We start from the raw sequence: 144,179 nt of genomic DNA on the forward strand, positions 1-144,179 counted from the left end.
AATTTGAGTTACCGTACAGCCATACTAAGTAAAAAACAGCAAGACACACAGCCACATAATGTAAAATTTAACATAAACATCCACCACAACGGATTCCACATTCCTCACTGATGGAAGGTAATAAAGTTCAATCATCTTTCTTTAGGTAGAGCTCGAGGGGCTAGTGGAATCAAGGGATACGGGGAGAAGGCAAGCACGGGTTACTGATTGTGGATGATCAGCCATGATCACAATGAATGGCGGTGCTGGCTCAAAGGGCCGAATGGCCTCCTCCTGCACCTATTTTATATGTTTCTATGTTTCTATGATGGAATGGCAGAGTAGACTTAATGGGATGAATGGTGTAATCCTGCTCGTATAAATTTTAAAATTTATGAACTTATGAACAAATATTTCTTCCTGCAGTCCCAATTTTGTGTACTTGTTGCCGTTATTCTCAGTCGTGATGCTGAGTTGCATTATTAGCTCCAAAGGTTTACAAGTAACTGATGTCGGAAGAAGGGTCTCGACCCTAAACGTCACCCATTCCTTCTCTCCAGAGAATGTGGCCTGTCCCGCTGAGTTACTCCAGCACTTTGAATCTATCTTCATTTAATAAGAAGGTATTTATTCACAAAATGCTGGAGTAACTCAGCAGGTCAGGCAGCATCTCAGGAGAGAAGGAATTGGTGACGTTTCTTCAGTCTGAAGAAGGGTCTCGACCCGAAACGTCACCCATTCCTTCTCTCCTGAGATGCTGCCTGACCTGCTGAGTTACTCCAGCATTTTGTGAATAAACACCTTCGATTTGTACCAGCATCTGCAGTTATTTTCTTACACTTCATTTAATAAGATGTCAGTTTGCAATTACTTTTGTTTGCTTGTCCTTCACTGCAGAAGATAGCATCTAGGTATTGTTTTCCCCCCCCCCTTTTCCCCACCACAGATCAATCTCCCCCCAGGTGAAATGCTGAGGATCGAGACGAGAATACTTCTCACCCTTTGCGTTGGTAGCTTACGCGAACTGTATTCGATTTCAAACATATCAAAAATCCAAAACAAAGGAGAATGGTAGATTTTACTGTGGACGCAGCCCAGACCGTCTCACAAACCAATCTCCCTTCCATCGACTCCATCTACACCTCACACTGCCTCGGCAAGGCCAGCAGCATCATCAAGGACCAGTCTCACCCCCGGCCACTCCCTCTTCTCCCCTCTCCCATCGGGCAAGAGGTACAGAAGTGTGAAAACGCACACCTCCAGATTCAGGGACAGTTTCTTCCCGGCTGTTATCAGTCAACTGAACCATCCTACCACAACCAGAGAGCAGTGCTGAACTACTATCTACCTCATTGGTGACCCTCGGACCATGCTTGATCGAACTTTACTGGCTTCATCTTGCACTAAATGTTATTCTCTTATCCTGGGTGGACACTAAATGCCGGAGTAACTCATTGGGACAGGCAGCATTTCTGGAGAGAAGGAATGGGTGACGTTTCGGGTCGATACCCTTCTTCAGACTGTATCTGTGCCCTGTAATTGACTCGATTGTAATCGCGTATTGTCTTTCCGCTGACTGGTTGGCACGCAATAGACAATAGACAATAGGTGCAGGAGGAGGCCATTCGGCCCTTCGAGCCAGCACCGCCATTCAACGTGATCATGGCTGATCATTCTCAATCAGCACCCCGTTCCTGCCTTCTCCCCATACCCCCTGACTCCGCTATCCTTAAGAGCTCTATCTAGCTCTCCCTCTTGAATGCATCCAGAGAATCGGCCTCCACTGCCTTCTGAGGCAGAGAATTCCACAGATTCACAACTCTCCGACTGAAAAAGTTTTTCCTCATCTCAGTTCTAAATGGCAATAAAAAGCTTCTCACTTTAACTCGGTATGTATGACAATAAATGCACTAAGACTCCAAAAGCTGTACCTGTAACTGTGTCTAGGTCAGATTTTAATGGCATTTAATATTATGCTGCGGTTTTGAAATGTATTTTTCCCATCATTAAATATGGGGCGTGGTGAATCTACAAACAGTTCAGGGAGGGCTTGTGGCCAAGAAAGCAGAAACGAATGTTACAGCATTTTAATTACTTCACCATCAGCAGGAATAGAAAGTGTCCATGAACCTTAATTAGTGGGAAGCACGAATAAAATAATGATTAGCTTGCAAACGACTTGGAACCAATTCAGAATAAGATAGCCACAAAAATGCTGGAGTAACTCAGCAGAACAAGCAGCATCTCTAGAGAGAAGGAGTGGGTGATGTTTCGGGTCAAGACCCTTCTTCAGACTGAGAGTTATTTTCACCTAGCCCGCAGCTCACAGTGGGCTGCTCAATTGGTCATCGTCAGTTTTTTGGTGCATCTTTCATTTCTTTGTTCTATAATCTCTCTATATCGCCATCTATATCTCACGTTTCACTCTCCCCTGACCCTCAGTCTGTGGGAGGGTCTCGACCTGAGACGGCACCCGTTCCTTCTCTCCAGAGATGCTGCCTGACTCGCTGTGTTACTCCAGCTTTCTGTGTCTGCCTTCGGTGTAAACCAGCGTCTGCAGTTCCTTCCTACACAGAATGAGATAGCTTCAGGAGGCTGGAAAAGGGTCGGGGTGCTAAATGTGGAAAGTTGAGGGGTAGAAAGGAACTGCAGGTGCTGGTTTACACCAAAGTTAGACACAAAATGCTGGAGTAACTCAGCGGGTCAGGCAGCATCTCTGGAGAGAAGGAATGGGTGACGTTTCGGATCGAGACCCTTCTCCTGTAAGAGGGTGTGTATCCCTCTCTTGGTTATTCTCAGTACCGCTGCGTGCAGTCTGGTTGGGTTGACTTGACTTTAGTCTATTGTCACGTGTACTGAGGTACAGTGAAAAGCTTTTGTTGCGTGCTAACCAGTCAGCGGAAAGACAATACATGATTACAATCGAGCCGCCCACAGTGTACAGATACATGATAAAGGGAATAACGTGAATAAGGTTTAGTGCAAGATAAAGTCCAGTAAAGTCCGATCAAGGATAGTCCGAGGGTCACCAATGAGATAGATAGTAGTTCAGCACTGCTCTCTGGTTGTGGTAGGATGGTTCAGTTGCCTGATAACAGCCGGGAAGAAACTGTCCCTGAATCTGGAGGTTTGCGTTTTCACACTTCTGTACCTCTTGCCCGATGGGAGAGGGGAGAAGAGGGAGTGGCCGGGGGTGAGACTGGTCCTTGATTATGCTGTTGGCCTTGCCGAGGCAGCGTGAGGTGTAGATGGAGGCGATGGGAGGGAGGTCACTCAAACACAGGGAGAGAATAACTCTTATCTGCCTGCACATAATCCATATCTCTCCAGTCCCTGCATATCCGTGTGCCTGTCCAAAAACCTCTTCAATGCCACAGTCAGAACCTGTATCCATGCTGGTGAAAAGGTTCTGGCTGTCCATCCTTGACCTTCTGTCCTTTGCAGGGAAAAATAAAATGTAACGAGTGGATGTGGAGAGGATGTTTCCACTAGTGGGAGAGTCTAGGACCAGAGGGCACAGCCTCAGAATAAAAGGATGTACCTTTAGTCAGAGGTACCTGCTGACCCTGCGCTGCCCTGCAGTACGATTGCCTTTTGTGTTTGTTGTTGTTTTTTGTCTTAATTGTAGTGTTTAGATGTGATGTAGTGTTTTGTTGTGGTTGTGTGTTATGTGTGTGGGGGAGAAACTGTAAAACTGTAAAATTGTCTCTTCCGAACGGAGATGCGACCTTTGTTTCTGGGCGGTGTCTCCGTTCCCGCTGCGGCCTACCACCGGCCAAACTCCTGGAGCTGGCGGCCTCCAGATGGGACCACCTGGGGCTCTGGTTCGCAGAGCCCGTGGACTGGACTCACCATCTGCGGAGCTGGCTACCTTTCACCGTCCGGCGCGGCCTGGTATAGGCCACGGGATTTTCTCCGCCCGGCGGGGGCTTCAATGTCGGGAGCCCCGACCACCCCGACGTGGCAACTCCAACAGCCTGACCACGGGAGAAGACGGCAGGGGAAGAGAAAAGACATTCTGGCCTTCCATCACAGTGAGGAGGTGACTGGAGGAGACTCATTGTGATGGATGTTTCTTTTTGTTTGGTGTTGGTTTGTGATTGTGTGTGTTATTGCTTATTTTTATTGGTCTTATTGTTGAACTGTGGGTATAAATTGACTATTGACTATTGACTATTGAGGGTGGTGAATCTGTGGGATTCATTGCCACAGACGGCTGTGGAGGCCAAGTCAATGGATATGTTTAAGGCAGAGATAGATAGATACTTGATTCGTACGAGTGTCAAAGATTATGGGGAGAAGGCAGGAGAATGGTGTTCAGTGGGAAAGAGTGTGAGGCACTATAAGCCATTCAGGGGCGGCACGGTGGCGTAGCAGTAGAGTTGCTGCCTCACAGCGCCAGAGACCCGGGTTCCATCCCGACCATTGGTGCTGTCTGTACGGAGTTTGCACGTTCTCCCCGTGACCTGCGTGGGTTTTCTCCGAGATCTTCGGTTTCCTCCCATACTCAAAAGACGTGCAGGTATGTAGGTGAATTGGCTTGGTAAATGTAAAAATTATCCCTAGTGTGTGTAGGATAGTGTTAGTGTGCGGAGATTGCTGGTCGGCGCGGACTCGGTGGGCCGAAGGGCTTGATTCTGTGCGGTATCTCTAAACTAATTTTAAAAATCTGTTCCTTGTATCTTCACACGCACGCAATTAATTTATTTTCAGCATCTTCTTACTGGGGTTTGCCTGCATTGCTAGTGTTGTCAGTAATCTTCGTGCACTGATGTTGTAAGGACAATGTAGAATTAGTAACGGCCAGGTGTAAATGATTAGTGCGGGTGTCAGGGGTTGTGGGGAGAAGGCAGGAGAATATTTCTTGTTTACCTTATCCCTAACTAGTCTGAAGAAGGATCTCGACCTGAAACCTCACCCATTCCTTCTCTCCCCTGATTGAGAATGATCAGCCATGATCACATTGAATGGCGGTGGTGGCTCGAAGGGCCAAATCGCTTCCTCCTGCACCTATTGTCTATTGTCTATTGTCCAGAGATGCTGCCTGACCCGCTGAGTTACTCCAGCACTCTGTGAAACGTCACCTATCCATGTTCTCCACAGATGCTGCCTGACCCGCTGAGTTACTCCAGCACTCTGTGAAACGTTGCCTATCCATGTTCTCCAGAGATGCTGCCTGACCTGCTGACCTCCATCTTTTTCTGCCTATCTTCGGTATACACTTTGAGCCGTATGAGATCAACTAAATAATAAAATTATGACAAATTTATACAGCATAATTTAAAAAAGAACAAGGATAATGGGATTGGCAAAATGCACGCGATGGAAAAACAAGGAGGAATTAAAATGGCAGAAGGTTGGTCTCCCAGCAACCACTGTGCAACTCATTACTATTTGATTTTGGAGAATGTATTGTTCCTTGAATATTTAATCTCCAAAAGATTTTTAAAAAACGAGAGGAGGGTCACTGGTAATGGAATATTAATGTTGTGTGTTTTCGGTGTTCAAACATCCGTGCATAAACTTACATGATTCATGCCTAAGGTATGTAAAAGGACACGTGTAACCCAACCCTGAAACCTGTAAGAAGGAACTGCAGATGCTGGTTTAAATCAAAGGTGGACACAAAAAGCTGGAGTAACTCAGCGGGTCAGGCAGCATCTCTGGAGAGAAGGAATGGGTGACGTTTCGGGTCGAGACCCTTCTTCAGACTGGTTAGGGGAAAGGGAATCGAGAGTTGTAGATGGTGATGTGGAGAGATTAAGAGCAACGAGTGAAAGATATGTAAAAAGGTATTTCAGTTGATGGCGTTGGGGGCGATCGCAAGAACAAAGACACAGACAGTGGTTACAGAGAGGTTTGGTGCTTATTTTGCCTGCATCGACAGAGTCATAGAGAGTGATGCAGTGCGAAAACAGGCCCTTCGGCCCAACTTGCCCACACCGACCAACATGTCCCATCTACACTAGTCCCACCTGCCTGCGTTTGGTCCATATCCCTCCAAACATGTCCCATCCATGTACCTGCCTAACTGTTTCTTAAACATTGTGATAGTCCCAGCCTCTGACCCTGAAGAAGGGTCTCGACCCGAAACGTCACCCATTCCTTCTCTCCTGAGGTGCTGCCTGACCTGCTGAGTTACTCCAGCATTTTGTGAAATAAATACCTTTGCATCTGCAGTTATTTTCTTACACTGCAAGGACAAAGAGTCTCGGTTGCACTAAATGCCTTGAGCTGCAGATGCAAACATCACTAGTGATCCATTCCCTGCGCACATGTTAGGGCGGTCACGGTGGCGCAGCGGTAGAGTTGCTGCCTTACAGCGAATGCAGCGCCGGAGACCCGGGTTCGATCCTGACTACGGGCTCCGTCCATATGGAGTTTGTACGTTCTCCCCGTGACCTGCGTGGGTTTTCTACGAGATCTTCGCTTTCCTCCCACACTCCAAAGACGTGCAGGTTTGTAGGTTAATTGGCGGTATAAATGTAAAAATTGTATAGGATAGTGTAAATGTGCGGGGATCGCTGGTCGGCGCGGACACGGTGGGCCGAAAGGGCCTGTTTCCGCGCTGTTATTCGAACCGAAATTAAACTAAACCAAAGGTCTTTGTCCCACCCCCCAGACATCAGTCTGAAGAAGGGTCTCGATCCGAAACGTCACCCATTCCTTCTCTCCTGAGATGCTGCCTGACCAGCTGAGTTACTCCAGCATTTTGTGTCTACCGTATAATTTACTGTGCTGTATTAATTATGTTTCAAGCCAATATTTATTATAATGGATTGTGCTCTATTTCAAAGGCTCAAAGATTCAAAGGTCTGTTTATTGTCATGTGTACCAATTAAGGTACAGTGAAACTCGATTTTTTTTTTGTTTTATGAATAATGCAATAAAGTTCCCCATTACCTTAATTGAATGCATCTTACATTTATGCAGTGCATTCCTAGTTTAATTTTGTGTACTGCATCTACGATTTCTGCTATAATTCTGTGAGATATATTCATTTTTTAGCACAATTTAACTTAATTTAGTTTGAAGAAGGGTTTCGACCAGAAACGTCACCCACTCCTTCTCTCCTGAGATGCTGCCTGACCCGCTGAGTTACTCCAGCATTCTATGTTGTATAAGAAAATAACTGCAGATGCTGGTACAAATCAAAGGTATTTATTCACAAAATGCTGGAGTAACTCAGCGGGTCAGGCAGCATCTCAGGAGAGAAAGAATGGGTGACGTTTCGGGTCGAGACCCTTCTTCAGACTGATGTCAGGGGGGCAGGACAAAGGAAGGATATAGGTGGAGACAGGAAGATAGAGGGAGATCTGGGAAGGAGGAGGGGAAGAGAGGAACAGAGGAACTATCTAAAGTTTGAGAAGTTGATGTTCATACCGCTGGGCTGCAAACTGCCCAGGCGAAATATGAGGTGCTGTTCCTCCAATTTCCGGTGGGCCTCACTATGGCACTGGAGGAGGCCCATGACAGAAAGGTCAGACTAGGAGTGGGAGGGGGAGTTGAAGTGCTCAGCCACCGGGAGATCAGTTTGGCCAACGCAGACCGAGCACAGGTGTTGAGCGAAGCGATCGCCGAGCCTGCGTTTGGTTTCGCCGATGTAAATAAGTTGACATCTGGAGCAGCGGATGTAATAGATGAGGTTGGAGGAGGTACAGGTGCAGGTCTCACCTGGAAAGACTGTTTGGGTCCTTGGATGGAGTTGAGGCTTGTATCTTCGGTGTAAACCAGCATCTGCAGTTCCTTCCTACACATATTATTTTAATTTCAATTCCAAGGAATAGTGTCCTAGCCTGCCCCAACTCTCTCTGTAGCTCAAGGCCTCGAGCCCTGGCAACATCCTCAAAAATGATTCACCAATTTGTCTAAACATTTAAAATTCTTACAGGCTAAGTGCAGGAAAAATGTTCCCCGTGTTGGGGGAGTCCAGAACCAGGGGGTCAAACAGTTTAAGAATTAGGGGTAGCCCATTTAGGACTGAGATGAGGAACAACTTTTTCACCCAGAGAGTGGGATTCTCTGCCACAGAAAGCAGTGGAGGCCGATTCACTGGATGTTTTCTAGAGAGAGTTGATAAAGCACTTTGGGCTAAAGGAATCGAAGGATACGGGGAGAAAGCAGGAGTGTGGTACTGATTTTGGATGATCAGCCATGATCATATTGAATGGCGGTGCTGGTTCGAAGGGCCGAATGGCCTACTCCTACACCTATTGTCTACGTTTCTATGTTTTGTATGTTTTTGTAAACTGCTTTCACTCATTGAAATTTATGTTGCTTGTTGGTTCCTCCCTGTCCTAATTTGGTGTGATGGACTGTGGTTACTGTTGCTATTAGTGGGTCTGACACTATTAGACTTTAAACTTTAGAGATACAGCGCTGAAGCAAGCTCCTCGGCCCACCGAGTCCGCTCCGACCAGCAATCTCCCCACGCACCAGCTCTATCCTGCAATGAGGGGATCTTATCGAAACGTATAAGATTATTAAGGGGTTGGACACGTTAGAGGCAGGAAACATGTTCCCAATGTTGGGGGAGTCCAGAACAAGGGGCCACAGTTTAAGAATAAGGGGCAGGCCATTTAGAACTGAGATGAGGAAAAACTTTTTCAGTCAGAGAGTTGTGAATCTGTGGAATTCTCTGCCACAGAAGGCATTGGAGGCCAATTCTCTGAATGCATTCAAAAGAGAGCTGGATAGAGCTCTTAAGGATAGCGGAGTCAGGGGGTATGGGGAGAAGGCAGGAACGGGGGGGTACTGATTGAGAATGATCAGCCATGATCACATTGAATGGCGGTGCTGGCTCGAAGGGGCGAATGGCCTCCTCCTGCACCTATTGTCTATTGTATATAATTTACAATTTTTACAGAAGCCAATTAACCTACAAACCCGCACGTCTTTGGGATGTGGGAGGAAGCCGGAGCAAACCCACGTGGGACACGGGGAGAACGTACAAACTCCGTGCAGGCAGCACCCGTGGTCAGGATGGAACCCGGGTCTCCGGCGCTGTGAGGCACCTCGCTAATGTCCCAGTTAGTTGCTGCACCAACTTCATTTTTTTAAACTTTCACAGGAACCCCTATTCATTGGGATAATTCACCGCGCCATTATTGTACATTATGTTAGGGGCAGCACGGTAGAGTTGCTGCCTCACGGCGCCAGAGACCCGGGTTCCATCCTGACCACAGGTGCTGTCTGTGCGGAGGTTGTATGTTCTCCCTGTGACTGCGTGGGTTTTCTCCGGGTGCTCCGGTTTCCTCCCACATCCCAAAGACCTACAGGTTCGAAGGTTAGTTGGCTTTGGTAAAATCGTAAATTGTCACTCGTGTGTGCGGGACACTGCTGGTGTACGGGGTAGGTCGGCGCGGACCCGGTGGGCTGAAGGGCCTGTTTCCAAGCAGTATCCCTAAACTAATGCCTAAATGAAGCACCAATTTGTTTCTGTAAACTGCTTTTACTCATTGAAATGGTTTTTTGGGGGCTTTTTTTTTTTTTTTTTAGAGAGACAGCGCGGAAACTGGCCCTTCGGCCCACCGAGTCCATGCCGCCCAGCGATCCCCGCTCATTAACACCATCCTACACCCACTAGGGACAATTTTTCATTTGCCCAGCCAATTAACCTACATCCCTGTACGTCTTAAGGATAGCGGAGTCAGGGGGTATGGGGAGAAGGCAGGAATGAGGTACTGATTGAGAATGATCAGCCATGATCACATTGAATGGCGGTGCTGGCTCAAAGGGCCGAATGGCCTCCTCCTGCACCTATTGTCTATTGTCTATTGTCTTTGGAGTGCCATATTGCTTGTTAATTATTCATTGTCCTAATTTGGAGTGATGCACTGGGTTTATCTTAGCTATTAGTGTTATATCACCATGTTATAGGAAAGATATTGTCAAGCTTGAAAGGGTTTGGAATAAGATTTACGAGGATGTTGCCAGGACTAGAGGGTGTGAGCTATAGGGAGAGGTTGAGTAGGCTGGGTCTCTATTCCATGGAGCTTAGGAGGATGAGGGGTGATCTTATAAAGGTGTACAAAATCATGAGAGGAATAGATCGGGTAGATCGGGTAGATGCACAGAGTCTCTTGCCCTGAGTAGGGAAATCGAGGACCAGAGGACATAGGTTCAAGGTGAAGGGGAAAAGATTTAATAGGAATCCGAGGGGTAACGTTTTCACACTGAGGGTGGTGGGTGTGTGGAACAAGCTGCCAGAGGAGGTAGTTGAGGTTGGGACTATCCCATCGTTTAAAGAAACGGTTGGACAGGTACATGGATAGGACAGGACAGGTTTGGAGGGATATGGACCAAGCGCAGGCAAGTGGGACTAGTGTAGCTGGGGCATTGTTGGCCGGTGTGGGCGAGTTGGGCTGCATCACTCTATGACTCTATGACTCTATTAGTGGGCCAAACATCTCTCTAATATTCCTCTTAGTTGCTGCGCCAACTTCATTTTTGAAAGTTTTATAGAAACCCCAGCAATTCTCAAATCACCCTGCCATTATTTTACATAACACCCCTGTTCATGTAAATCAGATTTGTATTCCAAGTGCAGATAAAACTATTAGAATAAACTCAAGGTTTGCTTGTTTTAAATTGCAAATTGGCTGAGTGCAGTGTATTCACATCAGTGCATTAGAAGCGGAAAATCTGCAGCGAGATTAAATCCTGCTTTGAGATAATTTTTCATCTCTAGAGCCGTGCATGTTCTCTGCTAGCTAATTTATCATTCCGAAGCAGCAGATGACAGATATCTGTGGAAGATTTTTAGTAACATCTGCAGGGAATGTTTAGAATATTAAATCCATATTTGATTAACCTACTCTGCCTCTTCTACGCACACCAGTCCACTACCGGTGTCAGGGGTTTATGGGGAGGAAGGCAGGAGAACGGGGTTGAGGGGGAGAGATAGATCAGCCACGATTGAACGGCGGAGTAGGTTTGATGGGCCGAATGGCCTAATTCTGCTCGTAGATCTTGTGAACTTACCTATCACGAAGGGTTTGAGGTGCAGGGGGCAATGTATAAGACGTGTGAAAATCATGAGGGGAATAGATGGAGTGAATGCAGAGAGTCTGTTACCCAGAGTAGAATCATAGAGCCAAACAGCGAGGAAACAGACCCTTCGGCCCAACTTGCCCAAACCAGAAATAGTTCAGTATATATATATATATATATATTGGGTAGGTTAGGTGGCTATCTATGATGTTGGGTAGGTTAGGTGGCTGTGATGTTGGGTAGGTTAGGTGGCTATGATGTTGGGCAGGTTAAGGTGGCTGTGATGTTGGGTAGGTTAGGTGTATTAAATGCATTTTCGACTTACGATATTTTCGATATATATGTATATAAATATATACAGATGCTCCTCGACTTACGATGCTTCGACTTACGGTATTTCGAATGAATAATTCGCAAAAAGCGATACACATTCAGTAGAAAGTCAGTCAGCCACCCGATCACCCGATCACCCGATCACCCGATCACCCGATCACCCGATCACCCGATCACCAGTGTAAACAACTGATACTCAACAGTGTACTTACACAATGGAGCAACCACCTGTCCCTTTACCTCCCTCCTCAACTCCATCCAAGGACAAAAACAGTCTTTCCAGGTGAGGCAGAGGTTCACCTGGACCTCCTCCAACCTCATCTATTGCATCCGCTGCTCCAGATGTCAGCTTATTTACATTGGTGAGACCAAGCGCAGGCTTGGCGATCGCTTCGCTCAACACCTGCGCTCGGTCCGTGTTAACCAATCTGATCTCCCGGTGGCTGAGCACTTCAACTCCCCCTCCCACTCCCAGTCTGACCTTTCTGTCATGGGCCTCCTCCAGTGCCATAGTGAGGCCCACCGCAAATTGGAGGAACAGCACCTCATATTTCGCCTGGGCAGCTTGCAGTCCAGTGGTATGAACATTGACTTCTCCAACTTTAGATAGTTCCTCTGTCCCTCTCTTCCCCTCCTCCTTCCCAGTTCTCCCTCTATCTTCATGTCTCCACCTATATCCTTCCTTTGTCCCGCCCCCCTGACATCAGTCTGAAGAAGGGTCTCAACCCGAAACGTCACCCATTCCTTCTCTCCCGAGATGCTGCCTGACCTGCTGAGTTACTCCAGCATTTTGTGAATAAATACCTTCGATTTGTACCAGCATCAGCAGTTATTTTCTTACACACAATGGAGGTGTTCTGAGCACGTTTAAGTTAGGCTAGGCTAGGCTACGATGTTGGGTAGGGTAGGTGGCTGTGATGTTGGGTAGGTTCGGTATATTAAATGCATTTTCGACTTACGATATTTTCGATTTACGATGCGTTTATCAGGACGTAGCCCCATCGTAAGTCAAGGAGCATCTGTATACTGTTCCTAGAACTTATGAGCTATCCCTATATCTCTTCCCTCATCTCCATCCAGGGACCTATGCCAGTGAGACAGAAGTTCACAGGCACCTCGCCCAACCTCATCTACTGTATTCGCTGTGGCCACCTGTGTGTGGGTGAGACCAAGCATAGATCAGCCACTGATTCCTCAGCTTTACCAAATCCAAAGCTCACAGCCACATTTATTATGGAGATAGAGCGCGGAAACAGGCCCTTTGGCCCGCCAAGTCCACAACGACCAGCGATCCCCGCACGCTAACACTATCCTACACACACTAGGGATGATTTACATTAACACCAAGCCAATTAACCTACAAACCTGCACGTCTTTGGAGTGTGGCAGGAAACCGGAGCACCCGGAGAAAACCCATGCAGGTCACGGGGAGAACGTAAAAACTCCGTACAGACAGCGCCCGTAGTCGGGATGGAACCCGGGTCTCTGGCGCTGCGAGGCAGCAACTCTACCACTGCGCTACCGCACTACACAAGTATCGGAAGGCTCAAGGCCACAGCGTAATGGATGAAACCATGAGCAGACCTTCTCAACGACTGACAATCCACACATCAATCAGAAGAAATTCCCAAATTGTGTTTACTATATTTTCTGACCGTTTCAGCGATTTCTCTTAATGGTTTAAATTATGCCGATGCATCGTTAAAGGACAATTCGCTCTGGCTGAATGATTCTATTTGTATAACGAACACCTTTGCAAGAAATCACTTTACCAATAACATGGTCAGTTTAACCCCTGCTAAGTCATCCTTAGAGAGAAGCCTACATTGCTGCGTTTCAGAGAGAAACAAGGGTGATCTGTTGTTATATGTCCCACACACACACACACACCAATGACATGCCTGCAAACCCAACAGACATTTTAAACATAGTATTCCGTAAACAATATCACGAATGAAAAAAAAGTTCAGTACATATACAGTTTATTTTATTGTTTTCTAGAGTTTATATAAACATCGTACTCTATAAACAATATAATAATTTAAAATGTTCAATTCATATATATGTATATGATGTGTGTACAATGTGGATATATATGTGTATACAATGTATACAATTTAAATTACACACATACTATGTACATCATTATATGTGGTAGGCACAAAATGCTGGAGTAACTCAGCGGGTCAGGCAGCATCTCTGGAAAGAAGGAATGGGTGACGTTTCAAGTCGAGAACCTTCTTCAGACATTTTTCCCACATTATATGTGGTGTTCATTATATATATATGTGTGTGTGTGTGTGTGTGTGTGTGTGTGTGTGTGTGTGTATGTGTGTGTGTATGTGTGTGTGTGTGTGTATGTGTGTGTGTGTGTGTGTATGTGTGTGTGTGTGTGTGTGTGTGTGTGTGTATGTGTGTGTGTGTGTGTGTGCATGTTCTATACACATATCTGTTCGTGTGTGTGTGTATACATCATATACACCATATATACGGTGTACCATATATATTATATATATTACATACATTGTAGATGAGGAAGGCAAGGAGGAATTTCTGTCTGAACAGACACCTGTGGATTCCACAGATTCACCACCCTCTGATTAAAGAAATTCCTCATCTATATATATTCTGTGCAATACGTTACCATGGACGACAGTTTCTACCATCAGACCATCAGGCTTCTGAACTCATAAACACATTTCACATCATATATGTTGATTATTTTAATATTGTCTTTTTACCTTACTAATGTCATTTTTATCTTATTTATCCTTGGAATATTACTGCTGAGGTGTCTTGTCAAATGCATCTCATTGTACCCTTGACCCTGTGCCAATCTACATATGGCAAATAAAATTAAAATTAAAAAATAAAATTTAAATTTTTTTTTAAAGTAAAATCCCTCCTCGTCTCCTTCCTAAAGGAACGTCCTTTAATTCTGAGGCTGTGCCCTCTGGTCCTAGACTCTCCCACTAGTTGAGAAACATCCTCTCCACATCCACTCTATCCAGGCCTTTCGCTATTCAGTAAGTTTCAAGTACATTTATGTATTATGTATTTGCAATTTTGTTAAAATCTTTTTTTTTTCAATTTGTATCGGTCTTGAAATGACGGATATCGTTTTGCTCTCAATGCGGTCGGTCGGTGCGCTCAGATTGAAGTGGTATTTTCTATTTTGTCACTTATCGTGTCAAAAATGTCGACTTAGTTCTAATTAGAAAGAATACAATCACACAATATGTCAAAAATACTGTTGGAGTTTTCATCGCTGCCCTTATGTACAAGTTGTTTTTGTGATAGGGAAGATTCTGATGTTTCTTTCCAATTGATTAATTAAAATAATTTAATTCCACTGTGACAACTTCTGACACTGATTGCGATTCAGAGCAAAGCCTCTTCGGTTTTCAAACTGGCTTGCTTTCTGGTGAAATGCGTATAAATATTCATCATTAGCAAGCAATGTAGATCGAGTGGGTTTAGGTAGGGCCATTGATTGTGCAGGGAGATGGTGTAGCTCATGTTCAATGAAGCTGCCTCCATGCCAGCCAAGATGTCTTCGCTAATCTCACTTTATTCCTTAAGAGACACCCCAATGATATACTTGCATCTACACAATTAGTTTAATTGTGCTTGTTGTAGGCAGCAACTCTACTGTTGAGCCCTATCCTTGCTGCCTGACAACTATCAGAGACAGCCAGTTACAATCTATTGTGTGCGAAGGAACTGCAGACACTGGTTTACACCGAAGATAGACACAAAATGCTGGAGTAACTCAGCGGGACAGGCAGCATCTCAGGAGAGAAGGAATGGGTGACGTTTCGGGTCCGAGACTGAGGAGGAGGCCATTTGGCCCTTCGAGCCAGCACCACCATTCAATGTGATCATGGCTGATCATTCTCAATCAGTACCCCGTTCCTGCCTTCTCCCCATACACCCTGACTCCGCTATCCTTAAGAGCTCTATCTAGCTCTGTCTTGAATGTATTCAGAGAATTGGCCTCCACTGCCTTCTGAGGCAGAGAATTCCACTATTCCCCTCATGATTTTGTACACCTCTACAAGATCACCCCTCATCCTCCTGCGCTCCAAGGAATAGAGTCCCAGCCCGCTCAACCTCTCCCTGTAGCTCAGGCCCTCGATTCCTGGCAACATCCTTCTCTGCAAAATCAAGTGTTTAAGCTTAACAAGCATTAAATTTATCTGCTCTGGTTCGTCGTTCACCTACAGCACTTGGGAATCGAGAAGCAGAGGGCATAGCTTTAAGGTGAGGAGGGAAAGGTTTAATAGGAACCTGAGGAGTATCCCTTTCACACAAATGGTGGTGTGTGTATGGAACGAGCTGCCAGAGGAGGTTATTGAGGCAGATAAACTTTTCACACAAAGATGGGTGTATGGAACGAGCTGCCGGAGGAAGTAGTTGAGGTGGGGATTATCACAACCTTTAAGAAACATTTAAACAGGTAAATGAAAAAATATATAATTATGGACAGATAAACCTTTTATCACACACCTGCACATATATTATATATATGTATATTGTATATATATACGAAAAGATTCATATATACACATGGTATATATATATATATATAGTGTACACACACACATATATATATACTATTTATAGACACTGTGCATATATATTTGTGAACTTGACACACACAGGTGTATTTACATATTCATGTGGATGAATATTGATTTCTCTAATTTCCAGTAACCCTTGCATCCCCTCTCTCTCATTCCCTCCCCCACCCTAGCTATTGAGGGCGTGCAGCGTAGGTTCACTAGGTTAATTCCCGGAATGGCGGGACTGTCGTATGTTGAAAGGCTGGAGCAATTAGGCTTGTATACACTGGAATTTAGAAGGATGAGGGGGGATCTTATTGAAACATATAAGATAATTAGGGGATTGGACACATTAGAGGCAGGAAACATGTTCCCAATGTTGGGGGAGTCCAGAACAAGGGGCCACAGTTTAAGAATAAGGGGTAGGCCACTTAGAACGGAGATGAGGAAGAACTTTTTCAGTCAGAGAGTGGTGAAGGTGTGGAATTCTCTGCCTCAGAAGGCAGTGGAGGCCAGTTCGTTGGATGCTTTCAAGAGAGAGCTGGATAGAGCTCTTAAGGATAGTGGAGTGAGGGGGTATGGGGAGAAGGCAGGAACGGGGTACTGATTGAGAGTGATCAGCCATGATCGCATTGAATGGCGGTGCTGGCTCGAAGGGCTGAATGGCCTACTCCTGCACCTATTGTCTATTGTCTATTGTCTATTGTCTAGTCCTACTAGCTTCAGTCGTCTTGTTGAGTCTCATTGTCTGCAACTCGTTTTCACCCAGCCCACAGCCAACAATAAATAGCCTGTATCATCGTTACACTTTTGCACATCTTTCATTCATTTGTTCTATATCTCTCTATATCACGGGCTGTATGTCATGTTTCCGTTTCTCCTGACTCTCAGGCTGAAGATAGGGTCTCGACCCGAAACGTCACCCAGTCCTTCTCTCCAGAGATGCTGCCTGTCCCGCTGAGTTACTCCAGCAATTGTGTCTATGTTCCATGCAAATGGTACTTTTATATAGAAGATAAACAGAAAAAATGAATGCAACTAAATGAATCCATGGCATAAATTGCACATCAGAACTGTTATTCATTCTGAGAGGTGAAATTTAATTTTGCCTGGGCACAACTTAGGTAGATACAGAGTGGAAACAAGCCCTTCGGCCCAACTTGCCCATACCAACCAACATGTCCCATCTATACTAGTCCCACCTGCCTGCGTTTGGTCCATATCCCTCCAAACCTGTCCTATCCGCGTACCTGCCTAAATGTTTCTTAAACGTTGTGATAGTCCCTGCCTCAACTACCTCCTCTGGCAGCTCGTTCCATACACCCACCAACCTTTGTGTAAAAAAAGTTACCCCTCAGATTCCTGTTACACCATTTCCCCTTCACCTAAAACCTCTGGTTTTCGATTCCCCTTCACTGGGCAAGAGGTAGTGCTCGTTTACCTGACCTATTCCTCTCACGGCTTTGCTACACGTCTGTGAGTTAGTGGCACAATAATAGTCTGCTCAATTATTCTTGTTCTGTCAGTCAAGAAAAAACGCTGGTTGTATGGTGGAGTTTAAAGTTTTTGCTGAAGCACCATTTTTGCAGATCTTTTGAGTGTTTACAATTCATTAATTCTTCCAGAATATTTTGCCTGAGCATAGTCGTGTACCTTGAAACCTCTATTTGCTGACATTAGCTGCCTACAATTACGCAGGGAATGGAGGGGTATGGAATCACTCGAAGGGAAAGGACGTCCTTGCAATTGAGGCAGTGCAGCAGAGGTTCACGAGATTGATCCCTGGGATGGCGGGACTGTCAAATGAAGAAAGATTGAAAAGACTGGGCTTGTATTCACTGGAGTTTAGAAGGGTGAGAGGGGATCTTATAGAAACATATAAAATTATAAAAGGACTGGACAAGCTAGATGCAGGAAAAATGTTCCCAATGTTGGGGGAGTTCAGAACCAGGGGCCACACAGTCTTAGAATAAAGGGGAGGCCATTTGAAACTGAGGTGAGAAGTAATTTTTTCACCCAGAGAGTTGTGAATGTGTGGAATTCTCTGCCACAGAGGGCAGTGGAAGCCAAATCAGTGGATGGATTTAAGAGTTAGATAGAGCTCCAGGGGCTAGTGGAATCAAGGGATATGGGGAGAAGGCAGGCACGGGGTATTGACTGTGGATGATCAGCCATGATCACAATGAATGGCGGTGCTGGCTCGAAGGGCCGAATGGCCTCCTTCTGCACCTATTTTCTCTGTTTCTATGAGATTGGTTTATGTTCGGCACAGACCAGATGCAGCACGGTGGCGCAGCGGTAGAGTTGCTGCCTCACAGCGCCCGAGACCCAGGTTTGATCCTGACTATGCGCGCTGTCTGTACGGAGTTTGCACGTTCTCCACGTACAAACTCCGTACAGACAGCACCCGTGGTCAGGATGGAACCCAGGTGTGTGGGAAGGAACTGCAGATATTGGTTTAAAGAGAAGATAGATGCAAAATGTTGGAGTAATGAGCGGCACGGTGGCGCAGCGGTAGAGTTGCTGCCTCACGGCGCCAGAGACCCGGGTTCCATTCTGACTACGGGTTTGTACGTTCTCCCCGTGACCTGGGTGGGTTTTCTTCGAGATCTTCGGTTTCGTCCCACACTCCAAAGACGTGCAGGTTTGTAGGTTAATTGGCTTGGTATAAATGTAAAAATTGTCCCTAGTGGGTGTAGGATAGTGTTAATGTGCGGGGATCGCTGGTCGGCGCGGACCCGGTGGGCCGAAAGGGCCTGTTTCCGCGCTGTACCTCTAAACTACACTGGCGGCCCGTGTTCTTTAAGGGTGTCCGCTCTACCTGAAATCTGTTATGAATAACGAGGCTTTACTGCAGTTCCACTTGAGGCTGCCTCAGTGTCTCTCTGGCTGTTTACACTGGTGCATAGTTTTGACACCTATCAGGAGGTTTTCAGCAGAGACTGCCGGAATAAATGATTGAACAACTTTAAGGCAATATGTAATTTTTTTATTTTGTGGGACAGGATTGCACATAATTAAATTACCTCAGTTTAAATCATTGCACGTGATTTGCATTTGATAAGCATGTTTGTCACTCGTACAACACAGCACAAAAGACTCGAAATAATGGAAATAACAAATAAGTCGTCTGTGTTTTTGTTTTGATCCCACATTTCCATTAACGGATTTTTGATTTAAGAATTAAATTTCAGAAACTTGCACTCCCGAACAATTTGTACATTTGAAACATAGTTTTACTCTAGAAATGACAATTGAACACCATGAAGAAGGTTGGGAAACTCAAGGGCTCTGATTTGGTGCGTTACATGTTCCCCGTTTTCTTAAAGTTACAGAACTTTTTCCATATAGATTTGTTCCGCGCATTGGCTAGACAGGTAAAGCCACAACTTGTGGTGAGTTTAATTTAGTTTAGTTTCGAGCTAAAGCGCGGAAACAGGCCCTTCGGCCCACCGGGTCCGCGCCGACCAGCGACCCCCGCACATCAACACTACCCTACACCCACACATTTGGGACAGTTTACAATTATACCAGAGCCAATTAACCTACAAACCCGCACGTCTTTGGAGTGTGGGAGGAAACCGGAGCACCCGGAGAAAACCCACGCAGGTCACGGGGAGAACGTACAAACTCCGTGCAGACAGCCCCCGTGGTCAGGATCGAACCCGGGTCTCTGGCGCTGTGAGGCAGCAGCTCTACCCGTTGCGCCAACATGCCGTTCTGCATGTGGAAATACAGGGCCATCTATCCACAATAAGTCGTTTAATAGCTGTGCATCAACCTTATTAGTCACTGGCTTTAAAATGAACCAGCAACCTTACCATATAGATTTTAGGCCGGAACAGCAAACGCATTCTCTGAATGCATACATATATCATGTGTGAATGCACACCAATGATTTATCTGAAATATCTAATAGGTTTGATTGTGGTTTAACGTTTAGGGGAACACATAGAGTTAAGAAATAGACCTGAGCCCTTTACAATCTGTGTGTGGTACAAAGATTTCAAAGAAACAGTGCAGAAACAAGCCCTTCGGCCCACCGAGTCCACGCTGACCATCGATTTAAGCATGTGTCCCATAGTCAAATGCCAGGGAGCCCGCTACTCACGGAAGTTGAAGAGATATAGCTTGGAATCAGGCCCTTCGACCCACCGAGTCCCAGCCGACCACCCGTTCACACTAGTTCTGTGTTATCCCACTTTTGCATCCACTCTCTGCACACGAGGGGGCAATTTACAGAGAGAGGGCCGATCAACCCACAAACCCGTACGGCTTTGGGATGTGGGAGGAAACCCATGCACTCACAGGGAGAACGTGCAAACTCCACACACATACACACGCAGAAACGCGCGCACACACACAAACACGCGCGCGCACACACACACACACACAGAAACACGCACGCACACAGACACGCGCACACACACATAAACGCGCGCACACACACACATACAGGCACAGAAACGCGCACGCGCACACACACATAAACGCGCACACACACATAAACGCACACACACACATGCACACACATAAACGCACATACAAACACACACATAAACGCGCGCGCACACACACACAGACATGCACACACACATAAACACACACACACACAGAAACGCACACACACACAAACACGCGCACACACACACACACATAAACGCGCACGCGCACACACACACACACAGAGCAATCGAGGTCAGGATCGGATCAGATCTACCCGCTGCGCCACCGGGCCGCCCCAAGTGTCAGAAAACACCAGAGTTATTAAACACTTTGTGGTGGAGACATTTGAAGCCTTAAATCCTTGTGGAATTGCAAAAAGTGTGGTATACACAATCACTGTCATTACAGAATTATTATTTCAAAAAATAAACTTTTTTTGCATGAAATAGCATGGAAACTCAGTGATCAACATGGTGCCTTATTTGAAGAATAAATTTAATCTCTGAACCTTTGACACATAAAATATATTACAATTTAATTATAATACTAAATTATGAATTAATCTACACAGTTAAAGTTTTTTATTTTAGTTTTAGTCTTAGAGTTCTTTGCTTTATTGTTCTGCTGACTCAAAAATGTAATTTTAGTTCAGTTTTAGTTTAGAGATACAGCGCGGAAACAGGTCCTTCGGCCCACCGAGTCCGCGCCGCCCAGCGATCCCCGCACACTAACACTATCCTACACCCACTAGGGACAATTTTTACATTTGCCCAGCCAATTAACCTACAAACCTGTACGTCTTTGGAGTGTGGGAGGAAACCGAAGATCTCGGAGAAAACCCACGCAGGTCACGGGGAGAACGTACAACCTCCGTACAGACGGCGCCCGTAGTCGGGATCGAACCTGAGTCTCCGGCGCTGCATTCGCTGTAAGGCAGCAACTCTACCGCTGCGCCACCGTGCCGTCTATGTAGTCCCACCTTCCCATCCACTCTCTGCGCACTGGGGGCAATTAACCGACAAACCTGCACGTGTTTGGGACGTAGGAGGAAACCGGAGCACCTGGAGGAAACCCACGTGGTCAGAGGGAGAACGAGCAAACCGCACACAGGCAGTACCTGAGGTCGGGATCGGACCTGGGACTCTGGCGCCGTGAGGCAGTGGGTCTACCCGCGGAACATTCTTTTCCACCGGAAGTGCAGAAGCGTTACTTCAATCGATTGCTTTGAATTCCCAGGAAAGGCTGCACTGACAGGGGGTCTCTCAAAGAGAAGGGGTGGCACAGCGGGTAGAGCTGCTGCCTCACAGCGCCAGAGACCCGGGTACCATCCCGACTGCAGGCGCTGCCTGTACGGAGTTTGTACGTTCTCCCCGTGACCTGCGTGGCTTTTCTCCGGGTGCTCCGGTTTCCCCCCGCACTCCCAAGACGTACACGTTTGGAGGTTAATTGTCTTGGTGTAATTGTAAATCGTCCCTAGTGTGTGTGTGTGGGACAGTGTTAGTGTGCGGAGATTGCCGGTCGGCGCGGGCTCGGTGGGCCGGTTTCTGCGCTGTTTCTCTAAATTAAAAAAAATGATACACATTTTATAGCAGGTCGTTACTCTGAGTATACGTTGCAAATATCCGTTCAATTGCAGCAACTCAACTTAATCTCTACAACACGATCGGTCCTGTCTGCTTGTCTATGTGTTAAATTGGTCTTCAAATATACATATATATATATATATTATACAAGTGGCACATTTTTCCGTAAACAATTCCATTCTGACAGCCTACAAAAGTGTTCCCTTTAAAATTATCAACATCCAAGCCGAACTACTTAGACTGTATCACGGTCGATAACATTTTCTTTTGCAAAATCATAAAGTAAAAACCAAAATATATAACTTATATAATCCCAGTGTCAGCAAGGTTTTCAGACATTAATTATTCTTATGTTTCACTGCGGAGACATTTCACATATTCATACACAGGTTGTGATTATCCACTCTGGTTTATTACACAGAGTTGTCATTAACTGGCCGTTCAAACTCAATGACATTGAGTCTAATTCCATTTTGGTAACCTCGAGATGGATTCTGGTTTTTTTGTGGCCGCTACTAACCATATAGGGTTTTTCAAAAAAGTCGTCTCAACGTAGAAATGCAGCTAAACAGCTTTCGGGTCTCAGTTCCAAACAAGTGGCGTTAAGAGTTCAGGATTCACCTTCCAACTCGAGTTGATCGCTCTCTCAGAAAGCACCTCGCAACCCAAATCAAGTCGGGCAGAAGCGTCGGGTGGGAAAGATTGTTCAATTGGCAAGCGGAGCAGACGGGCTGGCTGGTTGGCGGAGGTTTGGTCCAGTGGTCCCAGCTCCAGAATGGGGTTAGGAGGGAGAGGCCGGCCGATCAGCCGTGATTGAACGGCAGAGTAGACTGGATGGGCTGAATGGCCGGATTCCGCTCCTATCACTAAAGAAGGTCTGGTTTGTTCTCTCTCTCTGTTGATTCTTAACGTCTCCTCTTTCCACCCGTATTTGTCTCCGAGAGCAGCAGGGATTTGAAGTGCGTGAAGGCTTGGTTAGGTCCACGTCACGCCCGACCTGCCGAGCAGCGACTCCTCACCCACACCTCTGCTGTTGTCCACGGCAGTCCCGCGTCCAAGGATACCCTCCCACCTCCGCGCGAAGCTCCCCAGTAGTGCACGATGGGTCGATCAGTCGTCACGCGTACCCGGTGGAGATGGAGCGGCCTTAAGCGTGTTGCACAGGGCCCCACAGTTCCTGGCAGAGGTTGCCCTTTCACAGTTACGTCACTGTACCTCATTTTGATCCAATTGTTTAGTTCAGCAGCAAATTAAAGGAAGAAAACACTGACCGATCGATCGGCCATTTTATCGGCCCGCCGATGCTCGTGAGTGGACCGCTCCGGCCCGGCTGGTCATGGCCGGGCAAGTCAGGAATGAGTAGGAGGGATGGTGGCGGGTTACCTCAGTCAGTCGGCGTACTGCGCGTAGAAGGCGATTTTCACCCGCTCGATGTGGTGACACAGCTTGATGGCCGGCCCCAGCTTCAGGTCCATGCATTCCTGGACAGTTGGCAGAGTCAGTAGCAGCAAGGCCTGCCCATCGATGTCCTGTTGGAGGATTAAACAGAAATGCTCAAGCTATTCAGGGTGGCATCGTCAGGTTGTGTGTGTGTGTGTGTGGGGGGGGGGAGGACCTGGCGTGGGATACTTTGTAAATTTGGCAATGCCCTTTATGTGGCGATCGTTAGCGATGCAGGGATCTCTACAACACCATCAAAGCCGTCTCCTTGTCTATTTGCGTACAGTTTCGGTCTCCAAATCTGAGGAAAGACATTCTTGCCATAGAGGGAGTACAGAGAAGGTTCACCAGATTGATTCCTGGGATGGCAGGACTTTCATATGAAGAAAGACTGGATAGACTCGGCTTGTACTCGCTGGAATTTAGAAGATTGAGGGGGGATCTTATAGAAACTTACAAAATTCTTAAGGGGTTGGACAGGCTAGATGCAGGAAGATTGTTCCCGATGTTGGGGAAGTCCAGAACAAGGGGTCACAGTTTAAGGATAAGGGGGAAGTCTTTTAGGACCAAGATGAGAACGTTTTTTTTCACACAGAGAGTGGTGAATCTGTGGAATTCTCTGCCACTGAAGGTAGTTGAGGCCAGTTCATTGGCTATATTTAAGAGGGAGTTAGATGTGGCCCTTGTGGCTAAAGGGATCAGGGGGTATGGAGAGAAGGCAGGTACGGGATACTGAGTTGGATGATCAACCATGATCATATCGAATGGCGGTGCAGGCTCGAAGGGCCGAATGGCCTACTCCTGCACCTACTTTCTATATTTCTATGTTTCTATCTACCTCATTGGTGACCCTGGCACAATCTTTGATCGGGCTTTACTGGCTTTACCTTGCACTAAACGTTATTCCCTTATCACATACCTCTCGACTGTGAGTGGCTCGATTGTAATCATGTGATGTCTTTCCACTGACTGGTTAGCACGCAACAGGAAGCTTTTCACTGTACCTCGGTACACGTGACAATAAGCTGAACTATAAACATTCAAGTAAAGCAACGACTAACTTAGAAAGCATCTGTGGCTCACTTATGTACCAATTTTCCCTGTAGAACGTGGTTTACTGGAGAATTATTAGACTCGCGCCTCAGGGTTATTAAGCTTCTACTAATTAGTGTTTTCATCTTTGATAAGCTGCACATTTTCCCAGCTCTCTGAGGACAGCAGTAAAGATGTATTCAGGCACCATCTGCATTTAACTGGCTCGACAAAAATAAAGTGGAAAGCCACTTGGACAGGTGCATGGATAGGAGAGGTTTAGAAACATAGGCAATAGGTGCAGGAGGAGGCCATTCGGCCCTTCGAGCCAGCACCGCCATTCAATATGATCAAGGCTGATCATCCACAATCAGTACACCGTTCCTGCCTTCTCTCCATAATCCCTTGATTCCGTTAGCCCTAAGAGCTAAATCTAAATCTCTTTTGAATGCATCTAGTGAATTGGCCTCCACTGCCCTCTGTGGCAGAGAATTCCACAGATTCACAACTGTCTGGGCGAAAAAGTTTTACCTCATCTCAGTTCTAAATGGCCTACCCCTTATTCTTAAACTGTGACCACTGGTTCCGGACTCCCCCAACATCGGGAACATGTTTCCTGCATCTAGCCTGTCGAATCCCTTAATAAAGTTAGTGATTGAGAATGATTAGCCATGATCACATTGAATGGCGGTGCTGGTTCGAAGGGCCGAATGGCCTCCTCCTGCACCTATTGTCTATTGTCTAAATTGTCCTTCCTCAAATTAGGAGACCAAAACTGCACGCAATACTCCAGGTGCGGTCTCACTAGGGCTCTGTACAACTGCAGAAGGACCTCTTTGCTCCTCTACTCAACTCCCCTCGTTATAAAGACCAACATGCTTTCTTCACTGCCTGTTGTACCTGCATATTTACATTCAGTGACTGATATCCCTCCAAACCTGCCCTATCCATGTAACCATCTAACTGTTTCTTAAACGTCGGGATAGTCCCAGCCTCAACTACCTCCTCTGGCAGCTCGTTCCACACACCCACCACCCTTTGTGTGGAAAAGTTACCCCTCGGATTCCTATTAAATCTTTTCCCCTTCACCTTGAACCTATGTCCTCAGGTCCTCGATTCCCCTACTCTGGGCAAGAGACTCTGTGCATCTACCCGATATGGTCGCCCCCCGCCATTTTGGATTAGGTTCGCACGTCAGTGGGACATCTTCTGGGTACATGATCTTTTACAGCAGCTTCAAAACCGAGTATTTACTGCTTTGAAATAAATAAAAAACCCCACGATTTAAAGCACCACCAAATACTTTGACTTATCTCCAAATCACCAGTGCAAATTATGCAGCAATAAGCTCCACACGTTCATTACACACAGAACATTATTCACTCGAGCAATGAAAAGAACATATTTTTCCCCTCCTTGATAATTAAGATATTAAAATCAACGGTTAATTATGTCGCGTCACCATCGATCCATTTAAATGTTTACATAGACTAATTAATTTCACCATGAAAATAGTATATATTTTTTAAATTTTCTCACCAATCCCACACCCTTTTCAATCAATTTTCACACCTTGGATAGAATCTGTCACAGTTCCTTTGTGTAACGTTATATTATTACAAACCGAAATTCAGGGAGAGGTTGCTTCTAAAGGGCAGCCTTCAGATTGAAATCTTGCATGAACACGCAGTTTATGGCATACACACACACACTGACATACACACACACACATACACACACCCACACACACCCCACTGACATACACACCCCACACACACACACACACAATGACATACACCACACACACACACACCACACACTGACATACACCACGCACACACACACAGACATACACCACACACACACGCACACCCACACTGACATACACACACGCCTCACACACACACACCCCACACACACACACACAATGACATACACCCCACACACTGACATACACACCCTCACACACAATGACATACACACACACACTCACAATGACATACACCACACATACACACACGCACGCACACACAATGACATACACCACACACACACACTCACACTGACATTCACCACACACACACACACACACACACACACACCCACACACCACCACACTCACACTCTCACACACACACACACACAGAAATATAATCCTCTCCCTGCTCTTTCTTTGTGCTTCTGAAGAAAATTGTAACCTTTTCCAATCTTTATTATCTACAGATAAGACCGGGCCATGGTTACGATTGAGACTTTAACAGCGTGTTATTCCACAATGAATTTCTGCTTTTTGACTTTTCCCAAAAGAGTCCACTTTCCATCTGCGGTTTTCTCGACTGAAATGTGGAACCAAGTGTGTGCGTATCACGCTTCATCAGGCATGTGCTTATTTAATGCGCACACACGTGAGCACACACACAGACACGCAGACCAAATGCAGATACACACACACACACACAGACGGACACACGCACACGCCGACAGGCACACAGATACGCACACACACGCACACACGTGAGCACATACAGCCAGACACACACATGCACATGCAGACAGGCACAGACACACACACAGGCATGCACACGCAGACCATATGTAGACACGCACACGCGGACACACTCACACACGCAGACATACACACAAGACAGACAGACACACACACATGCAGACAAGCACAAGCAGACAGGCACAGACACACTCACAGGCAGACACGCTGCAGTCACTAACACATGCCGCCAAATAAATACACACATATGCAGTCACACAGACCCATTGACACACGCAGATACATAAACACACACACACACACAGACTCACTAACACACACTCACTGACACACACGCAGACAAATAAATACACACACTATGCAGACACACGCACACACTTACTAACACATACAGACACATAAATACACACGCACACACACTCACTGACACACACTGACACGCAGACACACGCACATGCACTGTGTACATCACAATGACTGTGTAGTATTCCCTGTTGCATTCGGTTGATTACAGATCCATTGTAGTTTTTAGCTGCCATTATATTCGTGATTTATGAGGATTTTCAGGATTCTGTTGGGAACATTTAGGCAATTCTGCCGGTGGGAAAGTGCAGCAAGATGACTTTTCTCTCCAGAAGCCATCAGAACGCACCATTTGCCGTACAGTGGCCGAGGAATGAGTAATGGGTTTCTTTATGGAGACTCGCTCTGCAATATTTCTGTGGAGATTTCGAGATTCCTTCGTGAACTCTTTCAGTGGAGACTTTAATCAAAAGCGGGGCAAGAGTGGAACAGAAGATTTGGTAAAAAATGTTTGATTAAACATTAAACAGGAGGCACGGTGGCGCAGCGGTAGAGTTGCTGCCTCACGGCGCCAGGGACCCGGGGTCCATCCTGACCACGGGTGCCGTCTGTACAGAGTTTGTACGTTCTCCCCGTGACCCGCGTGGGTTTTCTCCGGGTGCTCCGGTTTCCTCCCTCACTCCAAAGATGTTTGTAGGTTTGCAGGTTAATTGGCTCGGTGTAGATGTAAAGTTGTCCCGAGTGTGTGTAGGATTGTGCCAGTGACCGCTGGTCAGCACGGACTCGGTGGGCCCAAGGGCCTGTTTCCCTGCTGTATCTCTAAACTAAACTAAAGGGCAGATTGTGCATCGCACACCAGCGATTAGAGCGGGTTGTGTTTTTTTCTCTCTGGAGACAGAGAGGGGAAGATCAGATTCCCCCCTTGCCAACCAGGTTACCATGGAAACCGGGGTCCAACTGCAGCGACAAGAAATGCAGCCACATCTTCCACGCCTCATAGACGGCAGGCAAATCCCAAGACAAAACCTTGCTTTTTGATTCAATCCTTTTAAACAAAAAACCCCATCTCCCCTCCAACACGACTGATCGGATTTTGCTTTCCCTGCGGTGAAGAGAATCGGGAAGATTATAGAGGTTCAGAAGGGCGGCACGGTGGCGCAGCGGTAGAGTTGCCGCCTCACAGCGCCAGAGACCCAGGTTCGATCCCGACTACGGGCGCTGTCTGTATGGAGTTTGTACGTTCTCCCCGTAGGATTTCTCCGGGTGCTTCCGGTTTCCTCCCACACTCCAAAGACGTGTACAAAGGTTTGTAGGTTAATTGGCTTCGGTAAAATTGTAAATTGTCCCTAGTGTGTGTGTGTGTGTGTGTGTGTGTAGGATAGTGTCAGTGTGCGGGGATCGCTGGTCGGCGCGGACTCGGTGGGCCGAAGGGCCTGTTTCCGCGCTGTATCTCTAAACTAAACTAAACTAAATATGTTAATAAGACAGAGTTAGATACCCTCAAGATTTACAAGGCATGGTTTTGTGAACTTACCTGTTCCAGGAATATCTTTGCTAGAGGAGCGCAGTCTGTCGATTTAATAAATCTGACAACTTCCGACACTGACCATTCCAAGGGGTTACTCCTCAGGACCAGCCTTTCTTCCTCATGTTGCCTAATTTCCTACATGGGAACAAAACAGTAAGTCGGTTAATTATCACACCATGTTAGAACTAATATCTTTTGAAAGACTGTATTGTTTTAATCGTGTATTGTCTTTCCTGATCATGTGTAGGTAGTCTTTCCGCTGACTGGTTAGCGCGCAACAAAAGCTTTTCACTGTACCTCGGTACACGTGACAATAAACTACACCGTGATCCACTGCACTTTCCGCAAATATTTAGGACTATTTATCCCTGTAAAGATTGCCTTGGTCTTTTAGAGATCTTTAGTTTAGTTTAGTTTGGAGATACAGCAAGGAAAACAGGCCCTTTGGCCCACCGAGTCCCTGCTGACCAGTGACTGCCATACACTAGCACTATCCTACACACACTAGGGACAATTTACAGTTTTATCGAAGCCAATTAGCCTCTCGACCTGCAGGTCTTTGGAGTGCGGGAGGAAACCGGAGCACCCGAGGAAAACCCACGCAGGTCACAGGGGGAACGTACAGACTCCGTACAGACAGCACCCGTGGTCAGGATGGAACCCGGGTCTCTGGCGCTGTGAGGCAACAACTCTACCGCTGCGCCACCGTGCCTGTCCTCCAGAGATCTAAACCCACCAACAGTCCAGAACAAATGATTTCTCCCTGACTAACTCAGAGATATTAAAAATTTAGAACAAATATTCTACTGCATTGTGGATCATTTTCATAGAATCACAGTGATCTGCAGGTGTACAAAGTCATGAGAGGAATAGATCGGGTAGACGCACAGAGTCTCTTGCCCAGAGCAGGGGAATCGAGAACCAGAGGACACAGGTTTATGGTGAGGGGTGGCAGAAAGATTTAATAGGAATCTGAGGGATAACTTTTTCCATACAGAGGGTGGTGGGTGTATGGAACAAGCTGCCAGAGGAGGTAGTTGAGGCTGGGACTATCGCAACATTTAAGATACAGTTGGACAGGTACATGGATAGGACAGGCTTGTAGGGATATGGGCCAAATGCAGGCAGGTGGGACTAGTGTAGATGGGGCATGTTGGCCGGTGTGGGCAAGTTGGGCCGAAGGGCCTGTTTCCATGCTGTATCGCTCTATGACAGACATTCACTATCTAGGTCACATATGACGAGCAAATTAATGAGCTAATTGAAGACTGATGGTGCCTGAGGAACAAAGCACCATCGTGTGTTAATGCCTTATGAGAGTAAGGGAATAATTAAAAATAATAACCTGGTAGTGCCTACCACATTGTAGGCAATCTGTGGTAACATCAACCAATTATTGCACCATATATTGATATGGAGGACCAAATTACCAGTTTTGATTAGCAGTAATTTAATTTACCTTTTCTCTTGTTGGTAAAAATAAAAGTCTAAATGAAAGAATAGTTTTAATTTTCTCATGTGGAAATGGAATTCTCATTAAAGATAATACCAAATTACAAGACTTTATTCCTTGGAGGGCAGGGGGCTGATCTTACAGAGGCGTGTAAAATCATGAGGGGAATAGACAATAGACAATAACTGCAGGAGGAGGCCATTCGGCCCTTTGAGCCAGCACCGCCATTCAATGTGATCATGGCTGATCATTCTCAATCAGTACCCCGTTCCTGCCTTCTCCCCATACCCCCACTATCCTTAAGAGCTCTATCTAGCTCTCTCTTGAATGCATTCAGATATCACCCAACAGCCGCCTGATAAACTGGTAACGGAGACGGTAGCTGACCTCGGTCGCCTGTACACGCCGCGCCGTTCACCTTTGGTGCCGGGCATCTGAGGGAATCATACTTGTCATCCTCAGACAGCGAGAGCGTCCGGGCCCTCCTCTTCCTCCGCGCGCTGTTCACCACGTAGGGCCGAGGTTGTTCTGACGACGATCGCAACCGTGACTGTGGCTTCGGTTTGACGTCAGGCATTTCGGACGACGTGTCCGTTTGATCATCGCGCGGCTCAGAGCTGGATTCGTCGCTCATGCTTTCATCATCCGCCACATCAAGACTATCCTCCTTGTCCTCCCCATTTTCCTACAGTACCGGATAAACATAAAACATTACATGGGTGTAGAAGTTGGGAGGTCATGTTGCAGTTATATATTGAGTGTAGAAGTTGGGAGGTCACTTTGCAGATATATATTGAGTGTAGAAGTTGGGAGGTCACTTTGCAGATATATATTGAGTGTAGAAGTTGGGAGGTCATGTTGCAGTTGTATATTGAGTGTAGAAGTTGGGAGGTCATGTTGCAGTTATATATTGAGTGTAGAAGTTAGGAGGTCACTTTGCAGATATATATTGAGTGTAGAAGTTGAGAGGTCACTTTGCAGTTGTATATTGAGTGTAGAAGTTGGGAGGTCACATTGCAGTTGTATATTGAGTGTAGAAGTTGGGAGGCCATGTTGCAGTTATGCTGTATATTGAGTGCAGACGTTGGGAGGTCACGTTATAGGAGTAGAATTAGGCCATTCGGCCCATCGAGCCCACTCCGCCATTCAGTCATGGCTGATCTCTGCCTCCTAATCCCATTTTCCTGCCTTAGACAATAGGTGCAGGAGGAGGCCATTCGGCCCTTCGAGCCAGCACCGCCATTCAATGTGTTCATGGCTGATCATTCTCAATCAGTACCCCGTTCCTGCCTTCTCCCCATACCCCCTGACCCCACTATCCTTAAGAGCTCTATCTAGCTCTCTCTTGAATGCATTCAGAGAATTGGCCTCCACTGCTTTCTGAGGCAGAGAATTGCACAGATTCACAATTCTCTGACCGAAAATGTTTTTCCTCATCTCAGTTCTAAACTCTATTAAAACAAAAATGAGGTCAGTCACGAATGCACTTGCCAAAACCAAATGCCAGCCTTCATAAAATTGTAAGTTTAAAATGAGCTTAAAGACGTTCTGGAATTCTTTAAATGTTAAGACAGGTGGAAGGGGAGTCCATTAGCAAGGCCTGATGACCAGATAGGATTAAAACAATTTGCCTTTTAGTTGCTTTAACTGTTAGGACAACTTGTTTAAATCCTAGAAACAAGGAACTGCAGATGCTGGCTAGAGTCAGCCACTGTTTCACCGAACTCTTGTGCTGAACACTGAACCTTTCCTAACCAAGTACCTATCCAAGAGGCTTTTAAATGCCTTGATAGATCCTGCCTCAACTACCTCCTCTAGAAGCTCGTTCCATTTATCCCCTAACCTCTGAGTAAAAAAAGATGTCCCTCAGATTCCTATTAAATCTTTCGCCTCTCACCTTAAACCCCGGCCTCTGGTTCTTGATTTCCCTACCTTGGGTAAGAGTCAAATAGATTCCCCTGATCCATTCCCCTCATGATTTTATACACCTCTATAAGGCCACCCAACATCCAGTCTATCCAGGCCATTTACTATCTGTAAGTTTCAATGTGTATTTAAAATCTAGCGCTATCCTCTGTAACAAGCAAACATTTCTATCTATTCCTTCTATCCAGAGATGCTGCCTGTCCCACAGAGTTACTCCAGCCTTTTGTGTCTATCTGTCTCAGTGAAAATTAATCCTTGCAACTACTGGTGACTAACAAAGATACCCACATACAGATAGAAGCAGGAAAGAACTGCAGATGCTGGTTTAAATCGCAAATAGACACAAAATACTGGAGTGACTCAGTGGGACAGGCGGCATCTCGAGAGAGAGAAGGGAATTGGTGACGTTTCGGGTCGAGACTCTTCTTCAGTCTGAAGAAGGGTCTCGACCCGAAACGTCACCCATTCACCGAAACATAGAAATATAGGTGCAGGAGGAGGCCATTCGGCCCTTCGAGCCAGCACCGCTATTCAATATGATCATGGCTGATCATCCAAAATCAGTACCCCGTTCCTGCTTTTCCCCCCATATCCCTTGATTCCATTAGCCCTAAGAGCTGAATCTAACTCTCCCTTGAAAACATCCAGTGAATTGGCCTCCACTGCCTTCTGTGGCAGAGAATTCCACAGAATTCCTTCCCTCCACAGATGCTGCCTGACCCGCTGAGTTACTCCAGCACTCTGTGAAACGTCACCTATCCATGTTCTCCACAGATGCTGCCTGACCCGCTGAGTTACTCCAGCACTCTGTGTGTATCGTGGAAGCGTAGAGTTTCATGCCGCTGCAGGTGAGGCATCGCTGGTACCTGTGGAGCAAAGTCTACTGACGTGGACGACCGTTTCTTCTTCTGCACAAAGCAGGACCTGCGCTTCTTCCTGCGGCGTGGGGGCTTCGTGTTGTTGTTCTCCATGCTGCTGAGCCCCACCGCAGGCCTGACGATTTTCTTCCTCTTTCCGTAGTAATAAGCTGGAGCGAAAAAGTGACGAAAGACCTTGTTATTATCATTAAATATATATCGGCGGCCACGCCGGTGGAGTTACATAGAAACATAGAAAATAGGTGCAGGAGTAGGCCATTCGGCACTTCGAGCCTGTACGCACCGCCATTCAATATGATCATGGCTGATCATCCAACTCAGTATCCAGTACCTGCCTTCTCTCCATACCCCCTGATCCCTTTAGCCACAAGGGCCACATCTAACTCCCTCTTAAATATAGCTAATGAACTGGCCTCAACTACCCTCTGTGGCAGAGAATTCCACAGATTCGCCACTCTCTGTGTGAAAAAAAACGTTCTCATCTCGGTCCTAAAAGACTTCCCCCTTATCCTTAAACTGTGACCCCTTGTTCTGGACTTCCCCAACATCGGGAACAATCTTCCTGCATCTAGCCTGTCCAACCCCTTAAGAATTTTGTAAGTTTCTATAAGTTCCCCCCTCAATCTTCTAAATTCCAGCGAGTACAAGCCGAGTCTATCCAGTCTTTCTTCATATGAAAGTCCTGCCATCCCAGGAATCAATCTGGTTGCCTTGCTGCCTTACAGCAAATGCAGCACCGGAGACCTGGGTTCCATCCCGACCACGGGCGCTGTCTGTACGGAGTTTGTACGTTCTCCCCGTGACCCGCGTGGGTTTCCTCCGAGATCTTCGGTTTCCTCCCACACTCCAAAGCCGTTCAGGTTTGTAGGTTAATTGTCTTGGTGTGCGTGTAAATTGTCCCCTAGTGTGTGTAGGATAGTGTTGGTGTGCGGGGAATCGCTGGTCGGCGCGGATTCGATGGGCCGAAGGGCCTGTTTCCGCCCTGTATTGTGTTGTGCTGCTGCAAGTAAGAATTGTTATTGTTCTATCTGGGACACATGACAATAAAACTCATGTACAGTTTGAGTTTTGTTTAGGACTGGGCCACGTCTACAATGGTGGGGAGTGCGGTGTGTGTGATGGGCTGGGCCACGTCTACAATGGTGGGGAGTGTGGTGTGTGTGATGGGCGGGGCCACGTCTACAATGGTGGGGAGTGTGGTGTGTGTGATGGGCTGGGCCACGTCTACAATGGTGGGGAGTGTGGTGTGTGTGATGGGCGGGGCTACATCCACAACTCTTGGTATTCATGCACTAAGTCTGTTTAAACATGACACCTGTTCACAGTATGTGTCTGTACTTACTATATTTCGTTTTTGTGTGAATGGAGCAGTTTTCTGGGCATTTATCCGTCACCATGAGTGGTCCAAACAGGTTGGGGCAGCACTCTAACTTCATGCACGTCCTTCTGCAGAAGTCAGCAACTCGATCCGCGGTCCTCACGATTCTCATAATCGCTCGGTACGTCTTCCCTTTGTACCTGAAAGTACAGACCATCCATTTGAAACAAAACTGCAGACGCTGGTTTAAATCGAAGGTAGACACAAAATGCTGGAGGGACTCAGCGGGTCAGGCAGCATCTCGGGAGAGAAGGAATGGGTGACATCAGCCTGAAGAAGGGTCTCGACCCGAAACGTCACCCATTCCTTCTCTCCCGAGATGCTGCCTGACTCCCCTGACATCAGTCTGAAGAAGGGTCTCGACCCGAAACGTCACCCATTCCTTCTCTCCCGAGATGCTGCCTGACTCCCCTGACATCAGTCTGAAGAAGGGTCTCGACCCGAAACGTCACCCATTCCTTCTCTCCCCAGATGCTGCCTGACCCGCTGAGTTACTCCAGCATTTTGTGTCTACCATCCATTTGAAACAAATTTGCAAGTCATTCCAGCTAAGAGTTGCTGAATCTCACGTTGCTGGAAATGTTCAACGAGGAAAGTGAAAGATAAACAGAGTTGATAAGTGACAAGAGCAGATTTAGGCCATTCGGCCCATCAGGCCTACTCCGCCATTCAATCATGGCTGATCTATCTCTCCCTCCTAACTCCATTCTCCTGCCTTCTCCCCATAACCCCATATCAAAAATCTATCTATCTCTGCCTTAAAAATACCCATTAACTTGGCCTCCACAGCCGTCTGTGGCGATGAATTCCACAGATTCACCACCCTCTGACTAAAGATATTCCTCCTCATCTCCGCCCTCAAGGAACACCCTTAAAATTCTGAGGCTGTGTACATCTACAGTGTACGGACACACGATAAAGGAAATAAGGTGAATAACGTTTAGTGCAAGGCAAAGCCAGCAAAGTCACCAACAAAGTACTACAGATAGTAGGTAAACACACGATGCTGGAGTAACTCAGCGGGTCAGGCAGCATCTCGGGAGAGAAGGAATGGGTGACGTTTCGGGTTGAGACCCTTCTTCAGACTGATGTCAGGGGAGGGTGGGTGGGACAATGGTTAACACGTAGAAGGACACAAAGTGCTGGAGTAACTCAGCTGGTCAGCATCTCTGGAGAAAATGGATCGGCGGCATTTTGACAGTCGAGAATAAATTAAATATTAGTACAGGTGTCAGGGGTTATGGGGAGAAGGCAGGAGAATGGGGTTGAGAAGTCTGAAGAAGGATCACATTTTGTGTCTACCTTCGATCTAAAGCAGCGTCTGCAAATTTGTTTTCCTACTGTAGATAGTGGTTGCGGACTAATCACGCCGTTATAGAGGCTGACAGCGATGTACCTACTTGGCTTTTAAGGTCTCGTCCTGGCAGTTCCAGTCGGGGTCGTTGTCCAACTGTAGCTCACGCAACACGCGTCCGGGCTTGTAGGCAGCGTTGATCAGCAGCGTCAGAACCTGTTTTACAAGACGCACAAAGAAACGTATAAGATTATTAAGGGGTTGGACACGTTAGAGGCAGGAAACATGTTCCCAATGTTGGGGGAGTCCAGAACAAGGGGCCACAGTTTAAGAATAAGGGGTAGGCCATTTAGAACGGAGATGAGGAAAAACTTTTTCAGTCAGAGAGTTGTGAATCTGTGGAATTCTCTGCCTCAGAAGGCAGTGGAGGCCAATTCTCTGAATGCATTCAAGAGAGAGCTAGATAGAGCTCTTAAGGATAGCGGAGTCAGGGGGTATGGGGAGAAGGCAGGAACGGGGTACTGATTGAGAATGATCAGCCATGATCACATTGAATGGCGATGCGTACAGGCTCGAAGGGCCGAATGGCCTCCTCCTGCACCTATTGTCTGTTGTCTATAAAGCAGAGCAGAACCAGGATCAATCAGGCCCTTCCGCCTGTGCTAATGTCGGGCCGGCCACAAAAGAGTTTTGTTATCTCCTTTAGTTTAGCGATACAGTGCTGGAACAGGCCCCTCGGCCCACCGGGTGCGTGCTGACCACCGATCCCCACACTTTAACACTTTACATTTACACCAAGCCAACTAACCTACAAACCTGCACGTCTTTGCAGTGTGGGAGGAAACCGGAGCACCCGGAGAAAACCCACGCAGGTCACGGGGAGAACGTACAAACTCCGTACAGACAGTGTAAGCAAATAACTGCAGATGCTGCTACAAATCAAAGGTATTTATTCACAAAGTGCTGGAGTAACTCAGCGGGTCAGGCAGCATCTAAGGAGAGAAGGAATGGGTGCCGTTTCGGGTCGAGACCCTTCTTCTGACTGAATATAAGAAAATAACTGCAGATGCTAGTACAAATCGAAGGTATTTATTCACAAAATGCTGGAGTAACTCAGCAGGTCAGGCAGCATCTCAGGAGAGAAGGAATACTCCAGCATTTTGTGAATAAATACCTTCTTCAGACTGATGTCAGGGGGGCGGGACAAAGGAAGGATATAGGTGGAGACAGGAAGATAGAGGGGGAGGGGGAGGGGAAGAGAGGGACAGAGGAACTATCTAAAGTTGGAGAAGTCAATGTTCATACCGCTGGGCTGCAAGCTGTAAACTCCCTAGACAGTATCAGTTGTCAGGATCGAACCAGGGTCTCTGACCCTTCATTTCCCCTTTATTTATTTCTCCTGCTTATTTTAATTATATATCCCTTAGCAGGGTAACGTCCAAGGTCCAAGCCTACGTTGCGAGCTTATATTTTTAATCCAGCATCTAAAATTTTGCGCACGTTCGACAATTATTTATTCAAAAGTAAAATATTCGCCTCGAAAATGAGATCATGTAATCTCTGTACTCTGCTCAATTTAAACGAAGCAACAGCAAAAGAAATTCAGGAAATATCCCGCGATTTACAATCTCTGCATATTTCCCCTTGCTAGTCTCACTGTAGATAACGTTGGACAAGACACAAGATGCTGGAGTGACAGGCAGCATCTCTAGAGAGAAGGAATGGGTGACGTTTCGGGTCGAGACCCTTCTTCAGTCTGAAGGGTCACCCATTCCTTCTCTCCAGAGATGCTGCCTGTCCCGCTGAGTTACTCCAGCATTTTGTGCCTATCTTTGGTTTAAACCAGCATCTGCAGTTCCTTCCTACACATGGATATGTTGGATAGGTTTTCAGCGGGATAGACGCTGATTGAACAGATGCAGAGCCTCTGGGCATCAGAGTGCCGTAGAAATGATCACCTGTTAATTTAAAAGCAACCGGGTTGACCAAGTGAACCTACTGATGAGGAATACCAGATGAGGATAGATTGGAAAGACTGGGCTTGTATTCCCTGGAGTTTAGAAGGATGAGAGGGGGTCTTATGGAGACGTATGAAAATCATAAAAGGACTAGACAAGCTAGATGCAGGAAAAATGTTCCCAATGTTGGGGGAGTCCAGAACCAGGGGCCACACAGTCTAAGAATAAAGGGGAGGCCATTTAAAACTGAGATGCGAAGAAACTTTTTCACCCAGAGAGTTGTGAATTTGTGGAATTCTCTGCCACAGAGGGCAGTGGAGGCCAATTCACTGGATGGATTTAAGAGAGAGTTAGATAGAGCTCTAGGGGCTAGCGGAATCAAGGGATATGGGGAGAAGGCAGGCACGGGTTACTGATTGTGGACGATCAGCCGTGATCTCAATGAATGGCGGTGCTGGCTCGAAGGACCGAATGGCCTCCTCCTGCACCTATGTTCTATGTCTCTATGTTTCTGTGATGCTTTTCCACCCAGCTTACCTCTTTTAGAACAAGGACACATTTTCCGGGCCCAACAGACTGAGGGAGTTCTGCGATCCGCCCTTTGTTTAAATATGGACCAGAGAAACAGCGATGGTTGAAATATATTTTGGAGCAGCAATATTTACCATTGGTGGTACCTGCAGAATGAAAGGAGATAAAAACAACTTCCAAGATCTGAGTCATAGAGTCACAGAGTGAAACAGCGTGGAAACAGGCCCTTCAGGCCAACTCGCCCACACCGGCCAACAATGTCCCATCTACACTAGTCCCACCTGCCTGCGCTTGGTCCATATCCCTCCAAACCTGTCCTATCCATGTACCTGTCCAACTGTTTCTTAAACGTTGGGATAGTCCCAGCCTCAACTACCTCCTCCGGCAGCTCGTTCCACACGCCCACCACCCATTGTGTGAAAAAGTTACCTCTCAGATTCCTATTAAATCTTTTCCCCCTTCACTTTGAACCTATGTCCTCCGTTCCACGATTCCCCTACCCTGGGCAAGAGACTCTGTGCATCTACCTGATCTATTCCTTTCATGGAGTCATAGAGTGTGGAAATAGGCCCTTCGGCCCAACTTGCCCACATCGGCCAACAATGTCCCATCTACACTAGTCCCACCTGCCTGCGCTTGGTCCATATCCCTCCAAACCTGTCCTATCCATGTACCTGTCTAACTGTTTCTTTAACGTTGGGATAGTCCCAGCCTCAACTACCTCCTCTGGCAGCTCGTTCCATACACCCACCACCCATTGTGTGAAAAAGTTACCCCTCAGGTTTCTATTAAGTCTTTTCCTCTTCACCTTAACCCTATGTCCTCTAGATCTCGATTCACCGACTCTGGGCAAGAGACTCTGTGCGTTTACCCCATAGAGTCCTTTTACACAGAAAAAGCTCCAACATTTAATCATTAAAATTGTTCCATATTCTGACACCTAATCATTGTGTAAAGTTTTCATGATGGGAGGAAGACAAAGTAGATAATTGCAGAAGTGAAAATTTATATTCTTCAACGTCAGTTTCAGTTCATGTTCAGTTTTAGTTTATTGTCAGAGGTACAATGAAAAGCTTTTGTTGCGTGTTATCCAGTCTGGGGCAAGGCAATAACATGATTACAATCACGCTGTCCACAGTGTACAGATTCATTAGTCAGAGGGTGGTGAATCTGTGGAATTCATTGCCACAGACGGCTGTGGAGGTCAAGTCAATGGAGACGTTTAAGGCAGAGATGGATAGATTCTTGATTAGTACGGGTGTCAGATGTTATGGGGAGAAGGCAGGAGAATGGGGTTAGGAGGGAGAGATAGATCAGCCATGATTGAATGGCGGAGTAGACACGGCCGAATGGCCTAATTCTGCTCCTATCACCTATGAACATGAACTTATTCTGCTCCTGGAACTTGTGAAAGAATTACTTGTGGGAATGAGGGGCCTTTCAAAACTCACCTGGTTCTGTTGTAATGGCACAAGAGTCGTGAGGGGTTGTCTCAGCAGGTGTGGCTTGGAGCCTAGTATTACAAGCAAAATCAGTACAAACAATCAGAAGTACAACAAGAACTACTAACGCAAGAGTGTTACGAGAAACTGTAGATGCCAAAATCTTGCGTCGAACACAAAGAGTGCTGGACTAACTCAGCGGGTCAGGCAGCATCTCTGGAGAACATGGATAGGTGACGTTTCACAGAGTGCTGGAGTAACTCAGCGGGTCAGGCAGCATCTCTGGAGAACATGGACAGGTGACGTTTCACAGAGTGCTGGAGTAACTCAGCGGGTCAGGCAGCATCTCTGGAGAACATGGATAGGTGACGTTTCACAGAGTGCTGGAATAACTCAGCGGGTCAGGCAGCATCTGTGGAGAACATGGATAGGTGACGTTTCACAGAGTGCTGGAGTAACTCAACGGGTCTGGCAGCATCTCTGGAGAACATGGATAGATGACATTTCACAGAGTGCTGGAGTAACTCAGCGGGTCAGGCAGCATCTGTGGAGAACATGGATAGGTGACGTTTCACAGAGTGCTGGAGTAACTCAGCGGGTCAGGCAGCATCTCCGGGGGATATGGATAGCAACATTTCGGGTCGGGACCTTTCTTCAGACTGCTATTAACACAGTATTGGTAAATTTCCTGCTATCTAACACACAGAGATTGGTGAAAAGGAACGGGTGACGTTTCGGGTCAAGACCCTGTTTCAGTCAGATCCAGGGGAGAGGGAAATGAGAGATGTGAAAAGATACATGGAACAAATGAATGGAAAACATACAAAGGAACAAATCAAAGCCAGCAGTGATGATCAAGGAAGGGTGGAGCCCACAATGGTCCATTGCAGCTTTACACATTACTCTAAGGTACAAATCCTATTTGAACGGCATCTAACATCCGTGTGTGATAATTAAATTATTAACTCACTGTTTTTCTGGCTGCACCACCGCAATTTTCTTCTGTTTCTGACCTGTAAGTTGGTGAAAAGAAAGGTTATTTTCAAGGCACAGGTACTCAACTTTCATATACCTCAAGATAAGACACAAAAATGGTGGTGGCGCAGCGGTAGAGTTGCTGCCTCACAGCGCCAGAGACCCGGGTTCCATCCCGACTACGGGCGCCGTCTGTACGGAGTTTGTACGTTCTCCCCGTGACCTGCGTGGGTTTTCTCCGAGATCTTCGGTTTCTTCCCACACTCCAAAGACGTACAGGTTTGTAGGTTAATTGGCTCGGCGTATGTGTAAAACTGTCCCTAGTGCGTGTGTGGGATAAGTGTTAGTGCGCGGGGATCGCTGGTTGGCGCGGACTCGGTGGGCAGAAGGGCCTGTTTCCACGCTGTATCTCTAAACTATTCAGGCCATTCAGGACATGTTCTACCGGCGGTGCCTGCGGAAGGCACGCAGCATCATCAAGGACCACAGCCACCCAGCACGCAGGCTGTTCTCCTTGTTACCGTCAGGCAGACGATACAGGAGTACGGCTGCCCTTACCACCAGACTTAAGAACAGTCTCTACCATCAGGCCATCAGGCTTCTGAACTCATAAACACTTTTCACATCATATATGTTGATTATTTTTAATATTGTCTTTTAACCTATTTTTAATATTGTCTTTTTACCCTACTAATGTCATTTTTTAAATCTTATTTATCCTTGGAATATTACTGCTGAGGTGACCCGTTGTCTTGTCAAATACATTTCATTGTACCCGTGACCCTGTGCCAACCTACCTACATATGACAAATAAAATTTATTATTATTATTATTATTAACTAAACTACTCTCCAATTCTTAATGATAGCGGAGTCAGGGGGTATGGGGAGAAGGCAGGAACGGGGTACTGATTGAGAATGATCAGCCATGATCACATTGAATGGCGGTTCTGTCTCGAAGGGCCGAATGGCCTCCTCTTGCACCTATTGTCTATTGTCCAATTCATTCTGCTTCTCTGTAGAATGCCGCGTCATTTCAACGTTGGGGGAGCGTCATGGAGTCGTGCAGCACGGAGAGAGGCCCTTCGGCCCAACTCGTCTATGCTGTCCAAAATGAACTACTGGAGCAAGTGATCCGTGGGTTGGACGTGACCAGTGGGGACATTGCCGGAGATACTCACAGACAGCGTGACATGGAGGGGTGAGGGGATATCCATTGGCTTCACACCAACCGACCGGGAAAATATCCATCGACTCCACATCAACAATGTATTCCGGGATTGATTTCTTCGAGTCTGGAACACAGATAAGTCACAATATAAACGCGAGTCCTCATTAAACCAACTAGAGAGTGGTCCTGACCTATCATCTTCTACCTGCAGATGCTGGTTTAAATCGAAGGCAGACACAAAATGCTGGAGTAACTCAGCGGGTCAGGCAGCATCTGTGGAGAACATGGATAGGTGACGTTGCACAGAGTGCTGGAGTAACTCAGCGGGTCAGGCAGCATCTGTGGAGAACATGGATAGGTGACGTTTCACAGAGTGCTGGAGTAACTCAGCGGGTCAGGCAGCATCTCTGGAGAGAAGGAATGGGTGACGTTTCGGGTCGAGGCCCTTCTTCGGACTGAGAGTCAGGGGAGAGAGAGCCGGAGATATGGAAGGATAAGGTGTAAGAAGGACAGATCAAAGCAGACGATGATCTGTCAGACAACGAGGCGTACAATCAGTAGTATTAATCAGGAGGACAGTGAAACTAGTTGGAGAACTAAGAAAGGGGAGAGATGGAGAGAGAGGGGTACTTGAAGTTAAAAAGTCAATGTTCATACCACTGGGGTGTAAGTTGCCCAAACGAAATATGAGGTGCTGTTCCTCCAATTTGCGCTGGGCCTCACTCTGACAGTGGAGGAGGCCCAGGACAGAAAGGTCAGTGTGGGAGTGGGAGGGGGAGTTGAAGTGCTGAGCCACCGGGAGATCTGGTAGGTTCAGGCGGACTGAGCTCCAAAGACGTACAGGTATGTAGGTTAATTGGCTGGGTAAAAATGTTATTAAAAAAAATTGTCCCTAGTGGGTGTAGGATAGTGTTAATGTACGGGGATCGCTGGGCGGCACGGACTTGGTGGGCCGAAAAGGCCTGTTTCCGGCTGTATATATATGATGATGATGATGATGAGCGGAGGTGTTCAACGAAACGATCGCCGAGCCAGCGTTTGGTGGCTCCACCCTTGCTTGGTCATCTGTTTCCAGCCCTGCTTTCTTTGGCCCACTGAGTCCGCGCCCACCAGCGATCCCGGCACACTTACACTCTCCTACACACTGGGTACAATTTACATTTATACCGAAGCCAATTAATCTACAAACCTGCTCGTCTTTGGAGTGTTGGAGGAACGGACGATCTCGGAGAAACCCCACGCAGGTCACGATGAGAACGTACGGACAGCACCCGTAGTCAGGATTGAACCCGGGTCTCTGGCGCTGTGAGGCAGCAACTCTACCGCTGTCTCACCGTGCCGCCTTTTAAATGTTGTTATTGTGCGTGACTCATCTACCTCCTCTGGCAGCTCATTCCACGCACCCACCACCTTCTGGGTCGACCCCACCACAGAAGGACGAGGAGTTGCACAGTGTGATAGCCACAGGGAAGAAGGATCTCCTGTGGCGTTCTCTGCTGCATCTTGGTGGGACCAGTCTGTTGATGAAGGTGCTCCTCAGGTTGACCAGTGTGTCTGCCTGAAGAAGGGTCTCGACCCAAAATGCCAGAGGAGGTAGCTGGAGTTTGCACGTTCTCCCCGTGACCTGCGTGGGTTTTCTCCGAGATCTTCGGTTTCCTCCCACACTCCAAAGACGCGCAGGTTTTGTAGATTAATTGGCTTGGTAAAATGTAAAAATTGTCCCTTGTGTGTGTAGGATAGTGTTAATAGACAATAGGTGAGTGGTGCAGGAGTAGGCCATTCGGCCCTTCGAGCCAGCACCGCCATTCAATGTGATCATGGCCGATCATTCTCAATCAGCACCCCGTTCCTGCCTTCGCCCCATACCCCCTGTGCGGGGATCGCTGGTCGGTGCGGACCCGGTGGGCCTGTTTCCGCGCTGTATCTCTAATCTAAACTAAAAATCTGACCTTCGAGGTGCAGCCACATTAACCGCCCCTTGACTTTGGTGACGGAAGCCACGCAGATCTCCGCGAGGTTGCACAGTGTCACCGCCTCCAGCTTCATGTTCTTGGTGAAGCCTCGGGCCGCTGAGGTCTGCAGAATGAAACGGAGAATGAAAAGACTGAATAGTAATAATTCAACAAAACAAGAGGCAAGCGTGTTTCATTGTCGTGTGTCCCAGATAGAACAACGAGATCCTTACTTGCAGCAGCACAACACAACATGTGAACACTGCAAACAACATCAATAAATATAAGGAAACAAGTTCAGTGAGTGTATATACACATACTCACACATACAGTCTGAAGAACGGTCTCGACCCGAAACGTCACCCATTCCTTCTCTCCAGAGATGCTGCCTGACCTGCTGAGTTACTCCAGCATTTTGTGTCTATCTTTGGTTTAAACCAGCATCTGCAGTTCTTTCCTGCACACACACAAACATATGTGTGTGTGTGTGTCTATATATATATATATATATATATATATATATATATATATATATATATATTTGTGTGTGTTGTATATATATACATATATATAATATATATATATATATATACACAACACACACAAATATATATGTGTGTATGTGTGTGTCCATATATATATATATATATATATATATATATATACATACACACACATACACAGACACACATATATACACACATATGTGTGAAGGAAAGAACTGCAGATGCTGGTTTAAATCAAAGGTAGACACAAAGTGCTGGAGTAACTCAGTGCTGGAGTATGTGTATATATATACACACACACATATATAAACAGGCACACACAAAAAAAATAGTGCAATAATAACAATAATAGTCTAAAAAGTTCAGAGCTTATTTGGAGGTTGTAGTGTTCAACAGCCTGATGCTTTTTGGGAAAAAGCTGTTCCTGAACCTGGAGGTCACGGTTTTCAGGCTCCTGAAACATATAAGATAATTAGGGGATTGGACACATTAGAGGCAGGAAACATGTTCCCAATGTTGGGGGAGTCCAGAACAAGGGGCCACAGTTTAAGAATAAGGGGTAGGCCATTTAGAACGGAGATGAGGAAGAACTTTTTCAGTCAGAGAGTGGTGAAGATGTGGAATTCTCTGCCTCAGAAGGCAGTGGAGGCCAGTTCGTTGGATGCTTTCAAGAGAGAGCTGGATACAGCTCTTAAGGATAACAGTATAACAGTATAACAGAGCTTTATTTGTCGTTCGGTACCGAAGTACCGAACGAAACTACATAGCAGTCACAGAAAAAAAAAAGAACACAAGACACATAACCCCAACACAAACGTCCATCACAGTGACTCCAAACACCCCCTCACTGTGATGGAGGCAACAAAACTTCCCCTCTCTTCCCCACGCCCACGGACAGACAGCTCGTCCCCGACCAACCCGCACAGTCCCCGCACCGGGCGCTGAAACGTCTCGCGGCCGAACCGGGCGATGAAAGGCCCGCGACCAAGCCTTGCGCAGCTAAGTCCCGTGGTCGAGCCGCACCGGGCACTGTTAAGTCCGCAGTCCAGCGATGAAAAGCCCCGCAGTCGAGCTGCACCGGGCGGTGTTCAGCTCCGCAGCCGAGCTGCACCGGGCACTGTTAAGTCCGCAGTCGAGCCGCACCAGCGATGAAAAGCCCCGCAGCCGAGCTGCACCGGGATGTTAAGCCCCGTAGCCGAGCTGCACCGGGCACTGTTGAGTCCAGCGGCCAAGCCGCAGCGGGATGTAAAGTCCAGCGGCCGAGCCGCACCGGGGTGTAAAGTCCAGCGGCCGAGCCGCAGCGGGTGATGTTAGGCCCCGCAGCCGAGCCGCAGCCCGCGCCGTGAGGAAGAGAAAAGCCCCCCCCCTCCCACACCCACCCCCACCCCCACCCCCACCCCCACCACCCCCTCCCACACATACACAACCAAAAAAATATACAAAAACCATCCCAACACCGACACTCAACAAAAAAAAGACGGACAGACTGCTAGTCAGCCGCTGCCGTTAGGGAGTGAGGGGGTATGGGGAGAAGGCAGGAACGGGGTACTGATTGAGAGTGATCAGCCATGATCGCATTGAATGGCGGTGCTGGCTCAAAGGGCTGAATGGCCTACTCCTGCACCTATTGTCTATTGTCTATTGACCTTCTTCCCCATGGTAGCACTGAGATGAGAGTGTGGCCAGGGTGGTGTGGGTCAGTGAGAGTGTGGCCAGGGTGGTGTGGGTCAGTGAGAGTGTGGCCAGGGTGGTGTGGGTCAGTGAGAGTGTGGCCAGGGTGGTGTGGGTCAGTGAGAGTGTGGCCAGGGTGGTGTGGGTCAGTGAGAGTGTGGCCAGGGTGGTGTGGGTCAGTGAGAGTGTGGCCAGGGTGGTGTGGGTCAGTGAGAGTGTGGCCAGGGTGGTGTGGGTCAGTGAGAGTGTGGCCAGGGTGGTGTGGGTCAGTGAGAGTGTGGCCAGGGTGGTGTGGGTCAGTGAGAGTGTGGCCAGGGTGGTGTGGGTCAGTGAGAGTGTGGCCAGGGTGGTGTGGGTCTCTGATGATGCCGGCTGCCTTTTTGAGGCAGCGCCTCCTGTAGGTCCCTCCAGTATTGCGGAGGTGGATGGTGGTGGAGGGAACGCAGTGTGCTAATGTTATATATAGATATATATATTTATTTTTAGTTTTTACATTTATTAAAATATCCTATTATTACAGAATTTCTTGCAGTCGGGTTTGCAGCTTTTTATAAAGTCTCACCCCGCCCACTCCCTCTTCCCCCCTCTCCCATCGGGCAAGAGGAACAGAAGTGTGAAAACGCACACCTCCAGATTCAGGGACAGTTTCTTCCCGGCTGTTATCAGGCAACTGAACCGTCCTACCACAACCAGAGAGCGGTCCTGAGCTGCTATCTACCTCATTGGAGACCCTCGGACTCTCTTTGATCGGACTTTATCTCGTACTCAACGTTATTCCCTTTATCATGTATCTGTACACTGTGGCCGGCTCGATTGTAATCATGCATTGTCTTTCCGCTGACTGGATGACACACAGCAAAGGCTTTTCACTGTACCTCGGTACACGTGACAATAAACTAAACACAACTCAACAAGGCTCGACACCATAGTGAATAGACAATAGGTGCAGGAGGAGGCCATTCGGCCCTTCGAGCCAGCACCGCCATTCAATGTGATCATGGCTGATCATTCTCAATCAGTACCCCGTTCCTGCCTTCTCCCCATACCCCCTGACTCCGCTATCCTTAAGAGCTCTATCTAGCTCTCTCTTGAATGCATTCAGGGAATTGGCCTCCACTGCCTTGTGAGGCAGAGAATTCCACAGATTCACAACTCTCTGACTGAAAAAGTTTTTCCTCATCTCCGTTCTAAATGGCCTACCCCTTATTCGTAAACTGTGGCCCCTTGTTCTGGACTCCCCCAACATTGGGAACATGTTTCCTGCCTCTAAAGTGTCCAACCCCTTAATAATCTTATATGTCTGATATTTTCTACCAAAGTATATGGGCGGCACGGTAACGCAGCGGTAAAGTTGCTGCTTTACAGCGAATGCAGCGCCGGAGACTCAGGTTCGATCCTGACTACGGGTGCTGCACTGTAAGGAGTTTGTACGTTCTCCCCGTGACCTGCGTGGGTTTTCTCCGAGATCTTCCGTTTCCTCCCACACTCCAAAGACGTGCAGGTATGTAGGTTAATTGGCTGGGTAAAATGTAAAAATTGTCCCTAGTGGGTGTAGGATAGTGTTAATGTACGGGGATCACTGGGCGGCACGGACTTGGAGGGCCGAAAAGGCCTGTTTCCGGCTGTATATATATGATATGATAAGTGCAAGGTGATTATTTAATCATAATTAAATCAGAATAGGGTGGCGTGGTGGCGCAGCGGTAGAGTTGCTGCCTCACAGCGCCACAGACCTGGGTTCGATCCTGACCACGGGTGCTGTCTGCACGGAGTTTGTACGTTCTCCCCGTGACCTGCGTGGGTTTTCTCCAAGATCTTCAGTTTCCCCTCACACTCCAAAGACGTGCAAGTATGTGCGTTACTTGCCTTCGGCAGTGTAATGTATTCATGCATATTCATGTGCCATGTTAATGAGTGGGCGTTCCTTGAGCTAGGAATGCTGGGTAAATAAAGGCTGGTGTGATTCAGACAACTAACGTGTGAGTGTACTTTATCTTTATGCCGTGTTGAACATAACAAAATTGGCGACGAGGACGGGATTGTGGAGGAGACTGAGTTTGTTTTGCATAGCTTTTGTACTGCTAAGTTTTAGGTGCTTTGCTACACCAGAACAGGCAGGAAATCTGAGCTTGTGCAAAGAAAAAAAAAACCTCTCCTCGAGGGACTAAATGGCGGCATCCACGGGCTATATCGGAAACCTGGGCATCTTCGACAAAAGTAGAGAGCCGTTCAGCTCCTATATGGAGAGAGCAAACATGTTCTTCATGGCAAACAACATCACGGAGACTAGTGGTGAAGGAGAGGTAGTGGCTGAAACAAACAGGGCCGTTCGTGAACGCATGAAAGCGATTCTGCTCACGGTGATCGGACCTGAAGTGTACGGCACACTTGTGAATATCCTTGCGCCCATAAAGGCAAAAGATGTGCCTTTCTGTGACATTATAAAGAAGTTGGAGGAGCACTTCAACCCAAAGCCTCTGGAAATTGCAGAAAGCTACAAATTCGGCACGAGAAACCAGAAGCAAAACGAGACAATCAGTGAGTACATTGTTGCCTTGAAAAACTTAACGTTGCACTGTAACTTTGGAGCCTTTCTTGAACGCGCACTACGCGACAGATTTGTTTGTGGTCTAGTGGACGAACGAATTCAGTCCAGACTCATGAGCACTCCTGATCTTACGTTTGAGATAGCATGCAAGATTGCTACTACGATGGAGATGGCATAAAAGAATGCTCGCGAGTTTCGTTCACCACATACTGCAGTGGCCGTGTATACTCACAAAGCAGCGCCTAGGGCCAAACTGAAACCTAAATATGGCGGGGAGCCGAGTGCAGCCAGTTGTTATCGTTGCAACGGTAATCACCCATCCCAATCCTGTCAGTTCAAAACAGCTAAGTGCTATAACTGCCAGAAGAAAGGTCATATCGCCTCAGCATGTCGGGCCAAGCTTACAGTGGGAAACACACGACAACACCAGAAAGGAGTTCACAACTTAGAGATGAACCCGGATGACAATGAACTTGGGTTGTACATCATTCATGCAACTGATGTCAATAAGCCTACAACCAGCCAAGATAAGGACTTTCGAATTAAACTATTGGTTAATGAACAGTTAATTGATATGCGCATTGACACGGCAGCTGACTGTTCGGTCATGAGCAAAGACTTGTACGAAACAAAGTTCTCACAGACACCATTGTCCGAGAGTAAGGTCAAGTTGAGAACCTACTCCGGCGAAGCCTTGGAGACGTGCGGACAAATGAATTGTAAAGTTCAGTGTAATGGACAGTCAGTAACACTGCCCATCATAGTGGCCAGCTACAGAAATAAACCGACCCTCCTTGGAAAGGATTGGCTGCGTAAAATAAAATTAGACTGGAAGAACATTTTCAGCATTGATGTGTCCAAATCACGTCTTGAAAATGTCGTTAGCAAACACGCTGAAATATTTGCTGACAGTTACACGGGAATAACAGGATACTCTGCACACATTCGACTGCAGCAAGATGCGACACCTGTATATTATCGACCAAGACCGGTACCATATGCGCTAAAGCAACAAGTGGAGGAAGAACTCAACAGGTTGGAGCGGAATGGAGTACTCGTGAAGACAGACCAGAGCAACTGGGCAACGCCAGTTGTGTCTGTACCCAAGGCTGACAAAACTGTTCGACTATGCGGTGACTACAAAGTCACAATCAACCAAGTTGTTGATGACGAACAGTATCCTTTGCCAACCTCGCAGGATCTGTATGCAGAACTTAGCGGAGCAAGAGTCTTCACTAAGCTGGATTTGTCTCATGCTTATGCCCAACTCAATGTTGACAAAGAAAGTCAGCAGTGCTTGACCATCAACACACATAAGGGCTTGTATTCATATACAAAGCTGCCCTATGGTGTGAAAACTTCCCCGAAAATCTTTCAGTCCGTCATGGACAAAATGTTGCAAGGCATTCCACACTGTGTGTGCAACCAGGATGATCTACTGATATTCACAGTGGGCATGGAAGAACATCTGGAGATACTCGAGCAAGTTCTCACACGGTTGAACTGCCACAACGTAAAATTACGAAAGAGCAAATGTGCATTTGCACAATCAGAGGTGATCTACCTTGGACTCAAAGTAGATTCCAACGGACTGCGCCCTGTGAAGGCGAAAATTGAAGCAATTGTGAATGCTCCAACGCCCAACAATGTGACAGAGCTACGATCATTCCTTGGGATGGTGCAATTCTATGCACGATTCCTTCCAGATTTAGCAACCGTGCTAAAGCCACTACATCATCTGTTACAAAAGGATGAGAATTGGATGTGGGGAAAGGAACAACAACATGCATACGACATCTGCAAGAAAAACCTGACAAGTGACAAACTCCTTGTTCACTACGACACGACGCGCGAGATGAAACTTGCTTGTGATGCTTCAAGTTATGGTGTAGGTGCAGTGATTTGCCACGTAATGGATGACGGACAGGAAAAGCCTATTGCTTTTGCCTCCCGCACCCTATCACCAAGTGAGCGCAACTATGCACAGATAGAGAAGGAAGCACTCAGCATTGTGTTCGGAATCAAGAAATTCCACCAGTTTCTTCTTGGCAGACCATTCACCCTTGTGACTGATCACAAACCACTACTCACGATACTGGGTCCCAAGTCAGCTATACCTTCCATGGCGGCATCAAGGATGCAGCGCTGGGCAATTCTGTTGTCCCAGTATGACTACAAGGTGGAGTACAGAAGCTCCAAATGCAACGCAGTCGCAGATGCGTTGTCCCGATTGCCCCATGAGAACTCTGATGTGGGAAGCGAGAACTCAATCTACACACTGCAAGTCGTAGATGAAGACTTTCCAGTGACTGCAACAGAAATTGCAGCTGAAACAGTGAAGGACACTGTGCTGAAGAGTGTTTATGAACAGACATTGAATGGTTGGACTGAAGTCGAGAGTGGATCAAACTCGGAACTGAAGCCTTTCTATAATCGACGACACGAATTATCATGCGAGCAGGGATGCATAAAGTGGGGTTATAGAGTGGTTGTACCAGAGTCTTTAAGAAACAAGATTATGTACGAACTTCATGCCGAACATCCTGGCATAGTTAGCATGAAGTCAATTGCTAGAAGTTTTGTGTATTGGCCTGGTATTGACAGTGACATTGAGTCACTGGTGAGCAAATGTAGCGTGTGTCAAGATTGCCGCAGTAAACCACCAAAAACACCACTGCAACCCTGGTCATGGCCAAGTAGACCGTTTCAGAGAGTTCACGTAGACTTTTGTGAAAAGGGTAATGATAATTTTCTGGTGCTAGTAGATAGTCATTCCAAATGGATTGAGGCTAAGCATATGGGGTCAAGCACTACTGCTGAGCGTACCATAGACGAGTTGAGATCAATTTTTGCATGTCATGGTTTACCAGAAGAACTTGTTTCTGATAACGGACCTCAGTTTCGTTCAGAACAGTTCAAACAGTTCATGCAGCGTAACGGGGTAAAACACACACTTGTTCCTCCATACCATCCAGCCTCCAATGGGGCGGCGGAAAGGTCTGTTAGAGTAGTCAAAGAGGCTCTCAAGAAACAGGTTTTGCAGGGTAGTTCAAAGCTCAGCATGAAACATCGTTCGGCTAGTTTCTTGCTGAAGTACAGAACCACACCACACACAACTACGGGTTATTCACCTGCAGAACTGTTGATGAAGAGAAGGCTAAGAATACGCCTAAGTCTAGTTCAACCCAATTTGGCCTCGAGAGTTGAGCAAAAACAGTTAAGTCAAAAACACCACTTTGACTTCCACAAAAAGGAGAGGAACTTCAAGCCAGATGAGCAAGTTCGTGTGCTCAGTCCTCCCAACAAGTCCAGTCGAGACAAATGGGATGTTGGGAAAATAGTGGAAGTGTGTGGAACAAAAAGATACTTAGTGGATGTTGGAGACAAGATCAAAAGTGTTCACGTGGATCAAATGATTCCAGCCAAAGACGAACCGAAAACTGAGCATGAATTCCTAATCCCTGAGTATTCATCTGAAAGTGAGTTAGAAAAGACTATTGTGGTTGATACACAAAATTCAGTGAGTACAGATAAAGGGACAGACTTCTCTAGTCAAGGTCAGTGTACTAACATAGAGCCAAACAAGCCAACAGTTGAGTCTACACGTACATCTGTTATGCCTGTTGCACCTGTTACTGTTAAACGATCAGGCAGGAACCGCAAACCAGTAACTAGGTTAAATTTGTAAATATGGTTAAAAGTATTGATGTAAATCAAGTATCACAATACCAAAATTGTAACTGAGTACTTGGATTTAATACTTAAAAAAAGGGAGAGCAGTGTAATGTATTCATGCATATTCATGTGCCATGTTAATGAGTGGGCGTTCCTTGAGCTAGGAATGCTGGGTAAATAAAGGCTGGTGTGATTCAGGCAACTAACGTGTGAGTGTACTTTATCTTTATGCCGTGTTGAACATAACAGGTAGCAATTGTAAATTGTCCCTGGTGTGTAGGATAATGTAAGTGTGCGGGGATCGCTGGTTAGCACGGACCCGGTGGGCCGATGGGCCTATTTCCACTCTGTATCTCTAAATTAAACTATAAGTGCAAGATGATAATAATCAGAATTTCTCAGAATTAAAACCTTGCAGCTTTGAGCAGATTCTTATAATTAGGTAGTGAGTCCTTAAAGCAATCAAATTGTACATTTGTTCTGAACGTGATTGCATTAAGAATGTTCTTCAATCAAAGGTTGTAGAAGGAAGTCATGAATATTCCTGCAAATATATGGAAGTGAAGAATTTAATGATATTTAATTAAGTTCATAAGTGATAGGAGCAGAATTAGGCCATTGGGCCCATCACGTCTGCTCCATCATTCAATCGTGGCTGATCTATCTCTCCCTCCTAACCCCATTCCCCTGCCTTCTCTCCGTAACCTTTGACACCCGCACTAATCAAGAATTTATCTATCTCTGCCTTAAAATTATCCACTGGCTTGGCCTCCACAGCCGGCTGTGGCAAAGTATTCCACAGATTCACCACCTAAAGAAGTCAGGGCTTGACAACATGACTTTTAACATCTATATATTTAGTTGCCAAAATGATCTCTCTCGATTTCTTTGCTAAAAGTCAAATCTATCTTAATATTACATTAAGAACTCTCTGAACCATTCTAGGTAGACTCTCATTATAAACATAATTTATGCAAAATAGGACTAAGGTTGAATGGAACACGATAACTTGTGTGGGAAGGAACTACAGATGCTGCTTTACACCGAAGATTGACACAAAATGCTGGAGTAACTCGGCTGGACAGGCAGCATCTCTGGAGAGAAGGAATGGGTGACGATGTGGGTCGAGAGTCTGAAGAAGGGTCTCAACCCGAAACGTCATCTGCTCCGTTTCTCCAGAGATGCTGCCTGACCCACTGAGTTACTCCAGCACTCTGTGAAACGTCACCTATCCATGTTCTCCACAGATGCTGCCTGACCCGCTGAGTTACTCCAGCACTCTGTGAAACGTTACCTATCCATGTTCTCCACAGATGCTGCCTGACCCGCTGAGTTACTCCAGCACTCTGTGAAACGTCACCTATCCATGTTCTCCACAGATGCTGCCTGACCCGCTGAGTTACTCCAGCACTCTGTGAAACGTTACCTATCCATGTTCTCCAGAGATGCTGCCTGACCCGCTGAGTTACTCCAGCACTCTGTGAAACGTTACCTATCCATGTTCTCCAGAGATGCTGCCTGACCCGCTGAGTTACTCCAGCATTTACAGCTAATTGATTTACTTTTAACTTTACACCGAGAAACATAATAAACAACAAAGTATTAAACCAGCAATAAAAGTAGAAATTAAGCAAGTGATAATTGTTCAATCTACAAGGATGTGCATAAAATTAACAGTCACATCATTTGCCAGTAATTGTGGCATAAATATTACTTCTGCCGATGTCATAATCTGAAAGATTAGTGCAAGTTAAACGGCAATTTATTAATTTTTTCACTTTAAAAATCAACAAGAATTTCCCCTCATATTCCCCCTGGGTAGCTTGCCACCCAATGGCAGGAACATTTAGTGTCTCAATACTTTGGTGGTTCGTACTATGGCGGTGGACGTGTTACCACGGTTTTGTTTTGTATCGTGATCGTAATAAAATTAATTATTTTTAATACAAAAAAAATGGTTTGAAAAATGAAATCTCCACTTTTAGGTGACTTTCAGGAAGGTTCGTCGGTCGTCAGCGTAACCGGGGGGGAGCTGGAGACGTGGGACATGAGGAGTAAGGGGCAAGAGAAGGGGAAACCGGGGTAATGCCTCCAGCTGCAGGCTCCATGGTTGGCTGCAGGAGGCGCCACCGAGACACAAAGATGGCCGGGAGAGGAGAGGAGATGGGAGGGGAGGAGAGGGGACAGGAGGGGTGGGGAGGGGAGGGGGGGGAGGGACGTGGGAACTGCTCCAGTACATCAAGCACGTGGGCCGACCGGACTTTGAATAACGACGCTAAAAATGGCGGTGCGCGCACATGTAATATATGCAAGAAGAATTTCACTCTGCAGTTGCATCTGTGACAAATAAAGCACTATTTAACTGCCCCCCCCTCCCCGTATGCCCCCCCGGGCTGCCACCTATTTCTCCCATCTACTCCCCCGGTCCCTCGGCTATTTTCCTCCCTCTGGTTTCACGATCCGCAACTCTGCAATCCTGTCTCACACCTACTGCTCTTATCTCAGGCCTTCGAACCGACTATCTGCCTATCACTGACCCCCCCCCCCCCCCCCCGTCGCCCGTGTCGACCTATGACCTGCCACGCTTTGTCCTGCCCCCTCCCTTTCCCAGCTTTCTTCCACCCTGCGACAATCAGTCTGAGTGAAGAAGGTTCTCGATCCGAAACGTCACCTATCCATGTTCTCCACAGATGCTGCCTGACCCGCTGTGTTACTCCAGGACTTTGTGTTCTTTTGAGTATTAACCAGCATCTGCAGTTCTTTGATTTCACAAATGTTTTATATGTTATTGGCGCAGCGGTAGAGTTGCCGGAGGCCCTGGTTCGATCCCGACTACGGGCGCTGTCTGTACGGAGTTTGTACGTTCTCCCCGTGACCTGCGTGGGTTTTCTCCGGGTGCTTCGGTTTCCTCCCACACTGCAAAAACGTGCAGGTTTGTGGGTTACTTGGCTTTGTGTAAATGTAAATTGTCCCTGGTGCGTGTGGGATTGTGTTAATGTGCGAGGGTCAATGGTCGGCGCGGACCCGATGGGCCGAAGGACCTGTTTCCACGCTGTATCTGTAAACTAAATGTTTTAAATGTGCTCATCGGGAAAATAAATAATGATGGTTATTTGAATAACTTCTAATTGTGCTTTTACAGGAAAGACTGCTAATCCAGCCTGATATATATGCACTTTAATAGCATGCCTGTGTTGTGCCTAAAGGCAATTCACACAGGATCAATGGCGGAACAAAGGATTATATGTTTGTACTTATTTCAGGACTGATGGTATCAAGCAATTTAACATTATGCTGTGTAGGAAAATAACTGCAGATGCTGGTACAAATCGAAGGTATCACAAAATGCTGGAGTAACTCAGCGGGTCAGGCAGCATCTCCAGAGAGAAGGAATGGGTGACGTTTCGGGTCGAGACCCTTCTTCAGACTGATGTCAGGGGGCGGGACAAAGGAAGGATCTAGGTGGAGACAGGAAGACAGTGGGAGATCTGGTTAGGGGGAAGGGAAGAGAGGGACAGAGGAACTATCTAAAGTTGGAGAAGTCGATGTTCATACCGCTGGGCTGCAAGCTGCCCAGGCGAAATATGAAGTGCTGTTCCTCCAATTTGCGGTTGGCCTCACTATGGCACTGGAGGAGGCCCATGACAGAAAGGTCAGACTTATGCTGGATATCTTACAGAAAATAGCAGGAGCTACTTTTTGGTGTATTGCACTGTATCAAAAAGGAAATATGATTAAACCAGATCTATTTGCATCTTTGAACTGGTGAATCCATGCTTTAGTTTAGTTTAGTTTTTTGGTTAATTTAGAGATACAGCGTGGAAACAGGCCCTTCGGCCCACCGGGTCCGCGCCGACCAGCGATCCCCGCACACTAACACTATCCTACACCCACTAGGGACAATTTTTACATTTATACCAAGCCAATTAACCTACAGACCTGTACGTCTTTGGAGTGTGGGTGGAAACCGAAGATCTCGGACAAAACCCACGCAGGTCACGGGGAGAACGTACAAACTCCGTACAGACGGCGCCCGTAGTCGGGATGGAACCCGGGTCTCTGGCGCTGTGAGGCAGCAACTCTACCGCTGCGCTTCCGTGCCGCCCCACTGATGCTTAAAACATTAAACATTCTATCTAGGGTAGCTATTTACATAAGACATTAATGCAGAATAAAACAAAGCTCAGAAATCCCCCTGAAACAAAAATCCACCTTTAATGCACAAATTAATCTGTCTCATTGCAAACTAATGAAATGCAAATCTCGCAAATTATGGGCATTTTCACATGAAGCCTTTGAGCCTTTTGCACGCATCTTTAATTCTTGCAGAAAAACTATGAAAACAGTGAACTATGTTTCCTTACCTAGAAAATGGATCGCACAGGATTTTAGCCGTTGCAAACTCACCAACATTTGGGGCGAGTTGAGAAATTGGACTGGGAACTTCTGGTCAAGGACCATGCGATTAGTTTTTGACTTTTACTTTAGACTTCAGAGGTACAGCGCGGAAACAGGCCCTTCGGCCCAACGAGTCCGAGCCAACACCTCGTACACGAGCACTATCCCACACACGAAGGGCGATTTACAATCTTTTTAGTTTAGTTTAGTTGAGAGATACAGCGCAGAAACAGGCCCTTCGGCCCACCGGGTCTGCGCCGACCAGCGATCCCCGCACATTAACACTATCCTACACCCGCGAGGGACATTTTAAAAAAAACATTTACACCAAGCCAATTAACCTACAAACCTGCACGTCTTTGGAGTGTGGGAGGAAAACCGAAGATCTCAGAGAAAAGCCACGCAGGTCATGGGGTGAACGTACAAACTCCGTACAGACGGTGCCCGTAGGTGGGATGGAACCCGGGTCTCTGGCGCCGAGAGGCAGCAACTCTACCGCTGCGCCACTGTGCTGCACTTTTGGGTCTGTCTTTGATAAAAATATTTTCCATGTTCCGTCATTGTACAGGTATGTAGGTTAATTGACTGGGTAAAAATGTAAAAATTGTCCCTAGTGTGTAGGATAGTGTTAATATGCGGGGATCGCTGGGCGGTGCGGACTCGGTGGGCCGAAGGGCCTGTTTCCGCACTGTATATATATGATATGATATCATTGTTCACTGGATGTTTATTTTATGCTTCTTGGACATCAGTCTTCGATGTTTGGTTGACTGCTCCCCCTGGCGATAGTGGAGGTCATTCACGGTTCATTATTGAACTACTATCCACCCCCCTGAAGTACTATCTACCTCATTGGTGACCCTCAGACTATCCTCGATTGGACTTTACTGGCTTTACCTTGCACTGAACGTTATTCCCTTATCATGTATCTGTACACTGTGGACGGCTCGATTGTAATCATGCATTGTCTTTCCGCTGACTGGTTAGCGCGCAACACAAGCTTATCACTGTACTGCGGTACACGTGACAATAGACTAAACTGAACTAACTAACTTATTTGTTTACCCTGGAGAATGCAATTAACATTCAGAACCAATGTATCAAACATTACTAGTTAAATTTAATGTATTAACTATAATTGCCAAGTGTAGACAAAAATGTCTAGTTAAACAGTAAGTGGCGCGGTGGTACAGCGGTAGAGTTGCCGCCTTACAGCGCCGGAGACCTGGGTTCGATCCCGACTAAGGATGCTGTCTGTACAGAGTTTGTACGTTCTCCCCGTGGCATTTTCTCCAAGATCTTCGGTTTCCTCCCACACTCCAAACACGTACAGGTGTGCAGGTTAATTGGCTTGGTGTATGTGTAAATTGTCCCGCTGAGTTACTCCAGCCTTTTGTGTCTATGGACAGGTACATGGATAGGACAGGTTTGGAGGGATATGGACCAAACGTGGGCAGGTGGGACTAGTGTAGCTGGGACATGTTGGCCGGTGTGGGCAAGTTGATCTTGTTTCCACGCTCTGTGACCCAAGACTCGATATTGGTCGGCACGGTGGCGCAGCGGTAGAGTTGCTGCCTCACAGCGCCAGAGACCAGGGTTCCATCCCGACTACGGGTGCTGTATGTACGGAGTTTGTACGTTCTCCCCGTGACCTGCGTGGGTTTTATCCGAGATCTTTGGTTTCTTCCCACATTCCAAAGACGTACACGTTGGAAAGTTAATTGGCTTGGTAAATTTGTAAAGAACTGTCCCTAGTGTGTGTAGGAGAGTGTTAGGATGCTGGGATCGCTGGTCAGTGGGCCGAAGGGCCTGTATTCACGCTGTATCTCTCAAATACACTAAACTAAGCTGCTCCCCCATTCACTCCTGCATCATTTCAATGTTGGCAGAGTGTCAGAGAGTTATACAGCACGGAAACAGGCCCTTCATCCCAACTTGTCCCTGCTGACCAAGGTGCCACATCTCCACTAGTCCCACCTGCCCGCATCTGGCCCATATCCCTCCAAACCTGTCCTATCCATGCACCTGTCCAAGTGTGTTTTAAACGTTGGGATAGATTTAGATTTTAGATTTAGAGACACAGCGCAGAAACAGGCCCTTCGGCCCACCTGGTCCGCGCCGCCCAGCGATCCCCGCACATTAACACTATCCTACACCCACAAGGGACATTTTTTTACATTTGTCCAGCCAATTAACCTACATACCTGCACGTCTTTGGAGTGTGGGAGGAAACCGAAGATCTCGGAGAAAACCCACGCAGGTCACGGGGAGAACGTACAAACTCCGTACAGGCAGCAGCCGTAGTCGGGATCGAACCTGAGTCTCTGACGCTGCATTCGCTGTAAGACAGCAACTCTACCGCTGCGCCACCGCGCCATAGTCCCTGCCTCAACTACCTCCTCCGGCAGCTCGTTCCGTACACCCGCCACCCTCTGAGCGAAAAAGTGTCCTTTCAACCCCATTCTCCTGCTTTCGCCCCATAACCCCCGATCCCATTAAATTCATATTAATTTACAATTTACAAAACACGGGGGCCTGTGGACTTTAACATCGTGGAGCTCGCGGTCCCTGGCTAGAGACCGACTTCGGAAGCTCCAAGCCGCAGGAGCATCGACCGTCCTGAGGCACGGTTTCGACCGCCCCGACGCGGGAGCTTCGATCGCGGGCTGCGGACGGTTCCACTGCCCTGACCACGGGAGAATAAAGAGGAAGAGGCTGGACTTTATTGCCTTCCATCACAGTGAGGAACGCGGGGAATTTTTTTTAGATTTAGATTTAGAGATACAGCACGGACACAGGCCCTTCGACCCACCGAGTCCGCGCCGCCCAGCGATCCCCGCACACTAACACTATCCTACACACACGTCCACCACTAATTTTCCGGCAACTGGTGTTCCGGAAACTTCTTTAATCCGGACGGAATCACGAGAGGGCACTTGAAATCCCCCCTGGAAGTTCCCCCAACAACGTGTCCCCCAGGCCGGGCGAGGCGACCGATCTCGCCCTCATCGGGACTTCCGCGCCCGGTCGGGGGGTGGAATCTGCCCCCTGCTGCTGGGGCGCTGGAACTCCAGCCCGGCCCGAGCCGGCGTATCCGGTCCCACAGCCGGATTAGCGAGGCCGACTTTGCCGGGCCGGCATCTCGGCCCCTCCCTCGGCGGAATGTTCCGGTACCGTTGGGGACTCCTCTCGGACCCCTGGTGCCCCGGCAACACGGATACGAGACAGAAGACAAGAGGCAATAGGGGCAGGAGTAGGCCACTCGGCCCTTCGAGCCAGCACCGCCATTCAATGAAAATCCAGGAAGGCTCTGGAACCGAAGGAGCCGTGAAAGTCGATGGTGGAGCTGCACATGAAGGGACAACTTACTGTTCTGAAGCTGTATTGAGACAACGCCTCTGCCCCACTTTGTTTAAGATAATCCGCCCAGTCGAAATCTAAGCCGAGATAACCTGCAATATTAAAACAAAAACAACAAGTAGAAACAAATTCAAGGCATAACCCCATCAATAAATTGGTGTAAAAGAAATGTACGTGAAGAATCAAATTCACATCACAAACCACAGTTCCCATTCCATGGACATCGAGCATTGAAACATAATGAGTTAGATAGAGCTCTAGGGGGCGAGCGGAATCAAGGGATATGGGGAGAAGTTGGGCACAGGTTACTGATTGTGGACGATCAGCCATGATCACAATGAATGGCGGTGCTGGCTCGAAGGGCCGAATGGCCTCCTCCTGCACCTATTTTCTATGTTTCTATAATATCAACAATGGTTGTACAATAGGAAGGAAGGAAGGAACGGCAGATGCTGCTTTACACCGAAGGTAGAGTCAATGTGCTGGAGTAATTCAGCGGGACAGGCAGCATCTCTGGAGAAGGGTCTCGACCCGAAACGTCAGCCATTCCTTCTCTCCAGAGACGCTGCCTGACCCGCTGAGTTTCTCCAGCATTTTGTGTCTATCTTTTATGTAAACAAAATTTTTGGCAGTGGTGTACTTAACACTCTATCCAGCTTAATGACATTCTTCCAACAGCGGGGTGGCCAAAACTGAACACAATACTACTCGTGAGCTTCACCAGTTACATGTATGTTGCCAGGACTCGAGGGCCTGAATTATAGGGAGAGGTTGGAATAGGCCAGGACTCTATTCCTTGGAGTGCAGGAGGATGAGGGACGATCTTATAGAGGTGGACAAGATCATGAGGGGAATAGATAAGATGAATGCACAGTCTTTTATTCACAATGGGGGCAATCAAGATCTAGGAGGGCATATGTCCAATACAATACAATACAATACAATACAATATATCTTTATTGTCATTGTACAGGGGTACATCGAGATTGGGAAATGCGCCTCCCACACAATGCAATAAATTAATTAGATAGTCAGTATTAATTTAAACAACCCAATGAAACAAAATTAGAAATAGTTTTAAAACAGAATAAAGTGCAAGTAGGTCTGTGCCGGTTCACTATGCGATGTGACCATCTGGCTCAGCAGGACCGGTTCATAGCAGCTATGGCCCTGGGGATGAAGCTGTTCCTGAGTCTGGAGGTGCGGGCGTAGAAGGCCTTGTATCGTCGGCCCGATGGTAGAATTTCGAACAGACTGTTGCAGGGGTGTGAAGAGTCTTTGTGGATGCTGGTGGTTTTTCCGAGGCATCGTGTGTTGAGAGGGACAAGATTTAATAAGGTTCTGAGGGGCAGCTTTTTCACCCAGAAGGTGGTGGGTGTGTGGAATGAGCTGCCAGAGGAGGTAGCTGAGTCACATACAATAACAACATTTAAAAGGCAGCGGTAGAGTTGTTGCCTCACAGTACCACAGACCCAGGTTTGATCCTGACTATGGGTGCTGTCTGTACAGAGTTTGTACGTTCTCCCCGTGACCTTCGTAGGTTTTCTCTGAGATCTTCGGAGATTTCCTCCCACACTCCAAAGACGTACAGGTTTGTAGGTTAATTTGCTTTGGTATAAGTGTAAATTGTCCCTAGTCTGTGTAGGATAGTATTAGACTGTGGGGTTCGCTGGTCGGCGCGGACTCGGTGGTCTGAAGGTCCTGTTTCCCGGCTGTATCTCTAAACTAAACTGAACATTTAGACAGGTGCGTGGATAGGAATGCTTTACAAGAACATGTGCCAAATGCGGGCAGGCGGGATGAGAGTAGACGGGGGTTCTTGGTCGGCATAAGCAAGTTGGGCTGAAGGGCCTGTTTCTACAATGCTTAACTTGATCTGGTGAAATATTATTGAAAACATTATGCCTTAGTTTTTTTTTCTATATGAAAAAACTTTAATTGTTTAGTTTAGTTTAGAGATACAGCGCGGAAACAGGCCCTTTCGGCCCACCGGGTCCGCGCCGACCAGCGATCCCCGCACACTAACACTATCCTACATCCACTAGGAACAATTTTTACATTTACCCAGCCAATTAACAATAGACAATAGGTGCAGGAGGAGGCCATTCGGCCCTTCGAGCCAGCACCGCCGTTCAATGTGATCATGGCTGATCATTCTCAATCAGTACCCCGTTCCTGCCTTCTCCCCATACCCCCTGACTCCGCTATCCTTAAGAGCTCTATCTAGCTCTCTCTTGAATGCATTCAGAGAATTGGCCTCCACTGCCTTCTGAGGCAGAGAATTCCACAGATTCACAACTCTCTGACTGAAAAAGTTTTTCCTCATCTCAGTTCTAAATGGCCTACCTCTTATTCTTAAACTGTGGCCCCTTGTTCTGGACTCCCCACAGACCTGCACGTCTTTGGAGTGTGGGAGAAAACCGAAGATCTCTGAGAAAACCCCTCGCAGGTCACGGGGAGAACGTACAAACTCCGTACAGTCGGGATGGAACCCGGGTCTCCGGCGCTGCATTCGCTGTGAGGCAGCAACTCTACCGCTGCGCCACCGTGACCGCCCTTAAATTTGTCTGAAACAAATACTGACCTTTGGGGGCAGTAAGATGGACCCCGTTTTTAAGGCACCACTGAACTGGGAGGATCCCTGGTGAATCAGCGTGGCACAGCAGTGAGTTTTCACAAGCGTCTGGCCTCAAGTCATCAATTGTGATCATAAAATACTGATCATTAAAAACCTGCAGGAATAACGGCAAAAAAAAATGAAGCAAATATGATGTTTCATGTGGGATTTAACTGTTGCACTCAAAATGAATAGCAACTTTGCAATCATCTTTTAGTTTGGTTTAGTTTAGAGATACAGCGCGGAAACAGGCCCTTCGGCCCACCGAGTCCGCGCCGACCGCGTTCCCCGCACACTAACACTATCCTACACACACTCGGGACAATTTACACTTATACCAAAGCAAATTAACCTACAAACCTGCACGTCTTTGGAGTGTGGGAGGAAACCGCTCGCAGGTCACGGGGAGAACGTACAAACTCCGTACAGATAGCATTCGTGGTCAGGATGGAACCCGGGTCCATGGTGCTGTGAGGCAGCAACTCTACCGCTGTGCCACCGCGCCGCCCAATTGTCATTTTTTAAGAATACCAGCGTAGCACGGTGGCGCAGCGCGTAGAACTGCTACCTCACAGTGCCAGGGACACGGGATAGATCTTGACATCGGGTGCTGTCTGTGTGGAGTTTGTACACTCCCCCTGTGACCCGCGTGGGTTTTCTCCCACATCCCAAAGACGTGCGGGTTTGTAGGTTAATCGGCCCCTCTGTAAATTGCCCCCTAGTGTGCAGGGAGTGGATGACAAAGTGGGATAACATGGAACTAGTGTGAATGAGTGATCGCTGGTCGACGTGGACACGGTGGGCCGAAGGGCCTGTTTCCATGCTGCATCCTCCCAATAATCAACCAGAGTGCAATTAATGTTTTAGCAATGTGGTGCGTTCAATTTTGAATAAAATGTGAACAAAATTAAAATGTTAACTAATTGGTTAACTAGAGTTAACTTAGTTAACTAATGTTGGTTTAAGGCCAACCAAACTAAAACAATTTTACTGCTGCTTTGCAAAAGACAGTAAAAATAAATCCTATATTACAATTAATTTTAAATTTCAATAAATTAAAATGTTACTCCAACTTCAGAATTATTAATAGAAAACTTTCTTAATGTTCTGGACCCAATTTTGTTTTTTGGATATAGCGTTCTTCGGGAGTGGTCTCGTGAGTGTTTTTTTTTTGCTGTGACACAATACAGTAAATATTTGAAGGTAGACACAAACATGTTCCCAATGTTGGGGGAGTCCAGAACAAGGGGCCACAGTTTAAGAATAAGGGGTAGGCCAATTAGAACAGAGATGAGGAAAAACGTTTTCACTCAGACAGTTGTGAATCTGTGGAATTCTCTGCCTCAGAAGGCAGTGGAGGCCAATTCTCTGAATGCATTCAAGAGAGAGTTAGATAGAGCTCTTAACGATAGCGGAGTCAGGGGGTATGGGGAGAAGGCAGGAACGGGGTACTGATTGAGAATGATCAGCCATGATCACATTGAATGGCGGTGCTGGCAAAAAGGGCCGAATGGCCTCCTCCTGCACCTATTGTCTATTGTCTATTATCTATTGGGTCGAGACTCTTCTTCAGACCGAAGGGTCTCGGCCCGAAACGTCACCCATTCCTTCTCTCCCGAGATTGTGCCTGTCCCGTTGAGTTACTCCAGCACTTTGTGCCTATCTTCGGCTTTAACCAGTGTCTGGAGTTTGTTTTCCTCGTCGATATTTGAATTCTGGAAGGCATCACCTCGGGATAATTTAGACGAAGGGATGCAAGACCGGTCAATCCTCACCTTGGTCACGGTGGCCGGGCAAATGGAACAAGGCTCTCTGGGATCGACCGCCTCCAACTTCATGCCGACCGTGAAACAGTGCGTCCTTACTTCAGGCTGATCCTGCAATGAATAGAAGAACAACGATCAGAAAGGTTGACTTTTCAATGGGCGGGCACGGTGGCGCAGCGGTAGAGATGCTGCCTTGCAGCGCTCTCAGCGCCAGAGATCGGGGTTCGATCCCGGACTACGGGTGCCGTCTGCACGGAGTTTGTACGTTCTCCCCGTGACCTGCGTGGGTTTCCTCCGAGATCTTCGGCTTCCTCCCACACTCTAAAGACGTGCGGGTTTGTAGGTTAATTGGCCTGGTGTAAATGTAAGTTGCCCCTCGTGTGTGTGTAGGACAGTGTTAGTGTGCGGGGATCGCTGGTCGGCGCGGACTCGGTGGGCCGAAGGGCCTGTTTCCGCGCTGTATCTCTAAACTAAACACTTGGCATACAACATTAATTAACATTTCAGGTAATAACAGTACGTTGGAAAAGTAAATGTCCCGTACGTCGTTATCAGATGTTGCCCTTTCAAATATCTTCAGGTATTTCACAAAAAAAACAAATGTGCAAAATTTGATTTGACACTGTATCAGTTCAACACAGATCAGACCATCATGGTCTGGTTTGGCTCAGCCACCAAGCACGACATCCGGAGGCTGCAACGGATCGTTCGCACAGCTGAGAAGGTTGTTGGCTGCAACCTTCCCCCCATTGACGAACTGTACACAGCAAGGGCCAGGAAGCGAGCGGGCAAGATCATCTCTGACCCCTCTCACCCTGGCCACAAACTCTTCGAAGCACTTCCCTCTGGAAGGCGACTCCGGACTGTCAAAGCAGCCACAGCCGGACATAAAAACAGCTTTTTTTCCCCACGAGTGATAGCTCTACTCAATAACCAAAGTCTGTAGCCTCTTTTTTTGCTCTGATTTATTTTCACCCACATGTTTAGACCGTAATTTTGTATCCTTATTGTTTTGATGTGGTTATGCTTTATTCTTAATTGTCAACTGTATGTTTGTGTTGTCATTTGTGAGCGGAGCACCAAGGCACATTCCTTGTAAATGCACATACTTGGCCAATAAACATATTCATTCATTCATTCATTCATTCATTCATTCATTCATTCATTCATATAAAAGGAACAGGTAATCAAAAGTTTGGACAGTGAAAACTTATTCTATTTGCAACTTCGTACGTGATAGTAGCAGAATTAGGCCATTCGGTCCATCAAGTCTACTCCGCCATTCAATCATGGCTGATCTATCTCTCCCTCCTAACCCCATTCCCCTGCCTTCTCCCCGTAACCCTTGACACCCGTACTAATCAAGAATCTATCCATCTCTGCCTTCAAAATGGCGACACGGTGGCGCAGCGGTAGAGTTGCTGCCTTACACCGAATGCAGCGCCGGAGACTCAGGTTTGATCCTGACTACGGGCGCTGTCTGTACGGAGTTTGTGCGTTCTCCCCGTGACCTGCGTGGGTTTTCTCCGAGATCTTCGGTTTCCTCCCACATTCCAAAGACGTGCAGGTTTGTAGGTTAATTGGCTTGGTAAAATGTAAAAATTGTCCCTAGGGTGTAGGATAGTGTTAATGTGCGGGGATCGCTGGGCGGCGCGGACCCGGTGGGCCGAAGGGCCTGTTTCTGCGCTGTGTCTCTAAATCTAAAATCTAAATCTATCCCAACGTTTAAAACACACTTGGACAGGTGCATGGATAGGACAGGTTTGGAGGGATATGGGCCAGACGCGGGCAGGTGGGACTAGTGGAGATGTGGCACCTTGGTCAGCAGGGACAAGTTGGGATGAAGGGCCTGTTTCCGTGCTGTATAACTCTCTGACACTCTGCCAACATTGAAATGATGCAGGAGTGAATGGGGGAGCAGCTTAGTTTAGTGTATTTGAGAGATACAGCGTGAATACAGGCCCTTCGGCCCACTGACCGGCCTGTTTCCGCGCTGTATCTCTAAATCTAAATCTAAATCTAAAATATCCACTGACTCGACCTCCACAACATTAGTGAACCTAAGCCCATTTTCCACCAATTTACTGACAATGCTTTGGAGCCAAACAATCTTTGGTGTCTGGAAAATTGTCCGTGATAATTCAAGTTAAATTATAACTGCAATATTAGTTATTTCTGAACGTTCTCTCCAACAGTGCCAACTATATTCCAACAAAGATTTTCGTAACATCTGTATCCAACTTGGGAAAATTGGCAGCACTGGCTCATCTTTGTAATAAGATACAGCATAAATCCTCGAGCTCTTTTTAAATATTGCAAGATTTCAACCAGAGCCCAAGTATTCCAGAACAATCCAGGGTGGTAACACAAATAAAATGCAAAGCACTGCAGTAAAACATTACACTGGAGTTTAATATATTCCACTAAGCCTGGAATATTGCAAGAGGCTTTAGAGATACAGCATGGAAACGCCCTTCGACCAACTGAGTCCACGCCGACCAGCGATACACTAACACTATTCTGCACACAAGAGACAATTTACAGAAGCCAATTAACCTACAAAGCTCATAAGTTCAACACATAAAAGGAACAGGTAATCTAAAGTTTGGACAGTGAAATCTTTTTCTATATTTTTATTTCTCCACTCTCTTAATTGACTGCTTTCAATTATCCTTTAGCAGAGGTTATTGACCAAAAGAATCAAACAGAAGTCTCTCTCTATACATGTTCATTAGTGATAAGAGTAGAATTAAGCCATTCGGCCCATCAAGTCTACTCCGCCATTCAATCATGGCTGATCTATCTCTCCCTCCTAACCCCATTCTCCTGCCTTCTCCCCATAACCCCTGACACCCGCACTGATCAAGAATCTGTCAATCTCCGCCTTAAAAATATCCATTGACTTGGCCTCCACAGCCGTCTGTGGCAATGAATTCCACACACAAAGGACGGCATGGTGGCGAAGCGGTAGAGTTGTTGCCTTACAGCGAATGCAGCGCCGGAGACCCGGGTTCGATCCCTACTAAGGGTGCTGTCCGTACAGAGTTTGTACGTTCTCCCCGTGACCTGCGTGGGTTTTCCCCGAGATTTTCGGTTTCCTCCCACACTCCAAAGACGTGCAGGTTTGTAGGTTAATTGGCTTGGTCAACTTAAAATAGTGTGTATAGGATGTATAGGATAGTGTGTATAGGATAGTGTTAATGTGCGGGGATCGCTGGTCGGCGTGGACTCGGTGGGCCGAAAGGGCTTGTTTTCGCGCTGTATCTCTAAACTAAGATTCACCACCCTCTGACTAAAGAAATTCCTCCTTATCTCCCTCCTAAAAGTACGTCCTTTTATCCCGAGGCTGTGCCCTCTGGTCCTGGACTCTCCCACTATGTGCAAGAGAAAGATGCAGGGGACGAGAACTCATGGAACAAGAAATTCTTACCATATTTTATTCCACTGAAAGAGAACTAGGCACCTGGAATGAGGCAGGGATTCCCCTCCCCCTCCCCTGACCGAAAAAGGGTCCCGACCCGAAACGTCACCCATTCCGTCTCTCCCAAGATGCTGCCTGACCCGCTGAGTTACTCCAACTTTTTGTGCCTACCTTCGATTTATACCAGCATCTGCAGTTTATTTTCCTACACCTCCTAAAATGTAATGACTGTAATTGAAAGGGCTGTTAGTGGCCTCCAACATCAGAAAGCCATCCACAAATGCCATCAGGATTTAACTACACCCAAAGATTTTAACAGATACGCATAGTTTTTAAGTGAAGGCAGGGCTGCCAGGAGTCTTGCAGAGTCTTTTACCCAGAGTAGGGGAATCGTGGACCAGAGGACACAGGTTCAAGGTGAAGGGGAAAAGATTTAATAGGAATCCGAGGGGTAACCTTTTCCACACAGAGGGTGGTGGGTGTATGGAACAAGCTGCCAGAGGAGGTAGTTGAGGCAGGGACTATCCCATAGTTTAAGAAACAGTTGCTCAGGTACATGGATAGGACAGGTTTGGAGGGTTATGGACCAAGCGCAGGCAAGTGGGACTAGTGTAGGTGGGACATTGTTGGCAAGTTTGGCCGATGGGTCTGTTTCCACGCTGTATCACTCTGTGACTCTATGAGTCCAAGACACAATAATTTGGTTTATTTGGTGTCTGTAACGCTCAAGGGCCTGATGGCGTCACTGTTGGTATAGAAACATAGAAAATAGGTGCAGGACTAGGCCATTCGGCCCTTCGAGCCAGCACCGCCATTCAATATGATCATGGCTGATCATCCAAAATCAGTACCCCGTTCCTGCTTTTGCCCCATACCCCTTGATTCCGTTAGCCCTAAGAGCTATGTCTAAAACTCTCTATTGAAAACATCCAGTGAATTGGCCTCCACTGCCTTCTGTGGCAGAGAATTCCATAGATTCACAACTCTCTGGGTGAAACCTGTTGGCCAAAAAAAAAGAATCCAATTTCTGTGCTGTGCATGTAATAAGAAGGAACTACAGATGCTGGTTTATACCAAAGATAGGCACAGAGTGCTGGAGTAACTCAGTAACTGGACAGAAGGAATGGGGGACTTTTCAGGTTGAGACCCTTCTTCAGACTACACATTTTGTAGGATAGTATATGTAGTATATTCTCCCGGGTGGTCTGGATTCCTCCCACACTCCAAAGACGTACAGGTTTGCAGGTTAATTTGGCTTTGGTAAAAATTGTAAATTGTCCCTAGTGTGTGTAGGATAATAATAATAATAATAATCCATTTATTTTATATAGCGCCTTATCACATGCTCAAAGCGCTTTACAAAAACAATTAACATAGAAACAAACAGACAAACTATCCTGACGGAAAAGCGGCGAATACACAACGCCAGCGTCCTCTCACGTCAGTGTCCGGCAGTAGACATTAAAAAGCACAAGACACACAGATATAATTTTTTACACAAAACAGCCATCACAGTGATGGTCGGCACGTACTCGGTGGGCCGAATGGCCTGTCTCCCTGCTGTGTCTCTTACAAAAGCAAAGATTAATTGAACTGTTGAAATATCCCCAGAAACGTTCTCCAAGTTTAAGATGTGAAGTGCATTCATCAAAAGCAATCTACTGAGATTTGATTTGGCAATAAATTGCCTCATAAAATGTCTGTAATTTTGCTGAACGAAAAATACACGATTACAATGGTCTTGGGAAGTTTCAACCTGAAATTTAGAGCATCCATATATTGGACCATAAAAAAAGGGTTGTTAACTTCCAAACACTTTCCCTGATGTTGAATATATTCTGCCAAGATATGTACCATTTGTACATGTATTTGTACAAACAAAATGTGTTTAAAGATGCAGGATGGAAACAGGTACTTCAGCCCACCAATACTATCTCATTTTTGCATCCATTCTCCACGCATTAGGCACGATTTAGTTTAATTTAGAGATACAGCGCGGAAACAGGCCCTTCGGCCCACCGGGTCCGCGCCGACCAGCGATCCCCGCACACTAACACTATCTTACACACACTAGGAACAATTTTACATTTTTATACCAAGCCATTTAACCTACAAACCTGCACGTCTTTGGAGTGTGGGAGGAAACGGAAGTAGGTTAATTGGCTGGGTAAATGTAAAAAAAAAAATTGTCCCTAGTGGGTGTAGGATAGTGTTAATGTACGGGGATCACTGGGCGGCGCGGACTTGGAGGGCCGAAAAGGCCTGTTTCCGGCTGTATATATATGATGATGATGATGATCTCGGAGAAAACCCACGCAGGTCACGGGGAGAACGTACAAACTCCGTACAGACAGCGCCCGTAGTCGGGATCGAACCCGGGTCTCCGGCGTTGTGAGACAGCAACTGTACCGCTGCGCCACCGTGCCACCCTAATTTAAACTAAACTAAACTGAAGATATGTACTTTAATTTAAAAATGTATTTTAAGATACAGGATGGAAACAGGCCATTCGGCCCATCAAGTCCTCACCGGCAATCAATCGCCCCTTCAGGCTAGTTCGACGTTATCTCATTTTTACATCCATTCTCTACACATTAAGTCCGATTTACAGAGGGCCGATTAACCTACAAACCTGTACGCCTTTGGGACGAAGGGAGGAAACCGGAGCGCACGGAGAGAACTCAAGTGGTCACGGGGAGAACGTGCAAACTCCACATAGACAGCACCCAAGGTCAGGATCGAACCTGGGTCTCTGGCGCTGTGAGGCAGCGGCTCTACCCACTGTGCCTCTTTGCAAAGCGAAAGGCATTTCTGAGGACATTAAAAAAATGATTCCGTTGAACTTCTACTCGTTTGCAACAGATTCTAATCGGCAATTTTGCATTTCTTCTCAAAGACGGGGCATAAAATGTGAAAAGAAGTAGAAAATTAATATCGAAGGTAGACACAAAATACTGGAGTAACTCAGCAGGTCAGGCAGCATCACAGGAGAGAAGGAATGGGTGACGTTTCGGGTCGAGACCCTTCTTCAGACTGATGAAGGGTCTCGACCCGAAACGTCACCCATTCCTTCTCTCCAGAGATGCTGCCTGACCCGCTGAGTTATTCCAGTATTTTGTGTCTACCTTTGATTTACACCAGCATCTGCAGGGTTTTTTTCCTATCCTAGAACATGAATATCAATTGGTTTGACAAAAAAAACTGGCATGGATTTTTCACAAAGGATTCGTACTTCTTGGAACCTGAAGCATTTCTTACATTTGCAAAGGAGACGGGAAATATTTCAGACAAATTATCCAGACCTTTTTGCAAAGCTGCAGAATAAATTGGATGCCAACACGAGCAGGAACTTGGGTTGCCAACATCCTCACTCCCAAATATGGGACAAGGTGACGTCACCGCCCCGCGCCCCACGTGACCTCACCCAGCCAGCGGCCACGCGCTCCCGGCCCGGGCAGCCGCCATTGGTGGAGCGGGAACACGTGGCCGCTGGCTGGGTGAGGTCACGTGGGGCGCGGGGCGGTGATGTCACCCTTTGTCCCTTATTTGGGAGTGAGGAAGTTGGCAACCCTACTAATACGGGACAAGGGCGGTCCCGTACGGGACAAACTAATTTAGCCCAAAATATGGGATGTCCCAGTTAATACGGGACAGTTGCCAACCCTAGCAGTAACTGTAAACAGAACAGACGGCTACATTAAAATAAAATGGGACTGAGACCAGTATTGGCTCTGAAAGAATTCATGTGCTAATATAAAAGCAAACATTGGAGAGAGGCTCGATCTGCATCGCCACTGCAAATCAATAGATAAAATAGCCTTCGTCGTTTTCCACTTCACACACCTAGATCACAGTCATTTGTCAACGGCTGTTCTTACAGCAACACTGTTAACATTTCGTCCAATGTCGCACATGCAATTACAGCAGGAAGAAAATGAAACCAAAGCTGGCAGAAGTCCAAGAGTAAAGGTGTAGGAAGGAACTGCAGGTGCTGCTTTAAACCGCAGTAACTCAGCGGGTCAGGCAGCATCTCTGGAGAATGAAGGGAATGGGTCGAGATCCTTCTTCAGACTGAGAGTCAGGGGAAAGGGAAAGGAGAGGTATGGAGCAAATGAATGAAAGATGTGAAAAAAGTCACGATGATAAAGGAAACAGGCCCTTGTTAATTGTGGGCAGAGCTGCCAACTGTTCCGTATAGGATCGCCCTTGTCCCGTATTAGGCCCGGGGGGCACTGTAGGTTCGGTCGCAGTAGGCCTCGAAACTATAGGCCCCGACAGTTTAGGTCCAGACACTCCAGGTTTCCGACATTTTAGCTCCGACCCGGACAGTGTAGGCCCGGACAGTGTAGGCCTGGACAGTGTAGGCCCTGACGCTGTAGGCCCGGACAGTGTAGGTCCGGGCACTCTAGGCCTGGACAGTGTAGGCCCGGACGCTGTAGGTCCGGGCAGTGTAGGCCCGGACGCTGTAGGCCCGGGCAGTGTAGGCCCGGACGCTGCAGGTCCGGACAGTGTAGGCCCGGACAGTGTAGGCCCGGATTCCAGGCAGTGTAGGCCCGGACAGTGTAGGCCCGGACAGTGTCGGCCCGGATGCTGTAGGTCCGGGCAGTGTAGGCCCGGACGCTGTAGGCCCGGACAGTGTAGGTCCAGAGGCCCGGGCGCCGCCTAACAGAGGTTTGTGTAGCAACCCGCCTCCCGGCCCGGGCGGCCGCCATTGGTGGATCGGGAGCACGTGGCCGCTGGCTGGGTGAGGTCACGTGGGGCGCGGGGCGGTGACGTCACCTTGGCCCGTATTTGGGAGTGAGGAAGTTGGCAACCCTAACTGTGGGCTAGGTGAAAATGAGACTCACCTGGGCAACATTGAAAGTGACTGGGATGGGGGAGGGGCGGAGAGGGAGGGGATGCACGGGTTCCTTGAAGCTAGAGGAGTAATATTCAGACCACTGGCTTGTATGGGTGATGAAAGGCAAGTTGAATATTGTTTACACAGACTTCAATTTAGTTAACTCTTTCAGTTTGGTTTATAGTCACGTGTACGGAGGTGACGTTTCACAATTTACAATTTACTGAAGCCAATTAACCTCCAAACCTGTAGGAGTGTGGGAGGAAACCGAAGATCTCGTGGCAAACACATGCGGGTCACGGGGAGAACGTACAAACTCTGTACAGTTTCAGTTTAGTTCACGTGTACCGAGGTACAGTAAAAAGCTTGTGTTGCATGCTAACTAGTCAGTGGAAAGACAACACATGATTACAATCGAGCCGTTTTCTGTATCATGTGCAGAGATACATGATAAAGGAGATAGCATTCAGTGCAAGGAATGGGTGCAGACAGCACCTGAGGTCAGGATCGAACCGGAGTCTCTGGCGCTGTGAGGCAGCAACTCTACCGCCGCGCGACCTAGTCAGATCTGTTTTATATTGTAGATGTATTTGTTTTAGCTATAAATGTTTTCCTAATTCCCTTTTCCTGAGATCAGTGGTCTTTTTAAAGAGTTTGTGCGGCACGGTGGCGCAGCGGTAGAGATGCTGCCAGAGACCCGGGTTCGAATCTGACTACAGGTGCTGTCTGTGCGGAGTTTGCACGTTCTCCCCGTGACCCGCGTGGGTTTTCTCCGAGATGTTCAGTATTGCCACCCTTGCTGATGGGCACCATGGTTACTGCCAGCTGTACGAGACTCCCTCTGTAATCTGCGGGCAACCAAAGATTGGCATGCCACCTGTTGAGTTGGCTCCACGCCTGGATTAATTAGATTGTGAACATCATAGGTCCTTTTCAATGGCCATCCCTATTTATTAACTCCCTCCAGCAATGATATTTTGGTTCCTGTACATTCGGTATTTCAGTATTCACATCACATAACATCTAACAAACTAGTAGTACATTTAACCCCCCAAATAAAAGGAAAATATCGTGAACAAAAGAACTTCTGAAACTAGGTGTGTAAGGAAATAACTGCAGATGCTGTTAAAAATCGAAGGTATTTATTTCACAAAATGCTGGAGTAACTCAGCGGGTCAGGCAGCATCTCAGGAGAGAAGGAATGGGTGACGTTTCGGGTCGAGACCCTTCCTCAGGGGAGAAGGCAGGAGAATGGGATTGGGAGGCAGAGATCAGCCATGATTGAGACCCAAAGTCAGGATTGGACCCGGGTCTCTGGCGCTGTGAGGCAGCAACTCTACCGCTGCGCCACTGTTCACTCCACTGTCTTTAGTAGAATCGTTATATTCATCACACTGAGGATATTTTAGTTTAGAACCTTCATTATGGTTGGTCTGCAGATTAGTGTTACTTTAATGCTGTATTGTTTAAATCTGAATACTAAAATTGTGAAATGGAAACACATATCGCTGTCTAAAAATTGGCTTGATAAGCCAATTAATATTCCATTTTCTATCAATTAAGATCGCAGTCCATTAACAGATAGCTCTGAATAGCCTTATCAAAGCTGCTTAACCTTTTATTAGTCAAGTGAAGTATAGATATTTTTCACCTCATCCTCAAGTACATGGAAAATCAACAGGTTAAGAAACCCCCTAAAATTACATTCATAACTATTTTTAGTTTGTTTCCATGCGCTGTTTTTTTCCATGGTGGGTGTATGGAACTAGCTGCCAGAGGAGGTAGTTGAGGCTGGGACTGTCACAACGTTTAAGAAACAGTTAGGCAGGTACATGGATAGGACAGGTTTGGAGGGATATGGACCAAACGCAGGCAGGTGGGACTAGTGTAGATGGGGCATGTGGGTCGGCGTGGGCATGTGTGGCCGAAGGGCCTGTTTCCACGCTGTATCACTCTACTGTATCTCGCCTCAGTATTAAATCTTTATCGCAGACATTGATCATTAATCTAGTTTTAGACCTGACTAAATGTTTCTCAAAAACAAGTTCGCAAGTCATCCATTCCTTCTCTCCACAGATGCTGCCAGGTTTGGAGGGATATGCACCAAACGCAGGCAGGTGGGACTAGTGTAGATGGGACTTGTTGGTCGGTTTGGGCAAGTTGGGCTGAAGGGCCTGTTTTCGCACTGCATCACTCTCTATGACTCTGTCGATGCAGGCAAAATAAGCACCAAACCTCTCTCTAATCACTGTCTGTGCGGAGTTTGTACGTTCTCCCCGTGACCTGCGTGGGATTTCTCCGAGATCTTCGGTTTCCTCCCGCGCACCAAAGACGTGCAAGTTTTTGTGGGTTAATTGCGCTGCGAGGCAGCAACTCTACCGCCAAGCCACCGTGCAGAGTGGCATCATGTGCCGGTATAAGATAAATACCTTAAACACTTCCAGAGGCAGTGAACACTTTTCCACTTCGGACAAAGCCTTCTCCAGGGCATCTCTCCATTCTGTGTCACTTTTCAGAGCCTGGATTTCTGCAAAAGGAGCAAAGAGATCGCACTTCAACATCTACCATTGACTGCAGAGGCGTTCCAAACGAATTAAAATGCCCCTCCTGAAGAATCCAACTTTGTATAAAGTTCTTCCAAACATATTGTATAGGAAGGAACCGCAAATGCTGGTGTACACCGAAGATAGATACAAAATGCTGGAGTAACTCAGCGGGTCAGGCAGCATCTGTGGAGAACATGGATAGGTGACGTTTCACAGAGTGCTGGAGTAACTCAGCGGGTCAGGCAGCATCTGTGGAGAACATGGATAGGTGACGTTTCACAGAGTGCTGGAGTAACTCAGCGGGTCAGGCAGCAACTCAGGAGAACATGGATAGGTCAGGACTGAAGAAGGGTCATGGTGTCGAGGGATATGGGCCAAACACAGGCAAATAGGACTAGTGTTAATGGGGCATGATGGTCGTTGGGCTGATAGCCCCTCTTTCCATTCTGTGTGATTCCACTTGATCTCGCCTCAGTATTAAATCTTTATCACAGACATTGATCATTAATCTAGTTTTAGACCTGGCTAAATGTTTCTCAAAAACAAGTTCGCAAGTCACAAGTTATTGGAGTAGAATTAGACCATCGGGCCCATCGAGTCCACTCTGCCATTGAGTCGTGGCTCCGTAGGAAAGAACTGCAGATGCTGGTTAAAAATCGAAGGTAGACACAAAATGGTGGAGTAACTCAGCGGGACAGGCAGCATCTCTGGAGAGAAGGGACGGGTGACGTTTCTGGTGGACATAGCTAGGGAGGGATCGGACCGGGGGGGGGGGGGGGGGGGGGATAGGATGGAGTCGAGGTATGGGGAAATTAATTCGGTGGGACATGAAACGCCACCCATTCAATCACGGCTGATCTCTGCCTCCCAATCCCATTCTCCTGCCTTCTCCCCATAACCATCTCTGTCTTAAAAATATCCACTGACTTGGCCTCCACAGCCCTCTGTGGCAATGAGTTGCACAGATTATCCACCCTCTGACTTAAAGAAGTTCCTCCTCACCTCCTTTCTAAAGGAGTGCCCTTTAATTCTGAGGCTGTGACCTCTGGTCCTAGACTCTCCCACCAGTGGAAAGAACCTCTCCACATCCACTCTGTCTATGCCTTTCAATGAGGTTCCCCCCTCAACCTTCTAGCGAGTACAGGCCCAGTGCCGACAAACGCTCATCACATGCTATCGTTGGGATAGTCCCTGCCTCAACTATCTCCTCCGGCAGCTCGTTCCATACACCCACCACCCTCTGTGTGAAAAAAGCTACCCCTCAGGTTCCTATTAAATCTTTCTCCCTTCACCTTGAACCTATGTCCTCTGGTCCTCGATTCCCCGACTCTGGGCAAGAGACTTCTCCTGCAAATGCTTGACCAAAAATGCTCAAGTTTTACTGCAAAGCACTAATTCTTCCCCGCGTAGATAAATGCTCCATTAATTATTTACCCTTCATGAGGAACTAAAGATTCTGTTTAAAATGAAATATTAATGTGACTTACAGGATCTACGTCACTTCAGTTTGTGGCCCCAAAGCTACAACAATCCATATTTACATAAGTTACATCAACACAATTTTGCTCAAGATTACATTACAAACACCATCAATACTCTAGTGGACTCCCTTTACATCTACAAATCAGCCTGCTGTCTGTATGAGTCTATGCTTTCAAGTCGCTCAACAGGTTAGCAGAGAAAAATATCACAAAGAATAAATTAATCTTATTCTACACTGAGAAAGCAAACACTTTTAAGGGATTTTTTAAAATCAGTACCAATTGCATTAAGTATTAGCCAGTTCGTAAGTGTTAGGAGCAGAATTAGGCCATTCGGCCTATCAGGTCTACTCCACCATTCATTCATGGCTGATCTATCTCCCCCTCCCAACCCCATTGTGTAAGAAAAAAACTGCAGATGCTGGTTAAAATAGCAGGTAGACACAAAATGTTGGAGTAACTCAGCGGGTCAGGCAGCATCTCTGGAGAACATGGAAAGGTGACATTTCACAGAGTGCTGGAGTAACTCAGCGGGTCAGGCAGCATCTCGGGAGGGAATGAATGGGTGATGGTTTTGGGTCGAGACCCTTCTTAGAATCCTAAGAATCTATCAATCTCTGCCTTTAAGATATCCATTGACTTGGCCTCCACAGCCTTCTGTGGTGATGAATTCCACAGATTCACCACCCTCTGACTAAAGAAATTCCTCCTCATCTCCTTCCTAAAGAACCATCCTTTAATTCGGAGGCTGTTTTTACTTTTTTACCGCGCCTCTCCCACCAGTGGAAACATCCTCTCCACATCCACTCTCCCCACCCAGTGTAAAAATAATTCTCATATATAATTAATATATCATCATAACTCTGTGCAGTTATTTTTACATTGCGTTCCATTTAAAATCGAGCTTTTCAGACAAACATCTTTAGTCACGCAAGGCTGAAACTTACAAACCACCCTTGCGTATATATTCTGTAAACGCAAACTGCTTTCAGATGAGTTCCACCTTGGATAAAAGGCAGATGGGAATTGTAAACTACCCTACTCATCATAACATGCATTCATTTGGTAGCGCAATAAAGCCTTACAACATGTGTCTTGTGGCCTAGAGTACTGCAGAGATCATAGATAAATGGGAACATCGAACGCGGCACGGTGGTGCAGCGGTAGAGTTGCTGCCTCACAGCACCAGGGACCCGGGTTTCATCCTGACTACGGGTGCTCCGGTTTCCTCCCACACTCCAAAGACGTGCAGGTATGTAGGTAAATTGGCTTTGGTAATTTTTAAATCGTCCCCAGTGTGTGTCGGGTAGTGTTAGTGTATGGTGTGATCGCTGGGCGGTGTGGGCCGAAGGGCCTGTGTCCCCTGAAGACTCATAGAAGCACAGAAGATAGGTGCAGGAGTAGGCCATTCGGCCCTTCGAGCCAGCACCGCCATTCAATATTATCATGGCTGATCATCCACAATCAGTACCCCGTTCCTGCTTTCTCCCCATATCCCTTGATTCCGTTAGCCCCAAGAGCTAAATCTAACTCTCTCTTGAATACACCATATTCATGTTCCAGAACCAGGGCCCACAGTCTAAGAATAAAGGGGAGGCCATTTAAAACTGAGGTGATAAAAAAAACTTTTTCAACCAGAGAGTTGTGAATTTGTGGAATTCTCTGCCACAGAGGGCAGTGGAGGCCAATTCACTGGATGGATTCAAAAGAGAGATAGATAGAGCTCTAGGGGCTAGCAGAATCAAGGGATATGGGGAGAAGGCAGGCACGGGTTACTGATTGTGGATGATCAGCCATGATTGCAATGAATGGCGGTGCTGGCTCGAAGGGCCAAATGGCCTCCTCCTGCATCTATTTTCTATGTTTCTACGTTTTCTATGTGTCGAGATGAATTTGGTACTTAATCCTGCAGGAGTCCCTTTCCAGCAGTGCAGCACTGAGCCCAGTGCCCCAGCTGTGAGCAATGGTAGTTGCTCCAGAGATACATCTTGCCCATAGCCAATGGATATTGTGCTTTCTTTAACCTCCTAGCCATTCAACAAGACATTAGTGTGTAGAAAGGAACTGCAGATGATGGTTTACAACAAAGACAAACCCGCGCGTCTTTGGAGTGTGGGAGGAAACCCGGAGCAGGTCACGGGGGGAACGTACAAACTCCGAACAGACGGCACCCGTGGTCTAGGATGGAACCTGGGTCTCTGACGCCGCGAGGCAGCAACTCTACCGAGCATTGGTCCGTGCCTGGAATCCATTCCTTGTGAAAATAATGAATGCATCGACCATCCTGTTATTTATCCATTCATTCATTTAAAATAAATGTATTGTACCGGTGTGGCAGCATAGAGAAGAAAAGGAATCTCACAGCCAAAACTATTTCCCGTGCGCAATCCATTAACAAAATCAATATACGGGCTTCAGATTGATTACTGATGTATACAAATGTCCCCGGAAAAAACTGCTCAGTTGCAATGTAATTTATGTTCGGAATTACGTATGTTCCAGGCAATTTGGAACTACCTGTAGGTTAATACAATTTCAAATGCTCGCTAAAGTACAGAGGGAGCTGTTCATCAAATTTCATCTTCCGCAATCAATTTTTAATTAAGAGCTGCATTTCAGGTCACACAAAATATATAGTTTTGCCTCTTTTATTTAATTTAGCTCAGAGATACATTGTGGAAACAGGCCCTTCGGCCCACTGATTCCGCGCCGACCAGCGATCCCCCCGCACTAACGCTGTCCAGCACACACTAGGGATCACTTTTAAACTATTCCAATCCAATTAGCCGACAAACCTGCACGTCTTTGGAGTGTGGAAGGAAACCGGAGCACCCGGAGAAAACCCACGCTGGTCACGGGGAGAACGTACAAACTCCGTACAGACAAGCCAAAGACGTACAGGTTTGTAGGTTAATTGGCTTGGTGTAAATGTAAATTGGCCCTAGTGTGTATAGGATAGTGTTAGTGTGCGGGGATCGCTGGGCGGCACGGACCTGGTGGGCCAAAGGGCCTGTTTCTGTGCTCTATCACCAAACCAAACTAAACCTACACTAAACTACCCTAACCTAAACTACCCTAACCTAAACTACCCTAACCTAAACTCCCTAAGATAACTACCCTAATGTAAACAACCCTAATCTACCCTAACCTAACTACCCACACCTAAATGACCCTAATCTACCCTAAGCTAAACTACCCTAAGCTAAACTACCCTAAGCTAATCTACCCTAAGCTAAACTACCTTAAACTAAACTACCCTAAACTAAACTACCCTAACCTAAACTACCCTAACCTAAACAACCGTAAACTAATCTACCCTAAGCTAAATGACCCTAACCTAATCTAAACTAAACCAAACAAAACCAAACCATGCCCTATTACATTTGATTTTTTCATCCTGGCAAAAAAGGTTGTGACTGTCTACTCTATCTGTGCCTCTGAATGCAATGCTTTGTCCACTTCCTCTTGGCCCCTGGAGACATGTCGGACATACCTGAAGGGGGATCGAGCTTGCAGCCATTTTCCAGGCACCATCCTATAGGCCGAAGTCGGCTGTTCAGATAGAATAACCACTGATCGTGATCTTCGAGGCCATTCAGCCCTTCGTACCGCAAGCACAATCTCCCGCCGACGTTCTCCATCACGCGCACGATCCAGAACTGGAAGGGGTTTGTGGAATCCTGCAGTTCTATTAGGGATTTGGGCGTAACGAGGTCCACGGTATTCTTCCCTCTCAGAGGCTTTGGAGGAAAGATCAATTAAAAATGAAAGATCGATTTAAAATACTGTCGCCAAAGACTGCAAGCCAACAGCTACTGAAATACTTAAATAGAAGGAAAACGCAAAAATAATCTGCTCGCTTCAGTGTAGTTTAGTTTATAGAGATACAGCGCGGAAACAGGCCCTTCGGCCCAACGGGTCCGCACCGAACAGCGATCCCCGCACACTGACACTATCCTACACACACACACACACACACACACACACACACACTAGGGACAATTTACATTTATTGCAATATATAAGCCTATTAACCTACAAACCTGCACGTCTTTGGAGTGTGGGAGGAAACCGGAGCACCCGGAGGAAACCCACGCAGGTCACGGGGAGAACGTACAAACTCCGTACAGACGGCGCCCGTAGTCAGGATGGAACCTGGATCTCTGGCGCCGTGAGGCAGCAACTCTACCGCTGCGCCACCGTGCCGCTCTTAACCTAAGCGTGCCAGGGGTTATGGGGAGAAGGTCATAAGTGATGCTGAGCAGAATTAGGCCATTCGGCCCATCAAGTCTACTCCGCCATTCAATCATGGCTGATCTATCTCTCCCTCCCAACCCCATTCCCCTGCCTTCTCCCCGTAACCCGGGCCTCTGGCGCTGCGAGGCAGCAACTCTACCGTTGGGGAGAAGGTCATAAGGTCCAGAACCAGGGGCCACACAGTCTTAGAATAAAGGGGAGGCCATTTAAAACTGAGGTGAGAAAAAAACGTTTTCACCCAGAGAGTTGTGAATTTGTGGAATTCTCTGCCACAGAGGGCAGTGGAGGCCGATTCACTGGATGGATTTAAAAGAGAGTTAGATAGAGCTCTAGGGGCTAGTGGAATCAAGGGATATGGGGAGAAGGCAGGCACGGGTTACTGATTGTGGACGATCAGCCATGATCACAATGAATGGCGGTGCTGGCTCGAAGGGCCAAATGGCCTCCTCCTGCATCTATTTTCTATGTTTCTAGCTCATAAGTGATAGGAGCAGAATTAGGAGCTGAATTAGGCCATTCGGCCCATCTAGTCCACTCTGCCGGTGGGCTGAAGGGCCTGTATCCCCAAACTAAACTCAACTATACTGAACCACTTGTCTGAGAATTGTCCGAGTGGATATATTTTCCTCCCCTACATCACAAGCACTCAAGGAACAACTGGTGCAGACCAGGCCCAGGCTCTGCAAGCCTCAACTACAACCACCTTGTTTGTGGATGCTCACCCCTTCCAGAAGGTTGGCTGGAGCTGTCCTTGCCCCAGTCAAATCCTGAATCAGGAACTCCGTCCAGTCTCCGTGCCTCTCACATATCGCTGCAAAACAAGGAAGAGGATGTGTTAGTGACCCACGGAGAATCGTTCCTCTGCGCATCACATGGATGTTACCAAGAACGGGATCGACCTTCAGGCCCTTTATGCCAGTTCATCAGTTTAGTTGAGCTTAGTTTATAGACAATAGACAATAGACAATAGGTGCAGGAGGAGGCCATTCGGCCCTTCGAGCCAGCACCGCCATTCAATGTGATCATGGCTGATCATTCTCAATCAGTACCCCGTTCCTGCCTTCTCCCCATACCCCCTGACTCCGCTATCCTTAAGAGCTCTATCTCGCTCTCTCTTGAATGCATTCAGAGAATTGGCCTCCACTGTCTTCTGAGGCAGAGAATTCCACAGATTCACAACTCTCTGACTGAAAAAGATTTTCCTCATCTCAGTTCTAAATGGCCTACCCCTTATTCTTAAACTGTGGCCCCTGGTTCTGGACTCCCCCAACATCGGGAACATGTTTCCTGCCTCTAACGTGTCTAAGTTTGGAGATCCAGCGCAGAGACAAGCCCTTCGGCCCACCGAGTCCGCGCCGACCAGCGATCCCCGCACAATTTACATTCCCACCAAGCCAATTACCCTGCAAACCTGCGTGTCTTTGGAGCGTGGGAGGAAACCGAAGATCTCGAAGAAAACCCACGCAGGTCACGGGGAGAACGTACAAACTCCGTGCAGACAGCGCCCGTAGTCGGGATCAAACCCGGGTCTCTGGCGCTGCATTCGCTGTAGGGCAGCAACTCTACCGCTGCGCCACCGTGCCGCCCATTAAGGGATAGTATCATAAGTAACAAGAGCAGAATTAGGCCATTTGGCCCATCAAGTCTACTCTGCCATTCAATCCCCTTAACCATTGACACCCATACTAATCAAGACTTTGTCAATCTCCACCTTACACCTTACAAAAAAACTTCCTGCCACATCCCAAAGACGTGCAGGTTTGTAGGTTCATCATCCTCTGTCAATCGCCCCGACTGTAACTCTAATGAGGGTTCAATCCTGACCTCGGGTGCTGTCTGTACGGAGTTTGCACGTTCTCTCTGTGACCACGTGGGGTTTCTCCGAGATCTTTGGTTTCCTCCAAAGATGTTCACGTTTGTAGGTTACTTTGGCTTCAGTAAAGATTGTGAATTGCCCCCAGTGTGTACGATAGTGTTCGTGTGAAGACCCTTCTTCAGTCTGAAGTCTCGAGTGAAGACTGGAGTCTGAAGAAGGGTCTCGACCCGAAACGTCACCCGTTCCTTCTCTCCTGAGATGCTGCCTGTCCCGCTGAGTTACTCCAGCTTTTTGTGTCTATCTTCGATTTATTCCAGCACCTGCAGTTCCTTCCTACACGTTGAATGGTGGGGTTAAGATTATGTGCGGGCAAATCAGGGTTGCTTCTGGCATCAGTTTCAACACAGGACCTGTCCAAGTCTGCACTGTTCAATGCTCTAATAAAATGCCCTCAAGATTACCACGTTACAGTTCTGCAATTTCCTTTCAGTTTCAGTTTCACGACTAACCTTTCCTCACAGACCAGGCCTAATGCAGGGAAGCACAAAGCTGAACCTGATAAATAAAAACGTCACACATTCCACCAGGATCAAATGCTCAACGACACAAATACCGGAACCAAACAACATTTAACCAAGCTCGCTGAAAGCACTCAGAGTAATGGTGCGTTCGTGCGTAGGAGTGTGCGTGTGTGTATGAATGTGTGTGCATATGTGTGTGTATGTGTGTGTATGTATGTACGTGTGTGTGTATGTATGTACGTGTGTATATATGTAAACACACACATACATATATACACACATGCATACATATATATACACACACACACGCATATACACCCACATATATATATATACATACACACACGCATATTACGCACACATATATATACATTAGGGTTTTGCCAACTGTCCCGTATTAGCAGGGACATCCCGTATTTTGGGCTAAATTGGTTTGTTCTGTACAGGACCGCCGTATTAGGCCCGGGGGGGCGCTGTAGGCCCAGATGCTGTAGGCCGCTGCCTGACGGAGGTTGCATAGCAACCCGCTTCCCGGCCCGGGCGGCCGCCATTGGTGGAGCGGGAGCACGTGCCCGCTGGCAGGATGAGATCACGTGGGACGCGGGGCGGTGACGTCACCTTGTCCCTTATTTGGGAGTGAGATAGTTGGCAACCTTAATATACATATATACGCACATACATATACGTGCGCACACACACATATATATATATAAACATGGTACAATGGTGCTTGTAAGTGAGCAAATCTCATTTAAAGCACTCAGTAACCGTGCGTGTGTGCATGCGTGCGTGTGTGTGTGTATATATGTTCACACACACATGTCTATATATACATATATGCACTCACGCACACACACGCCATTTCAAGCCTCATTATTGGGCGGATGGAGAATAAAGATGTACTGTATTTGTGGTGGTTTACCAAAGTGCGGTCACTTTATAGTCTCCAGCCATTGCTACACTACCAATAGACCGTGGGCCGAGGTGCCTTTTCGGTTCATGTCGTGACCCACGTCCCGTATCTACCCGTGTTTATATCATATCGTGCAAACAGTATTATAGAAATTATATCTGAAACTGGTCAAGAACAAAACCTGCACATATATTTTTAAAATTTGAAAAAAAAACCCTCCAAAATCTTGTCAGCGTTCCGAGTGGTAATTGTCCAATCAAAGCACGTTTGTCATCGAGTCCGACGCCATTTGACCACGCACGTGCTGTATCTCGGGCGAGCTGGGCAGGGAGCCCACGTGTCGCTGTTCAGTCACTGTGGATGGTCACAAAGTGAATCCTGGCAAAACCCTGCGTGTTCACAATTCTCTCACCGAGCTCCCGGAAAGCCCCGGAGAAGCCGGGACCGGAACAGGCCGGAGTGGGATCTGGCGGGCCGACAGAGCTAACGGAGCCTGAGTCGATGGAGCCCGCGGTTAATTAGCTTAACTAATTAGTGCAGGAAAATAACTGCAGATGCTGGTACAAATCGAAGGTATTTATTCACAAAATGCTGGAGTAACTCAGCAGGTCAGGCAGCATCTCAGGAGAGAAGGAATGGGTGACGTTTCGGGTCGAGACCCTTCTTCAGACCGATGTCAGGGCGGTCGGGACAAAGGAAGGATATAGGTGGAGACAGGAAGATAGAGGGAGATCTGGGAAGGGGGAGGGGAAGAGAGGGACAGAGGAACTGTCTAAAGTTGGAGAAGTCAATGTTCATACCGCTGGGCTGCAAGCTGCCCAAATGAAATATGAGGTGCTGTTCCTCCAATTTGCGGTGGGCCTCACTATGGCACTGGAGGAGGCCCATGACAGAAAGGTCAGACTGGGAGTGGGAGGGGGGAGTTGAAGTGCTCAGCCACCGGGAGATCAGGTTGGTTAAGGCGGACTGAGCGAAGGTGTTGAGCGAAGCGATCGCCGAGCCTGCGTTTGGTTTGCGCCGGTGTAAAGACGTTTAATTAATTAGTGTGCAACTTTGTGCACTGACGAGTTATGAATTCCTTCTCAATGATTATTTTATCTAAATCTGTGCCATATTTCAAGTAGACACCAGAGATGGGTCACGAAAGTTAAAATCAAGGCACATTTTCGATGTTCGGCCTACAAAATGATTAATTATTCATTTTACTGCTGCAAAATAAATAAAAGAGCTTTGCAGTGCTGCGGGCTGCCAATTCACCAGGAAGCGTAAAAGCTGCAGTTCACATTTATTTCTCATGAAGCTGACACCAATATAACGTACACTGTTAACGTTTGTCATCTCCCCAATTCACCAGCTCTCATGCTGAAAGTGTTTCCAGCATTGTCTGAGCTTTGAAGCTGCTGGAACATACAAAGAAACAAAAGAGCAGGAGTTTGCACTTACTATTGGGAGGGGAATAGAATACAAAACTAATCAGGTGGCGCAGCGGGTAGAACTGCTGCCTCACAGCGCCGGAGACCCGGGTTCGGTGCAGTCTGTACTGGCTCGAAGGGCCGAATGGCCTCCTCCTGCTCCTATTGTCTATTGAGTTTGCACATTCTCCCCGTGACCTGCGTGGGTTTTCTCCGGGTGCTCCGGTTTCCTCCCACGCTCCAAGGACGTGCAGGTTTGTAGGTTAATTGGCTTGGTGTAAATGTAAATCGTCCCTAGTGTGTGTAGGATAGAACTAGTGTGAACAGGTGACCGCTGGTCGTCTTGGGCCTAGTGGGCTGAAGGACCCGTTTCCAGGCTGCGTCTCTAAACGAAACAGTAACGGTATCCTGGGGAAACAAATAGCCCAGCGAGTCAGCGCCGGAGACTCAGGTTCGATCCTGTCTACGGGCGCCGTCTGTACGGAGTTTGTACGTTCTCCCCGTGACCTGCGTGGGTTTTCTCCGAGATCTTCGGTTTCCTCCCACACTCCAAAGACGTGCAGGTATGTAGGTTAATTGGCTGGGCAAATGTTTTAAAAAAATTGTCCCTAGTGGGTGTAGGATAGTGTTAATGTGCGGGGATCGCTGGGCGGCGCGGACCCGGTGGGCCGAAGGGCCTGTTTCTGCGCTGTATCTCTAAATCTAAAAAAAATATCTAAAAAAAGTACAGGTTTGTAGGCTAATTGGCTTGGCACAAGTGTAATTTGTCCCCAGTGTGTGTAAGGTGGTGTTGGCGTGCTGGAATCGCTGGTCGGCGCGGACTCAGTGGTCCGAAGGGCATACTGTATCTCTAAGACTAAAACTGATCTTGAAAACAGTGTCGGAAACAGTGGCAGAGCAAGTGGCTGGAGAGGATTATGTGCAAAGTGTTGCATCTTCTCTGTCTATTCACAGCTGATAAATGAAGTGCAGCAGGATATTCAACAGAGATTTCACATTCAACAACAGAAGCAACAAGCATTTTAAATTGTAGCTCAGCACTGAGGCACAGATTAGCCGGTAAAGCCTCACAATCCATGTAATTATGTCCCTAGTTGTTGAGCATCGTTGATACTGTCTGCTAATTGCACCGCTGAAGTCCCACTAAAAGATCAACCCATTACAAATAAAAATGCTGGCGTGGAAACCCAAATGACAAATCAGTGGGCCCAAGTCACATGTCTGCTGGACAATTATCCACCTCACAAAACAAAACAACATCAAAACACAAGCAACACAAGCTGCTGGACGATTGCAGGCAGAATAACAGCCTTGCTCTGTTAGTTAAAAACGAGAGGCAGAGAGAGCGAAGAGAGAGGATGAGAGAGAGAACATAGAAACATAGAAAATAGGTGCAGGTGTAGGCCATTCGGCCCTTCGAGCCAGCACCGCCATTCAATATGATCATGGCTGATCATCCAGCTCAGTAACCTGTACCTGCCTTCTCTCCATACCCCCTGATCCCTTTAGCCACAAGGGCCACATCTAACTCCCTCTTAAATATAGCCAATGAACTGGCCTCAACTACCTTCTGTGGCAGAGAATTCCACAGATTCACCACTCTCGGTGTGAGAGAGAGGACGAGAGAGAGGACGAGAGAGAAGGGGAAAGAGAGAGAAGGAGAGAGAGAGGAGATAGAAGGAGGGAGAGAGAGAGGAGAGAGAGAGAGAGGGAAGGAGAGAGAGGAGAGAGAGAGGAGAGAGAAGAGAGAGAGAGAGAAGCAGAGAGAGAGAAAACGAGAGAGAGAAAACGAGAGAGAAAAAGAGAGAGAGAGAGAGAACAAGAGAGAGAGAGAGAGAACAAGAGAGAGAGAGAGAGAAAACGAGAGAGAGAGAAAACGAGAGAGAGAAAACGAGAGAGAAAAAGAGAGAGAGAGAGAACAAGAGAGAGAGAGAGAGAGAGAGAGAGAGAGAGAACGAGAATGAGAGAGAGAGAGAGAAAGAGAGAACGAGAGGGAGAGAGAGAGAGAGAGAACGAGAGAGAGAGAAAAACCGAGAGAGAGAGAGAGAACGAGAGAGAGAGAGAACGAGGATGAGAGGGAGGTAGAGAGAGAATCACGGCATCAACAGAAATGTGGGTATTTTCACACATATGGCTGACCTCAGGAAGCAACATACTTATCAGTGAATGATGGCTCATTAGTGCGAGGAGAACAATGAATGACAATGAAGTGCCAGGCACATCTGGTCCAGCCCGAGCCTGCCAGGCCCAGCTGGCATTTGGATAATGGGCAAAACATCGTCTCCTGCTCAAAACCTTTTCACATTATAACTTTCAATTCTCTTTACAAGTGAAAGTAATTAGGTTAAAGTACTCTGGGGAAGGCCCACTTCCATTTTCAACGCTTGTTGCTAACATGCTGATATAATAACCATCATGTACCCCTTGCCTGCCACTAATGAGAAATAGTTATGCATTTTTATTTAATAGTCAACAGTATTTTATTGATTAGGGTAGAACCAGAAAACCCCGGAAAGATTCAGCAGCATCAGAAAAGAGAAATAAAAGGATTACATTTGTAAATCACAGAAGACTGGATGTTTTCAAGAGAGAGTTAGATTTAGCTCTTAGGGCTAAGGGAATCAAGGGGTATGGGGAGAAGGCAGGAACGGGATACTGATTTTGGATGGTCAGCCAAGATCATATTGAATGGCGGTGCTGGCTCGAAGGGCCAAATGGCCTCCTCCTGCACCTATTTTCTGTTTCTATGGAACATAGAATAATACAGACACAAAATGCTGGAGTAGAAACATAGAAACATTTAAAAAATAGGTGCAGGAGTAGGCCATTCGGCCCTTCGAGCCGCCAGCACCGCCATTCATTGTGATCATGGCTGATCATCCACAATCAGTAACCCGTGCCTGCCTTCTCCCCATATCCTTTGATTCCGCTAGCCCCTAGAGCTCTATCTAACTCACTTTTAAATTCATCCAGTGAATTGGCCTCCACTGCCCTCTGTGGCAGAGAATTCCACAAATTTACAACTCTCTGGGTGAAAAAGTTCCTTCTCACCTCAGTTTTAAATGGCCTGCATTTAGCTTGTCCAGTCCTTTTATAATTTTATATGCCTCCATAAGATCCCCTCTCATCCGGAGTCAGGGGGTATGGGGAGAAGGCAGGAACGGGGTACTGATTGAGAATGATCAGCCATGATCACATTGAATGGCGGTGCTGGCTCGAAGGGCCGAATGGCCTACTCCTGCACCTATTGTCTATTGTCTATTGTCTAAACTCCAGTGAATACAAGCCTAGTCTTTTCAATCTTTCCTCATATGACAGTCCCGCCATCCCGGGGATCAAACTCGTGAACCTACGCTGCACGGCCTCAATTACAAGGATGTCCTTCCCTCCAGAGAAGCCGCCTGTCCCGCTGAGTTACTCCAGCCTTTTGTGTCTATCTACAGTATACGTGTAATGGTTTGTCTAAAATGCATCAGTATAATCCTGCCAATATTTATTCTGCTAAACAGAAGCAAATAAAGTGACTGTAACTGCTCGTCAGATACTGCACATTAGCTTCAGTGTTGACATTGATGGTTGTGTAACACCAGAATAATCATCTCAAACCTAGAGGCAGTGACTCACACATATTCTAAAATCAATGCAGGCTATGTCTGTATAACTCATTAGCACCTAGTCCACAGCCAACAACGGACCATTGTGGGCTCCACCTTTCAATAGACAATAGGTGCAGGAGGAGGCCATTCGGCCCTTCGAGCCAGCACCGCCATTCAATGTGTTCACGGCTGATCATTCTCAATCAGTACCCCGTTCCTGCCTTCTCCCCATACCCCCTGACTCCGCTATCCTTAAGAGCTCTATCCAGCTCTCTCTTGAATGCATTCAGAGAATTGGCCTCCACTGCCTTCTGAGATGCACAGAGTCTCTTGCCCAGAGTAAGGGAATCGAGGACCAGAGGACATAGGTTTAGGGTGAGGGGGGAAAGATTTCATAGGAATCTGAGGGGTCATTTTTTTTCCACACAGAGGGGGGTGGGTGTACGGAACGAGCTGCCGGAGGAGGTAGTTGGGACAGGGACTATCCCAACGTTTAAGACGGCACGGTAGCGCAGCGGTAGAGTTGCCGCCTTACAGCGCTTGCAGCGCCAGAGACCCAGTTTCGATCCCGACTACAGGTGCTGTCTGTACAGGGTTTGTACGTTCTTGCCATGCGTTTTCTCCGACATCTTCGGTTTCCCACACTCTAAAGACAGGTAGGAAGGCAAATTGGCTTGGGCAATGTAAAAAAAATTGTCCCTAGTGTGGTGTAGGATAGTGTTAGTGTGTGGGGATCGCTGGTCGGCGCGGACTCGGTGGGCCGAAGGGCCTGTTTCTGCGCTGTATCTCTAAAAACTAAAACTAAAACAGTTAGACAGGCACATGGATAGGACAGGTTTGAAGGGATATGAGCCAAGTGCAGGCAGGTGGGACTAGTGTAGATAGGACATGTTGGTCGGTGTGGGCACGTTGGGCGGAAGGGCCTGTTTCCACGTTGTATCACTCTATATTACTCTATGACAAGGAACATGGGATTGAACAGTGAATTAAACGCAGGCTAACACAGGGTCTCGTTCACCAACAAGGTGGTGAGCAGCAAGGAAAAACAGCAGACGTTTTATGTACAAAGTCTAACAAAATGAGGATTCCTGGATTCTAACATTGCATCGCAGAGCAGAAACATCCAGAAAGTTCCGTGGAGTATTTAGCTTCAAAGCAGCCGTAAACGTGGTGAAGAACAGGGATACTAGTGACAGTGCCCCAGCACTTCAAAGCATTGTTTGACTGACAAATACGGACTTTCCACTAGGTGTGATGTGGCGAGATAAAGAGAAAATATCTTGAAAGGGAAAAGCAGCTAATGTCCACACTGCTCCAGATGTCAACTTATTTACATCGGCGAAACCAAGCGCAGGCTCGGCGATCGCTTGGCTCGACACCTGCGCTCGGTCCGAGTAGGCCAAACTGATCTCCCGGTGGCTGAGCACTTCAACTCCCCCTCCCATTCCCAGTCTGACCTTTCTGTCATGGGCCTCCTCCAGTGCCATAGTGAGGCCCACCGGAAATTGGAGGAACAGCACCTCATATTTCGCCTGGGCAGCTTGCAGCCCAGTGGTATGAACATCGACTTCTCCAACTTTAGATAGTTCCTCTGTCCCTCTCTTCCCCTCCCCCTTCCCAGATCTCCCTCTATCTTCCTGTCTCCACCTATATCCTTCCTTTGTCCCGCCCCCCCTGACATCAGTCTGAAGAAGGGTCTCGACCCGAAACGTCACCCATTCCTTCTCTCCTGCGATGCTGCCTGACCTGCTGAGTTACTCCAGCATTTTGTGAATAAATACCTTCGATTTGTACCAGTATCTGCAGTTATTTTCTTATACAACATCTACAGAGGTGCATTGGAAAGAACTGCAGACGCTGGTTTAAATCGAAGGTAGACACAAAATGCTGGAGTAACTCAGCGGGTCAGGCAGCATCTCTGGAGAGAAGGAATGGGTGACGTTTCTGAAGAAGGGCCTCGACCCAAAACGTTACCCATTCCTTCTCGCCCGAGATGCTGCCTGACCCGCTGAGTTACTCCGGCATTTTGCGTCTACCATCAGGAATTAAAACATTTTTTTACTTGGCTAATTAAAGGAACCCTCATGACATTAAGTCTCATTCACATCTTTAAACGTTTACTAACAATCCCCAAGATTATAGAAACAAGGAACTGCAGATATTGGTTTACAAATAAAGACAGAAAGTGCTGGAGTAATTCACTGGGTTAGACAGCATTGGTTCTAGGAGCAGAATTAGGCCATTCAGCCCATCGTCTACTCCGCCATTCAATCATGGCTGATCCATCTCTCCCCCTCAACCCCATTCTCCTGCCTTCTCCCCGTAACCCCTGACACCCACACTAATAAAAAATCTGTCAATATCCGCCTTAAAAATGGGTGTTGAGATCTATATCTCTAAACTAAACTAGTGAACTTGTCTTGAATAGAACTTGTGTCAAGGGTTATGGGGAGAAGGCAGGAAAATGGTACTGGGATCGGCAGAGATCAGCCATGATTGATGGTGGAGTAGATTCGATGGGCCGAATGACCAAAATCTACTCCTATAACATTGTAACTTGTAAACTAGGATATTAGGGTGGTCACGGTGGCGCAGCGGTAGAGTTGCCGCCTTACAGCGAATGCAGCGCTGGAGACAAGTGTTCAATCCCGGGTGCCGTCTGTACGGAGTTTGTACGTTCTCCCCGTGACCTGCGTGTGTTTTCTCTGAGATCTTCGGTTTCCTCCCGCACACCAAAGAAGTATATGTTTGTAGGTTAATTGGCTTGGTAAATGTAAACAATTGTCCCTAGTGGGTGTAGGACAGTGTTAATGTGCGGGGATCGCTGGTCAAAAGACAATAGGTGCAGGAGTAGGCCATTCGGCCCTTCGAGCCAGCACCGCCATTCAATGTGATCATGGCTGATCATTCTCAATCAGTACCCCGTTCCTGCCTTCTCCCCATACCCCCTGACTCCGCTATCGTTAAGAGCTCTATCTAGCTCTCTCTTGAATGCATTCAGAGAATTGGCCTCCACTGCCTTCTGAGGCAGTGAATTCCACAGATTTACAACTCTCTGACTGAAAATGTTTTTCCTCATCTCAGTTCTAAATGGCCTACCCCTTATTCTTAAACTGTGGCCCCTGGTTCTGGACTCCCCCAACATTGGGAACATGTTTCCTGCCTCTAACGTGTCCAACCCCTTAATAATCTTATATGTTTCGATAAGATCCCCTCTCATCCTTCTAAATTCCAGTGTATACAAGCCTAGCCGCTCCAGTCTTTCAACATACGACAGTCCCGCCATTCCGGGAATTAACCTAGTAAACCTACGCTGCACGCCCTCAATAGCAAGAATATCCTTCCTCAAATTTGGAGACCAAAACTGCACACAGTACTCCAGGTGCGGTCTCACTAGGGCCCTGTACAACTGCAGAAGGACCTCTTTGCTCCTATACTCAACTCCTCAGTTGAGTCGGAGCGGACCCGGTGGGCCGAAGGGCCTACTTCCGCACTGTATCTCTAAATGAAACTAAACTAAACAATTTGACCACATTCTGACTCAAAGGCTAAGTACTGAGGCCAAATCTTGTAAATGGCAATCGACGGGACAGACAGTAATAATGGATCACTGCACCAATCATAAAGATGCCGTGGTAATTAAGCTAATTATCATCCAATTACCAAGAAAAAGATATTCAGAAGTAATAATATGCAGATTTGGCATTCTTAATTAATTCAAATATGCAATATTGCCGGGTACATCAACAGTCATTATTCACTCCTAAGTGCCCTTATGAGGCTCCATCACGCTCTCAACTTCTGCCTTGTTGATGGAAAGGCAGTGGAAAAATCAGATGCTAATTCGCTCACGTCTGAAGAAGGGTCTCGACCCGAGACCTTGTCTGTTCCCTCTCTCCAGAGACGACGTCTGACCCGCTGAATTACTCCAGCAGATGAGACACAAAATGCTAGATTAACTCAGCGGGATCTCTGGAGAGAAGGAATGGGTGACGTTTCGAGACCCTTCTTCAGACTGATGTCAGGGGGAGAGGGAAACGAGAGATACAGACGGTGATGTAGAGAGATGTGGAACAACTGAGTGAAAGATGTGCAAATAAAAAGGAACGGTAATGAAGGAAACAGGCCATTGTTAGCTGTGGGCTAGGTGAAAACGAGTTACTGACAATGAGACTCAACAAGACGACTTTGAAGCTGGTTCGACTTGGGTGGGGGAGGGATGGAGAGAGAGAGGGTTACTTGAAGTTAGAGAAATCAATATTCATACCACCGCAGGGAGACACAAAATGCTGGAGTAACTCAGCGGGTCAGGCAGCATCTCGGGAGAGAAGGAATGGGTGACGTTTCGGGATCCGAAACGTCACCCATTCCTTCTCTCCCGAGATGCTGCCTGACCCGCTGAGTGACTCCAGCATTCTGCGTCCATCAGGTTTGTAGGTCAATTGGCTTCGGCCATTTTGTAAATGATCCCTAGTCGGCGCGGACTCGGTGGGCCGAAGGGCCTGTTTCCACGCTGTATCTCCAAACTAAACTAAATCTTTAGACAGCAAGCATTTTTGTCGTTAAAAAAATTGCACGAAGATTGGTATTTGCAGCGTTTCCTACTTGCCCTTGCAACTTTCATTATTAGTCCAGACACCTCACGGTTTGGAATATATAATGGCATCTGAAGAAAATATACCAAGTACCCTCACAAACCAGTTGCCTTAAACAGCCAGTAGATGTCCTTGAATATATTCAGCAAGCAAGATACACTGCTTGTAATTCCAAATTTTTTAATTGGACTTTCAGGAAAATATATAACGACAGACGAAAGCAGTTATGTCTCAACGCACCTTGGATTTGAAAAGGCATAAACTTGCAAACGTACGTGCTGTGGAGAAGCCGAGAGCATACTAAATGTTCCAGCTACACTTCAAGGACCCTTGATCATGCTTAACATAACAGGCTTTATAATGTCTCCACATAGATACATAGACAATAGGTGCAGGAGGAGGCTATTCGGCCCTTCGAGCCAGCACCGCCATTCAATGTGATCATGGCTGATCATTCTCAATCAGTACCCCGTTCCTGCCTTCTCCCCATTTCCCCTGACTCCGCTATCCTTAAGAGCTGTATCCAGCTCTCTCTTGAATGCATTCAGAGAATTCAGAGAATTGGCCTCCACTGCCTTCTGAGGCAGAGGACACCACAGATTTACAACTCTCAGACTGAAAAAGTTTTTCCTCATTTCCGTTCTAAATGGCCTACCCCTTATTCTTAAACTGCGGCCCCTAGTTTTGGACTCCCCCAACATTGGGAACATGTTTCCTGCCTCTAGCGTGTCCAACCCCTTAATAATCTTATATGTTTCGATAAGATCCCCTCTCATCCTTCTAAATTCCAGTGTATCCAAGCCTAGTCGCTCCAGTCTTTCAACATATGACAGTCCCGCCGTTCCGGGAATCAACCTAGTAAACCTACGCTGCACGCCCTCAATAGCAAGAACATCCTTCCTCAAATTTGGAGACCAAAACTGCACACAGTACTCCAGGTGCGGTCTCACTAGGGCCCTGTACAACTGCAGAAGGACCTCTTTGCTCCTTGTCTTTACTTTTATTTATAATGATTGATCTCTTGCTATCCACTTTGCTGCTGAAATACTGCAAATTTCCCCAGTGTGGGACGAATAAAGGAATATATTATTTATCACATTGTGATCATTGATCTCATTTTCAATTTAAATGCTATTTCTTAAGAAACTGGTCTGTGGTCAATACAGCCATCAGTACAATACGGATATTTATTACAATAATATAATATAATTCCAAGATTAGTCTAATTCTGTTACAATGTCTGCATTAAAACAAAAGTACAAATTCACCTCCACAATTCCTTTTCCTCACATAACTAATTTTTTTAACCATTATTAAGCATTTCATTACAAGATTTCATATCCCAAACTGTATAAAAATGAAGCAAGCACTAATTAGCACCAATGGCCATCTTGAGGAGTGATCTTTTAGAGGCGTATAAAATCATGAGAGGAATAGATCGGGTAGACGCACACAGTCTCTTGGCCAGAGTAGGGGAATCGAGGACCAGAGGAGATAGGTTTAAGGTGAGGGGGGGAAGATTTAATAGTAATCTGAGGGGTAACTTTCTTTACACAAAGGATGGTGGGTGTGTGGAATCAGAGGAGGTAGTTGAGGCAGGGACTATCCCAACGTTTAAGAAACAGTTAGACAGGTACATGGATAGGACAGGTTTGGAGGGATGTGGGCCAAGCGCAGGCAGGTGGGACTAGTGTAGATGGGGCATGTTGGTCGGTGTGGGCAAGTTGGACCGAAGGGCCTGTTTCCACACTGTATCACTCCGTGACTCTATCGTTCTGAAGCACACAACATATTACACACAGGAAAGGATTGTTATTTGCTATTTTACATAAAATGCTCGAGAGCTCTGTTCTGTTGAATACAAATTCCTCATTATCTCACTGAACAGTTCACTTAAATTACAGAAAAATACCACAAATTACATCATTCTCCAATTACACGTAAAAACAGTTATGGGAAACAGAAAGAGGATCTTGAGGCCTTAGTCAATACTTCACCATAATTAGCATCTTTTGAGAACAGTTTTCTCCAGATTCAGTGCTAGGCCTTTACTTACTTCAATAACCTCTATTAGTTTGTCTGGAGTTATGGGGAGAAGGCAGGAGAATGCGGTTCAGAGGAAGAGATAGATCAGCCGTGATCGAATGGCAGAGTAGTAGACTTGATGGGCCGAATGGCCTAATTCTGCGCCTATAACTTATGACAGTCAAAGTCCAGAAGAAACACTACATTAATCGTTAAGGAACCACAACCAAGGCAGTGGTAGAGCTGCTGCCTCACAGCGCCAGAGACCCGGGTTCTATCCTGACTACGGGTGCTGTCTGTATGGAGTTTGCACGATCTCCCCGTGACCTGCGTGGGTTTTCCCCGGGTGCTCCGGTTTCCTCCCACACTCCAAAGACGTACAGGTTTGTAGGTTAATTGGCTTGGGTGTCAATTTAAATTGTCCCTGGTGCGTGCGATCGTGCAAGTGTGCGGGGATCGCTGGTCGGTGCGGACTCGGTGGACTGAATGGCCTGCTTCCACGCTGTATTTCTAAAGAAAACTAAAAATACATTTTGTTTTCATCATGGCAGTTGTGTCTTGGATCCTTATTGATGAACTACGATCAAGAACGTACAAACTCCGTACAGACAGCACCCGCGATCAGGATCGAACCCGTGTCTCTGGCGACGTGAGGCAGCAACTCGACCACTGCCTTGGTTGTGGTTCCTTAACGATTAATGGAGTGTTTCTTCCGGACTTTGACTAACATAAGTTATAGGAGCAGAATTAAGGAGCAAACATTATTGTCGGCAAATTTTTTTAATGGAGTTGGAACCGTGTCCGGTCTCAAGTGTAGGGTGAGTCGAGCACGATGGCAAGATGGCAATATGGCAAATATGAGCACGATGAACCTACAAACTCGCACGTCTTTGAAGTGTGGGAGGAAACCGAAGATCTCAAAGAAAACCCACACAGATCACGGGGAGAACGTGCAAACTCCGTACAGACAGCACCCGTAGTCGGGATCGAACCCGGGTCTCCGGCGCTGCATCCAGCTGTCTTCAATGAACAACAGCCTAACGTATGGTTTTTTATTGGGCAAGCATTCCAATGAAGAGTGGAGAGCCAACGAGATCAAATGGAAAGACACCCCTTAACTCTACCTGAATATTTTAACATTAGAATCAGTTTATCCTATTTTTAGTTTAGATTAGTTTAGAGATACAGCGTGGAAACAGGCCCTTCGGTCCACCGTGTCCGCGCCGACCAGCGATCCACGCACATTAACACTATCCTATACCCACTGGGCACAATTTTTATATTTACCAGGCCACTGAACCTACAAACCTGCAAGTCTTTGGAGTGTGGGAGGAAACCGAAGATCTCGAAGAAAATCCACGCAGGTCATGGGGAGAACGTGCAAACTCTGCACAGATAGCGCCCGTAGTCGGGATCGAACCCGGGTTTCCGGCGCTGGTTTCGCTGTAAGGCAGCAACTCTACCGCTGCGCCACGATGACCGCCAAAGAAGGAACTGCAGATGCTGGTTTATACCGAAGATAGACACAAAAGGCTGGAGTAATTCAGCGGGACAGGCAGCATCTTTGGAGAAAAGGAATGGGTGACGTTTCGGGGTCTGAAGAAAGGTCTCAACCCATTCCTTCTCGCCAGAGATGCTGCCTGTCCCGCAGAGTTACTCCAGCTTTTTGTGTCTACCTTCAGTTTATCCTATTGTGCTCTCATGAATTTTCTACACAGACTAAGTCTACGAATTTAGTCATGAATTAAAACATACTTTATACTCCAGGGGGTATGGGGAGAAGGCAGGAACGGGGTACTGATTGAGAACGATTAGCCATGATCACATTGAATGGCGGTGCTGGCTCGAAGGGCCGAATGGCCTCCTCCTGCACCTATTGTCTATTGTAATTATAGGTTCAATCAACATTCAATCAGCCATGATCACATTGAACACTGGTGCTGGTTCGAAGGGCCGAATGGCCTCCTCCTGCACCTATTACCTATTGTCTATCTGTCTCTCCCTCCTAACCCCATTCTCCTGCCTTCTCCCCGTAACCCCCGACACCCAACTTGATTAGTAGGCCCGTTTCCGCGCTGCGTGACGATGAATCTCTACGAGGCGATAAACGACAGGGGAATGGTACCTTCGGGAGGCTTGAGTTCCTTCTCGTTCTGCGCGCACCAGCCGACGGGATGCAAGTCAGCCATCATGATATCACACCAGAAGTCTGCCCGCCGGTCATCCCCATAACCACTGTATCGCAGCAGGAGGAGCTGTCCACAGGTGGTGATGATCGTGGCCACCCAGTACGTCTCCGGGCTCGTCTTATTCCCAACTTCCAACTTCATCCCCGGCTGGAAACTACTCTGGAGACTGATTTCAACCTACGAGCAGGAGAAAAGATCAGTTTAATTCAGTTTAGAAATAAGTTGCAGATGTCCATCGGTGAGAGAGGCAGAATTAGGCCATTCGGCCCATCTAGCCCGCTCTGCTGTTCAATCACGGCTGATCTATCCTTCAGTTGAGTTTTGAGATAAAGCGGGAAAACTGGCCCTTCGGCCCACCGAGTCCGCACCGACCGGTGATCCCCGCATACTAGCACTATCCTACACACAGTGGGGACAAGTTTACATTTATGCCGAGCCAGTTAACCTACAAACATGAACGTGTGGGAGGAAACCGAAGATCTCGGAGAAAACCCACGCAGGTCACGGGGAGAACGTACAAACTCCATACAGACAGCACCCGTAGTCGGGATCGAACCCGGGTCTCTGACGCTGTAAGGCAGCAACTCTACCGCTGCGCCACCGAGCCGCCCCTGATATCTAGTACTGAATATCTCAGTAGCTCCAATATCCCACACAAGTTCTGATGTTAAATACAACATTATGAAAGAAAAGGAACACTATATAATGGTTCTTATTTTCACGGTATCGGAGATACAAGGAACTGCAGATGCTGGTTTATACAAAACAAGACACAGAGTGCTGGAGTAACTCAGCGGGTCAGTCAGCATCTCTGGAGAACATGGATAAGATCATGTGATAGGAGCAGAATTAGGTCATTCGGCCCATCAAGTCTACTCCGCCATTCAATCATGGCTGATTTATCTCTCCCTCCCAACTCCGTTCTCCTGCCTTCTCCCCATCACCCCTGACACCCGTACTAATCAAGAATCTATCTATTTCTGCCTTAAAAATATCCACTGACTTGGCCTCCACAGGATATATGTGGCTGTGGCAAAGAATTCCACAGATTCACCATCCTCTGACTGAAGAAATTCCTCCTCATTTCCTTCCTAAAAGAACGTCCTTTAATTCTGAGGCTGTGACCTCTAGTCCTAGACTCTCCCTCCCACTAGTGGAAACATCCTCTCCACATCCACTCTATCCAGGCCTTTCACTATTCTGTAAGTTTCAATGAGGTCCCCCCTCATCCTTCGAAACTCCAGCGAGTACAGGCCCAGTGCCCACAAACGCTCATCATAGGTTCACCTACTCATTCCTGGGATCGTTCTTGTAAACCTCCTCTGGACCCTCTCTAGAGACAGCACATCCTTCCTCAGATATGGAAGTGTGGATAGGTGATGTTTCAATCGGGGCCCCAACCCGAAACGTCACCTATCCATGTTCTCCACAGATGCTGCCTGACCCGCTGAGTTACTCCAGCACTCTGTGAAACGTCACCTATCCATGTTCTCCACAGATGCTGCCTGACCCACTGAGTTACTCCAGCACTCTGGGAAACGTCACCTATCCATGTTCTTCACAGATGCTGCCTGACCCGCTGAGTTACTCCAGCATTTTGTGTCTTTCATTGAAATTCAACTGAAAACTGTACTAAAACAGTATAATCCAGTTTTTAAAAAAAGTATAATTAGGTGGGTCTATTAAGTCACCAGTCACTTAGCATTGCCCGATACTTGATTCTCCCAGCTTAAGTAATAGTTTACAACTTTAATAACTCCCATTTATTTTCACCCACAGCTACAGGATGTAGAACAGCAATGACTTAATCGTTGCTAAATAAAGTCATGAATTAAAACATACTTTATACTCCAGAGTAATTATAGGTTCAATCAACCTTATTTGCAACGACATGATCAAAGATTGATGTAAACTCTCCATTTAAGCAACCTGCATGCTAATACTATTGCTCAGTAAAGTGCTTAAAGGCACTCGCCCGCCTTTAAGGCAGGGCCTTGCATCAGCCTTGTGATTTATTATATTAGACCAATTTAACTGAGTGAATTGCTGCCCTCCGAGCACAATTGTGCTGCATTTAGTAAGCGACACTGGAGGTGATATGAAAACCTGTAATGGCGGCACGGTGGCGCAGCGGTAGAGTTGCTGCCTCACGGCGTCAGAGACCCGGGTTCCATCCTGACCACGGGTGCTGTCTGTACGGAGTTTGCACGTTCTCCCCGTGACCTGCGTGGGTTTTCTTCCAGTTCTTCAATTTCCTCCCACACTCCAAAGACGTGCGGGTTTGTAGGTTAATTAGCTTCTGTAATTTGCCCGTGTTTTTATTTCATCAATACAACTGTAATGTTGTATTCTTAATGTTTTATGCTTTATTCTTAATTGTTTACTGTATGTTCGTGTTGCTACTTGCGAGCAGAGCACCAAGGCTAATTCCTTGTACGTGTTCAAACCTGGCAAATAAACCTATTCTATTCAATTCAGTAGGGTAAAACTGGTGCGGGGGATAACTTATTGACATGGACTTGGTGGACCGAATGGCCAGTTTCCAGGCTGTATCTCTAAACAGAGAGAACACCATCACACAAACCCACCTCCCTTCCACCGACTCCATCTACACCTCACGCTGCCTCGGCAAGGCCAGCAGCATCATCAAGTAAACCTAGGATTATTAGGTTAATTCCCGGAATGGCGGGACTGTCGTATGTTGAAAGACTGGAGCGACTAGGCTTGTATACACTGGAATTTAGAAGGATGAGAGGGGATCTTATCGAAACGTATAAGATTATTAAGGGGTTGGACACGTTAGAGGCAGGAAACATGTTCCCAATGTTGGGGGAGTCCAGAACCAAAGGCCACAGTTTTAAGAATAAGGGGTAGGCCATTTAGAACGGAGATGAGGAAAAACTTTTTCAGTCAGAGAGTTGTGAATCTGTGGAATTCTCTGCCTCAGAAGGCAGTGGAGGCCAATTCTCTGAATGCATTCAAGAGAGAGATAGATAGAGCTCTTAAGGATAGCGGAGTCAGGGGGTATGGGGAGAAGGCAGGAACGGGGTACTAATTGAGAATGATCAGCCATGATCACATTGAATGGCGGTGCTGGCTCGAAGGGCCGAATGGCCTCCTCTCGCACCTATTGTCTATTGACCAGTCGCACCCCGGTCACTCCCTCTTCTCCCCTCTCCCACTGACCTGTGGGGTTTTTTTCCCGGGTGCTTCGGATTCCTCCCACACTCCAGAGACGGGCATGGTTTGTCGGTTAGTGGACTTGGTATGAATGTAAATTGTCCCTGGTGTGTGTGTGTGTGTGTGTGTGTGTGTGTGTGTGTGTGTGTGTGTGTGTGTGTGTGTGTGTGTGTGTGTGTGTGATAGTGCTCGTGTGCGGGGATCGCCGGTCGGCACGGACACGGTGAATGGGCAGAATGGCCTGCTTCCGCACTGTATCTCTAAAACTAAAAGCTAAAACACTGGGCATTCGCTTCATTTCGTAGAATTCACATACGTACGTGTTTGAATGAATTGTGTGGAGCTGGACTCGCGCCTGTTTCTTCGAGATATTCATCCCAGTTGAAGTCCGTGTCATCAGCCGCTGAATCTCCGTCTGCTTAAAAAGGCGAGGGAAGACACTTAACATCGGTATTTAAAATGATCCGAGGGATGTCAAGAATAAGGGGTAGTAGTAGTCGGCCATTTTGGACTGAGATGAGGAAAAACCTTTTCACCCTGAGAGTTGTGAATCTGTGGAATTCTCTGCCTCAGAAGGCAGTGGAGACCGATTCACTGGAAGTTTTCAAGAGAGAGTTAGATTTAGGTCTTAGGGCCAACGGAATCGAGGGATAAGCGGAGAAGGCAGGAACGGGGTACTGATTCTGGATGATCAGCCACGATCGTATTGAATGGCGGTGCTGGCTCAAAGGGCCGAATGGCCTCCTCCAGCACCTATTTTCTATGTTTAACATTTTCATTCTGTGATTGCAAAAAAGATGCATTTACAGTAACTACTTGTTGAAACAGACCATGGGGGGGGGAAGGGGGGGAGAGGGGCGGGGAAATGGTGTCCATTATTGCCGATTGTCCACTATAACAATGGAGCAACCACCCCATCCCCAGGCACTTTCCCCTGCAACCGCACGAGATGCAACACCTGTCCCTTTACCTCCCCCCTCAACTCCATCCAAGGACCCAAACAGTCTTTCCAGGTGGGACAGAGGTTCACCTGCACCTCCTCCAACCTCATCTATTGCATCCGCTGCTCCAGATGTCAACTTCTTTACATCGGCGAAACCAAACGCAGGCTCGGCGATCGCTTCACTCAACACCTGCGCTCGGTCCGCATTAACCAATCTGATCTCCCGGTGGCTGAGCACTTCAACTCCCCCTCCCACTCCCAGTCTGACCTTTCTGTCATGGGCCTCCTCCAGTGCCATAGTGAGGCCCACCGGAAATTGGAGGAACAGCACCTCATATTTCGCTTGGACAGCTTGCAGCCCAGCGGTATGAACATTGACTTCTCTTACTTTAGATAGCTCCTCTGTCCCTCTCTTCCCCTCCCCCTTCCCAGTTCTCCCTCTATCTTCCCGTCTCCACCTATATCCTTCCTTTGTCCCGCCCCCCTGACATCAGTCTGAAGAAGGGTCTCGACCCAAAACGTCGCCCATTCCTTCTCTCCCGAGATGCTGCCTGACCTGCTGAGTTACTCCAGCATTTTGTGAATAAATACGTCCGCTATAACAGAGTAAGGGATTTTGCCCCCATTGACATCACTAACTGAGAATCGTAGAGCCCCGAGATCTTGCACTAAACGTTATTCACGTTATTCCTTTATCGTGTATCTGTGCCCCAGGTCTCTGTCGCTACAACGCCACGCAAGGCCACCGAGCTGCCATGGCCACCCCTAAAGCAACGTAGAAACATAGTAAATAGGCCATTTGGCCCTTCGAGCCATCACCGCCATTCAATAGACAATAGGTGCAGGAGGAGGCCATTTGGCCCTTCGAGCCAGCACCGCCATTCAATGTGATCATGGCTGATCATTCTCAATCAGTACCCCGTTCCTGCATTCTCCCCATACCCCCTGACTCCGCTATCCTTAAGAGCTCTATCCAGCTCTCTCTTGAATGCATTCAGAGAATTGGCCTCCACTGCCTTCTGAGGCAGAGAATTCCACAGATTTACAACTCTCTGACTGAATTTTTTTTCCCTCATCTCAGTTCTAAATAGCCTACCCCTTATTCTTAAACTGTGGCCCCTTGTTCTGGACTCCCCCAACATTGTGAACATGTTTCCTGCCTCTAACGTGTCCAACCCCTTAATAATCTATGATCGTGGCTGATCATTCAGAATCAGTACCCCGTTCCTGCTTTCTCCCCGTATCCCTTGATTCCATTAGCCCCTAAGAGCCACATCTAACTCTCTCTTGAATACACTTCCATGCCCTTATCATGTATCTGAACACTGCAAATGGCTCGTCTGCAATCATGCATTGTACTGGCGACAATAAAACTAAACTCGAAACATTCAACATGCCAATACGAATTATACTTGGAAATGGCTGGGTCAATTTTCCAATGGGTGATTTCACCAGAACTGAGAGCAAATGCGATATCTGAAGATCAATCACTTTTATGTTCAGTTTGCTCACAAAAATAAACATAGAGCCAGTTGTAATTCCTACACTCCAGTACTTCAGTCGGAAGAACCGAGTGCAATGTTTGGGCATTGAATTACCCAAGATAAATAAAATGTAAACTTAGTGCTATAATTGATGGTTAAATAATGTAAATCATTTGCAAGCAGACTTTGTCATTTATCTAGATAAAAAGCTTTGAGGTGTTCAATTGGATACAGAGCTCTATCGTTTTGCTCAAGATGGCCTTCCTGTTTTTACTCTAAAAATAAACTTCTCAACCACCCTTTTTTTGCATATTTTATTGTTGTTTTGCTTCCCTGCATCGAGCCCTTTATGGTTCTGCTTTCTCTCCTCCTGATCTACTTTCCCCACTTGGCTAAATCAGCCGTGCAGAATGTAAAGGTACATGGAATCATAAGACCATAGGTGACAGGAGCAGAATTCGGACATTCGGCCCATCAAGTCCACTCCGCCATTCAATCATGGCTGATCTATCTCTCCCTCCTAACCCCATTCTCCTGCCTTCTCCCCATAACCCCATAATCAAGAATCTATCAATCTCTGCCTTAGCAATATCCACTGACTTGGCCTCCACAGCCGTCTGTGGCAATGAATTCCACAGATTCACCACCCTCTGACTAAAGGAATTCCTCCTCATCTCATAAAAGAACGACTTTTAATTCTGAGGCTGTGCCTTCTGGTCCTAGACTCTCCCACTAGTGGAAACATCCTCTCCACATCCACTCTATCCCAGGCCTTTCACTATTCTGTATGTTTCAATGAGGTCCCCCCTCATTCTTCTCAACTCCAGCGAGTACAGGCCCAGTGCCGACAAACGCTCATCATGTATTAATCCGCTCATTCCTGGGATCATTCTCGTAAACCTCCTCTGGACCCTCTCCAGAGCCAGCACATCCTTCCTCAGATACGGGGCCCAAAACTGCTCACGATACTCCAAATGCGGCTTGACCAGCGCCTCGTAGAGCCTCAGCATTACATCCCTGCTTTTGAAATCAAGCCCTCGCCAAATAAATGTCAAGGTACATAGTGCGAAGAACCTCATTGAAACTTACCGAACAGTGAAAGGCCCGGATAGAGTGGACGTGGAGAGGATGTTTCCACTAGTGGGAGAGTCTAGGACCAGAGGGCACAGCCTCAGAATCAAAGGATGTTCCTTTAGGAAGGAGATGAGGAGGAATTTCTTTAGCCAGAGGGTGGTGAATCTGTGGGATACTTTGCCACAGACAGCTGTGGAGGCCACAAGTCAGTGGATATTTTTAATGCAGAGATAGATAGATTCTTGATTAGTGCGTGCAGTCAGATAGCAATTGGTCTTGGCATCATGTTTGGCACGGACACTGCGGGCAGAAGGGCCTGTTCTTGCTATTTTCTAAAATGTTATAGTGGTTAAATGCAAGGCCTATTAGCTCATTGGTCTTCATCAGTCACAGTATTGAATGTAGAAGATGAGAGGTCATGTTATAGTTATAGCGACCCTGCATTCAGAGTATTGTGTTCAGTTCAGGGGACCATGTTATAGGAAAGATGTCGTCAAGCTGGAAAGGAATTTACGAGGATGTTGCCAGGACTCGAGGGCCTGAGCTATAGGGAGAGGTTGAGCAGGCTGGGACTCTATGCCATGGAGCGCAGAAGGATGAGGGGTGATCTTATAGAGGTGTATAAAATCACGAGAAGGATAGATCGGGTAGACACACAGAGTCTCTTGCCCAGAGTAGGGGAATCAAAAACCAGAGAACATAGGTTTAAAGTGAGGGGCGAAAGATTTAATAGGAATCTGAGGGGCAACCTTCTCACACAGAGGGTGGTGGGTGTATGGAACGAGCTGCCGGAGGTAGTTGAGGCAGCGACTATCGCAATTAAAAAAAAAGATTTAAACAGGTACATGGATAGGACAGGTTTGGAGGGATATGGGCCAAACGCGAGCGGGTTGGACTAGTGTAGATGGGGACATGTTGGTTGATGTGGGCAAGTTGGGCCGAAGGGCCTGTTTCTGCGCTGAATCGCCCTATGACCTTCTCAGTTAGGCATTTGGTTGGGTTTTTAATTAGCACCAGCACAGAGTTTGTACCTGAATCGTACTGTTGTCCATTTAAAGTGCCTGGACTTTGTGTCTTCTCCGAAAACAAAGTTGTTGCCTCTTGCATTCTTGAAATTAAGGACTATCCGTTTTCTAGTTCCAAGAGCAACAATGTCTAAGTGAAGCATTCAACCATCTCCGTTTTAGTTCATGTTGCTCAAGCAGCCACTGTAAAAGAAAAGGGAACGTCAGCACAACCAGAAACAAAATCACACTCATACGTCCTAAAGAGGTTGGCCAAAGGCAAACGGTCAATTTTAACCACCTTAACCAATCTTACTACATCACGAAATGCTGGAGTAACTCAGCGGGTCAGGCAGCATCTCTGGAGAGAAGGAATGAATGAACGTTTTGGGTCGAGACCCTTCTTCAGACAGAGTCAGGGGAGGGGAGGACACAGAGATATGGAAGGGTAAGGTGTGAAAACGAGAGATCAAAGGGGACGAAGCTCAAGGAGGATGTAGAATAGATCATTGTTAGTGACTTACACCCACTGAAGTTGCATTAAAGCCCCTAAACCTCATCTACCGGCGATCTTATAAAGCTTTCAATTGGAGGCCTATTATGAGGGATTATTTTTTTATTGTTTCTAAATCTCTGATTAACTCCACACACAATCTTTAGTGTTTAGTTTCGTTTTTTAGTTTAGTTTATTTTAGTTTAATTTAGCTTGGTTTAGATTAGTTTAATTTAATTTAGTTTACCTTAATTTAGCTGTTTCATTTTTTTGTATCATTTCATTTAATTTAGTTTAGTTTAGTTCAGAGATACAGTGTGGAAACAGGCCCTTCCAGCATTTTGTGATACCTTCAATTTGTACCAGCATCTTGCAGTTATTTTCCTAACCAATCTTACTGCATTTCTTTGGGAACAGTTCCATCCAAGACCGCAAGGAATTGCAGCGAATTGTGGACGCAGCCCAGCCCAAGCCTTTACACACCAACCAACCTTCCTTCCGTTGACTCCGTTTATACTGATAAGGAACTGCAGGTGCTGGTTTACACCGAAGATAGACACAAAATGCTGGTGACTCAGCAGGGCAGGCAGCATCTCTGGATGGAAGGAATGGGTGACGTTTCAGGTTGAGATCCTTCTTCAGACCAAAGCAGGGTCTCAACCCGAAATATCACCCATTCCTTCTATCCAGTGCAGTGGGTAGACCTTGTGTGAAGTTTCCACGTTCTCCCTGTGACCCCGTGGGCTTCCTCTGGGTGCTCCGGTTTCCCCCCCACATCCCAAAGACGTGCAGGCTTGTCGGATAATCGGCCCTCTGTAAAATTGACCCTATTGTGTACGGAGTGGATGCATAAGTGGGTCGACTTTGAACTATTACGAACGGATGATCGATGATTGGAGTGGATTCGATGGGCCAAAAGGCGTGTTTCCATCCTGTATTTTTCAATCAATCAATCAATGAAATCCACTACTGTACAATGGCAGCGCGGTGGCGCAGAGGTAGAGTCGCTGCCTCACGGCACCAGAGACCCGGGTTCCATCTGACTACGGATGCTGTCTGTATGATGATGAAATCTTGAGCAAAATAAACAGTGTATGAGCAACTCAGCAGGTCAGGCACTGAATGCTATTCACGTTATGTGCGCAGTTTTGGTCTCCAAATTTGAGGAAGGATATTTTTGCTATTGAGGGCGTGCAGCGTAGGTTCACTACGTTAATTCCCGGAATGGCGGGACTGTCCTACGTTGAAAGACTGGAGAAGGCAGGAACGGGGTACTGATTGAGAATGATCAGCCATGATCACATTGAATGGCGGTGCTGGCTCGAAGGGCCAAATGGCTTACTCCTGCACCTATTGTCTATTGTCTATTATTCCATTTATCATGTACCTGTCCACAATGGATGGCTCGATTGTAATCAAGTATTGTCTTTCCACTGACTGGTTAGCACACAACAAAAGCTTTACATTGTAATTTAGTTTAATTTAGAGAAACAGGCCCTTCAGCCCAACGTCCACACCGCCCAGCGATCCCCGCACATTAACACTATCCTACACGCACTCTGGACAATTTACATTTATACTCAAGCCAATTAACCTACAGACCTGTTCGGCCTTGGAGTGTGGGAGGAAACCGAAGATCTCAGAGAAAACCCACGCAGGTCACGGGGAGAACGTACAAACTCCGTACAGACAGCGCCCGTAGTCGGGATCGAACCCGGGTCTCTGGCGCTGTGAGGCAGCAACTCTACCGCCGTGCCATTGAGTCACCCGGGAGGCGGTGGAGGCAGATATGATAGTGGCGTTTAAGAGGCTTTTATATAGGCACATGTATAAGCAGGGACATGGAGCGACATGGACTATGCACTGGCAGGGGAGATCATGTTACTTTGGCATCATGCTTGCCCCAGACAATGTGGGCCAAAGGGCCTGTTCATGTGCTGTACTTTTCCATGTTCTATACAAATTCAAATCATTGAACTAAAAGCACACAGGTAATCAGACACTGTAAACTTGTACTGTAATTATTTCATCACCAACAATTGATGTTGTTCCTGGATTCACTAATAAAATTGAAACACTACTTGACTCAATACAAATCGAAAAGGTAACTTTCCAAGTAGATGATAATGTAATTTTAAAAATATATAATTAAGTGTCTTCGGCTTCCCTTATGTTTCCCTTTGAATCGTGCACAATAAACAGAGAAATCAAATGAGCTACTCTAGACTTGAAGCATTAAGGGGGGGCTGCAGTGATTCTTCATAAGATCATAAGTGACAGGAGCAGAATTAGGCCCATCAAGTCCACTCCGCCATTCAATCATGGCTGATCTATCTCTCCCTCCTAACCCCATTCTCCTGCCTTCTCCCCGTAACCCCTGACACCCGTACTAATCAAGAATCTATCTCTGCCTTAAAAATATCCACTGACTTGTGGGCTTCATAGCCTTCTGTGGCAATGAATTCCACAGATTCACCACCCTCTGACTAAAGAAATTCCTCCTCATCTCCTTCTTAAAGGAAATTCTTTAACTCTGAGGCTGTGCCCTCTATTATTCCTAGACTCTCCCACTAGTGGAAACATCCTCCCCATATCCACTCTATCCAGGCCTTTCACTATTCGGTAAGTTTCAATGAGGTCCCCCCTCATCCTTCTAAACTCCAGTGAGTACAGGCCCAGTGCCCACAAATGCTCATCATATGTTAACACACTCATTCCTGGGATCGTTCTCGTAAACCTCCTCAGGACCCTCTCCAGAGCCAGCACATCCTTCCTCAGATATGGGGCACAAAATTGCTCACAGTTACTCCAAATGTGCCTTATAGGACCTCAGCATTACATCCCTGTTTTTGTATTCTAGTCGATAGACAATAGACAATAAGCGCAGGAGTAGGCCATTCGGCCCTTCGAGCCAGCACCACCATTCAATGTGATTCTGGCTGATCATTCTCAATCAGTACCCCATTCCTGCCTTCTCCCCATACCCCCTGACTCCGTTATCCTTAAGAGCTCTATCTAGCTCTCTCTTGAATGCATTCAGAGAATTGGCCTCCACTGCCTTCTGAGGCAGAGAATTCCACAGAAGTCCTCTCGCAATAAGTGCTAAAATGCTAGAAATAAATTTTGATCTTCTACATTTTCCTTTTGACACACCAATCACCAATCAAACATTTCCCCCAATATAGAACTTCTGAGCTTTTGTCAAAGAACATTTCTCCAGAAGTCTGTGGTAATTTACTTAATTTCATGAATACTTGCAAATGTAATCTATCCCCGATTCAATAATGAACCAATTTGCACTGGACAAAACATTGATCATCCTTCAAACCATCTCACCCTTAAATAACCTCACGTCGTTCTGAAAAATGTCCCCATGACCAAGTTGTTATTTCCCATCTCTATTTCCTCAGAGATAAACTAAAAGCTTTAAGAGGAGAAATGTTCCCAATATTGGGGGAGTCCAGAACCAGGGGGCACACAGTTTAAGAATAAGAGGTAGGCCATTTAGGACTGAGATGAGGAAAAACTTTTTCACCCAGAGAGTTGTGAATCTGTGGAATTCTCTACCACAGAAGGCAGTGGAGGCCAATTCACTAGATATATTCATGAGAGAGTTAGATTTAGCTCTTAGGCTAACGGAATCTAGGCATATGTTGCTATAAGATCCCCTCTCATCTTTCTAAATTCATGCACATTCTTTCATCATATGACAGTCCCGCCATCCCGGGAATTAACCTCATGAACCTACGCTGCACTCCCTCGATAGCAAGAGGGACTAGTGTAGATGGGGCATGTTGGTCGGCGTGGGCAAGCTGGGCTGAGGGCATCTACAGCACACGATGCCTCAGAAAAGCCACCAGCATCCACAAAGACTCCTCACACCCCTGCAACAGTCTGTTCGAACTTCTACCATCGGGCAGACGCTACAAGGCCTTCTACGCCCACACCTCCAGACTCAGAAACAGCTTCATCCCCAGGGCCAGAGCTGCTATGAACCGGTCCTGCTGAGCCGGATGGTCACATCGCACAGCGAACCGGCACAGATTTACTTGAAATTTATTCTGTTTTAAAACTGTTATAATTTTGTTTCATTGGGTTGTCTAAATTTATACTGACTAGCTAATTGTTTTATTGCATCGTATGGGAGGCGCATTCCCAATCTCGTTGTACCCCTGTACAATGACAATAAAGATATATTGCATTGTATGGGTCTATGGTTATGTCTCCTCTGTTGTCCCCCGTGCCCAATATCCTTCCCTTTCCACATGTTGCCGGCAACCCAGCATTTTTATGCTTCCAAGATTCCAGCATCTGCAGTCTCTTGAGTCTCATCTTTCATTTATCTTTATAAAATACTAGCAAAGCAGGCCCGTTGGGCCCGTCCCCACACCCCCCATTCTCTCCTCCCCCAGCCCCACTCTTACTCTCCAAGTGTGCCCGTTGGGCCCGTCCTCCTGATCTGTGTATGTCAAGTGACCACTATAACTTTTTTATTTTTTATTTTCCTAATCAGATGTGCAGCACTTTGGTCAACGTGGCTTGTTTTTAAATGTGCTATACAAATAAAATTGATTTGACTTGACTTGACTTGACTTGCAATAACAAAGAAAACAACTTTAAAACAAGCAGTGATCTGGAAACTTTTTGAAACAATGTAGCCGTCACAAGCTGAAGGCTCAAGCTGAAGGCTAAATCTGCACCGCAGCGCCCCCCTGAAAAGGGGGGGGGGCAGCGCTTTAAAACCTCTGTAACTTAAAAAACACGCGACCAAAGCAAATGAAAATATCACGGCCGGTCGTTTGGGAGGTTGGCGATTAAGGCGGTGCGAAAACCGTCGCGCTACTGTTCACCGGTTTGCCGCAATCGCTGTTACGCGCGAACATATCAAATAATTCAGGCCAAACCCAAAAAAAATATATATACAAGATCTGAGTTTTAATAGTATACTAGAACAAGTGTGCCCGTTCAAAGCAGGCCCGTTGGGCCCGTCCCCACACCCCCCATTCTCTCCTCCCCCAGCCCCACTCTTACTCTCCAAGTGAAGTGTGCCCGTTCAAAGCGGGCCCGTTGGGCCCGTCCCCACACCCCCCATTCTCTCCTCCCCCAGCCCCACTCTTACTCTCCAAGTGTGCCCGTTGGGCCCGTCCTCCTGATCTGTGTATGTCAAGTGACCACTATAACCTTCTTTTTTTTTTTTTTTTCCTAATCAGATGTGCAGCACTTTGGTCAACATGGGTTGTTTTTAAATGTGCTATACAAATATAATTGACTTGACTTGACTTGCAATAACAAAACAATCAGTGCTTTTCTGGAAACTTTTCGAAACAATGTAGCCGTCACAAGCTGAAAACTAAATCCTTTTCTGGAAACTTTTCGAAACAATGTAGCCGTCACAAGCCACAAGCTGAAAACTAAATCTGCACCGCAGAGCCCCCCTGAAAAAGGGGGGGGGGCAGCGCTTTAAAACCTCTGTAACTTAAAAAACACGCGACCAAATTAAATGAAAATATCACGGCCGAGCGAGCGCGAGATTGGCGATTGAGGCGGTGCGAAAACCGTCGTGCTACGGTCCGTCGCGCTACGGTCCGCCGTCTTGCTGCAATCGCTGTTACGAATATATCAGGCCAAACCACAAAAAAAAATATACACAAGATCTGAGTTTTAGTATTATATAGATAGATAGATAGATAGATAGATAGATAGATAGATAGATAGATAGATAGATAGATAGATAGATAGATAGATAGATAGATAGATAGATAGATAGATAGATAGATAGATAGATAGATAGATAGATAGATAGATAGATAGATAGATATAAAGTGGTCGAAAAAAATTAAGTAGCATCCAGTTTAGAACTAACTTCCAATTTAAAAGACATTTGGACAGGAACATGGATAGGGAAGATTGAGGGACATCTAGGCCAAATGCAGGCAGGTGGGACTAGTGTAGATGGGGCACGTTGGTCGGCGTGGGCAAGTGGGGCCGAAGGGCCTGTTTCCACGCTGTATTATTGCTATTAATACTTCAGATCGATGTTCCGAATCCCGTAAATGAGGTTGACTGCCAAGATACAAATACTTCCATTTCAAAGAGGAGGATTTGTATACACTGGAATTTAGAAGGATCAGAGGGGATCTTATTGAAACATATAAGGGGTTGGACACGTTAGAGGCAGGAAACGTGTTCCCAATGTTGGGGGAGTCCAGAATCAGGGGCCACAGTTTAAGAATAAGGGGTAGGCCATTTAGACGGAGATGCGGAAAAACCTTTTCAGTCAGAGAGTTGTAAATCTGTGGAATTCACTGCCTCAGAAGGCAGTGGAGGCCAATTCTCTGAATGCTTTCAAGAGAGAGCTAGATAGAGCTCTTAAGGATTGTGGAGTCAGGGGGTATGGGGAGAAGGCCGGAACAGGGTACTGATTGTGGATGATCAGCCATGATCACATTGAATGGCGGTGCTGGCTCGAAGGGCCGAATGGCCTCCTCCTGCACCTATTGTCTATTGTCTATTGAAATCACAAATCTTCTATTAATGAGATATGCTGTACATCAATCCTTTGAAAGTTGCTGTCAAAAATGTCCAGGTTCAGGACCAGCTGCCTCCCAACAACCATCAGGTTCTTGAACACCACAAACACCAACTAAGTTACGAAGTGCCTTGATTACACGAGGGAATTTGGACTTTGTTTTTTGTTATTGCACTGCATTGTACTGTAATGGGAAGACTGGGCTTGTATTCACTGGAGTTTAGAAGGATGAGAGGGGACCTTATAGACACGTCTAAAACTATAAAAGGACTGGACAGGCTAGATGCAGGAAAAATGTTGGGGGAGTCCAGAACCAGGGGCCATACAGTCTATGAATATAGGGGAGGCCATTTAAAACTGAGATGAGGAAAAAACTTTTTCATCCAGTGAGTTGTGAATTTGTGGAATTCTCCGCCACAAAAGGCAGTGGAGGCCAATTCACTGGATGAATTTAAAAGAGAGTTAGATAGAGCTCTAGGGGCTAGCGGAATCAAGGGATATGGGGAGAAGGCAGGCACGGGTTACTGATTGTGGATGATCAGCCATGATCACAATGAATGGCGGTGCTGTTTCTATGTTTCTATGTATTTTTTTTCAAATTGAAGTGCTTTTTAAAAAAATGATATCTACTATGTTTACATGTCTAGATGTACTGCTGCAAGTGAGAATTTTGTCACATTTCGGGGCATAGGACAATAAAACATTGTTGACTCCCTCTTGTGATTGCCTTCCTAACCTACACATCTGATATCTGACGTGTAAAAACAAACAACTTTGAATTGCAGACCAAACGTGTACTTTTAACTGCAGATGCTGGTTTACAAACAAAAAAGACACAAAGTGCTGGAGTAACTTATTCGGCACTTTTGTGTCAACTTATTGATAACTTTTGCAAACTTTCAGGAATCACAGGACTGATTCCAACTAATTGGCAACAAAAGCTTTTCACTGTACCTCAGTGCAGGTGACAATAAACCGAACTGAAATTATCTATTATGATATATATACTATATTATTATAATATACCATATTTTTTCCACCCAGAGAGTTGCAAATCTGTGGAATCCTCTGCCACAGAAGGCAGTGGAGGCCAATTCACTGAAGAAGGGTCTCGACCCGAAATGTCACCCATTCCTTCTCTCCAGAGATGCTGCCTGTCCCGCTTTTTGTGTTTATCTTCGGTTTAAACCAGCATCTGCAGTTCCTTCTTACACGATTCACTGGATATTTTCAGGAGAGAGTTAGATTTAGCTCTTAGGGCTAACGGAATCAAGGGATATGGGGAGAAAGCAGGAACGGGGTACTGATTGTGGATGATCGGCCATGATCATATTGAATGGGCCGAACTGCCTACTTTACTCCAACACCTATTTTCTATGTTGCTGTATAATATATATAATAAACTAATAATAAAATATGATCTTGGGGCAGCTGATATTTGGGTTAATAGCTGCTTAAAGTAAAATTAACAGTCGGAAGAAGGGTCTCCATCCGAAACACCACCCATTCCTTCTCTCCAGAGATGCTGCCTGACTGCCTGAGTCACTCCAGCATTTTGTGTCTATCTCCCTGTCCATTCCCGTCCCCAGATGCTGCCTGACCCGCTGAGTTGCTCCAGGACTCTGCGCTTCGCTCAAGATTCCAGCACCTGCTGACTTTTGTGTGTCAACCATAAATCGTGCAGCAAAGGTGAGATTGCAACACTTGCGCTGGCACCGAGGGCGTGCTGGGCGTTCACGTGGATTTCAAAGCATTTGGGGGAGAGACAGAGAGAGACAGAGGAGAGAGAGAGAGAGAGAGAGAGAGAGAGAGAGAGAGTCGCGGGCGAGGCTACACTGTCCCAGTCTGGGCTCGTGGTGCACCAGACAACATTGAACCAAGAATGCAAAACGCTATTTAGGACCTTTGTGGACAATTACTGTCCTCAGCGTTTAAAGGAGAATTGCATTACAAAAGATGCACTTTGGCCAAAAGTGTAAACATATGCGAGATGTTCCTACACTTCAATTATAAACGTGACTCCTTAAAGCGACAATCGCGTTGGTGCAAAGATAGGACACAGAGTGCTGGAGTAACTCAGCGGGTCAGGCAGCATCTGTGGAGAACATGGATAGGTGACGTTTCACAGAGTGCTGGAGTAACTCAGCGGGTCAGGCAGCATCTGTGGAGAACATGGATAGGTGACGTTTCAGGTCGGAACCTTCTCCAGACTAATTGTGAATGGATTTATTCCAAAAGTACTGGAGCAACTTTCAGGTGTCGATGATTCCTGCGAACTTGATAACTGCCCACGTTGGATTCAACCCAAACCCACTTGTTTCAGATGCAGACACGATGAACTGCAGATACTGGAATCATGAGCAAAACACAAAGTGCTGGAGGAACACAGCGGGTCGGGCAGCATCTGTGGAGAGGAGTGGGTCTATAAAGAAGGGTCCCGACCCCGAGAGGTCCTGTGTGTGCAATTCTCCCCACAGATGCTGCCCGACCCGCTGAGTTCCTCCGCCACTTCTGCGTCTCGATCGAATTATTTGCAAACGCTCCTCGCTGCAAAAATACCAGGTTTACACAGGGGATCTTTGCAATGGGTCAGTGGGGACACAGCGACCAAACTAGAGTCTGAAGAAGGGTCCCGACCCAAAAGGCCACCTATCCAACCCCTCCCCAGTCTCTTCTGCCCGAGTTCCTCCAGCACTTTGTGCATTGACTGAGCGGCCTTGTCGCACCTGACAAACAACATGACCATCAAGGCAGCGATCCCTCTCTCCTGATTGTGCAGGGAAGGAACTGCAGGTGCCGCTTCAAACACCGAAGATAGGCACAAAGTGCTGGAGTAACTCAGCGGGACAGGCAGCATCTCCACCCACTGATTGTCGCAATCAGAACAACGACTTAATGCACAGTATTATTATACAGGCAGGCACAATGCACGGCATTTCAAAACGACAATGTCCCCATCTGCTAACCAATACAGAAAATATAGACACAAGGAACTGCAGGTGTTGCTTTACAAGAAAAAAAGACACAAAGTGCTGGAGTAACTCAGCGGGTCAGGCAGCATCTCTGGAGAACATGGATAGATCAGAACCCTTCTTCAGACTGATAATGACTTTATTGGCAAAACAAATGATTGATAAAACGTTTGCACATTTGTTTATATTTTTATTGTCCTTGGTATAAACCAGCATCTGCAGTTCCTTGTTATTGCAAAGGAACGGTGATCTTCGCAAATACCCCTGGCATCACTGTCTGAAGAAGTAAGTGTCTCAACCCACATCGTTGCTTGTCCACGTTCTCCAGAGATGCTGCCTGACCCGCTGAGTTACTCCAGCACTCTGTGAAACGTCACCTGTCCATGTTCTTCACAGATGCTGCCTGACCCGCTGAGTTACTCCAGCACTCTGTGTGTGTGTGTGTGTGTGTGTGTGTGTGTTTAAATTTTACAAAGAAACACTTACTAAACAGCTAAACTATTTATTCACAAAATGCTGGAGTAACTCAGCGGGTCAGGCAGCATCTCAGGAGAGAAGGAATGGGTGACGTTTCTTCAGACTGAAGAAGGGTCTCGACCCGAAACGTCACCCATTCCTTCTCTCCCGAGATGCTGCCTGACCTGCTGAGTTACTACAGCATTTTGTGAATAAATACCTTCAGTTTGTACCAGCATCTGTAGTTATTTTCCTACTCTTCTCCCTCTCAACCCCAAACTGCTCACAATGCTCCAAATGCAGTCTGACCAGTGCCTTATAAATCTTCAGCATTACATCCGTGTGATCCCCCCATTCCAGCATCTGCAGTTATTTCCTTACAAACAGTTCAACTAAATCAGCCAGAAACACGAAATAAGGGGCGCAGCGAATAAACTCGGGCGAGGGGAAACATTAGTGGTCGTCGGGCGACCCCCAAATGCACTCGTCATTTTGATTGTGGGGGTTTTTTTGTTGTTGTTTGCCTGATGCAAACATAATTCCTGAAATGTTGCTCAATGTTAAGATTGAGTGAGGCAACTCGCGGTCTTTAGGACCCAGATGGGTTGGGGGCGGTATGAGCCACACATCTTCCAGCTAGCAACATGCGCATGGCGTCAAACCACGAGGACTGTTTGCTGCGAAAAAAAAACCCAGCCCGCTTTTCATATTAGAAAAAGGGGGCAAGGGTGAAATCTTGATTTGCAATTGTGTGCCTTTTGGAGCGAAGATCATTAACAATTGCAGCGTGCAGTGGCAAATGCACACACACAACACACACACACACCACCCACCCTGTATCTGATTATCTGCAGATCCATCCTTGCCATGCGCGCCCTACAGAATATATCGGCATATTGATTTCCAACGCTAAAAAAATGCATCTCCCCCTGATGCTGTTTTCCCCCCTCACCCAAGGAAGCCCCCGCCTGCCAATCCCACCCTCAAATAGATTGAGAAACCATGCAAAACAAAAAAAATAACGTGGATTTCAATTGACCAGCTTTTCCCCCAAAAATCCGACATTCTCCATTATTTTTTTAATTTTAAATACATTTTTTCCCCCTCTCTAATGTGGAGAGACTAAAAAAAAATATTCTAAGTTGAGAGCAAAAATCCTTCCAAGATCTTACCTGAATTTTGGGCGATGATACGAATATAATGCTTCTGACACACACACACACACACACACACACACACACACACACACACACAATGATAATCAGGAAGTATTAAAAAAAAAAAAAGTCTGAAACTTCTCTGTTGAATATTCCCACTGCAGTATAAAAGTAGATGTTAAACTATTCAGCCTTATTTATATTTAAAAAAATCCCCATTGCAATCTCTCCGGTCGCTATTGTATTCTGCTACATAGATCAGACACAAGATGCAATCTAGAACGCCAACAAGTGGTCTAGATGGAAATAGACCGTAATTAGCAATGCAATACACGATATGATATGCATCATCATTAATCCCCTACATATATATATATATATAATAGGCTTGTCTGACTTTCCGATGCCAACTTCAGGGCGGATTTTTTTTTTCAGGGCAAATGGCACAACGTCAATATTTCCAAGGTATTTCATTTTGATTTCATTACAATCTCCTCCCTCCCTCCCTCCCTCCCCTTAAGCACAGAGACCCAGCTTGGTGCTCTGCCAAAATAGTTCTTCAGTCAAAGGGAAAAAGGTTTCGGGGGAGAAAAAACTTCACCGAAATACCGACGCTTGAAATTATCATCTAGTTCACTAAAAGATCCCTCCACGCACCCAACGTCGCTGGGCAAAAGTCGGACGTGAAAGCGGTTGCGTTTTTTCCCGTGAAAACAAAAAAGCCCACAGAATTTTTTCCCACTTTCAAAAAAAAAAAAAAAACACCTTTCCCCGCCATGTTGAAATGGGCAAGGTTGTTCCAATATTGATACAGGCAGTTACGTAACCTACAGAGAGAGAGAGAGAGAGAGAGAGGAAATACACTGCCAAAACCCACAGCTAGTACAAGACTTAATTTGCACAAGAAGAGAGAGAGAGAAAAATATATATTTCCCCGCAACATCAGAGATACAATTAAAACTATCGAGGCATGCCTGGTCACATTGGGGCTTGCAAAACCGAAAGCATGTCAGAAGCAAAGATTATCAGTCTTGATGAAGAAAAAATAATAATGGCATACACACACATATATATATATATATATATATATTTAAAATATTAGGGGGGAGGAACTACAATAAGTAAACGCATGCATTTCAGGAAATGACTGCATTTGAATAAGGTGGTGAATTTTTAAGCGTCTCTCTCTCTCTCTCTCTCTCTTTTTTTCATTCAGGTAAATAAACCCCGGTACAACTGAGCTAATAAATGTACTCCGAAGAAAAAGGGGGGGGGGTTGGGGAGAGACAACACTTCACGCAACTTGCTTTGAGCGTCATTTTTTTGTTTTAAAAACCCGGCTGTGTGTGTGTGTGTGTGTAGCGAGAGAAAAAAAAGATTACTCAGCGACATATAAACGCAGTGGAAATTGACACACACAGAGAGACTTGTGCACAAGTCGTAAGGCCGAGGGGACAACTAAAAAGGAAATCAAACCCCCAACTTACCGGCGTTCAAGTTATAAGTGCAACCACACACACACACACGCACCGAAATCTTTCTCGTTTACATGGCCCAGTTTTAGCTGCTGATTTTTTTTTTTTTAAAGGAAAAAAAAAGCCAAACCTCCTTCCAATATGGCATCCTCTCCCCGCGCATGCGTTCCCAATTATCTTGTTGCCAACTCCTTTTGACCTTTTGCAGCAGTTACCAAAAAAATGTTTTTTCCTCCTTCTTAACAAGACTTACCCCCTTGGCCAATAACGCGTGCATTTTCCTTCGCTGTTTACCCACGCCCAACTTTCCCCCTTTTCCCTTCCCCTGCAGAAGGACGAGCAAGATACAATCAACACCACAATGTCCTTTTATATATATATATATATGTATATATTTTCTTGGTGTCTGATTTGACATCATTATCCGAGGCCATTATATATATATATATATATATATATATATCCCCCACCCACCCCAAAAATCGTTTCAACTGCAATGTTTCGCTGAGAGATTTTGTGTGTGTGTGTGTGTGAGAGAGAGAGAGAGGGGGGAGGGAAACAAAAACCCAGCCTAAAGTTGCAGTGGCGGCGATAAAAAGAGCGAAGATGCATTCTCATAAACCCCCCTGAACTACTGCCTGGCGAATTAGTTGCACTTAGAAAGCAAATCGTGCCGTTTGAAGTCGTCGATTGGCGAAACTGACACATTGTGGAGGAACTTGAAGCTGGATTTTTCAGTGCAGATGTGAAAATTTTGCAATACGTGTATATATATTAATATATATATATATATATATATATTTCCCCCCTTTTATTTCGCCGGTTATTACACTGAAATGTGCAAAGGACGTTTCAGATGTGCCTGCGTTTTTCCTCCCCTTGCAATGTGTGTCGTGTTTTGGGGCCGTATTTTTTCTGCAATTTATCTCCACTCCAGAACACAATGAATTTGGGTGTTGGAAATGGCGTTTTTTTCTCTTTGTAGTATTTCTCTCTTTCTCTCTCTGTCTCTCTCTCTCTCTCTCTCTGTGCTTCCTTCAACGCTACTGCGCATTCATACGACCGACACGGCCGCCAAACCTCACCCACCCACCCACCCACCAAGTTTCACAATGAAGGTTAACTGCTGACTGTCGAAATCTTGCCGCTCCTTCCTCGCCTCCATCCCTCGACCAAACTGCATTCTGTTGGCCGAAGATCAATCCATTTCCCCCCATCCCACCCCCCTTGCATTTTCCAAATGGGGGCTTCCCTTCAACGTCTAAGTTTCCCAATTGCACCTGTGAGCTTGTGTTGGGAGGAACTGCAGGTGCTAGTCGCCACTGAAGATGTACACAAAATGCTGGAGTAACTCAGCGGCGAGAGAAGGATTGTCACCTTACCCCCAAGCAAACAATGATCCATTCTACATTTTCCTTGATCCTCGGTCCCTTTGATCTGTCGTCTTCACACCTTATCCTTCCATATCTCTGGGTCTCTCCCTCTCCCCTGACTCTCAGTGTCTCGACCCGAAACGCCGCCCATTCCTTCTCTCCAGAGATGCTGCCTGACCTGCTGTTACTCCGGCATCTCGTGTCTACACGTGTGACGTTCTAGTTTGGGAGCTGATGGCTGACCTGTTGTGAATGTGCATCCGCGTCACGGTGTAATGGAAAAGTCATCTCTCATCCCATAAGGTCCACGTGGAACCTGCGAGGTTTTCAGCTAAGCTGGTCCAAGGTGCAATGAATGAATCGGTTCCTCAGTTCCATCACGCGTACTGACCTCCCCACCATGGAAGGTCCATCACACACTGACCTCCCCACCATGGAAGGTCCATCACACACTGACCTCCCCACCATCGAAGGGATCTACAGGAGTCGCTGCCTCATAAAGGCAGACAGCATCATCAGAGACCCACATCAACCTGGCCACACTCTCACTGACCCACACCACCCTGGCCACACTCTCACTGACCCACACCACCCTGGCCACACTCTCACTGACCCACACCACCCTGGCCACACTCTCACTGACCCACACCACCCTGGCCACACTCTCACTGACCCACACCACCCTGGCCACACTCTCACTGACCCACACCACCCTGGCCACACTCTCACTGACCCACCCCACCCTGGCCACACTCTCACTGACCCACACCACCCTGGCCACACTCTCACTGACCCACACCACCCTGGCCACACTCTCACTGACCCACACCACCCTGGCCACACACTCATCTCACCCCTTCCATCGGGAAGAAGGTACAGGAGCCTGAAAACCGTGACCTCCAGGTTCAGGAACAGCGTCTTCCCTTCGGCCATCAGGCTATTAAACACCACAACCTCAAATAAGCTCTGAACGTCAATAGACTTGGGGACATTGGTTTTAACTTTATACCATAATTGATCATTTATTTGTCTGGATTTTTTAACATATATATACAAGGGGTAGACTGAGACTGACCCCCCTCCACCCCACCCCAATCTTTGTAGATCCCCAATCCTTTCCACTGGTCACTTTAATTTCATGTTTCATGTATCTTGTGTGTTATGACCGTTGGCAGATCATTTTTCCTCCCGGGATAAATAAAGTTCTACCGTATCGTATCGTGAATTCTTGGGGGGGGGGTGTTTACGATACGATTGTCTACGATACGATAAACTTTATTCATCCCCGGAGGGGAATTGGTCTGTCGACAGTCACGACACACAACAAGGGACACGAAAAACCTGAAACTAAAAGTTAACAAAAAGGGCATTACGGTGTTTACAGAATACCATGTTTACAGGTGTCGGAAGGAACTGCAGATGTCGGTTTATACCGAAGAAAGACACAGAGTGCTGGAGTAACTCAGCGGGTCAGGCAGCATCTCTGAAGAACATGGATAGGTGACGTTTCACAGAGTGCTGGAGTATCAAGGGGCCACAGTTTAAGAATAAGGGGTAGGCCATTTAGAACGGAGATGAGGAAAAACGTTTTCAGTCAGAGAGTTGTGAATCTGTGGAATTCTCTGCCTCAGAAGGCAGTGGAGGCCAATTCTCTGAATGCATTCAAGAGAGAGCTAGATAGAGCTCTTAAGGATAGTGGAGTCAGGGGGTATGGGGAGAAGGCAGGAACGGGGTACTGATTGAGAATGATCAGCCATGATCACATTGAATGGTGGTGCTGGCTCGAAGGGCCGAATGGCCTCCTCCTGCACCTATTGTCTATTGTCTAACTCAGCGGGTCAGGCAGCATCTCTGGAGAAAAGGAATAGGCGATGTTTCGGGTCGAGACCCTTCTTCTGAAGAAGCGTTACCCATTCCTTCTCTCCACAGATGCTGCCTGACCCGTTGAGTTACTCCAGCTTTTTTGTGTCTGTCTTACGTTTATATATTCTGTTGTGCTGCTGCATGTATGAATTCTCATTGTTCCGTTCAGGAACATATGACAATAAAACACTCTTGACTCTTGAACGAGCCAACACATCCCACTCCCACCTACAAGCGAAATACCCACATCGACATGTTCAGATCTACCCAATGTTCGCGACGCGAGATCATTTCAATCAAATCCACCCGAGCTTGATGGGAATAACGCACCAAATGGGGTATTTGGTTGCATTTCCCAGCCTTAGGGAGCGTCTTAGTTATTTGTTCGGTGGCCTCAAATTTATGAAAGGGAAGATTTGCGATGGGGTTTTTTTCCGTGAAGAAGTTCAAAAACAATCTCACTTAAACAGAAAAATAGACACAAACGTACTGGAGTAACTCAGCGGGTCAGGCAGCATCTGTGGAGAACATGGATAGGTGGCGTTTCACAGAGTGCTGGAGTAACTCAGCGGGTCAGGCAGCATCTGTGGAGAACATGGATAGGTGACGTTTCACAGAGTGCTGGAGTAACTCAGTGGGTCAGGCAGCACCTCTGGAGAACATGGATAGGTGACGTTTCGGGTCTGAAGAAGGGTCCCTATCCATGTTCTCCACAGATGCTGCCTGACCCTCTGAGTTCCTCTAGTACTTTGTGAGGGTTTTTTTTTTGCCCAACATCTCAGCACCTGCAGTTTGTGTGGGAGGAAAACTGCAGATGCTGGTAAAAATGGAAGGTAGACACAAAACGCTGGAGTAACTCAGCGGGACAGGCAGCATCTGTGGAGAACATGGATAGGTGGCGTTTCACAGAGTGCTGGAGTAACTCAGCGGGACAGGCAGCATCTCTGGAGAGAAGCAATGGGTGACGTTTCGGGTCGAGCCCCTTCTTCAGACTGGTTGCTGAAGTATTATTGTTTTGCTTAATTGCTAATGTACATAAAACGTATTTACACCTAGCAAGGCACATGAAATACAGCTCATCTAAATTCCCATTAGTAGTATCTCTCTCTCTCTCTCTCTCTCTCTCTCTCTCTCTCACACACACACACACACACACACACACACACCAACACACGCCAACACACACACACACACACACCAACACACACACCAACACACACACACACACACACACACACCAACACACACACACACACACACCAACACACACACACACACACACACACACACACACACACACCAACACACACACACACACACACACACCAACACACGCCAACACACACACACACACACACACACCAACACACACACACACACACACACACACACCAACACACACTCCCAATAAACAATTGACGACGCGCCAATTGTCAATATGTCAATATTTAGAAGTAAAAAAAATAAGTCAATCTAATTTATTGATCGGAACTGTTTCCAAACTGCGGGCGAGGAGTCCAAATCTCCTTCGATTAGACCTGCGGAAAGTGCCTGTGCAATATATGTGTCACTCCCTAGTGGATTCTCAGTAACTATCGAGATGAAATCACAGAGTTGTCCCGGTAAAGTTCGTGGACTCCCTAATGTTAACCACCCCATGAAATAAATACTAACTATCAAATAAATACATCGAGGGCAAAAACTAACCCACTCCAGCAATTAATCGCGTTGAAATAACTCCCATTTGAATTGTAATTGCAGAACAATTAATACCACCAATTCACTTCTGAGGATAATATTTGTTTCCCCTGTTGGTGCTAAGTTTTTAAAAGAGTCGATTGATCCTGTATTCACGTCCTGTCTTGGGTGGTTACCGCCACCTATTGACTAGTGCACGTTACACAGCAAATAATCTCCATAGAATTTTAGCCCTGGTTGAATTGAGCTCAAGGTAGATACTCAATGTTGGAGTAACTCAGTGGGACAGGCAGCATCTCTGGAGAGAAGGAATGGGTGACGTATTGGGTCGAGACCCAGAAGATACTGGCTAGAATTAAGGCATCGGTCATTTTTCAGTTCAAATTGTGAATTCTTTTGATTTTAAATAAATAGATGTCGTCCACAAGAGGGGTGTTTGTGACCAGTGGTAGAGCTGCTGCCTCACAGTGCCAGAGGCTCAGCTTTGATCCTAACCTCGAGTGCTGTCTGTGTGGAGTTTGCATGTTCTCCCTGTGACAATTTACAATCTGTACCGAAGCCAATTAACCTACATACAATAGACAATAGACAATAGACAATAGGTGCAGGAGGAGGCCATTTGGCCCTTCGAGCCAGCACCGCCATTCAATGTGATCATGGCTGATCATTCTCAATCAGTACCCTGTTCCTGCCTTCTCCCCATACCCCCTGACTCCGCTATCCTTAAGAGCTCTATCTAGCTCTCTATTGAATGCAGAGAATTGGCCTCCACTGCCTTCTGAGGTAGAGAATTCCACAGATTTACAACTCTCTGACTGAAACAGTTTTTCCTCATCTCTGTTCTAAATGGCCTACCCCTTATTCTTAAACTGTGGCCCCTGGTTCTGGACTCCCCCAACATTGGGAACATGCTTCCTGCCTCTAACGTGTCCAACCCCTTAATAATCTTATACGTTTCGATAAGATACCTGTAGGTCTTTGGAGTGTTGGATGAAACCGGAGCACCCGGAGAAAACCCACGCAGGTCACGGGGAGAACGTACAAACTCCGTACAGACGGCGCCCGTAGTCAGGATCGATCCCGGGTCTCTGGCGCTGTGAGGCGGCAACTCTACCGCTGCGCCACCGTGCCACACGTTATAAGGACAGACTGTGTAGACTATGCTTGTCGGAGCTGTAGAGATTGAGGAGGTACCTGAAAGTGATATACAAAATTTGGTGAGACAGACAGGGTAGATAGTCAGAATATATCCCAATCACAGGGTCACCTAGACCAGAGGGAATAGCCTTAAGTTGAGAAGTAAGAGGTTTAGAGTGGATATGAAGATGCCCAACCCAGGCCACAGAAACAGCTCAACAATCACATATCATAATCGCTCCACACTCTTACATCTTCATCGTGTACCTGTGCACTGCAAGTGGCTCGATTGTAATCGTGTATTGTCTTTCCGCTGACTGGTTAGCACGCAACAAAAGCCTTTCACTGTACCTCGGTACGCGTGACAATAAACTAAACTGTGACTGTATCTCAGCGGGTCAGGCGGCATCTCGGGAGACAAGGAATGGGTGATGTTTCGGGTCGAGACCCTTCTTCAGACTGAGTCAAGGGAGAGGGAATCGAGAGGTGCAGACGGTGATGTAGATAGATATGGGACACACGAATGAAAGATGCGAATCCTAGGAGGGAGAGCAGTGAGAGAGGATGTTGCTGAACTCTCACCAGCGAGAGGAGGAGAACTTCGTCAAAGTAGGCCCACCTTGAGGAGATTTCGCAGTGGAGCGGACTAAATATGTAGGAAGGAACAGCAGGTGGAGGAAAAGGATGGTCGGAAAAAACCCCCTGCAGATGCTGGTTTAAATCGAAGGTGGACACAAAATGCTGGAGTTACTCAGCGGGACAGGCAGCATCTCAGGAGAGAAGGAATGGGTGACGTTTCAGGTCGAGACCCTTCTTCAGTGAATTGGTCTCCACTGCCTTCTGTGGCAGAGGATTCCACAGATTCGCCACTCTCTGGATGAAAAAATGTCACCCAGTAAATACAAATTTTGGTGAGACAGAGACAACGTCACCCATCCCTTCTCTCCCCAGACGCTGCCTGACCCACTGAGTAACTCCAGCATTTTGTGTCTCCCTTCAAGGAAAAGGATGGGTGACGTTTCGGGTTGGGACCCTTCTGCAGACTTGCACTTAATGCCTGACGGTCAAAGGCAAGCACAGGACGGATGGAAACAGCGTTGTCTCGGTGTATTCCACACGGAAAACCTGAGCAAGGACTGAAGACGGGAACATAAAAGATTGAGGGGGGATCTTATAGAAACTTACAAAATTCTTAAGGGCTTGGACAGGCTAGATGCAGGAAGATTGTTCCCGATGTTGGGGAAGTCCAGAACAAGGGGTCACAGTTTAAGGATAAGGGGGAAGTCTTTTAGGACCGAGATGAGAAAGTTTTTTTTCACACAGAGAGTGGTGAATCTGTGGAAATCTCTGCCACAGAAGGTAGTTGAGGCCAGTTCATTGGCTATATTTAAGAGGGAGTTAGATGTGGCCCTTGTGGCTAAAGGGATCAGGGGGTATGGAGAGAAGGCAGGTACAGGATACTGAGTTGGATGATCAGCCATGATCATATTGAATGGCGGTGCAGGCTCGAAGGGCCGAATGGCCTACTCCTGCACCTATTTTCTATGTTTCTATGTTTCTAACATGGTTCAGATATTTCAAACGTCCTAGCTGCATTGAGCGGAATGGTTTTGGATTGTTGTAACATCTTAAGTTTTCTCACATCTGCTCCTGGGATTTCCCAAAGGTTTGCCTGGATTTTTTTATTATAATCCTTTCATATATTTTCAGATTGCGGTATTCAGTTCCAGTAAAAATAAAATGTCATTTAATTTGAAACTTTTCAAAGAGAATCTTCAAGGATTACTGTACAATTTTTTAAAAAACCCTCAAAGACTTACTCATAAATAGCTACTCATAATTAACTTATAAACATCATCCTGACACAACCTGAGAGTGGTCCTGAACTACTATCTACCTCACTGGTGACGCTCAGACTATCTTTAGTGTAAGAAAATAACTGCAGATGCTGGTACAAATCGAAGGTATTTATTCACAAAATGCTGGAGTAACTCAGCGGGTCAGGCAGCATCTCGGGAGAGAAAGAATGGGCGACGTTTCGGGTCGAGACCCTTCTTCAGACTGGTGTCAGGGGGGCGGGACAAAGGAAGGATATAGGTGGAGACAGGAAGATAGAGGGAGATCTGGGAAGGGGGAGGGGAAGAGAGGGACAGAGGAGCTATCTAAAGTTGGAGAAGTCAATGTTCATACCGCTGGGCTGCAAGCTGCCCAGGCGAAATATGAGGTGCTGTTCCTCCAATTTCCGGTGGGACTCACTATGGCACTGGAGGCACAAAATGCTGGAGTAACTCAGCGGGACAGGCAGCATCTCTGGAGAGAAGGAATGGGTGACGTTTCGGGTCGAGACCCTTCTTGAATTTTTTCCTCATCTCAGTCCTAAGTGGCCTACCGCTTATTCTTAAACTGTGTCTGACCCCTGGTTCTGGACTCCCCCAACATGTTTCCTGCATCTAGCCTGTCCAATCCCTTAAGAATTTTACATGTTTCCATAAGATCCCCTCTCATCCTTCTAAATTCCAGTGAATACAAGCCCAGTCGACCTATTCTTTCATCATATGAACCTACGCTGCACTCTCTCGATCGCTGGAAAGTCCTCCCTCAAATTAGGCGACCAAAACTGCACACAACACTCCAGGTGTGGTGTCACCAGAGCCCTGTACAACTGCAGTAGGGCCTCTTTGCTCCAAAACTCAATTCCTCTCGCTATGAAGGCCTTACAGCACCAGAGACCCGGGTTCAATCCTGTCTGTACGGAGTTTGTACGTTCTCCCCGTGACCTGCGTGGATTTTCTCCTGGACCTCCAGTTTCCTCCCACACTCCAAAGACGTGCAGGTTTGTAGGTTAATTGGCTTGGTCTAATTGTAAATTTGTCCCTAGTGCGTGTAGGATGGTGTCAGTGTGCGGGGATCGCTGGTCGGCGCGGACTCGGTGGGCCGAAGGGCCTGTTTCCGTCCTGTACCTCTAAAATGAACCATAATCATTGTGATTCGTACTGAGACACAATGAAACTCAATGCACACAGAGAAATATCACAAGTCACATCGCCCACACATTGGACCGAGTGGGCCAACGTGTCTGTTTTCATCTTGTATCCCTCTGCACCTCTGCACAGTCATCGATGAATGACTGAAACAGGCATGGTACAAACCTCCATTTATCACTTCCCCCAAGGCAAACCTTTTCTCATTTGTCATCACTTGGGACTTCCCATTGCCAAGTCAAGGCAATGAGTTCATTTACTTCTAATTCCACGCATCTCACTCTACGTTAAAAAAAATCCCCCAAGCCTGAAAATTTACCAGATGCTCTCTGAAAATGATGAACATATTCACTGCGTGGTTTTTATGTTTTTACATGTTCGAAATAAAATATAAACAGGCAAACAAATAAAATGGTTATCACTTGGTCAATTCTTCAACAAATCCCAGTGAATGTGTGGGGAATGATTAGACAATAGACAATAGACAATAGGTGCAGGAGGAGAGGCCATTCGGCCCTTCGAGCCAGCACCGTCATTCAATGTGATCATGGCTGACCATTCTCAATCAGTACTTGTTAGCTTCTGACAACCTGCTGAATATATTGCAGTTTGTCCTATATATTTTTAGTTTAGTTTAGTTTAGAGATACAGCGCAGAAACAGGCCCTTCGGCCCATCGAGTCCGCGCCGACCAGCGATCCCTGCACATTAACACTATCTTACAAATATTAAGGAAAATGTACATTATAACCATATAACCATATAACAACTACAGCACGGAAACAGGCCCGTTCGGCCCTACCAGTCCACGCCGACCACTCTCCCTGACCTAGTCTCATCTACCTGCACTCAGACCATAACCCTCTAATCCCCTCTTATCCATATACCTATCCAATTTACTCTTAAATAATAAAATCGAGCCTGCCTCCACCACTTCCACCGGAAGCCCATTCCATACAGCCACCACCCACTGAATAAAGAAATTACCCCTCATGTTACCCCTAAACTTTTGTCCCTCAATTCTAAAGCTATGTCCCCTTGTTGGAATCTTCCCCACTCTCAAAGGGAAAAGCCTACCCACGTCAACTCTGTCCGTCCCTCTCAAAATTTAAAAAACCTCTATCAAGTCCCCCCTCAACCTTCTACGCTCCAAAGAATAAAGACCCAACCTGTTCAACCTCTCTCTGTAGCTTAAGTGCTGAAACCCAGGCAACATTCTAGTAAATCTCCTCTGTACCCTCTCCATTTTGTCGACATCCTTCCTATAATTTGGCGACCAGAACTGCACACCATACTACAGATTCGGCCTCACCAATGCCCTGTGCAATTTTAACATTACATCCCAACTTCTATACTCGATGCTCTGATTTATAAAGGCAAGCATACCAAACGCCTTCTTCACCACCCTATCCACATGAGATTCCACCTTCAGGGAACAATGCACAGTTATTCCCAGATCCCTCTGTTCCACTGCATTCCTCAATTCCCTACCATTTACCCTGTACGTCCTATTTTGATTTGTCCTACCAAAATGCAGCACCTCACACTTATCAGCACATGTGCTTATTATGCACATTAACACTGTTCTAAACCCACGAGGGACAATTTTTTAAAAACATTTACCAAGCCACTTAACCTACAAGTCTGGAGAAGGGTCTCAACCCGAAACATCACCCATTCCTTCTCTCCCGAGATGCTGCCTGACCTGCTGAGTTACTCCAGCATTTTGTGAATAAATACCTTCGATTTGTACCAGCATCTGCAGTTATTTTCTTAACCTACAAGTCTGTACATCTTTGGAGTGTGGGAGGAAACCGAAATCTCGGAGAAAACCCACGCAGGTCACGGGGAGAACGTACAAACTCCGTACAGACAGCACCCGTGGTCGGGATCGAACCCGGGTCTCTGGCGCGGTAAGGCAGCAACTCTACCGCTGCGCCACCGTGCCGCCCTTCAACAAATCCCAGTGAATATGTGGGAAATCACCCATTAGCTTCTAATGACACACTGAAGATATTTTCTTGCATGGTTGTTTTCATGTAGCATAAGTGAAAATCCCGGAGACATGTGTGGTCTATTAGATGTTTATCTGGACTCTCCAACAATGTTGGGAGATTGATAGAATTTCCCTAAAAATTCTACCCCCGATTTCTCTGGGTTAAGTAACCAGACATCAAAACCAAGGCATAAAAAGAGAAAAGGACATAAAGTGCTGGAGTAACTCAGCGGGTCAGGCAACATCTCTGGAGAACGCGGATAGGTGACGTTTCACAGAGTTCTGGAGTAACTCAGTGGGTCAGGCAGCATCTCTGGAGAACATGGATAGGTAACGTTTCACAGAGTGCTGGAGTAACTCAGTGGGTCAAGCAGCATCTCTGCAGAACATGGATAGGTGACGTTTTATAATTTCTTAAGTTCATAAGTTCTCGGAGCAGAATTTGGCCATTCGGCCCATCGAGTCTACTCCACCATTCAATCATGGCTGATCTATCTCTCCCTCACAACCCCATTCTCCTGCCTTCTCCCCATAACCCCTGACACCCGTACTAATTAAGAATCTATCTATCTCTGCATTAAAAATATCTTTTTGCTTGGCCTCCACAGCCGTCTGTGGCAATGAATTCCACAGATTCACCGCCCTCGGACTAAACAAATTCCTTTTTATCTCCTTTCTAAACTTATGCCCTATCATTGTAAGGCTGTGGCCTTTGGTCCTAGACTCTCCCACTAGTGGAAACATCCTTTCTACATCCACTCTTTGCTGGTTTTGGGTTGGGGCCCTTCTGCAGGCCCTTCTACTTAGAAAGAGAACTTGTTATTTGACAATAAAAAAATATAACATCTGTTATCGACAGCCACGAAGGCACACCAAGGCCTCGACTTCCTGAGGAGTGAAGAAATTCACCATGTCTCCAGTGACACTTACCGACATCTACAGATGTACAGTAGAAAGCATACTTTCGGGTTGTATCACAGCTTGGTTTGGGAACAGCTCTGTCCAAGACCGTAAGAAATTGCAGAGAGTTGTATATATAGCCCAGTCCATCGCACAGACCAACACTCCCCACCATTGTAGATGTAGCCCAGTCCATCACACACACCACACTCCCCACCATTGACTCCATCTACACTTCATGCTGCCTCAGGAAAGCAACCAACGTAATCAAAGACTTGTCCCACCCCGGTCATTCCTTCTTCTCCCCGCTCCCGTCCGGCAGAAGGTACAGAAGCTTGAAAGCGCGCACCACCAGACTCAGAAACAGCTTCTTCCCTTCTGTTATCAGGCTTCTGAACGGCCCTTCCATAAGCTAGGGTAACACCAGAGAAAACCCACATATGGTCAAAGGAAGAACGTACAAACTCCGTACAAAGTTAGCCATCAGGTCCCCATTATATCCTTCCCCCCCTAATTTCAGACAATAGACAATAGACAATGGGTGCAGGAGGAGGCCATTCAGCCCTTCGAGCCAGCACCGCCATTCAATGTGATCATGGCTTATCATTCTCAATCAGTACCCCATTCCTGCCTTCTCCCCATATCCCCTGACTCCGCTATCCTTAAGAGCTCTATCTAGCTCTCTCTTGAATGCATTCAGAGAATTGGCCTCCACTGCCTTCTGAGGCAGTGAATTCCACAGATTCACAACTCTCTGACTGAAAAATGTGGTAAATTTTCTGTCTGGAGTCAGAATAGTTTAGACATTAGATTTTAGACTTTGGAGATGCAGCGCAGAAACAGGCCGTTCGGCCCACCGAGTCCGTGCAGTCCGTGCAGGACATTAACACTGTCCTACACACTAGCGACAATTTACAATTAAACCAAAGTCAATTAGCCTACAAACCTGCACGTCTTTGGAGTGTGGGAGGAAACCAGAGCGCCCGGTGAAAACCCACGTGGTCACGGTGAGAACGTACAAACTCCGTACAGACAGCACATGTATAGTTAGGATCGAACCGGTGTCTCTGGCGCTGTGAGGCAGCAACTCTACCGCTGGGCAAATGAACCTGTGGCTCATTGATTCTTATGTTGAACGTGCCCTATCAGAGAAAGGAATCTGAAAGTTACGCTGTAAAGACCTGAAGCCCCTTTTTTGTTGCTTTGAATGCGTTTCCACCCTAACTCTGCACGGTGGCACAGCGGGTAGAGTCGCTGCCTCACAGCACCAGAGACCCCGGTTCGATCCTGACTATGGGCGCCGTCTGTACGGAGTTTGTACGTTCTCCCCGTGACCTGCGTGGGTTTTCTCCGGGATCTCCGGTTTCCTCCCACACTTAAAGACGTACAAGTTTGTCGGTTAATTGGCTTGGTATAATTGTAAAAATTGTCCCTAGTGTGTGTAGGACAGTGTTAGTGTGCGGGGATCGCTGGTCGGTGTGGACTCGGTGGGCCGAAGGGCCTGTTTCCGTGCTGTATCTGTAAACCAAACTAAAAAACGAAACTCCCAATCCAGATGAGGTTGCTTACAGGAAGCATATTGTATATCTTATAAACTCAAGCCATGTTTCTATCTCATTAAATTTTTCAATTAAGATTTTATTGTTTCTCCCATCTGGATCAAGTATTTGCGAATGCTTAATTCATTGAAGTTTCTTTCAGAACCTCCATTTTATTGACCTCCTTGTGTGTTGAAGATTTATGTATTCCAGAACCCATTTCCATTTGTAGGGTGTGGGCCTGCAGTTTTCATTTAGAACTCTGTATTTTATTACTACTGTCATCGTCTCATCCTGGCCAATATCATTTAAAGAATGCTATCGATTTCATAAAAGGCCAAACATTTTCAATTCACTGGATGTTTTCAAGAGAGAGTTAGATTTAGCTCTTAGGGCTAAGGGAATCAAGGGATATGGGGAGAAAGCAGGAACGGGGTACTGATTGTGGATGATCAGCCATGATCGTGTTGAATGGCGGTGCTGGCTCGAAGGGCCGAATGGCCTACTCCTGCACCTATTTTCTATGTTTCTGTTTCTATGTTTTATGCATAAAGTGACATTGTTTTGTTTTAAGTCATAGGTTCATGAGTTCTAGGAGCAGAATTAGGCTATTTGGGCCATCAAGTCTATTGCGTCATTCAATCGTGGCTGTGGGGGGCACGGTGGCGCAGCGGTAGAGTTGCTGCCTTACAGCGAATGCAGCGCCGGAGACCCAGGTTCGATCCTGACTACAGGCGCCGTCTGTACGGAGTTTGTACGTTCTCCCCGTGATCTGCGTGGGTTTTCTCCGAGATCTTCGGTTTCCTCCCGCTCTCTAAAGACGTACGGGTTTGTAGGTTAATTGGCTGGGTAAATGTTAAATTGTCCCTAGTCCGTGTGGGATATTGTTAGTGCGCGGGGATCGCTGGTCGGTGCGGACTCGATGGGCCGAAGGGTCTATATCTCGAAACTAAATTAAACTAAACCGAAGTACTCAAGTTATTCTCGACTGAAAACTGTGTTTTCCTCAATTACTCTCTTTATTTCTTTATTTGGCATTATTTTTGTTGTGTTTAAATGTCTTGATGCATCTCACAAAGCTTGTTCCCGGTTTAGCATTTAAATATATTGTGTGTCAAACGTGAACATCAATTTCACAAAATTTATGCACATATATTTTTCTCCCTCTAAATAATAACATAAAATAAACAGTGCAATTAAACTCTGGCGCTGAAGTGAAATGTTATCATCTCTTGTGCTGTCCTGGGTAATATTTAGTTTCACTGTTAGAGTGCGGATTTGGCATTTGTCAAAATGATTCCAGCCGTACATTCAGTCTTTAGTCATTAAAAGAATGACTTTAGAAGAAGCAAGTGGTCACTGTGGGGAATTGGCGAGAAATAGAGGGCGGAGGGGTGGCACAGCGGTAGAGTTATGTTCAATTCAGTCTAGTTTATTGTCACGTGTACCGAGGTACAGTGAAAGGCTTTTGTTGCGCGCTAACCAGCCAGAGGAAAGACAATACCCGAGTACAATCGACCCATTCACAGCGTACAGATGCATGATAAAGGGATTAACGTGAATAACGTTTAGTGCAAGATAAAACCTGCAAAGTCCGATCAGGTCACCAATGAGGTAGATAGTAGTTCAGCACTGCTCTCTGGTTGTGGTAGGATGGGTTCAGTTGCCTGATAACAGCCGGGAAGAAACTGTCCCTGAATCTGGAGGTGTGCGTTTTCACACTTCTGTACTTCTTGCCCGATGAGGGGGGGGGGGGGGGGGAGGGGTAGAAACGTTGGCCCGGGTTCAATCCTGACTACGGGCGCTGTCTGTACGGAGTTTGTACGTTCTCCCCGTGACCTGCATGGGTTTTCCACAGGAACCTCCGGTTTCCTCCCACACTCCAAAGACGTGCAGGTTTGTAAACTAATTGGCTTGGTAAAATTGTAAATTGTCCCTAGTGTGTGTGTAGGATGGTGTCAGTGTGCGGGGATCGCTGGTCGGCGCGGACCCGGGGGGCCGCAGGGCCTGTTTCCACGCTGTATCTCTAAACTAAACTAAACTAAACTGAACAGTTTTACATCAAAATATTGTGTCTACATTTATAGGACTCTAATAACAATAGACCATAACAGTATTCACGATCTCCTTTTAATGAGTATTTGGAAAATGTATTTTAAACTAATCACCTTCCCAGTCTCGTCCAAAGCAATCTTCCTATCCCTGCTCTCTCTCTCTCTTTCTCTCTCTCCCTCTCTCTCTCCCTCTCTCTCTCTCGCTCTCTCTCCCTCTCTCTCCCTCTCTCTCCCTCTTTCTCCCTCTTTCTCCCTCTTTCTCTCTCTTTTTTTCTCTCTCTCTCTCTCTCTCTCTCTCTCTCTCTCTCTCTCTCTCTCTCTCTCTCTCTCTCTCTCTCTCTCTCTCTCTCTCTCTCCCTCCCTCTCTCTCTCTCTCCCTCCCTCTCTCTCTCTCTCTCCCTCCCTCTCTCTCCCTCCCTCTCTCTGCCTCCTTGTGATCTTGAAGGACATGAACAAAAGATCTAGAAGCCAGAGTAGGCCATTCAGCCCCTCGTACCTCCTCTGTCATTCACTACCATGGATAACCATTTACCTACGGATCATATCATCCATTAGTCCGTGTCACTTGATCTCCCTAATGTCCCATGCATTCAAGTTTGCGAACCAAGCAGTTCATAAATTAGAGGGGCAGAATTAGGCCATTCGGCCCATCGAGCCTACTCCGCCATTCAATCATGGCTGATCTATCTTTCCCTCTCAACCATTCTCCTGCCTTCTCCTCATAACCCCTGACGCCCGTCTGTGGCAATGAATTCCACAGATTAACCTCCCTCTGACTAAAGAAATTCCTCCTCATCTCCTTTCTACCTCCTTTCTAAAGTTACATCCTGTTATATTCTGAGGCTGTTCCCTCTGGTCCTAGACTCTCCCACTAGTGGAAACATCCTCTCCACATCCACTCTATCCAGGCCGCTCACTATTCTGTACGTTTCAATGAGTTCCCCCCTCATTCTTCTAAACTCCAGCGAGTACAGGCCCAGTGCTGACAAACGCTCATCATATGTTAACCCACTCATTCCTGGGATTGTTCTTGTAAACCTCCTCTGGACCCTCTCCAGGGCCAGCACATCCTTCCTCAGATACGGGGCCCAGAACGTCTCACGATACTCCAAACGCGGCCCGACCAGCGCCTGAAAGAGCCTCAGCATTACATCCCTGCTTTTATATGAAGGATGAGAGGAGATCTTATCGAAACGTATAAGATTATTAAGGGGTTGGACACGTTAGAGGCAGGAAACATGTTCCCAATGTTGGGGGAGTCCAGAACAAGGGGCCACAGTTTAAGAATAAGGGGTAGGCCATTTAGAACTGAGACGAGGAAAAACTTTTTCAGTCAGAGAGCTCTGAATCTGTGGAATTTTCTGCCTCAGAAGGCGGTGGAGGCCAATTCTCTGAATGCATTCAAGAGAGAGCTAGATAGAGCTCTTAAGGATAGCGGAGTCAGGGGGTATGGGGAGAAGGCAGGAACGGGGTACTGATTGAGAATGATCAGCCATGATCACATTGAATGGCGGTGCTGGCTCGAAGGGCCGAATGGCCTCCTCCTGCACCTATTGTCTATTGTCTATATTTGGTAGTGTGTGTCGGAAGGAACTGCAGATGCTGGTTTACACTGCAGATATGCTGGAGTAACTCAGCGAGACAGGCAGCATCTCTGGAGGTGAGATTGGAACGCGGGTCACTGGCGCTGTGAGGCAGTGGCTCGACCCGCTGCACCACTGAGCAGCCACGATCAGGATGACCCGATGATCAAAATGATCAACAACCTACGGTCAACGAAAATAACAACATTTTACTGATTTTGGGACAGACACATGGATAGGAAAGGAAAGGTTTAGAAGGATGAGAGGGGATCTCATAGAGACGTATAAAATTATAAAAAGGACTGGGCAAGTTAGATGCAGGAAAAATGTTCCCAATGTTGGGGGGAGTCCAGAACCAGGGGCCACAGTCCAAGAATAAAAGCGAGGCCATTTAAAATTGAAAAAAAGTTTTCACCCAGAGAGTTGTGAGTTTGTGGAATTCTCTGCCACAGAGGGCAGTGGAGGTCAATTCACTGGATGAATTTAAAGGATAGTTAGATAGAGCTCTAGGGGCTAGTGGAATCAAGAGATATGGGGAGAAGGCAGGCACGGGTTACTGATTGTGGATGATCAGCCATGATCACAATGAATGGCGGTGCTGGCTCGAAGGGCCGAATGGCCTCCTCCTGCACCTATTTTTTATGTTTCTGTGTTTCTATGGATATGGCCAAACGCGGGCAAGTAGGACTGGCTTAGAACGGGCATGTTGGCCGGCATGGATGAGTTGGACCAAAGCATTAATTTCAAGAGGACAGGAATACAAAATCAGAGATAGATAGATTCTCGATTAGTACCGGTGTCAGGGGTTACGGGGAGAAGGCAGGAGAATGGGGTTGGGAGGGAGAGATAGATCAGCCATGATCAGCCATGTTTTTATATTCCAGTACACTGTGGACGGTTCGATTGCAATCATGTATTGTCTTTCCGCTGATTGGTTAGCACGCAACAAAAGCTTTTCACTGTACCTCGGTACATGTGAGAATAAACTAACTAAACTAAACTAAACTAAACTAAACTAAACTAAACTAAACTCCCTATACACTTAAGGGGTTGGACAGGCTAGATGCGGGAAGATTGTTCCCGATGTTGGGGAAGTCCAGAACAACGGGTCACAGTTTAAGGATAAGGGGGAAGTCTTTTAGGACCGAGATGAGAAAACATTTCTTCACACAGAGAGTGGTGAATCTGTGGAATTCTCTGCCACAGAAGGTAGTTGAGGCCAGTTCATTGGCTATATTTAAGAGGGAGTTAGATGTGGCCCTTGTGGCTAAAGGGATCAGGGGGGTATGGAGAGAAGGCAGGTACAGGATACTGAGTTGGATGATCGGCCATGATCATATTGAATGGCGGTGCAAGCTCGAAGGGCCGAATGGCCTACTCCTGCACCTATTTTCTATGTTTCTATGTTTCTACACTAAGGGCAGTTTACAGAGGGCCAATTAATCTACAAACCCACACGTCTTTGAAGTGTGGGAGGAAACCGGAGCACCCGGAGAAAACCCACCCGGACTCAGGATCGAAGCTGTTTTTTTTGACGCTGTAAGGCTGCTTTCTCTACCGCTGCGCCACTGTGCTGTCCTAAATAGGTTTAAGATGAGGAATGAAAGATTTAATAGGAACCCGAGGGGTGACCTTTACACACAGCGGGTGGTGGGTGTACGGAACGAGCTGCCGGAGGAGGGAGTTAAGGCAGGGACTATCGCAACGTTTCAGAAACATTTAGACAGGTACATGAATAGGACAGGTTCAGAGGGATACGGGCCGAACGCAGGCAGGTGGGACTAGTGTAGATGGCAAGTAGGGCCGAAGGGCCTGTTTCCACGCTGTAAGACTCTATGACTCTTTGACTCTATAAATGTTCTCATCTTAAATTTTTGCGTGGAGTAAATAATTCGTTCCGCATAAAAAGGTAGAAAAGTGGAACTATTGGCTGGAGGGATTTTCCAACTTTCCAACTTTCCAACTCAAGAGAATCCTGAAGTGAATCCTGCACTCGAGGCTTGTTCCATTACTCTCTCAGGCGACCTTGAGATGAATTTAATCAAGATGAGAACATTCCTCTTCTCCTTGGCCGAGGTGAAAATATTTCTTCTCCACTGCACTGCTTTAGGAGCTGATTCATATCAATGGATTGATGAATGTATCTGAAACCCTTCATCGTACCTTAGAAGTGATCGTTCATCTGTGAGCGATTGGGTATTGAGGATTGCTAGGCTGTTCATTTGGGGACCATTTCGTCCAAGTACAATCCTATCCATCACCCAAGGTGTTTCAGCATTCACATTCTATTGTATCCGCTGTTCCAGGTGTCAACCTCTCTACGTTGGCGAGACTGAGCGCAGGCTCGGCGATCGTTTCGCTCAACACCTCCGCTCAGTCCGTCTCAACCTACCTGATCTCCCCTTGGCTCAGCACTTCAACTCCCCCTCCCACTCCCAATCTCACCTTTCCGTCCTGGGCCTCCAGAATTACCAAGCCGATTAACCTACATACCTGCACGTCTTTGGAGTGTGGGAGGAATCCGAAGATCTCGGAGAAAACCCACCCAGCTCACGGGGAGAACGTACAAACTCCGTACAGGCAGCGCCCGTGGCCGGGATCGATCCCGGGTCTCGGGGGCTGCATTCGCTGTAGGGCAGCAACTCTACCGCTGCGCCCTGTGGTGTAGAATTGTCCCTGGTTTGAGTCGGGTAGTGTTAGTGTGCGGAGATCACGGTCGACACGGACTCGGTAGGCCGAAGGGCCTACTTCCGCACTGCAACTCCGAATTCTAAACAAAACTCGATGGAGTGGCCAACCAAGGGAGCCTGCAGGGCAGTACGGTTGTTGATCATGTTTGTTAACATGATTTCCCAAATGTCTTTCCCGAATGCATCTGTGAACTTGCGTTGCAATAACGACCGCACGCCAACAGCATCCCACACATCCCCAAGTCCAATCTCCAGACTGGCTGCTGTTTTAGCGTCAGTGGTTGCTGCCATCATTAAAATAACTCCAACTGGAAACAAAAAGATGACTGAGGCGACGGAGGAATAACAACACAAGGTCTTCCTGATGCCCGGTTGCCATGGAAACTGGAGCAGAGTCTGCCCTGAATAATTTGAAGTGGTTTCCACACAAAAAAAAATCTGATTTTTATTTCCCTGCAGCTTGAATTCAGTGGCATTAAGTATTAGAGCAAAATGGGAGTTTAGTGCAAACGTATCGTTATCCAGTCTTTAGACGTAGGGTTTGCAACAGGCCCTTCGGCCCATCGGGTCCGCGCCGACCAGCGATCCCCGCACACTAACACTACCCAACACACACTGGGGACAATTTACAATTTTACCAAAGCCAATTAACCGACAAACCTGTACATCTGAAATATTATTATCCGGTCTCTAGAGAGAGAGAGCGCGGAAACAGGCCCTTCATCACACCGAGTCCGCGCCGATCACCCCTTTGTACTAACACTATCCTAAACACACGGAAACAGGCCCTTCGGCCCATCGGGTCCGCGCCGATCACCCCTTTGTACTAACACTATCCTAAACACACGGAAACAGGCCCTTCGTCACACCGAGTCCGCGCCGATCTCCCCTTTGTACTAACACTATCCTAAACACACGGAAACAGGCCCTTCGGCCCATCGGGTCCGCGCCGACCAGCGATCCCCGCACACTAACACTACCCTAAACACACTAGGGACAATTTACAGTTTTACCGAAGCCAATCAACCTACGGACCTGCACGTCTTTGGAGTGTGGGAGGAAACCGGAGCACCCGGAGAAAACCCACGCAGATCACGGGGAGAACGTGCAAACTCCGTACAGACATGGTGGCGCAGCGGTAGAGTTGCTGCCTCACAGCGCCAGAAACCCGGGTTCGATCCCGACTACGGAGTTTGTACGTTCTCCCCGTGACCTGCGTGGGGTTTCTCTAGGATCTCCGGCTTCATCCCACACTCCCACACTCCAAAGACGTACAGGTTTGCAGGTTAATTGACTCGGTTATAAATGCAAAATTGTCCCCAGTGTGTGTGTAGGATAGTGTGTGTGTGTGTGTAGGATAGTGTGTGTAGGATAGCGTTAGTGTGTGTGTAGGATAGTGTGTGTGTGTGTGTGTAGGATAGCGTTAGTGTGCGGGGATCGCTGGTCGGCGCGGACTCGATGGGCCGAAGGGCCCGTTTCTGCGCTGTGTCTCTAAAGCTAAATCCAAAAACTAAAAGGCAGCGCCCGTGGTCAGGATGGAACCCGGGTCTCTGGCGTTTGAAGGCGGCAACTCTACCGCTGCGCCACCGTGCCGCCCATTCCTCTGACGGTCGAGGTTTACCAGCGATGGAAGCAAAAATGAGGTGAGAGTTAAGCCTTGCGTTTTGATATAAACAGATTTCTTGCACATCACCGAGGGAACTTTACAGAGACTTTAAACAACACATTGAGAACCTACCGCATTTTGAGTAACATGTTTTATATTATTTTTCGAGATTCATAACAGTCCAAGTCAAATGCCGTATAAGCATCAAAGTAAATGGAAATGAAAGCAGACCTCATTTGGGTGATTTGTATTAGGCCGCAGGACACTCTGAGTCACCGAGGCAAAACAATCTCGCTGTTTCCTTTGTAGTGACCTTGCTCAATTTGTCTCCATCTATGAATGTTGGCATCACGGAATAATTGGCTTCACTCATCATTTTATTAAATAAAATTGCATTATGATTAATGTGTGAGATTCCGATGCTCCATTTACACTTAAGGAAGAATGCAGGAGATCGAGAAACATAGGAGGGTGAGGGATGGTCTTATGGAGGTGCATAAAATCATGAAGGGAATAGTTCGGGTAGATGCACGGGAGTCTCTTGCCTAGAGTATGGGAATCGTGGATCAGAGGACACAGATTCAAGGTGAGAGGGGATAGATTTAATAGGAACTTATCGAAACGGAATTTAGAAGGATGAGAGGAGATCTTATCGAAACGTATAAGATTATTAAGGGGTTGGACACGTTAGAGGAAGGAAACATGTTCCCAATGTTGGGGGAGTCCAGAACAAGGGGCCACAGTTTAAGAATAAGGGGTAGGCCATTTAGAACGGAGATGAGGAAAAACTTTTTCAGTCAGAGAGTTGTGAATCTGTGGAATTCTCTGCCTCAGAAGGCAGTGGAGACCAATTCTCTGAATGCATTCAAGAGAGAGCTAGATAGAGCTCTTAAGGATAGCGGAGTCAGGGGGTATGGGGAGAGGGCAGGAATGGGGTATGGATTGAGAATGATCAGCCATGATCACATTGAATGGCGGTGCTGGCTCGAAGGGCCGAATGGCCTCCTCCTGCACCTATTGTCTATTGAACCTGAGGGACAACTTTTTTTACACAGAGGGTGGTGGGTGAATGGAATGAGCTGCTGGGGGAGGTAGTTGAGGCAGGGACGATCACAACGTTTAAGAAACATTTGGGAAATGGACTGGCAGCGTTTCTCTTCTGGACCCTGCATGGTGGAAGTGATGGTTCAGGATGTCACGATGCGGATTTATTATAGGACTTCGGTCAGGCTGCATTCGGAGTATTGCGTGCAGTTCTGGCCGCCCCCATTACAGGAAGGATGTGGAGGCTTTGGAGTGGGTGCAGACGGAGGTTTAACACAATGCTGCCTGGATTGGAGAGTATTAGCTACGAGGGCAGAACTCGTTTTCGCAATCGTGGAGATTGTTTTCTCCAAGGAGGTTGAGGGGAAACCCGATGGAAGTATCTATCAAATTCTGTGTTTAAAGCAGAAGTGCAGGGCAGGGTTTTTACACAGAGGGGGGTGGGGGCCTGGAACGCACTGCCAGGGGTGGTGGTGGACGCAGATACGATGGTGGTGTTTCAGAGACTTTAGGATAGGCACATGGACCTGCAGGGAATGGAGGAGGGATGTGCAGGCAGATAAGAGTTGATCTCGGCATCATGTTTGGCACAGACACTGTCGCTGTATTCCTCCCCCCCCCCTCCCCCCGCACCCACCCTTCCCCCCCACCTCTAACTTTCCGTCTGAAGAAGCCGAAACGTCACCTATCCATGTTCTCCACAGATGCTGCCTGACCCGCTGAGTTACTCCAGCACTCTGTGAAACGTCACCTATCCATGTTCTCCACAGATGCTGCCTGACCCGCTGAGTTACTCCAGCACTCTGTGAAACGTCACCTATCCATGTTCTCCACAGATGCTGCCTGACCCGCTGAGTTACTCCAGCACTCTGTGAAACGTCACCTATCCATGTTCTCCACAGATGCTGCCTGACCCGCTGAGTTACTCCAGCACTCTGTGAAACGTCACCTATCCATGTTCTCCACAGATGCTGCCTGACCCGCTGAGTTACTCCAGCACTCTGTGAAACGTCACCTATCCATGTTCTCCACAGATGCTGCCTGACCCGCTGAGTTACTCCAGCACTCTGTGTCTAACCTGCAGTTCTATGTTCTGTATTCTATGTAGTGCAGATTGCAGCCCGAGGCTGACATGTGAGTAGCCACCAGAGGGAGGCAGAGAGCAACTTCCATGGAGATCCAGCCTTAAAATGAAACAGAACAGGTCTACACGTAATATCATGTATGTCATGTACGTTATGCATATCACGTGTTTAAAATCATGAGAGGAATAGATCGGAGAGATGCACAGAGTCTCTTGCCCAGAGTAGGGGAATCGAGGACCAGAGGACATAGGTTCAAGGTGAAGGGGAAAAGATTTAATAGGAATCTGAGGGGTAACTTTTCCACACAGAGGGTGGTGGGTGTATGGAACAAGCTGCCGGAGGAGGTAGTTGAGGCTGGGACTATTGCAACGTTTAAGAAACATTTAGACATGTACATGAATAGGACAGGTTTGGAGGGATATGGACCAAACGCAGGCAGGTGGGACTAGTGTAGATGGGACATGTTGGCCGGAGTGGGCAAGTTGGGCTGAAGGGCCTGTGTTCATGCTTTATCACTCTCTGACTCTATGACATCCACTGATCCACAGATATGCTATGAACTGGGGTGGCACGGTGGCGCAGCGGTAGAGTTGCTGCCTTACAGCGCTTGCAGCGCCGGAGACCCAGGTTCGATCCCGACCACGGGCGCCGTCTGTACGGAGTTTGTACGTTCTCCCCGTGACCTGCGTGGGTTTTCTCCGAGATCTTCGGTTTCCTCCCACACTCCAAAGACGTACAGGTATGTAGGTTAATTGGTTTGGTGTATGTGTAGAAATTGTCCCCAGTGTGTGTAGGATAGCGTTAGTGTGCGGGGATCGCTGGTCGGCACGGACCCGGTGGGCCGAAGGGCCTGTTTCCGCACTATATCTCTAAACTAACCTGGTGTTCCAGGTGAGGGGAGCATGATTGAGTTAAGGACAACACACCTCAACCACTAGGCAGAAAGCCGACTGTCGCCTTTTCCCTTGCCCGAGGATTACCATAAATGGAGACACTCAGCTTGTAACATGGGGTCAGGTGACATTCTTCATGATAAAGAGAAAGAAAAGAAAGATTAAAAAGAGACAGAAGGTAGACACAAAATGCTGGGGTAACTCAGCGGGACAGGCAGCATCTCTGGAGAGAAGGAATGGGTGACGTTTCGGGTCAAGACCATTCTTCAGGCAGCTCGACCCGAAATGTCACCCATTCCTTCTCTCCAGAGATGCTGCCTGACCCGTTGAGTTACTCCAGCATTTTTGTGTCTACGGTTTAAACCAGCGTCTGCAGTTCCAAACGACACAAAAGGAGCCAGAGTTTAGTTTAGTTTAGTTTATTGTCACGTGTACCGAGGTACAGTGAAAAGCTTTTTGTTATGTGCTAAACATCTTCAGCTGAAGGATTATACAGGATTACACTCGAGCCGTCCACAGTGCACAGATTCATGATAAAGGGAATAACGGTTAGTGCAAGATAAAGTCCTATAAAGTCTGATTAAAGAGAGTCCGAGGGTCTCCAATGAGGTCGATAGTAGTTCAGGACCGCTCTCTAGTTGGTGAGAGGACGGTTCAGTTGCCTGATAACAGCCGGGAAGAAACTTTAGTTTTTTAGTTTAGAGATACGGCGCGGAAACAGGCCCTTCCATCCACCGAGTCTACAATGACCAGCGATCCCCACACACTAACACTGCCCTACACACACACTAGGGACAATTTACAATGATACCAAGCCAATTAACCTACATAATTGTATGTCTTAGGAGTGTGGGAGGAAAAGGGAGATCCTGGAGAAAACCCAAGCAGGTCACGGGGAGAACGTACAAACTCCGTACAGACAGCACCCGTAGTCGGGATGGAACCCTGGGGCTGAGAGGCAGCAACTGTACCTCGGCACCTGATAACAGCCGGGAAGAAACCGGCCCTGAATCTGGAGGTGTGCGTTTTCAAACTTCTGTGCCTCTTGCCCGATGGGAGAGGGGAGAGGAGGGAGTGGCCGGGGGTGAGACTGGTCCTTGATTATGCTGTTGGCCTTGCCGAGGCAGCGCGAGGTGTAAGATGTTTAAAATTTCA

At 46.9% G+C, this 144,179-nt stretch overlaps 1 protein-coding gene across 3 annotated transcripts; it reads right to left on the bottom strand.

The window, feature by feature from the left end:
- Window positions 1-18,784: 18,784 nt before the first annotated feature.
- sfmbt2 (Scm like with four mbt domains 2) lies at window positions 18,785-118,735 on the bottom strand. Of its 3 annotated transcripts, none has more exons than XM_078419484.1 (21): window positions 118,597-118,735; window positions 105,530-105,706; window positions 101,318-101,415; window positions 97,754-97,994; window positions 81,473-81,561; window positions 79,987-80,233; window positions 74,896-74,993; window positions 64,215-64,316; window positions 62,407-62,554; window positions 59,832-59,914; window positions 43,662-43,788; window positions 41,723-41,836; window positions 40,538-40,580; window positions 39,577-39,638; window positions 38,132-38,271; window positions 35,743-35,852; window positions 34,307-34,482; window positions 32,953-33,113; window positions 30,579-30,845; window positions 28,714-28,842; window positions 18,785-23,427 (listed from the first exon to the last, which is right to left on the bottom strand). In XM_078419484.1, the coding sequence occupies exons 2-21, from the start codon at window positions 105,603-105,605 to the stop codon at window positions 23,287-23,289; spliced, it is 2,652 nt and encodes an 883-aa protein (XP_078275610.1). In that variant the 5' UTR covers window positions 105,606-105,706; window positions 118,597-118,735; the 3' UTR covers window positions 18,785-23,286. The 3 variants fall into 3 exon arrangements, with proteins under 3 accessions (XP_078275610.1, XP_078275611.1, XP_078275612.1); XM_078419485.1 differs by having other exon boundaries at window positions 118,715-118,734; XM_078419486.1 differs by having other exon boundaries at window positions 18,786-23,427; window positions 101,318-101,412.
- Between the last annotated feature and the right edge of the window lie 25,444 nt (window positions 118,736-144,179).

This window comes from Rhinoraja longicauda, chromosome 23, assembly GCF_053455715.1.
Source record: "Rhinoraja longicauda isolate Sanriku21f chromosome 23, sRhiLon1.1, whole genome shotgun sequence".
NCBI classification, from domain to species: Eukaryota; Metazoa; Chordata; class Chondrichthyes; order Rajiformes; family Arhynchobatidae; genus Rhinoraja; species Rhinoraja longicauda.

Excerpts from the sequence above, each read along its gene's own strand:
- sfmbt2 (XM_078419484.1), bottom strand. The coding sequence starts at position 105,605 with ATGCAAGAGGCAACAACTTTGTTTTCGGAGAAGACACAAAGTCCAGGC. Across the intron at positions 101,416-105,529 it reads TGGACAACAGTACGATTCAG|CAGACGGAGATTCAGCGGCT; the intron begins GTACAAACTCTG and ends CGCCTTTTTAAG. Across the intron at positions 33,114-34,306 it reads TCACACAAAAACGAAATATA|CTTATTACTACGGAAAGAGG; the intron begins GTAAGTACAGAC and ends TTTTCGCTCCAG.